Here is a 119,116-nt window from a genome sequence, read left to right on the forward strand (position 1 = left end):
TGGCTTGTGTGATCATAAAGGAGCCCAAGGTGGCTCATTTCCAAGATGAAATTGGTATTGGAATTGGAATGCACTAGAATTGAGAATGAAATGTCATATTATTCATTCATGTTGAGATTGACACCAAATTGGTTTTATGATATACATAAGCGTACAAATTAAAAATGACTCTAATTTATCAATTATGAGATTATAGTATAAAATATTTATTCAATTAATTTGATAAGGAATACTAGTGTTATAAATGTATAATTTTAGATAATATTATTTTATTACATTCCATGGCAAATAATTTTCAATAATAAAATCATTGATATAAGATATGATAAAAATGTAGAAATATGGAAAAATATAAAGAAGCGAGAAAAAAATACAAAAAAGATTATCAATGAAGCTAATTAAATATAGCGCTTATGATACTTTACATGCTAAGATATATACAAAAAAGGAGAAAAAGATATTTATGTATGTGTTAAGAGTTAGATAAGAAAGAAAACACAGATTTAAGTTTTGTGAAATGTATAAAGAATGAGAATCATAGTGTCTTAATTAGAGAAGACATAAAAGAAAGGTAGTAGAGGTACTTTGATAAGTTGTTTAATGAAAACCAAAATAAAAGATTGAACTTGGGAGTGACAAATGATGAAAATATTTAAAATAAGAGATTTATTCATAAAATTAGAGTCCTTAAAGTTAAGATGACATTAAAAAAGATGAAAAGTGGAAGATCGATGGAACCAGATAAAATGTCAATCGAAGTTTGAAAATGTTTAGGGGATAAAGGAGTTATTTGGTTAACTAATCTATTCAATGATATTACAAAAACCAAGAAAATGTCAAAAGAATGGAGGAAAAGTATGTTAGTGCCTCTGTATAAAAACAAATGCAGCATTCAAAATTATAGTAACTATCGTGGAATTAAAATTGAGTCATATGATAAAATTATGAGAAAGGGTAATTGAACATAGAATAAGATTAGAAACGAAGATTTCAAAAAGTTAATTTGATTTTATGTCTGGAAGATCAACAATAGAAGTTATTTATCTTTTAAGAAATTTAATGGAAAAGTTTAGGAAAAAGAAGAAGGACATGCGTATGATTTTTATTGATCTAAAAAAAGCTTATGATAGAGTGCCCAGGAAAGTCTTTTGATGGGTATTAGAAAAGAAAGGGAGTTAGCAGTAGATATACAGAGGTCATTAAGGATATGTATGATATAGTAGTGACTAATGTCAAGACTGTAAGAGGAGAGTTTAGAGAGTTCCCAATCTCAAGAGGTGTTCATCGAGGTTTTACTTCGAGTTTTTATCTTTTTATTTTAGTAATTGATGAAATTATTAGGAATATCTAAGAAGAGATCCCTTGATGAATGTTGTTTGCAGATGATATCGTGTTGATTGATGATAATAGGAGCGAAGTGGAATTTAAGTTAGGACTTTATAGAGCCACATTAGAGTCTAAAGAATTTAGGAATGGTAGGAATAAGATTGAATATATGAAATTTAATTTTAGTAATATAAGCAGTAGCAATAGAGAGAATATTAAATTGGATAATCAAGAGATTAATAGCACATAGATTTTGATATCTTGGATTTATTATACAAGGTGAGGGGGAAATTGAAGAAGATGTAGTACACATAATTAAGATAAGTTGGTAAAATGGAGGAGTGCGTCAGGTGTGTTGTGTGATCGTAAAATACCCTTAAAATTAAAAGGAAAGTTTTATAAGACGATTATTAGGCCAATTATGTTTTATGGTTTAAAATGTTGGGCAGCTAAAAAATAACATATGTAAAGAATGAAAGTTGTTGAGATGCGTATACTAAGGTGAAACATTAAAAGATAAAGTAAGAAATGAACATCTACACAAAAAATTTAGGCATAACACCAGTTGAAAACAAGATAAGGGAATAACGATTTAGTTTACCTAATAATTTTTCCATCCATAGCTATCTTAGCCTTGCCAAACTCTCTCGCATTTGATGAAGAGAAAACTTCATCTCTTCATATATTTTCAAAAAAAAGTGAGTGTATGCTACTACAAAGATGAATGGGACCTATGTTATGCCAATGTTGTTGCATTTCCGAACTCAGGAAAGAAATTAGAGGATTAATAAAAGAAGATAGGCTAGAGGCTCAAAACAAACTATCAATCGATTATGAGTTGATGTTCATCTACGTGCAAATTGCAACAGTTGGGCAAGTGACACTCAAGAGCTTCTAAAACCTTCATGCATGCATGTGTTGGTACATAAAATTGGGATGAAATTGAACAAAGTATAATCAAAATTTATCACTCGATATTTTCATTCTTTCCATCTAAATTTTCATTTTATTCCATTCATTTTGCAAAGCAAGCATAATGCAAAGGTTGTTTGAGATGGCATTGGTGGATAGGCAAAAGCATAACTTTCATTTTTATCTTTTAAATAAGTTCTTTTACCCTATGGGAGAAACTTTGAATTTGGATTTTTATAAATTTGGATTCTATGTAATATAAAAAAATTATATTAAAATTTGTTCAAATACATTCAAAAATAAACTCAAAGTTCAACGTCCAAGCTTCCAAGGCAGGCTTAGAAAATTTTTAATTTTTTTTAATGTAAGAAAAAGAGCACCTTTTTGATAAAATATAATCCCAAATAATATATTAAATGGAGGAGGAGACCAAAGCACATGGGAAGGATTCAAAGAATATGCATTAAGGGGTGAAATGCCAGTGAGGATGAATGCAAAAAGTGGGATGAGAGTTCAGACCAATGCTGGAAACGTGAGATGGTGCTGGAGAACAAAGAAGAGGAGAAAATTGGCCATGTGAACACGAGGAAATAACTAAAAGATCTTCCCTATATATAGAAACTAGGTATTAACCTGGGCGATGCATAGAAATTTTATTTAAAAAAATTATTTTATTTCTTCTTTTCAAAATATCGAATGAACTTAATATATTGTCACAATTTTTTTAGTAAAAACATAAAATTTCTTCTATTAAATATTATTATAATTTTTTATTAATAAAAGTAAAGATTAGTAAACATTATTTTATAAATTTGGACTTTAATGAAACAATGCTACTTTCATTGTATATTAATAAAAATAATAATTCTCTAAAAATTGTAGGACTACATTATTAGTATTTGTTATAAAAGATGTAGGAAAATTAATAAAGACGAGACCGAAATTTACGTGATTTAACTATGCCAACTCCACGGGAAGATGGGATAAAAAATTTCACTATCTCAGGAAGAATTATAAGATGATTTGGAATCGGTCTTATACAAAATATCTCTGTCTTTGTTCAAGATATCTCTCTTTTCTTTATCTCTCCTCTTTTTTCTATATACCTACTTACATCAAGCATGCAAGTATGTATACAAACATGCAATGCGTGTCTTCCAAATGAGAGGGAGAGGATGCCCTTTCATAGGACAATAAGGATAACAAAGCATTTATTAGGATGGAAAAACTAAGGGGTGGAAGTTAAAAGAGTGGAAGATAAGGGGTGAACGTTTATATTTTTGATAACACTCCCCCCTTAGATGTCATCCATATATTAACTCTGTAGTGACCCGAAGAATAATATGATTTTTAATAATAAGAGGGAGAGAAATAGAAACATAAACAGAAGGAGGCCTCCGCGTTCGTCGACGACATTACATTTTGGGGGATAACCATAATTTCAAGGAAATTGTCAGGACTCGTCGACAAATACAGAGCCTCGTCAACAAGTACATAAAAAAATTCGTCGACGAACACAGGCCTTCGTCGACGAGAAAATACCGAGAGAGGTTCTGTGGGAGCCTGAATTTCGTCGACGAATACAGGGTCTCGTCGACGAGGTGACGTGTCTCGTCGACGAAATCCCCTGTTTTATAAATATGGAAATCCGGATTTTTAAACTTCTCTAAGAAGCTAACTCTCTCTCTCCCTCCCCTCTTCGGTTTTCTCTCTCTCTCTCTCTCTCTCTCTCTCTCTCTCTCTCTCTCTTCGATTTTGGGCTCGTTTCTCGCCGAATCGAAGATTTGAGGCTACCACGACGCTCGTGGCGAAGTTTTCTCCAAATCTGATGGAGCGGATCGTTGGTGAAAGTTAGGTGGAAACCATTCCAAATCCAAGGTAAGACTTTTTACTCAATATTTGGATTTGTGACAGTTGAAAAAAATGTTATACGCTTGGAAATACTGAACTTTAATACTAGGAGTTTTCATTTCCAGGGGTGTTGAATTAAGAACGTTGGAAATCATCCTAAGTTGAGGTAAGGCTTTTTAAGCCGAATTTGACTTAACGGTAGTTATAAGAAGTGTTATGCACGTAGAAAAATTGAAGTTTAATACTGGGGGTTTGCAGTTTCAAGGTGTTGAGTTAGGGACCCTGCGGGTGCGGGGTAGAATTTTCTTAGAGGCTTTTCAAGAAACAAGTAAGAGGATAAACTAAGCTAATTCATTTTGAGAAAACGCATGTATATATATATATATATATATATATATATATATATATATATATGTATCATTTGGTTTCAGGAAAATAAATATATTTATATGTATGATTTATGTTTTGGAGAATATTGTTAAAATGATGGTATATTGAATATGTGAAAAACCTATTCATGTGGCATAAGTATAAATGATATGAAATACTGCTTTCTGGGAATGTGAATGATATGGATTTTTATTATGAAAAAAAAAAACGGCATACGAGCTGAGATTTTTATGATATGTTTGCCGGCGTACGGGCCGTGCTATGTGATGTGATTTGCCAGAGTACGGGCCGTGCTATGTGATGAGATTTGCCAGCGTACGGGTTGTGCTATGTTTTCCGGGGTACGGGTCGTGCTATGTGACTGTGATTTGCCAACATACGGGCTGTGCTATGTTTTGCCGGCGTACAGGCCGAGTTATGATAAAATGTGTAATACCGGCGTATGGGCTAATGATTTTCATGATACATGTATATATGCAAAATGATATGATTAATGTGAAAATTAATGATATGAGATATCCATGTATTACGATTTTAGTATATGTATATGATATCAAAATCTGGTTAGCTTGGTCTAGGCTAGCACTTGCACGGTACCGTTGCTATGTGTCCATGGTCTTCGTGATCATGATATTTGTGTTAACGCCGCTGTACAGAGTGGTGTGAGATTGGCTGGTCGACGTGGTTATTAAAGAAGTGTGTTGTGATCGCCCCTGGTGTACGGACCAGGTCTGGCAGACCCATCGAACCTACAAACTACTATTTGACTTGACAGTGGTCGACAAACCATTGTCAGGTCCCGCCTTCGGGCCACACAACATGACAACAGCCAGCTAACCTACTAGGAATGTTTTATGTTATTATTATTATGATATGAGATGAGATATACTTATGAAACGCAGTATGTTTTGCCATGTTTTGATATACATATGTTTTCCAGATTTGATAAACAGTACTGAATATGTTATATATGATATATGTAGAACACTAAATACTCATATTGCCACACACTGGTATTAGTTTATTTCCCTTACTGAGAGGTGTCTCACCCCTAAATCTTAAAACTTTTCAGGAGCCTATGATAGAAGAGCGGGAAAAGCCCCGCTGACCTAGTGTTAGATATCTGCCCTTTTTGAAGGGTAAGTTTTGTAGGGACAGTTAGATTTTGTGAGAATTGTCCCTAGATTTATTTTGGGATGTATATATGGAAATATTGTGGGTTATAGCAACTCTGGTATATTGTATTATATGGTATTGAGATGTACATTATTGTATGTTTTTTGCTGCTAGGGCTTCTGCTGTATGTTCTGAAATATCCCTGGAACCCATGGGTCCAAGTGGTTTGTGACCTGCTGAACTGGAATATGGGAAATGTGCTATTGATATTATTATTAAAAAAAATGTGGAAAAATGAGCAGGTCGTGACAAACTCCTTCTGCTAAGATCTTTAAGATGTCTCATTCCGATAAGATGAGCCAATTTCTTGAATGTTGTAGTAGGCAAAGGTTTGGTAAACAAATCTACTAGATTATCACTTGATCAGATCAGCTGAACATTTATATCATCATTCTTTTGGAATTTATCTGTATAAAAGAATTTTTGAGAGATATGCTTTGTTCTGTTACCCTTTATGTATCCTCTTCTTAGTTGAGTTATACATGTAGCGTTATCTTCATATAAAAGTGTTAGAATATCCTTGATTGATTGAATATCACAATTTGCTTGGATATGAGAAATCATTTAGCAAAGTCACACGCATTCTCTACTAACTTCATGGATAGTTAGTATTTTAGAATGATTGGAGGACGTTGTTATAATCGTCTGTTTTACTGATTTCCAAGATATAACAATTTTTCCGTAAAGAAATACATATCAAGTTTGCGATTTAGCATTGTGAGAATCAGATAGATATCCAGCATCTGCATATCCTACTAGTTGAGATTTGAATCAAATAAGTATAATAGACCCAAATCATATGCACCTCTCAAATAACGTAGAATGTGCTTAATTCAATTCCAGTGTCGTCGAGTAGGAGTAGAGTTATATCTAGCAAGTAGATTTACAGCAATTGTAATGTCAGGTCTTATACAATTGGCCAAATACATTGGAGAGCCGATAACACTTACATATGGTACTTCAGGACCAAGTAATTCCCTCCCCCCCCCCCCCTCATCATGAGATCAAAATGGATCCTTATTAGCATTAAGTGAGTGATTGCACCATCAATGGAGATCCCAAAGGATGAACTTTGTCCATATAGAATTGTCTTAATATCTTTTCGGTATATTTAGATTGATAAACAAGAATTCCGCCATTTACATGCTCAATCTGTAGCCCAAAACAATATTTTGTCTTTCCTGAATCTTTCATCTCAAATTCCGCCATTAAATAATTAGCAACTTTAGTGAGTTCTTCAGGAATCCCAACTAAATTCAAATCATTAACATAAACAACAATTATAGCAAATATGATCTTTTAATAAAAACACATGGATAAATTGGATCATTTATGAATTCTTTTTTTACAAGGTAATCACTTAATTGATTGTACCATATGCGTCCAGATTGCTTTAATCCATATAAAGAACGTTGGAGTTTAATTGAATATAAATTTTTGGCTTTTGCGTAAGGCAGATTAAATTCTTCAGAGATTTTCATATAAATTTCACTATCCAACAATCTATATAAATATGTTGTTACTACATCCATAAGACACATGCTCAGTCATTTACTGACTTCTAACCCAATTGAGGATCTGAAAGTGATTCCATCTATTACAGGAGAATATGTCTCCTCATAATTAATTCCGGGTTTCTGTGATAAACTTTGTACCACAAGTCTTGCTTTATATCAAGTGATTTCACTATTTTCATTTTGCTTGTGCACAAATATTCATTTACATTAAACGAGTTGGACATCTTCTAGTGTTTGGGCTAACGGTCCAAAAACTTCTTTTTTTGATAAAGAGTTTAATTCTAATGTGATAGCCTCTTTCCGTTTTGGCCAATAACTTCTATATTGACATTCATTAACAAATTTAGGTTCAAGATCCTCATTACTTCTGCTAATGTCAATAGCTACTGCATATGCAAATGTGTTGTTGACAATAACTTTATTTCTATATAACCCACATTTCTCTTGTATAATGAATTGAGATCTCATGATTATTTTTAGGTACCTATCCCTTTTCAAAGGATGTCTTTTCAGGAGTTTTCTCTTCAAGATATTCCTCTTCAAGAGGTTCCATAATAGAGATTTCATTTTCAGAAGAAATGGGTTTGTAAATGTCGACAACTCTATAACTTCTTTTGGAGTGTTTACAGATTTTAGTTTTCTCCTTCTGGAAGTTCTATCTTTCGCATCAATAGGTCTTCCACGCTTAACTTGCGGATTAGGTTTGTAACGACCCCAAAAAGAATATGTAAGTGTAATCCTAAAAAATAATAAATTAATAAATTAATTAAATAATAAGAATTATTAAATTAATAATATAATTATATTAATATAATATAATAATAATATTATATATATATATATATATATATATATATATATCTTAGCTCCTCAAGCTTCTTTAAGATTCAAGAGAATTTGAGATTGAGATTGGGAAAGGAAACCTATAATGTAAGGACCCGAACCCGAGTGGGCTCCTACATATAAATTTTTCAACGGACACAAATAAATTTAAATTATTTTTATTACCAGAGCACTAATTAACTTTATTACAAATATATGTCTCAACTATTAAAATGCAAATTTCTAAAATTTTAAAATACACAAACATATTATAAATTGTATTATGCTAATTTTTTTTTATTCTGCTCTGCTCTTTCTATTCTCGCCCATGCACTTGTTATGCCATATTTCTGGTACACTCTTTAAAATGATCTGAAATGTAAAATATGATTGGGGTGAGACGACGCTCAGTAAGTAAATAAGATTACTATTAGTGTGTGGTCAAAATGAGCTTTCAAAATATTTTAATTTTGTAAAATAATATTTAATACTATAACTTTAAAACTGCTTTAAAAATAAATGTAAATTTAAAATTTTCTATAAAAAACTTTTACTATCATCTATAGTAGTAAAATTTTATAATCATATACTATAACTATTAAACTGAACTTTTCAACTTTTAAAACTACAACTATAATACTCAATCATGTATATATATAAATATACTTTTCCTTACTAAATCATTATTTAGGTACAAAAATGTCCTCGTTCACATAAACATATACTTTTCCTTCAATTCATCAATAGTTCTGTATACGTAATTAAATATGTATATACACGTACTATAAAAAAAAAAAAAACCATCCTTAGGCCTGTTAATCGTAATTCATGTTTACCCTCATAACTAGATTGTGCGGTCCGAAGACTGGACTTAGTTAGCTGGCCGACCAAACTGAATCAACGTATATCATCATTAAGTGAGATTTTACTTATTAAATCCTGGTCCGACCCAAGTGTGCACTAAAGAGAAATCCACTACTATATAAAATCACTCTGTAAACAACGTAGGTGCACTCTGATCCGTTTAAACTTTAAGCTGCGGTACCGAATATTCGTAATTTTTTGTATCATCTGAACCATAAGGGGTTTTAAAAATATTTTTATTATATAATTTTTACAATTAAAATAATATCATGAAAATTTCGTTTTTACTCATATTTTTGTGAAATACGCAACAAAAAAAAAATTAATTCATGTAATCTTTACTCATTTTTTTTGTGAAATATGTAACGTATAAATAAACTCATGTCACACAATTTTCGTATTAAAAATATTTTTTTGAATAGAAATTAATGATGTAAAATACTCAAAGGGTTTAGAATATTTCTTAACTCAAAAATAAATGTAAGTATATTAAAGATAAAACTAATATAATTAAATATGCGTAAAAATAAATTCAAGAGAATTTTATGAAACTAACTAACATAATCGAAATTTTCTTATAAATAAACTCGGGTATGAATTTTAAATAAAAATATAACATAATCAAATTTACTTACAAATAAATTCGAGTATAAATTTTGAATAAAAATACTAACAAAATCAAATTTATGTACCTCTTCTTTTACCTTATGCTACGAATACAATGACCGTCTCTAAGAAATGAGATCGAAAAGAGTGGGTGAGTGATAATTTTAATTATAGCAAAAATTCTCTCTACCACTAATTCTTTCACTCACTAATTATTCTCTTCCTTTGGAAATTTTTTGTGCAAAATGAAGGTTGAGAACTTCCTATTTATAGGAAAATTTTGGGGAGGAAAATTGAATTTGTAAAAGTTTAAGGAGAGGAGTAAAATTATAATTTTTTAAAAAATTAAAGAATGGGTATGAGATGATCTAGGCATGGGTTAGGTATGGAATAGAGATGGAGGTCATGTGGGAGTGTTTGCCATCACTCCTATTTAATTTATTTATTTATTTATTTTTAAAATTTTTAAAATCATTATTATTATTATTATCTTTAAGCCATGTTTTAATTTTTTTTTTTTTAATTAAATTTGAATTTTTAAAACTCGTGTGGGCCTCACACAACTTCGAGACCCAAGTGGGTCCTACGTAACTCCAATAGTCTTTACATGGTTTTATTAGCCCTACATAACTCCGCGACTCATGTGAATCCCACGCGACGTCGGGACTCATGTGAGCCCCACACAGTCTTGTGGGCCCCAAATAAGATACCTATATTATTATTATTTTATCATGTATTTTTACAAAATATGTTTGTCAAAACACTATTTTATGTATATGTACTTATTTACGTGTACAAATAGTGTCTATCCTGTTTATCCTACGAAAGTTCATTTTGACCAAACCGACCTCGAGAGAGCAACTGAGCCGCAATAGTCTCTGAACACTCGCTAAGATAAGATCTTTCTTTGGCATCAAACATGGAATCAAGAATCTTACATAAAACACTTTTGTATTGATATTAACTTAATGACCATTTTTATTATTTTATTATTATTATTATTATTATTATTATTATTATGCTATAATCGTATATATATATATATATATATATTTTTTGGGTCATCACATTCTCCCCTCCTTATAAAAATTTCATCCTCGAAATTTGCTAATTTAAAATGAGTACTATATAATTGGTTGCGCTATTTGAAAGAGTAAATTGATGAACGATTTGACTAAGTCTTAGAATAGATCGAGGGTCAATTTGGCGAAATATTTTATTTTGGAAAACGAAGTGTGAATCATCGGTCTAATAGGGGTTGAAATGGAAAAGAAATTTAGAAGATGTGAAAAAGGATAGTTATTTAAATATATATATATATATATATATATATATTATACATGTCCTATAAGTTAAGAATATATATATATATATAAAATGAAACGAAATCTGGCCTTTAAAGCCTTATATCAAGTCAACATCTATCGAAGTGTTAACGATGTCACTACTAACTACCTGGGTTCTTTCTTGGCGGAGTTGAACTCTTGTAATGTCGCCGACTTGGGTCAGAAAAAGGGAGAGAATGCCCGTTTGTTCGGCAAGGGAGGAAGAGCTGCCCTCTTCCCCTTGTGGCCTTTGGTGGGGATGATCATAACGAGTCATCGGTGGCCCATATATGAGTCTCAACGCGTATTGGATCTCTTTGCAATGGTGGAGTAGGTCAGCATTATCTGAAACCCTTAGTGTGGTAACTGCGATATTGCCATTGTAAGCGATATGACTCATTGGTGTGATGTTAGTTGTAAGTTTCATAGACGGAATATTGTCGATAGGGATGAGGGTACAAGTGGTTGGAAGAATGGCAGGGGCACTGCTCGGGGCAGTAGTGGCAGAGGATGTAAGATGGATAATTGATGGGGCAGTAGTTAAGATAGTGGCTTCTTCAACAGATCCCCGCCTACGCCTACGGTTCTCAAACCAAAAGTGTACATTTCTCGACTCAATTGGATCATACCATCAGAGTTATGCTGCAAGCAATATAGCTTGCTCCACAGAAGGGAGTTCCCCTTAACTGCTGTGGAAGGCCTCCTCTAAAATCCCCAACTATGCCTTACTAGGTTTCCATCTTTGGATCGACGATCTAGTGTTGCTCTCAGCAACTTGGAGAGTTGGGTGATTTGGCAACATTTTTGAGTAATGAGACAACTAAGAGACAAGTTGGGAAGAGTTAATCTCTGCAAACCAAAATGTGATTGTTCAAGATGATAAAAAATTGTGTGCTTAGAGTTCGAGAAGGGCAAACCCTTTTTATAAGGGGAATGGCCGCGTGTTGTGGAAATCGAGAAAGAGTGACGTGTGCCGTGAGAATCAAGAGAGAGCGATGCGTGTCACGGATATCGAGCAACGTGTTTTGCAAAAATCGAGGGAAAGCAACATGTGCCACGAGAATTGAGGGAGAGCGACACATGTCACGGATATCGAGTGATGCGTTTTGCAAAAATCAAGGGAGAAAGATGTGTGTCACGAAAATTAAGAGAGAGCGATGAGTTTCATGGATATCGAGTGACGCGTTTCTCAAAAATCGAGGAAGAGCGACGTGTGCCGCGAGGATCGAGAGAGAGCGACGGGTTTTGCAAAAATTGAGGGAGAGCGATGTGTGCCGTGAGGATCAAGAGAGAGCAACGTGTGTCACGGATATCAAGTGATGCGCTTTGCAAAAATTGAGGGAGAGCGATGTGTTTCGCGAGGATCAAGAGAGAGCGACGCGTGTCACGGATATCATGCGACGCATTTTGTAAAAATCAAGGGGGAGTGATGTGTGTCGCGAAAATCGAGAGAGAGTGACGCATGCCTTGAGTGACGCATTTTTCAAAAATCGAGGGAGTGCAATATGTGCTACGAAAATCATGAGAGAGTGACGCGTGCTGCGGAAATCGAGCGAGTGACGCATATTGTAAAATTTGTGGATTCAAGGCTCTGTTCATGTTTCTACATCTTTATTAATGCTTTAACTATAATTAATTTCATACTCAAGTCACCACTTAGGTGGGTGGCCTAGTGGTAAGGAACCGATCGTGCATCCATGTGATCGTAGGTTTGAGTCCCCACTATGCCCAAGTGGTCTCATGTCCTGACCTTACTTCGGGGGTAAGCGATTTCTACCCATGAGGCCTTTTTTTTTTTTTTTTAACTATATAAATTATATATATAATATAGTAAAATTTAAGTTGTATTAATTTTTATAAATTTATACAAAATAAAAATTAAAGATTCCGTTAAAATTTGTACTCCTCAATTAAACTTAGATACTTGATGGGAACTGAATGTGCAATGAAAAAAAAATAAGTATTCATATTTAACTTGCATATGCTAAGGGATTTTTTTTTGAATTTAAATATAATATAGTAACATTTAAATTATATTTAATTCCTTATAAACTAATACAAAATTAAAATTAAATATTTTGTCAAAATATATATTCCTAAATTAAGCTTGAATGTTTTGATGAGAACTGAATATGTAATGTAAAAATACATATTCATATCCAACTTGTATATGCAAAAGAATTTTGGGTAAATTCAGATCTCATAATAGACCGTTTGTTCATATCTATTTGTATGTGTAGCATCTCCAAACTCAATAAGATGTTGTAACAACCCGAAAAATAATGGTATTTAAATAATAAAGAGAGAGGGAAATGGAAACAGAAACAGAAGGAGGCAGTAGGCTTGGTTGACGAATACTTCGCGTTCGTCAACGACATTGCACTTTGAAGATAATAACCCAAAATATTTTTCCACAGGACCTCATCGACAAGCGCATAAGGGGACCTCGTCGACGAGAAGATACCGAGAAGGGTTTTTATGACAGTCTGAAATTCGTCAACGAGGGAGGAAGTTCTTCGACGAAATTATTAAAGGACTCGTCGACGAGGTGACGTGTCTTGTCGACGAATCCGGCTCTAGATTTTTGATGAAATTTCAGCGCAGGAAACCCTCTATTTCTCTCTCTACGCCCCTCCCTCCTTCTCTCTTCACGCCGGATCGACGATTTGGAGCCACCACGATGCTCCTGACGAAGTTCTCTGCAAGTTTGCTGGAGCTGATCGTTGGTTTGGATTTCGTCCCAATCTCAGGGTAAGACATTTTATTTGGTATTTGTCTTTCCCTCAGTTATAAGAAATACAATATACGAAGATATACTGATATTTTGTTCTGAGGGATTTGATTTTCAGGATGTTGAGTGGAGAACCTTGCGGGTATAGGGCTAGAGTACAATAGGGACTTTTCAGAGATAAGGTAAGGGAAATATGTTATACTAGAAATTTTTATAATGTTATCATAAATTTTATACATATGTATATACTAGCTTATTACCTAGTTTTATAGAATATGAGTTCTAAATGCTTATATGGCCTGAGTAGTTATTTGTGTGATGAAAAACTTATATAGTTTTTATAGTATATCATACTATACTGATTACACAGATATAAACAGTATATTATAGATATTTATCCAGAGCAGTATATTACAGTTTTACTCAAATTAATATGTTATAGTTTTATACAGATCAGTATATCACATATATTTATCCAGAATAGTATATTACAGTTTTACTCAGATCAGTATATTACAATTTTATTCAGAACATAATATACATTATTATAGTATGTCATGTTTCCTATTACCATAACATACAGAATATACAGACAGAGTATATAGATAGAGTATACAGACAGATATACAAAGATAACATCAAGATGCTACAGATACAGTATACAAAGATTACAGTATTTATAGTATCAAAAGATAGCGTTATGGTAATTTTGGAAACACGGTGAAAACAGTAAAAGAATATATATATATATATATATATATATATATATATATAGTATCAGATCCTTGAGGAAAGATTACAAACAGATACAGATAAATAATACAGAGCACGGTACCGTTGCTAGATACAAATAGAGTGCAACCACATATCTCAGATAGTGTGTGGGTTCCGTCGACCGTGCTCGGAGAGTATGCAACTCCCTAGTTCGCTGGGTGGAGGGGGCAGGTTTGACGAGATAGCAGCCAGTCCCGAGCCTAGGAGTGGATGCAGTTTGGTCGGGCTGAGGTAGTGTCAAGTATATTGACTTATCTAGAGGGCCGACCAGATTAAGTCCCGTCTACGAGCCGCACAACCCTGTCATGAGGGGTCAAATCATGACATGCAGAGTTACAGGGATAAAGCACAGTTATGTATATGTATATAGTTTTACAGTATATGATGAGTATAGTATGATATTAGCAGTATGAAAAGTAAAAAATACAGATGATACAGTTATATTTTAAATTGTGAAAAGAAAGATATGCTTTACAGATTTACTATTGTAATATAGTTCAGTTGTTATTTAAACAGTATTCCTAACACTAGTAATAACATATTTCCACTTACTGAGCGTCAACTCACCCCATGACTTTAACATTTTTCAGGTAAGCCAGTTGGGCGAGCAGATCAGGCTCGCTAATAGAGAGTATATTGGTTACCCCGGTTTAGAGGGTAAGTTTGTGTAGGGTTTTATATTTTGGGACAGATATTTTGGAGAGAGATGTGTTATATAGTTATGGTTTAGAAATACAAATTCCTGGTATTATATGATGTGTATGGATTACGTTGCCGCTGCATAGGTATGATTTTATATTCAGATTTATGCCGGTGCCTTCCGAGGCTCGAGTTTCATAGCAGGGGGTATTAAAGTAGTTCATATATATATATATATATATATATATTTATATATAAAAAAAAAAGTCTTAATTTTGAGGTTGTTAAAAATGTGCTATTTCTTATATTTTTAGTGAAAATAATAATAGTGAAAATAAATAAATCTCGAATATTATTATATTATTGTATATATATATATATATATATATATATGAAAATTTTAAATTATTAATGCATATGACAATTAATTATGAATCATTAATATGGGTACGTGTTTCTACAAACATAAATAACATATTTAAGTTAATTAACGTGTCTTCAATAATATTATCATTTTTCTTAGAGAATATAAGATTCTTACCTGTCCATAGGAGCTTCCACGTTAATCTCATTTCCTTCAGTATTACTATCTTTAGGATCCATTCTTAAACAATGATCAAATGTTATTTTAAAATCATAAATCTATTATTAACGTATAATAAGATAATAAACTAAAATAAATATTTTAAACTACCCAATCCTACCCAAATCATGTTTTATGCCTAAACTCTGGTAAAATTTATATGTTAGAGTATGCAAAACCTATATCCTATGCTCTTATACCAATTGTAAGGACCCGAACCCGAGTGGATTCCTACATATAAATTTTTCAGCGGACACAAATAAATCTAAATTATTTTTATTACCAGAGCACTAATTAGCTTTATTACAAATATATGTCTCAACTATTAAAATGCAAATTTCTGAAATTCTAGAATACACAAACATATTCTAAATTGTATTATATTAATTTTTTTTTATTCTACTATATGCTCTTTCTATTCCCACTCATGCATTTGCTATACTAGATTTCTGATACACTCTTCAAAATGATCTGAAATGTAAAATATGATTTTGGTGAGACGACGCTCAGTAAGTAAATAAGATTATTATTAGTATGTGGCAAAAATGAGTTTTCAAAATATTTTAATTTTGTAAAATAATATTTAATACTATAACTTTAAAACTGTTTTAAAAATAAATATAAATTTAAAAATTTCTATATAAAACTTTTACGATCATTTATAGCAATAAAATTTTATAATCATATACTATAACTATTAAACTGAACTTTTTAACATTTAAAACTATAACTATAATACTCAATCATGTATATATATAAATATACTTTTCCTTACTAAATCATTATCTAGGCACAAAAATGCCCTCGTTCACATAAACATATACTTTTCCTTCGATCCATAAATAGTTCTGTATATGTAATTAAATATGTATATACATATACTATAAAAAAAAAAAAAATCACCCTTAGGCCTGTTAATCGTAAGTCATGTTTACCCCCATAACTGAGTTGTGTGGTCTGAAAACTGGATTTAGCCAGCTGGCCGGCCAAACTAAATCAACGTACATCATCATTAAGTGAGATTTTCCCTATTAAATCCTGATCCGACCCAAGTGTGCACTCAAAAGAAATCCACTACTATATAAAACCACTCTGTAAACAGCGTGAGTGCACTCTGATCCGTTTAAATTTTAAGTTGCGGTACTGAGCATTTGTAATTTTTTGTATCGTCTGAACCATAAGAGATTTTAAAATTTTTTTTATTATATAATTTTTACAATTAAAATAATATCATGAAAATCTCATTTTTACTCATATTTTTGTGAAATACGCAACATAAAAAAAAATCAACTCATGTAATCTTTACTCATTTTTTTCATGAAATATGTAACATATAAATAAATTCATGCCACACAATTTTCGTATTAAAAATATTTTCTTGAATAGAAATTAATGATGTAAAATACTCGAGGGGTTTAGAATATTTCTTAACTCAAAAATAAATGCAAGTATATTAAAGATAAAACTAGTATAATTAAATATGCGTAAAAATAAACTTAAGAGAATTTTATGAAACTAACTAACATAATCGAAATTTTCTTATAAATAAACTCGGGTACGAATTTTAAATAAAAATCTAACATACTTACAAATAAACTCGGGTATAAATTTTGAATAAAAATACTAACATAATCAAATTTACTTACCTTTTCTTTTACCTTCTTCTACAAATATAATGATTATCTCTAAGAAATGAGATCAGAAAGAGTGGGTGAGTAAGAATTTTAATTATAGTAAAAATTCTTTCTCCACCACTAATTCTTTCACTCACTAATCATTCTCTTCCTTTGAAAATTTTTTGTAAAAAGTGAAAGTTGAGAACTTCCTATTTATAGGAAAATTTTGGGGAGGAAAATTGAATTTGTAAAAGTGTAAAGAGAGGGGTGAAATTATAATTTTTTTTAAATTAAAGAATGGGCATGGGATGGGTTAGGCATGAATTAGGTATGGAATAGAGATGCAGGTCATGTGAGAGTATTTGCCACCACTCTTATTTAATTAATTATTTATTTATTTATTTATTTTAATTTTAAATTTTTAAAAATTATTATTATTATTGTCATTATCTTTAAGCCATGTTTTAGTATTTTTTTTTAAAAATTAAATTCGAATTTCGAAAACTCATGTGGGCCTCACACAACTTCGAGACCCAAGTGGGTCTTATGTAACTCTAATAGTCTTTACATGGTTTTACGAGCCCTATGTAACTCCAGGACTCATGTGAATCCCACACAACATCGGGACTCATGTGGGCCCCACATAGGATACCTATATTATTATTATTATTATTATTATTTTACTATGTATTTCTAGAAATTATGTCTGTCAAAACACTGTTTTATGTATATGTACTTATTTTTGTATACAAACAGTGTCTATCCTGTTTATCTTATGAAATTCCATTTTGACTAAGCCGACCTCTAGGGAGCGACTGAGCCGCAATGGTCTCTGAGCACTCGCTAAGATAAGGTCTTTCTTAGGCATGAAACATGGAATCAAGGATCCTACAGAAAGCACTTCTGTATTAATATTAATTTAATGACCATTTTTATTATTTTATTATTATTATTATTATTTCGTTTTTATCATATATATATTTTTGGGTCATCACATGTAACGCCCCAAAAACATATACATAAATAACATAAAATCCTATATCATATCCACATCATCCACAAACACATGCCCTTAAAACTCATTTGTAAAATTATCACGATTCCAATGGGGTCCAAAATATCACTATCCATGATTTAATTAATAAACAACGAAAGTAAAGTATTTTTCTACAACCATAACTACTAAAGAGCTAACCCAACCTTGGCATCAACAAGTCCCAAAATGAACATGTGTCCACCCCAAAATGTCCAAAAACATCTAATATAAACAAAACAATATCCTGCCCACACTCACCCTTAGCGAGTTCGTCTAAGTCCTGCCCTCGAGCTCCTAGGCTCGACTCCTTGAAGGCCCTGAAAAGTTGATATTTCGATGGCGTGAGACACTTCTCAGTAAGATGGAATGCATTATTATCAGTGTGTGGTAGATGAATTTTATTATACAATCATTTATATACATTTCTTATATTTTCCCTAAATAAATATGTCATCGGTATAAATAATATGTTGTAGTTCAGATAAATTTACTAACGTAGGTTTTATGACATATCTCAGATAATATAAAGGAGTTCATAATAAATCTACTAATGTAGGTTTAACAACATATCACAGATAATTTAATTCACACTTCTACAACACTTCCATATACACACAATTTTTTTTGTATTGAGCATACCACCCCATCAGCATCAGTATATACACCACACAGACCTTCTACCCCAATTTATATGCCACACAGGCCTTCTACTCCAATTTATATGCCACACAGGCCTTTTACTCCGATTTATATGTCACGCAGGCCTTCTACTCCGATTTATATGCCACACAAGCCTTCTACACATATTTATATTTACTCATTTCATATTTCCCAATTCAATGCAAAGTCTAACTTACAATAAAATGGAATTAAACTGTCATATTCACATATTTATATCAAATATGTCATTCCGAAATTAAATTGTCATGTTCACATTCCCATATCCAACTTGTCGTTTCATAATTTCATAGTAATCCCTATATATATCCATAAATCAGCATAGTAACACATACTCGCAGTATAATACCGTAACAATTCAACAGATCCATTTAAAAACCTATTATTAATTTATCTCATGCCACAAGTTTTACATTAAATCATAATTAAATAATAGGGTCGAAAAAAGTACGTTTTTTTTTTAAAACCCGGTTCGATCGTCTCCGACATTTTATTTAATTTAAAACATGCAATTTTTGAAAAGTGAAGACACCCAACCTACTCCCATCAAAAACTACCATTTCTTACACCCGAATCGTTCAGAAAAATCATATATGACATATACGTATCAAATACTCAAGTTTAATCGGTTCAAGATCTAGAAAAAGGCTGACATAATCTATTCCCCTAATCTCAGGAGTGGTGTCTACGATGCTCAAACCACGAAATATTCTTGATTAAAACGTTGATGGCAGAAATTGGAACCCAGGGATATTTTTCGTTCTTCAATTGGCATAGGTTTCACCTAGAAAATTGAGGAGAAAGAGAGAGTTTGAGGAGAGAGAGAGACGATGAGAGAGGGAGTTTTTCTAGGGGGGTTCTTAGGAACATCCTGAAGGATTAAGATCCTTCAAGATATATATATATATATATATATATATATATATATTATAATATTATATTATATTAATATATTATTATATTATATTATATTATATAATTATTTTTTTATTTTTATTTTTGGAATCACTACATTCTCCATTCCTTATAAAAATTTCGTCATTGAAATTTGCTAGCCAACACTTATCACAACTTCTGGAATTCCTGAAATGATCACCCAACTCTAGAAAGAGTCGGCGGCCACCCACATAGCGGCCCCGTCCCAAATTTATTACCAGGCCTCACCTATGGTGGTGGAATACCATGGTTACAATATCGATCTTTAGGAGATTACAAATAGCCAAATAAAATTTTTCCCCCAAAGTCTTTCAAAACACATAAACCATTACACATAGCATTACACACATTCAAACATAACTATACAACCTGCACAAAACACATGTACATTCGAAATTAACCATTTACTTGTCCCATTACCCTTACCTGTCTACCGTTGGGCCCTGTCGAACAACTGTGAATACTTTCGACGTATTTCCTCTTTCAGCTCCAAGAAGCTTCCTCAATTGCATGATTCCGCCACAACACTTTCACTAACGGTATTTTCTTAGTACGCAGTTCTTGTTCCTTCTAGTTTACGATTTGAACTGATACTTCATCATATGATAAGGTGTCACTCACCTCTAATGATTTGTATCTTATCACGTACAAAGGATCATTTCAAAGATATTTTCATCAGTTCAATACACATTTCATCTCATAATAACGTATACATAACTCATTTCACGTTATTCAATATTTCTCCATAAAACATTTCCATATTTCGTATTTCAGCATTTCTTAGAAGATACTTTTCAGTACATATCACTTTTCATCATTTTCACATTTCAAATCTCATATTTCAATACACATTTCATAACCCCATTATTCTCAATGTAAATCATTTAACTTAATTTCAAATGCATTCCACTATAAATCATATGCCACATAATTTTCATCTGATATTCATATCATAATAATTTCAAGTAAAATATCATTTTCAATTTCTCATATTTCCCAACCAGTCATTTTCAGAAAAGACTACTATAATTTATTCCCCTAAGTTGGCTTGCTAAGAGGTCCACTTATGCCTTAAATCCTACGCTCCTCGGCGTTCACAGCTTAAAAGCCTGAAATATCCTAGTTTTGGGATGGTGCCCCGGAACCCCAAACTGAAAATCTATTCCTCCTAAGTTGCAGAGAATCTTCCCAGGAACCTCGTGGTGGTTCCTGATCATCAATCAGGGCTGTAACGAAGTCGGAATCGAAAAGATAATAAAGAGGGGTTTGTAGGGTTTTAGAAAAAGAGAGAGGAATTTAGTTTGATAAATAAAATGAGGCTCGCGGGTTCCCTTATAACGCCCACTACAGAGAAAACCATCGACGATTTTTTGTACTGTTCACAAAACCGTCAACGGTTTGGGCTTTAACCCGCCCATTTTCACTTTTTTACCTATTACCAACCCACGATAAAAAGAAAACCGATGGCGATTTTCTGCGGCCCTCATGAAACAGTCGACGGTTTGGGCTTCCTAAACCGAATTTCCTATTTTTCCTTATTTTTCCTATTATTATATTTTTCGGGTCTTTACAAAAAGGCTATAAACGACTATTTTTCAATTTAAACATATAATATATCACCTCGATGGCCATAAAACGACTAGTAGCTCATTTTACCTATCAATACAAGTTCATAGACTTGATTAATCATGGTTTTGAAGGTTTAACAAGTTTTTTAGTGATTAACATCCTTGAATACAAAACCTAAGCACTTTGCATTTTAGTTCTTCACTTCAAGTGCTCAATTTTTTTCTTTTGCTCTCTTGTTTGATTCGTTACTTGAGAGAATAGTGCGAGGTTATATTGTATTTCATATTAGCTCAATCAAGGAGCATCATTTTATAATCCATATTCTTGTGGTAATAAGTTCTTTGTGAACCAAATTGTGAAGGTTCTTGGTGAACCGAATTGCAAGGCTTCTTGGTAAACCTTACGGCTCTCGGTGAGCGTTGTGGGATTTGTTCCTACGTGAAGGTTCTTGGTGAGCGTTGAAGGATTTTTTTGGCATAACAAGACTTAATATCATTTTGATGATAACAAATCAAGGTCACTTAACATATTTGTTTAAGTTAAGTTTCAGGGCTCAAGTGTTTTTATGAAATCAAGTGAGTATGCCTGAAAAGCTTGAATGAAGTTTACACTTAAAGTTATGAGCCATGATGGATATAAAGCTTCAAGTCATGAGGAACATGAAGTTTATTGAAACATTAATCAAAGCTCAGAAGGATACCGAAAGCTTCACAACATGAAGACGTAGGAACTTAGAGAGTTTTACCTTGTTAAAGTCTCATGTAAGTACTTCGATACTCAATATTGAAGATTGAAGCTCTTAGGAATTATTATGGACTTAGATACCTATTTTTAAATCATGGAAAATATTTTCATAAAGTATAAATTAAGTTTTACAAGTTACAAATTTAAGTTTTGGAACCAAACTTTGAAAAACAACAAAGTGGCTTAATGGTTAGGCGACTGATGATATAGCATCAAGCGACTAATATGCTATTGACTTTGTTAATGAACGAACATAATAGGATTAGGCGACTGAACCATCGTGACCAGTCAACTGATCTAGTATTGAATTTCTGAATGCGCTGTTTTTAAAGAGCTCAAGCGACTGACCCTATGGCCCAGTCGACTGATGTCTGTGCTGTAAACTGTTAATAGTGCGAAACTTGCTTTTAAATTTGATTATTTGTTTTCCAAACTCAGAGAAACTTGGGGAAAACGGTATAAAATATTTCTACTCTATATAAAGGTATTATTCTCGCAAATTAGGTTAACTCGTGGCACACATACAATTCGAAAATTGAGTTATATCGCTGAAATTCTTTTATGAACGGCTGCTATGTGTTCTTGCTGAAACCATTGCGAAGTTTTGATTTGCTCTTCTACAATCCTCACTCTATAGTTAGATTACTGGTGATATAATCATGAGCTTCATCTCTTTATGGATTTTATTGAAGCATATTGTGATTCTAATGGGTACAAATCCGCTCTAGCTGAGAGTATATTTCTTGGACAAACAAAATTGTTTCTTGTTTTGTTATTGACGATTCAGGGTTGTTGAATCATTGCCTAGTGAGAGGGTTGTTATCGTTAGAGAGGCTTCTCCACCTTGAACGGAGAGAGGGATGCTTCACCTGGTAACGAAGTGGAAAGGAAAATCTTCAAAGTGGGTTGCTTGAGGCAAGGATGTAGGCTGTTGGGCGAACCTTGTAAAAAATCCGGCGTTTAACTCTTCTTCCCTTACTCTTTAAATTTTTGCAAGATTATAACCTGTGTGTATGATTTTATATTCATTAGGAACTAGCTGAATATTGGTTTTGGTTGTGATTGAATCAAGTTACTGTATTGGCTATATGGTTGTGTCGTTGGATTGAAAATTTAGACAAGCTTAAATCTCTGAATTCTTGAGTGAAAATCTTAGGTTAAAGGTGTGAGATTGATGTTGAATTAAGTGTAATCCCAAGAGGGGGGGTGAATTGGGTATTTTTAAATTGTTTGACTCTATTTATCTCTTAATCCCTACTTGTATATTTAGCAAACCAATTTCAGGTATTTATAACAAAAGTAAATTCAATTTACAAATGAGTTCTTATTACGCAATTAATTGTGTACGATGTTATTCAACCTACACATGCAATACGAACAATTTAAATGTAGTGCTGAAAGTAAAGAGTAGAGGAAAGAGATAAGACAACCGCGATTTTTACGAGGTTCAGCCAACTTGGCCTACATCCTCGCCTTGAGCAACTACTCAAGGATTTCACTAAAATCCCTGCTCCTTAAATTAGGACGGAGTTTCCCTTACAATCCGCTACTTACAAGAGACACAGCTCCCTCTTACTCCGCTGCTTACAAAAGATACAACTTTCTCCTCATACCCCCGGTTCACACACCGAACCGTGAATACAATATAATTTGTAAAAACACTTAAAAAATACTTCCAAGAAAAAGCTCGTGAGTACAATTCAAATTCCTAATACATAAGCATATGATAAAATTTGAAGCTCAGAATGTATGAAACGATATAATCGTTTATGTATGATATGCTTTAACACACAAACCCCTTTTTATCAATTCTCCCAAAAATGTTTGTATAAAAACAATGCTTTGGAGATCTTAGGTTAGATCTTTGAAAATAAAAATAACTTTGTAGATTGTAAAGATGTTAAACATACTTTGTCAAACAAACAATATTTCTCTAAATATTTCAAACTCAATGTGATCTTGATAATATTGACTTAATGTGTGTATATATATGCATCTCTAAGATGATAATGCCAAAGGTCAACAAACTTAATATTTGATTTTCAGAAAATATCCTTCAATATGTATATAGATAGTTATGCACTTCTAAGGATATATGTATATTCAAATAGTTTAGATGTATTCAAAAATATCAGCCTTAAACTAAGAATACACTTGAATAGAGAAACTTTAATCAATGGTCAAATACAAAACTTTCTCAAGTATTGAGTTTGTCAAAAATGATCTTTATATGAATGTGAAAACTCAATATCAAGTTTCTCTAAAGATATCAAAACAGATGGTGATACGAGATTCTCTAACAAAACTAAATGTAATAACCAAACCTCAAACCAAGTTGAAGCACGAAATATATAATAGAGATCCCTTTAGATCATCTGAGGTGAGTTTCACAAATATGATGTGTAGAAACTAGAGCGTAGGCAAACGTATAGCAATCGGTTCATGTATCTCAGTTTTCTTTTCAACAAGATGTGTTCTTCGCTTTACATTGATCTTCTTGTGTTTAGCTTACATACTAGGGTTTAGATAATCAGTATTTATAGTGTCTTACCCTTAGAATTGATTTCAACCGTTGGATCAAAAGATATCTCGCGTGTTTGCTCAATAAAAATTAAATTTTTAATCTTTCCCGCAAGTTTAGACAACTAAGGTCAAGGGCCCAGACGACCGAAGTCATTTTTATCTTTTGAAAAAAATAGCCTGGACACAGGGTTAGACGACCGAGGTCAAGGTTCAGACGACCGAAGTGTCGAGTTCATACGACCGAGGTCAAGGTTCAGTCATCTGAGGTGCTTCTTCCAATTTATGTTTTTCACCTAAAATTCTTCAGATGTCTGAACTTATTCTTCAGGCATTTGAGGAAATTCTTCAGTCAACCGAACTTAAAGTTCAGTCAACTGTAGTCCCCATTTTCTGAATTTTTCTTTTCTAAGTTAAAATTCTGCTTTGCTCTCCTTCTTGGGTCTTTTATTAAACATATTTTTCATGATTTTAAAAGTATTTATAAGTTCATGAAAGTCCCCTAATAATATACATGAAATGCATGAATCCTAAAGTCTTTTTAAATTATGTTGAGTCTCAAATTAAATCATACGAAAATGTAAGTACGTGAGGTCTAAGTACCCATTCCCAAGATGTGTTTGAACTTTACCGTTTGCATCTTGATTCTCATACTCTTTGAGTTCTATGGATCTAGCCAAGATATATATGTTTTACTTTAAGGCTTCCAGGACTCGTTATCCTTCCGTGCATGCTTAATATAGTTCTTGTTCACAAACTCAATGCACAGATCAAATACCAAGTGATTTGTCATTATCAAAATCGGATTTGACTCATAGAGTCAACAATCTCCTCGTTTTTTATGATGACAAATACACGAGCAAAAAGAATATATAACAGGTTATGCCTAACAATACTCCCCCTCAATTAATGCATGAAATATTCAATGAATGACAATATGCTCATGATGTTTCAACAATTTTTGTTATTATACTTCTCCCCCTTTTGCACAATTAGTTTTGCCAACAGTTTTTGCTCCTGATATTTCTCCCTAACACAAAGTTTTAATTTTTTCTCCTTTTTCTTGATTTCTCTTATTTATGCTTTTTCTCCTGATTTCCATTATTTTTACTCCCAATTTTATCCCCCTTTTGATATCAACAAAAAGGAGTAAAATAATAAAACATGAGTAGACGTACCCTTATGTTTTTCTTCCCTTAGAAATCTTAAAGTTTTAAATGTGTTCAACCATTAGGAAAAAAAATTCCTTCTTATGTTTTTTGATATCAACTATCCCCGTTACTAATGCATAAATTTCAAAGATTACATGAGGATACCAAATGTTGATTAAATGTTATATCGAATTTTTGCTACCAATTGTGAATTAATGCAATACCTAAAATTTGATTAATATGATACCAAGTGATTACACCATAATTGACGTTGCTCCCCCTAAATTATATCATCTAACATAATTTTAGGCAACCTCTCGACTATGCTTGAGACCTAATTCACGCCTAATTTGGATAAACCTATCCTCTGTAAGTGGTTTTGTAAATATATCTGCCCATTGTTCATTCGTGCATACAAACTCTAGTGTCACGTCCCCTTTTTGTATATGGTCATGAAGAAAGTGATATCGTATTTCTATGTGCTTAATTCGTGAATGTAGTATGAGATTCTTTGAAATATTTATCGCACTCGTATTATCGCATCTAATAAGGATTGTTTCATAACTTAATCCAAAATCCTTTAGTTGTTGCTTCATGTATAGCATTTGAGCACAACAATTACCTGCCGCTATGTATTCAGCCTCAGCTGTGGAAAGAGCAACTGAATTTTGTTTCTTGGAAAACCAAGAGACCAAGGAATGTCCTAAGAAATGACAAGTACCACTAGTGCTCTTGCTATCCACTTTGCTACCCGCAAAATCAGCATCTGAATAACTAATAATCTCAAAGGATGTGTACTTAGGATACCATAACCTAATTTCCATGGTTCCTATTAGGTATCTAAGTATTCATTTAACGGCTAACAGATGTGACTCTTTTGGTGCCGCCTGCAATATTGCGCACAAATATACGCTAAACATTATATCAGGTCTACTGGCAGTCAGATATAATAAGTTACCAATCATTCAACAATAAAGTTTGACATCTACTGGTATACCTTGTTCATCTTTGTCTAATTTCAATGAAGTGCTCATAGGTGTACCTAGTAATTTTTCATCTTCCATATTAAACTTTTTGAGTAGGTCTCTAATATACTTTGATTGATTTATGAATATTTCATGTTTTTCTTGTTTGATCTGAAGTCCTAGGAAGAAATTAAGTTCACCTATCATGCTCATCTCAAATTCATCTTGCATGGTATTAGCAAATTCATTACACAATTCCTTATTTGTAGCTCCAAATATGATGTCATCTACATATACTTGAATTAGGAGAATATCTTCTTTCTTAGTCTTTATGAACAAAGTTGTATCAATCTTTCCTTTTATGAACCCATTTTCTAATAGAAAACTGCTTAACCTTTCATACCAAGCTCTAGGAGCTTGCTTTAAACCATACAAGGCTTTTGCCAGTCTATACACGTGATTTGGATTCTTATGATTTTAAAAGCCTGGGAGTTGTTCTACATACACTTCTTCATTTATGTAGCCATTTAAAAATACGCTTTTGATGTCCATTGATATAACTTGAAATCCTTAAAAGCTGCATATACTAAAAGCATTCAAATGACTTCCATTCTAGCTACATGTGCAAATGTTTCTTCAAAATCTATACCTTCTTCTTGATTATATCCCTGAGCTACTAATCTAGCCTTATTTCTCACAACTATTCCATGTTCATCTTTCTTATTCTTATATATCCATTTGGTTCCAATGATTGATTTATCCTCAGGTCTGGGAACTAGTGTTCATACTTTATTCCTCTTAAACTGATTTAACTCTTCTTGCATGGACAACACCCATGATTCATCCTCTATAGCCTCACTCACATTCTTAGGTTCTTTTTGAGATAGAAATGCAAAATGACTAATCATGTTCCTAAGAGAGGATCGAGTGGCTACTCCACGTAATGGTTCACCTATTATTTGATCAATGGGATGATTCTTTATATATTTCCATTCTCTAGGTGGTTTATTAACCTCATTTTTTGTTTGATCAATTTCAATGGATGGTTGCTTAAGTTCATTTTTCTTTTCTGAGTCATTCTCAATGGATAATTCTTCAAATTCCTTGTTTAATTCAATTTCATCTTCATCAGTTCTTTTGGAGAAGGGATTTGACTCATCGAACACTACATGAATAGATTTTATGACCGTCAATGTTCGTTTGTTACATACTCTATAGCCTTTACTGTCTAATGCATACCCTAAGAAGATACCTTCATCAGATTTTACATCAAACTTTCCTAGGTGTTCATTGTCTCTACGCACAAAACATTTACAGTCAAAAATATGAAAATATGATATGTTTGGTCTATGACCATTCCATAATTCGTAAGGAGTCTTATTAAATGATGGTCTGATCAATACTTTGTTTAGAACATAGCAGGCGGTATTCACTGCCTCAGCCCAGAAATACTTAGGTAATTTATGTTTGTTAAGCATAGTTCTGGCCATTTCTTGTATAGACCTATTCTTCCTTTCAACTTCACCGTTCTATTGTGATGTTCTAGGAGCTAAAAAATTATGGGCAATTCATAATGAATTACAATAGTCTTCCATGCCTTGATTTTTAAATTCTCTACCCCTATCACTTCTAATTTTAGTGATTGTATATCCCTTTTCATTTTGGATTTTCTTGCATAGGTTTATAAATTGTTCACATGCTTCATCTTTGTGACCTAAGAATAGTACCCATGTATATCTTGAAAAATCATCAACTATAACAAAGGCGTATGATTTTCCTCCTAAGCTCTGAATTGGGTTTGGACCAAATAAGTTTAAGTGTAGCATTTGGAGTGGTCTCATAGTGGAGATTTCTTTCTTCTTCTTAAAGCTCGTTCTTGCTTGTTTTCCTAGTTGACATGCATCACAGATTTTATCTTTCACAAATTTAGTCTTAGACAGTCCCTTAACTAATTCTTTCTTAACATGTTTTGAGATTAAATTCATGTTTACGTGTCCTAGTCTCCTATGCCAAATCCAACTTATTTCATTCATAGCAGATAAGCATGTCACACTCTGTGAAGTTTGGTTATCAAAGCTTGTGGTATATATGTTTTCATGACGCTTAGTAATGAACAATATCTTATTATCAATTTTGTGTTCAACTATACACTTGTCATGTTCAAAAGATACTTTGTAACCTTTATCACATAGTTGACTTATGCTCAATAAGTTGTGTTTTAAACCTTCAACCAATAAGACATCATCTATAATTAATGATGAATTATTACCAACTTTACCTACACTTGTGATCCTTCCTTTAGCATTGTCTCCAAAAGTGACAAATCCTTCATCCTTGGGTGTGATGGATGTGAACTTTGCTTTATCCCCGATCATATGACGTGAACATCCGCTATCCATATACCATTTATCTTTTGAGGATGCTGATCTTAAACATATCTGCGACACAATCAAACAACTAGCTTTGGTACCCAGATTGTCTTGGGTCTAGGGGGGTTAGTGCGAGATTGACCCTTAATTTTCCATACTTTCTTAATTTTTGCATCTTTATTTTTGAAAGGACAGTCGAATTGTATGTGACCCAACCTTCTACATTTAAAGCATGTAGTATTTCTATAATAATTCTTAGTTGGAACATATGACTTCGACTCTCTTCTAAAATAACCCATGTAAAGGTGTCTATTCTTTAGATTTTCCTTCCCATTAAAGTCAAGCCCTACCTTTTCTAGGGAATTTCTTTGAGATCTTAGGAGCTTTTTAAAATTGTTCTGTCCCTTAGTAAACTTACAAATAATTTCAGATTTATCTTTCAAATCATTTTCTAACTCCTCAATTTTCAAATCTTTATCTTTTATGAAGAATGCATGAGATTCATTTTGGCGTTCAATTAACCTTGAAAGTTCTTTGACTTTACTTTTTAACTCAGAAATTTTCTTTATTTTCTCCTCAAGCATTTTAACAGAGTATAGGTATTATTGTTTCAGTTCATCATATGAAATCAAGTCATTTTCATTTTCAGACTCACTAGAATAATACGAAGATGATGAAAATGATGATTGTACCTCAAGGTCATCATGTGCCATTAGACACAGATTGGTAATTTCGTCGTCGCTGGATTCAGATTCTGAACCACTAGTGCTGTGAGTATCCCAACCGACTTTCAACACCTTCTTCTTTTTCTCTGAGGCTTTCACTAGTTTGGGGTACTCAGGCTTGATGTGTCCAACTTCTCAGCAGTTGTAGCATGTTGGTGGATCTTCCTTCTTTTTCTTCATGCTAGGCTCTTGATGGGAATCAACATGCCTTATGTATCCCTTTTACTGATATGATGACACATGGATGACCTCCTGATCTCCACCCCTTTGCTGACATGGTGACACGTGGACGACCTCCAAATGTCCACTATTGTTTATATCTATTTTGCAGGAACACATGGGATTAATTGAATATCTTCTACTTCTTTGATGGAAGACTTTTTTTATGTGAAAAATTTGCTATTGTGTTAATTTATATTTTTTGTGGATATGTTATTTCAAGATTATTAGGTGCTTGAAGACCCAAGTGAAGTATTGAAGAAAAGTCCAACTCAAAACCCATATGGCCCCCACATGGCTCCAATGGGCCCACACAGTTTTGGCCTTCCTTTTGGAATGTGTTTAAATTTCAAATTTGAATTGTAATAATGCAAGACAACTAAGCTTGACTTGTGTGCTTATGAAGTTGAAGTTGAATATTGAAGAAACATCTCTTTGCTTGAGCTTGTAAAGCTTGTCCTCTCTTTGTGAGTGAGTAGTGTGAGGCTACGGCGTTCTCTCCAGAGATCAAGTGGTGAGAGACCACTGAACTATCCAACGACTCCATCAACCCCTCCTCCATCTAATACTCTCACGGCCCCCATCAACACCACACGGCCAGCATCTTTATACACCCACACGACGATCATCATCTACATTTCATTGTTGTGTTCATCTTGTGATTCAAAGCTTGTATGAAGGGACTACGGTGTGATCTAGCTACGTATGGAACAACGTCAAGTCATCCAAACCAATCTCTTTGTAACTTCTGTACTTGTTTTTTGAATCCTTTGTTATATTTTGTGAACCCTTGTTAGTAGATTAAAATCACATATTTGAATAACCCATTTGATCCATATATTGCAATATTGGTACTTGTTAGTTAAAATCAATTGTATGAATATTAATTTGCTAACATAGAACTTTTATTCTTGAATCTTTGAAATAACAACTTTTCAGCATATAACTTGATTCCTTTGTGAAAGAACCAATCGGGACTTAATTGCTGGACAAGTCATACACCTTTTCAAAATCCTTAAACATGTGAAATAAAGCATGATTTATTGTGTTTATGTTTGGATAATTAAATTCTTAAATTAAAGTGTTTAAGTGCATGTGCTTGTGTGAGGGTTGAATCATAGGACATAGGTCGACCATTCCCGTCCTACATCATCTTGGTATCAGAGCCTAGTTCGAATAAGGTGAACCCTCTAAGTCCCAACATCTTTATTTTCCATCTTCCAAATTTATGTGTGATTTTCACTATCAAAAAATTATGATATTCAAAAACCTTAAACACAAGAGTTGTGGAAAATTTTCTTAGCTTTCTTGTGACACCAAGATCGCCTTATTTGGAGTTCTGTAGAAAAAGTTATGCCTCAAATACCAAAAGGTGTTTGTAGTTGAAAATCCTTTAGCAGCTCTCGGGTTTCCAGAAAAACGGGTGACGATTTTGCCAAGAACAGCCCACCTATACTCTGAGTTTTGGGTATTTGGACCTTAGTTATGTTGCGTTTACACTTGACCTTACCTTGTGTAACCAAACACCATTCCAAAGGGCTGCCCTAGTGCTCTCTGAATCCTTTCCCCAACCCCTAGGATGTCTACTCAAGTCGGGAATCCTTACAAAGGTCGTAGGATTTATGTTGAGAGAGAGCCACTTATGACTCCTAGAGAAAGACCTTACCTCCCTTCACAAAGGCGAGTGAGTCTCCAAGATGACATTGCTGGGATTATCCCACGTCGTGAGCCCTATGCCCAACATTGGGATGATGAGGACTATAATGTTGATGACCTTCATATTAGTAGACCTTGCCGTAGGGACCATCGTGATCCTTACAATGATGAAATGAGGATAGAAGCCCCCACCTTTGATGGACAAAAGGATCCTAAAGTCTTCCAAGATTGGTTGACTGAAATGGATGCCTATTTTGAGTGGTGTAAAATGCATGACTCACACCGAGTGAGGTTTGCAAAAATGAGACTAACCGGGCAAGCCAAACTCCATTGGATAAATGTTGAGAGGCAAGAAACGAGGTTAAACCATAGACCCATTGAGAATTGGGATCTAATGAAGGATATATTAAGGGAGAAGTATGCACCCCTTGGATATAAAGAGCACCTTATAGATCAACTTTACGACTTGCGTCAAGGTAGCATGACTGTTCTAGAATATATGAATCAATTTGATAAGTTGACTGTAAGATGTGGTGTCTATGAGACTGGTAGTCAACAGACCTCCCGATTTTGCCTAGGATTAAAGCCTGAACTGAGGAGAAAATTGTTCCCATATCACATTGAGTCCCTTGAACATGCCTCTAGTTTAGTTTATGAATTTGAGCAAATGACTAAAAAGCACATGGGAAAACGGTTTGATACCTCTTCCAATGAATCATACTCTCACCAGATTCAGAGTTATGAAAAGTACCAACCAGCGCAATTAGGTCAAGTCGCTTCCCGAGGGAGCAATCCCACAGTCCAAAAACATATGGACAAAAGGAAAGCACCCATAACTGGATCCTCTTACCAGAGTTTTGGTAGTGTAGTGTACTTCAGGTGCCATAAACAAGGACACTTTCCCAAACAATGTCCCACTAGGAACTTGGTACTTGATAAGGAAGATGGTGAGAAAAAGAAGAAGGAAAAGAAAGAAACTAGTGGAGAAACCTTGAATATCATAAGTGAAGAACCATTTGAGCAGGAAAGTCAAGATACACAAGAAGTGTTGGTGGTTGTTACTAAGGAGATTGAAATGGCCCTTTTTGAGAAAAAAACACTCGTAGAAGTATCATCCCTACCTTCTGAATTTAAGGATGTCATCTTTGAGTCGCCTAGTGAGTCATCTCCCACGAGGGACAATCAACATATCATTGACCTTGTTCCTTATTCATCTCTGCCTCATTTACCACATCATAGAGTGAACCCGATAGAACATGAGGAGCTAAAACAAGTGAATGAATTGAATGAACATGACTTTGTTCATAAGAGTTTAGGTTCACTTGCCTGCCCTACTTTCCCTAATCCCAAGGAAGATAACACTTTGAGCACATGCATCAATGATAGAGCAACCAACAAGATTCTCATCGAGCATAGGTTTCTCAAAACCATTGTTTCAAATAAAGATATACAACTCATAGGTTACTTCTTAAAAGGCTTAAGGACCATGTTAGGCACCAAACTTAAGTGTTCTAGTGCTTACTACCCCCAAACTAATTATCAAGTTGAACTAGTAAATAGGAGCCTTAGGGACCTATTGAGATGTAAGGTAGTTGAAAACATAATATCTTGGGATTTATGCCTTCATGTGGCCAATTTTGCATTCAGTAGTTTAGTGGATAGGACCGCAATACTCAGCTCATTTCAGGTTGTTACAAGATATAGTCCTAGAAAGCCTATAGATCTTATTACACTACCACTTAAGTCTAGAGTGAGCGAGCTGACTAATGCTTTGCAAAGCATATACACAATCTACACTCTAAAATAAGAATGAAGGTTAATTTGAATCATGAACATTATAAATCTACTACTGACATACATTGCATGTTGAAAAAATTTTCAAAGGGTAATATGGTTATAGTCCATATTCGTCCTGAGCAGATTCCTATAGGAAAGGTGAGAAAGTTACATACTAACAAGATGGACCATTTCAAAATTTTCAAGAAAACTTGTTCTGATGCTTACATGCTTAATATTCCTATTGATTTTAGCATAAACAATGTTTTTAATGTTGAAAATCTAACCCTTTTTCTTGTAGCATCTTATTTTATAGAACCTTCAAATTCTAACCCTGCAAATGACCCTACTCCATTTCCCACTCCTTTTGATCCTGAAAACCCAAAATTTCCTTTGCCTCTACCCTTACCCATGCCCAAGTACCTTGATATAATCTTGGATGACAAGCTAAAGTTCACACGAGCAGGATCGTATCAAAAGTTTTTTGTCAAGTGGAGAGACAAACCACTTTCTGAGAGGAGTTGGATACTTAAAGAAGACCTCCTTCATTGCACCTCAGAGTTGTATTCCTAGTACATCACCTTTAATTCTTCAGAGAAGAATTCTTTTGGGTCTGGAGAGAGATGATGGGGATAAACATGCTTTATGTATCCCTTTTACTGATATGATGACACATGGACGACCTCCCGATCTCCACTCCTTTGCTAACATGGTGACATGTAGACGACCTCCAGATGTCCACTATTGTTTTTATCTATTTTGCAGGAACACATAGGATTAATTGAAGATCTTATACTTCTTCGATGGAAGACTTTTTTTATGTGAAAACTTTGTTATTGTGTTAATTTATATTTTTTGTGGATATCTTATTTCAAGATTATTAGGTGCTTGAAGACCATGCTTGAATACCCAAGTAGAGTATTGAAGCAAAGTCTAACTCAAAACCCATGTGGCCCCCACATGGCTCCAATGGGTCCCACACGGTTTTGGCCTTCCTTTTGGAATGTGTTTAAATTTCAAATTTGAATTGTAATAATGCAAGACAACTAAGCTTGACTTGTGTGCTTATGAAGTTGAAGTTGAATATTGAAGAAGCATCTCATTGCTTGAGCTTGTAAAGCTTGTCCTCTCCTTGTGAGTGAGTAGTGTGAGGTTACAGCGTTCTCTCCAGACATCAAGTGGTGAGAAACCACTAAACTATCCAATGACTCCATCAACCCCTCCTCCATCTAATACTCTCACGGCCCCCATCAACACCACATGACCAGCATCTTTATACACCTACACGACGATCATCATCTACACTTCATTGTTGCGTTCATCTTGTGATTTAAAGCTTGTACGAAGGGACTACGGTGTGATCTAGCTACGTGTGGAACAACGTCAAGTCATCCAAACCAATCTCTTGGTAACTTCTGTACTTGTTTTTTGAATCCTTTGTTATATTTTGTGAACCCTTGTTAGTAGATTAAAATCACATCTTTGAATAACCCATTTGATCCATAGATTGCAATATTGATACTTGTTAGTTAAAATCAATTGTATGAATATTAATTTGCTAACATAGAACTTTTATTATTGAATCTTTGAAATAACAACTTTTCAGCATATAACTTGATTCCTTTGTGAAAGAACCAATCGTGACTTAATTGCTGGACAAGTCATACGCCTTTTCAAAATCCTTGAACATGTGAAATAAAGCATGATTTATTGTGTTTATGTTTGGATAATTAAATTCTTAAATTAAAGTGTTTAAGTGTATGTGCTTGTGTGAGGGTTGAATCATAGGACATAGGTCGACCATTCTCGTCCTACATCAGTTCTCCTCTTTCCGATTTAGAGTTCCGAAATTTTATGTTGAACTTCTCATTCTTCTTAAAGAACTTCCTAAACTTCTTTGTTAGCAAGACCATGTTATCATCCGTTTCAGAATCACTTCCTTCACTTGAATAGCTTGATGATGCCTTAAGTGCAATGACCTTCTTTGCTTTGCTTTGCTCATTCTTCCTCTCAATTTTTGCCAACTTATAGGTGATGAGCGATCCAATGAGTTCGTCCACCGACATCTCCTTGAGATTTATTCCTTCTGCTATTGTCGTAGCTTTCGCTTACCATACTAGAGGTAATCCTCTATGTATTTTCCTGATCAACTCATAAGTAGGGTAAGTTTTTCTAAGTGCATTTAAGGAATTAATGATGTGTGTGAATCTAGTGTACATGGATAGTATGGATTCATCAGTAGTCATTTTAAAAGCTTCATATTCACTAGTGAGCATATCAATTCTAATATCCTTGACTTCCTTAGTGCCTTCATATGTAACTTCTAGTTTTTTCCAAATTTCTTTAGCTGAGTTACATGCCATTACCCTATTAAATTCATTGACATCTAATGCACAGAAAAGCAAGTTCATGGCAGTAGCATTGATTTGTACTGATTTCCAGTCTTCCTCTGTATACTCATCTTCAGTTTTAGGTACATTAATCTTATCAATTACTTTCATGGGAATGTGATTTTCCTTAGTCACTATTTTCCAAACCTTCCAATCTACGTTCAATAGATATATGCTCATCCTACGTTTCCAATAGGTGTAGTTTATACCACAAAAAATTAACGGTCTAGTGGATGAGTGTCCCTCACCGAATGGAGTTATACCGATATGTGCCATGTGATCTTTTTACAAATGAACTATTAAGCCTATGAAAACCTGGCTCTGATACCAATTGTTGAATTAAGTGTAATCCCAATAGGGGGGTGAATTGGGTATTTTCAAAGTCTTTGACTTTATTTACCTCTTAATCCCTACTTATATATTTAGCAAACCAATTTCAGGGATTTATAACAAAAGTAAATTCAATTTACCAATGAGTTCTTATTGCCCAATTAATTGTGTGCAGTGTTATTCAACCTACACATGCAATACGAACAATTTAAATGTAGTGTTGAAAGTAAAGAGTAAAGGGAAGAGAGAAGACAAACGCGATTTTTACGAGGTTCAACCAACTCGGCCTACGTCCTCGCCTTGAGCAACCACTCAAGGATTTCACTAAAATCCCTACTCTTTAAATTGGGACGGAACTTCCCTTACAATCTGCTTCTTACAAGAGGCACAATTCCCTCCTACTCCGCTGCTTACAAGAGATACAACTCTCTTCTCGATCCCCCAGTTCACACACCAAACTGTGAATACAATAGAATTTGTAAAAACACTCAAAAAATGCTTCCAAGCAAAAGCTCGTGAGTACAATTCAAATTCCTAATACATTAACATATGATAAAATCTGAAGCTCATAATGTATGAAACGATATAATCGTTTATGTATGATATGCTTTCACACACAAACCCCTTTTTATTAATTCTCCCAAAATGTTTGTATAAAAACAATGCTTTGGAGATCTTAGGTTAGATCTTTGAAAATAAAGATAACTTTGTAGATTGCAAAGATGCTAAACACACTTTGTCAAACAAACAATATTTGTCTAAATATTTCAAACTCAATGTGATCTTGATAATATTGACTTAATGTATATATATATGTATCTCTAAGATGATAATGCCAAAGGTCCACAAACTTAATATTTGATTTTCAAAAAATATCCTTTAATATGTATATAGATAGTTATGTACTTCTAAGGATATATGTATATTCAAATAATTTAGATGTATTAAAAAATATCAGCCTTAAACAAAGAATACACTTGAATAAAGAAACTTTAATCAATGGTCAAATACAAAACTTTCTCAAGTATTGAGTTTTTCAAAAACGATATTTATATGAATGTGAAAACTCAATATCAAGTTTCTCTAAAGATATCAAAACGGATGGTGATACGAGATTCTCTAACAAAACTAAATGTAATAACCAAACCTCAAACCAAGTTGAAGCACGAAATATATAATAGAGATCCCTTTAGATTATCTGAGGTGAGTTTCCCAAAGATGATGTGTAGAAACTAGAGCGTAGACAAACATACAGCAATCAGCTCATGTATCTCAGTTTTCTTTTCAACAAGATGTGTTCTTCGCTTTACGTTGATCTTCTTGTGTTTAGCTTACGTACTAGGGTTTAGATAATCAGTATTTATAGTGTCTTGCCCTTAGAATTGATCTCAACCATTGGATCAAAAGATATCTCGCGTGTTTACTAAATAAAAATTAAATTTTAATCTTTTCTGCAAGTTCAGACGACTGAGGCCAAGGGCCCAGATGACCGAAGTCATTTTTATCTTTTGAAAAAATAGTCTGGACACAGGGTTAGACGACCGAGGTCAAGGTTCAGACGACCAAAGCGTCGAGTTCAGACGACCGAGGTCAATGTTCAGTCATCTGAGGTGCTTCTGCCAATTTATGTTCTTTACCTAAAATTCTTCAGATGTTTGAACTTATTCTTCAGACGTCTGAGGAAATTCTTCAGTCAATCGAACTTAAAGTTTAGTCAATCGAAGTCCCCATTTTCTGAATTTTTCTTTTCTAAGTTAAAATTCTACTTTGCTTTCCTTCTTGGGTCATTTATAAAACATATTTTTCATGATTTTAAAAGTATTTTTAAGTCCATGAAAGACTCCTAATGATATACATGAAATGCATGAATCCTAAAGTTTTTCTAAGTTATGTTGAGTCTCAAATTAAATCATACAAAAATGTAAATACATGAGGTCTAAGTATCCATTCCCAAGATGTGCTTGAATTTTGTCGCTTGCATCTTGATTCTCATATTCTTTGAGTTTCATGGATCTTGCCAAGATATATATGCGTTACTTTAAGGGTTTCATGACTCGTTATCCTTCTGTGTATGTTTAATATAGTTCTTATTCACAAATTCAATGCACAGATCATATACCAAGTGATTTATCATTATCGAAACTGGATTGGACTCATAGAGTCAACAATTGACAATTCTACTGAGGCACAAGTGATAAGAAAATTCAAGATTGAATTATTGAAATTGTATCTTGAGAATATTATTGACTATAGTTGAAAATCTGATTCTGATAATTGATTAACTGAATTAATTGAAGGATAAGTTTGATTAGTAATTTCCGTTATCATATTCATATATATCTAGGATTACTATTGATATAGTACGATTGCTGTTTAGATATTGTGATTGTGGTGATATAAATTAAAAGGGGTAAACTAAATTAAAATTTCGCTAAAAAATTTTTAAATACCCAATTCACCCCCTCTTTGGAATATATATTGACTTTCAATTTTTTCTCTTTTTGTAAGGCTTATCCGCCAGTGAAAGAGTTTGATAGTAGATTGTGGAATCCTTGAGTTAATCTCAAGGTGTGGATGTAGGCTTGGTGTCGAACCACATTAAAATACCGGTGTTAAGTTTTCGCTACTCTATATTCTTTATTTTACATCTTGTGCATGATTTATATTTCATATATTGTGGTATAATTACTTGTATCTTACCAAAAATTTTATTTTGTAAAGAAAGTCAAAAATATGCAAAGAAGTCCATTCACCCCCCTCTTGACACATTATTAATTGTGCAATCACATTAATCTAATATATATAATACATCGTGCCATTGTCAATTCATAAAATAATTGCTAAAAAGCCAAAAACTTATAACTTGTAAGTAGATTTTACCTTCCTATGTTCTCATATGAGACTATAGCATAGCATATATAAGAATTAATGATTAGAAAAATAGTAAAAAAAAAAGTTATGGCTGAAAATGACAAAATAGCCATGAAACATAAGCAAGGAGAAAAAATATAACAACCTTGTGAACTAAACGGGTGAGCCTCAAAAACATAAGGAAGAGAGCTCTAACAACACTTAACTTGTGGCATCAAAAAATAATATTCAATTTAAATGTGAAAATGAGTAAAGGTAACAAATTGATAGATTGCTTGTAAGAAAATGAGTTTATATAAGCAAATTTACTGGTGATAAATTTAATATCTAAAAAATTTAAAAATTTGATAACATTGCCATACTTAAGAGTAACTAAAAAATAGAAGGTATTGGAATTAAGAAGAAAAAAATAATCTAGTAGTAAAAGTGGGAGAAGATGTTCTGTTATAAATGTATAATAATAAATTAATAAAGATAAAATAAAATATTAATGGTTGCTTTAAATAATGAAAAAAATTCATAAATTTCTTTGCATGAAATGTAAACTATAAAATTTGAAAAGCATCACTTGTGAATGTCAATGTCAATAAAGTAATGATAATAATAATAATAAAATATAATTCTCTGCCATCTTAACCTTGCTTGGGCAAAACAAATGAAGAAATCTATATAAAGAAGCAACCTTCACTAAATAAAAAATTTCATGAAATTTTCTTGGCGTTTAGTTTTTGGACACTTGTATACATGTTTTTCAAATTTATCTTTTTACTCATAATTTCCGCTGCTTTTGCAAAATTACAAAAGCGAAACTCATGTCCTTTTTGCAATAAGATTTTTAAAAACTCAAGAAAATCAATCTTTGGAAATTTTTTATTTATTTATTGATGCGTGTATGCAAACGGCGTCGTTTTTCAATTTGGGCAAACGCTCAAATTTGAATCCAATGCGGGTTTTCTATTCGAAAGTATTAAAGGGGCCTCCTCTTGCTTCACCGTCCGTGAACAGGCGGAAGGGGTCATCGATTTTCAAAATTAACCCCTCTCTCATAAATCGCCCGCCATGGGAACATCATCTTCCCCGCCAGATCCTCAACCCCTTGCCGCTGCCGCCTCCACCGCGGCTGCCACCACGAACCGTCAGTCAAGAGACCCAAGACCCCTAATTCCGTACTACACTGCACAAGCACAACCCATCAGGGTTCCTAACCCATCTCCTAACTCACCACAGATACCGAAGACCCACGATCCTCCCCAGGGTGTTCTCTACCCGGTCGCCTCCTCGGGCCGCGGCTTCATCCCCAAAGTCATCCTCCCCAAGTTACCGGACCAGACTGTCACCGTCGCCAACCCAGCCGGCGGCAGCAGCGGCTTTCCCAGCCGACCCTTCCTCCCTTTTGCGCACCCGTTCCGGCCTTTTGGGTTCCCTCCCTCGGACCCTACTCAGTTTCAGCCCCTTCAGCTGATGCGGCCTCCTCAGCTTCACCACTCTCATCTTGCTTCCGCTGGCGCCGCAGTCAAGGGCGTTCCAGTTTCCGCGCACAAGGTTTGAATTTTCTCCGAAGAAATAAATTTGAATTATGAAAGTTCCTAATTCGTGCAGTTTATATGGAATTATTGTTTGCAAATTTTGAGTCGAGTGAGATTTGTATTATAACGGTGCGGCCCATGTGGACGCGTTGAGACGATATCTTTTTGATCCGCTAAAAGGATGCCATTTTAACAACACGTCGGATTGCGTGTAATAAGAGGAACATAATTTCTTTCTCATAAATAGGCATTAATATTTGTCTAGGAACATGGACTCCACATTGGGTAAAATTTGACAAAAGTCAACTTAGTTTTTTATTGTATATTGTTCAGTTTCATACAATTTCAAAAATCTAGGACCTAAAGTCCGTGCTCCAAAATACTGTGCGAGGGATATTATAAATATTTTTTTGAAACTCTTGAGTTCTTTTTCTCCCCTCCAGTTGGCTGCAGATAGAGATTTTCACTGTTGAGCATTTACGCTTCTGAATGAAAGATGGATTCTGATTCCACCCTCTCTCTCTGTACATATATGCATATATGTGTATATATTTATGTATATAAAAATGAGCTGGATATTATGTATACCACTGTTTAGTAGTATGTTTGGATTTGAATGATGAAGATGACTTTGACAGTGACTTGTAATATAGTTATATTATTCTATTATCAACATCATTGCCTTTTAGTGAAATTGAATGTTCTGGTTATATGCGTTCTATCTAGCCTCATTGGATTCCATCTCACTACATGAGCTACTGTGTCATCTCATCTGTTATGTCTTTTTTAAGGATAATATTAATGCACATTTTGTTTTCTAGATGACAATTTTATAACATGCAAGAGACATTAAATATCTGCCCAATGCTTTAAAAGCCAGTTCATGATTATAACCTTCACATTGGCTTAAAATGAAAACAAGTTCACAAACATGCTCTGCAAGTTTTAACTCATTTGGCCAATTCACTTTCTAGTAAAATACCAAGGGCTTCTGTTCATTTCTTATATGTGCACTCTTCATTTTCATATATTGTCAATGTTATCAGTTTGGGGAACATGGTTCCCCAATTAGGTACTTTTAGGTTTCTCCTTTAAATTTCATTCATTTGAGTTATTAATGCTTTCTCATTTTAGGTTGTATCAACTCCATCTTCAGTTTCTGATTGTAATGGCTATAAAGACTTGAGGTAATTTTGTATTATAATCCCCATTCCCCCCACCCCCCCCAAAACCCCGCCACAAAAAAAAATCCATTTTGTTATGCTGATGTAATAGTAGTGAGATTTCATATCATACTTTTTGTAGGGATCAACATAGAGATGATACTATTGCAATTGTCAAAGATCGAAAAGTAAGTGAGGGTTTTTGCTCTTTTTGTTAATTGACGATACACAGACATGTTATTGTGTTTCCCCCCCATATTTTAGGACATCAGATCCAACCACTTTGGCATGAACCTTGGGCACCTTTGATGTCTTGATTCCCCATGAGATCTGCTATTGCATTAAATTTGTCATGAGCTTACTGCACTTTTACATGCTACATGATTAATGTATGGTTTGTAGTAGTAGTGTGCAGCCACTGTTTTGTTAGTAGCGGGTAGCCAATGTTACATACTCCAACAAATATCATTTGCACTTGCAGCGCATTTTGCTTTAACTCTTTTTTTTTCCTCCACAAAAGCAAGATAAGATGGCAGACGTGTTCTAGGGAATCTAATGTGCTAACCATAGCAGGTGTAACGAATAGAGAAAAAATATATTATAGACGTAATGAAAAGAGATTGAATATTTGGACCTGACTTACATCTATCTGCACAAGTCGTTATATCATAAAAGGATGGAATATTGGCATTTGGATGAAGATTGCACCAACCGTGCAATGAATCTTGTAAAGAACCAGGACTATTTAGTTATTTAATGTTTAATTCCAATGGTAATAAAGTCAAATTCTATAGACGGCTAGTATATTTAATGAGACGGTTTGTGCTTACATGGTATGGGAACTTAACAAGTTTTGCAGTTAGAACTGTAGATAAGTCAGAGCTTAGTTTTGTGTTTTTATTAAAGATACATTTGTTAACAGGTTTGTGCTTTGGGTAGTTAGAATGGGGAATTTTGGATATTATGAATATAATGCTGTTAATTTATTCTTTCTTGCAGAAAGAAGGAAGGTTGCAATTCATTTTCCTTTTTTTGGTTAAATTGTTGGAAAATATGGAAAGTAAATCTTTAGTGGAGTAATAGTATAAACTTAATTATGAACACATGGTTTAAACTTTAAAGGAAGCCTGTGGATTAATTTATGATGAGGGACTTAATTTCATTTAGAATTAAGAGAAACACAAGATAGAAGAAATCTTTCAGTTTATGGTATATTATTATAAACTGCAATTGCATGCTGGAAGACAGGATTATGCACCTTGATTGGTGTATTAAATTCAGCTTTCACTTCTACAATTACATTCAAGTCTAACCATATAACAAGAATAATAAATTCTTGAAATATTTATATATACCAATTATTGGTACTGCACGAGGACCAACTATATTTGCATAGTAGTTTGATTCATTTATAATTATATCTTATGTCATACAGACATTGAAATTATGTAAATTTAAGGTAGTTACAACACTAATAATTTGTTCAATAGATGTCTCAATAATTGAAGATAAACTATTTAGATTATCTGGAGAGAGTTCAATTTGTTTGGAGTCAGTGGAGGATTTGTTAACTATCTCATTTAAAGGTTTTGGTTCAGCTATGTGGAGGTGCATGTTTTTAGCTGTCTTGTGGGGTATTCGGTTGGAGACAGGGAAGGAGATGTATTGCTTGATGCTCTAGGATTCAATATATAGCCTTACTTGTGGGCTTTTATGGCTGTTTGTTTTAAATGACTCTCTTTTGCTGATTTATAGTGTATTGGATTGCAATACTATATTGATATTTTCTCCTTTTGGTTTTCATCTCTTATAATGAGAATTTCTTTTGCTTGTTTTTGTACATTCTTTCCTCTTCAACATTTTTTTTTTCTATCAAAAGATTTGGTAATACTTTTATAAAGTTATGATTAATGAATGCTTCTTAAATTTAGGATTGGCAATTTCTAATAAAATTTTCTACTCACTTAAACCTACCCGAGGTAAAGGGCTCTGGTTGTGAATTATAATCAATAATAAATGGGTTGGCACAATCCCATCAATTTGATTTCAATCTAATTATTGTTCATGAATTTATAAGTTATTAGGCATAAGTCGTTTATATAGGTGATTTAGTTCAAGTCAAAAGAGCCTGATGTAGGACAAGAAGTGGGTAATTGGATGGATCATTTTGATCCAATTTGCAGGCTATTTCAAAGAATAGGGTCACTGGGTTATTGGTCCTAAACCCAAGTGTGCTTAGTTAATTAGTGTTTTTCTATGTGTTTAATTTGTATGTTTTGGGGACTTGTTTGTGATATTTGTGTATTCAGGGGCGTGTTTGAAATTTCATGTGTCTTTAGGGTTATGTGTGTAATTTCTTGTATTATAGGCTTACTTACAAATAGTGTGTGAAAATCATGTAGGATGTACTTATCGGTGAATTTGAATCGAGAAGTGAATTTGAGTTCTCCCCCAATTGTATCTCTTTGTCTTTCTCCTTTTTTTTTTTCTTCTTGTTCTTCCCCCTCCTGTTCTTTCCTCAATTTCTTCTAATTTCTCCCTTGGCAGCAAAGCCATGATGCTGTTTTGTGTCATTTGGTATCAGAGCCCAAAATTGATCTTGGTGCTTCCATTTCAATCACCCGTTTTCCATTCTTCTTCTTCTTCTTCTTCTTCTTTGTATTAACTGCAGTTGTTCATTCCCCCTCCCAATCTCCCATCCTCAAAACGGAAAAAACTTGAGACTACAGCTGCTGCCATCAAATTTTGAACACCACTTCTCAAATGTCATTTCACAATCCCACCCTCTCCAACAAAACAGACACTTGAACGGCCCTCCCCCAAATTTTATCACCTTTTGACCAGCTGTGTGGCTCCATGCGCCAGAGAAAAATTTCCAGCCATTACCCCTCTTAAACCCCTAACTTCTTGTGCTTTTCCTATCACACCACCACGAACTGTTGAAATCACCACCCCATGATATACCTTCTCCTGAAGTTCCATTGCCAAAAGCAGGCTGCTTACGACTCATGTGCTTGACATGCTGGTGACATTCGTGCGGAATTGCCCTCCACTGTTCTGAAACTTCCAAAACTGTAATAATTCTTCCAGCTACTGTATGTTGAACTTTTCCTTAAAAAGACCTGCAATTTGGTGAAGTTATTTTTGATGGAAAGGTTAGTTACTGGAGTTCAATACAAATTTTGAAGGATCCACCAGTGCTGCCAACATCTGAATCAGACCAAATTGCTGCCATTTTAAATTTGTTTATGAGGGTTTGTTTTACTTGAAGATTGTTCTTGAGAAATTGAGAGCCAAGTTTGTGGTTTGCATGAATAGATTAAGGGTTGCTAGCATATTGTTTAAGAGTCCTCTGTGATAAATAATTGCAAGATGGTGACTAATGTTGAGTTTTTTGCAAAAGTGAAATTATTGTCTGGTAGGGTACAAATCATGGAGAATGCCTTGGAAACTATTACTAATGCTTTGAATAGGCTAACAATTGAAGTTGCAGCCTTGGAAAAGAGGCCCATGGATTTTCCTACCAAACAAGAAAGTAGTATAGCTGCTGTCCCTCATACCTTTGTGTTGTGTGAAGTCCGAAACGATCATTTGGGTGAGGGAATTATACTAGAAGTTTCAGATTTTATTGGTGATGGTTCTCTTGATGAATTTGATGATTGGGGTGTATTCTTTTGAGTGCTACTTCTGATGTATGACATGAATGAGGCTAGAAAAAGTTGTATTTGGTTAAATAAAAATTGAAGGAATTGCTCAAATTTGGTGGATTAAGTGGGAGATCTTTTGAAGAAGGATATTTGTGAGATTACAACATGGGATGAGATGAAGCAAGCCATGCTAGAGCAATTTGTACCTCCTAATTATGAGCTGTGTGTCCATCTTCAACTCTTTGATTTGAAGCAAGAAGAAAAGGCAGTGACAGAGTACACTAATAGGTTCTATCTTTTGGATCTTCACGCCTACATAGAATGGAAAGAGGATAAAATGATAGATTTGTACATGAAAGGGTTGAAGCCAACTGCTGCTTCCAAGCTTGCTGCATGTTGTCTCCTTACAGCTGGGGATGCAATACATGTTGTCACTCAGATTGAGGAGGATATGCAGCCCAATTCTCCTAAAGCTACATCAATTATTTGGTTTTTGAAGAGTACTAGTGGTGTTGTGTAAGAGAAGTCAATTGAGCAATTGGGTAAAGGATTTTAAACTTATACCACTAGGATGACTCTAACATTTTAGAACAACTTTTAAGGTCTAACCATCAATCAAATGTTCTAAATGTCAAGGTTTTGGGCATCAAGCTGCAGTCCTACCCAAGTCACGGCTGTTGCAGAAAAAGAAGATGGTGATGATAATGGCATTCAAGTAGTTGAAGGTGAAATAGAAATGCCAAGTGACTTAGATGATGATGGCAATGTGAAAATTTTGTTTAGTACTCCAATCTATGCTCTCTTCCCATGAGGTTTAAGAAAAAGAAGATTGGAAGCAGACTATCTTCTTTCACACTCAGGTGATTTGTCAAAGGAAGCTTTGTAGTTTGGTTGTTGATCCTGGTAGTTGTACAAAGGTAGTTTCTGAAGAAGCTGTGTAGAAGTTAAATTTGAATGTTGAATCTCATCTGATCCATGCGAAATTGCTTGGGTGAACAATACCAACTTGAAGGTCCATGATCGTTGCTTGCTTCTCTTCAAGATATGTTTGATTGTTTAGGTAGTGCAATGTGATATCCTTCCTTTTAAGATCTGTCCTGTTGTTTTGGGCTGTCCATGGTTTTCTAATATAAGGGTTAGGGATGATAGATTTGGAAAATTCTTATTCCCTCTCTATTGACAAGAAGTGAGTATAAGTTGATGCCATCTCAAGCTCTTCCACTAACCAAATTGAAGCATATCACTGTTCTTTTCTTATAAAGAGAGATGAATCTATTCATGGTGATAAGGAGGGAATCTCTTTCAATTGTTGTCTCATTTGTTACCATTGTGTAATAGGAGGTTCATCCAATCATTGCAAGGTTTGTTATACAGTCTGTTGACGCTTCAACTCATCTTGTTAGGTGTTATAGGAACTCCTGGTGTGGGAAGAATGCCCTAGGTTGACCTTATTGAATATGAGAACTCATCAGGGTGCCTAATTGATTGTTCTAAGCCATATATAACTGGGCATTACCTGTTGCCCCCACAAGAGTTGCCGTCCTTGCTTGGGAGGCAACACATGGTAAGATCCTAACTTTGGATAACCTGCAGAGAAGGAGGCTGTCCATCACTAACAGATGCCCTCTTTTCATGGCCAAAGTTGAGTTAGTTGAGCATATCCTCCTTCATTGCCTCAGGAATCTTTGGAATTTGTTTTTTGAATTTGATTGGACAACGGTGGGTTATCGCGAACTCTGCTTTGTTTTTTTTGGGGGGGGGGGGGGGGGGCGCTTTGGGTCTGGAGAGGGATTCGGGCAACAAAAGAGAAGAGAAAGGCTTTGTCTTTCATTCTCTTTGCAATTTTATGGTGTGTTTGGGAAGAGAGGAACAACAGGGTGTTAAATAACTCAACTTAAGTGCTTTGGATAAGCAATAGGCTATGGTTGACGATAGTTACTAGATGGCTTAGTGGAATTGTTGTAAATGATTTTAATGTAATCTTTGATCTTTGTGACACCCTTCAGGGTGGTTGATTTTCTGTATTAGGCTGGCATCCCCTTGATGCCTTTTCAATAAATTCCCGTATTTCTCAGAAAAAAATAAAATAAAATCTACAATAGGGCATTTACCCAACAACTTCATGACTTGAGCAAATTGTTCTGTTAGGTGCTCAAATTTTTTGTCCACCAAATCTTAAAGAGTGTATGACTGGACAGACACAGATCAATATCAATTGGTGCAAGTTCAGTGGGGATGGGATCAATGTTTTTGTTTGTGGCCAATGAAATGTGGTATAATGATGCTGACGAGGAGTAAACTTGACTACAAGTGATACAACAACAACAACAAAACCCAGCCTTAGTCCCACTAGGTGGGGTCGGCCATATGAATCATTTTCCGCCAATTTATGCGATCATGGACCATTTCTTTTGATGGATTCAAGGATATTAAATCCTTACTCACTATCTCCTCCCAAGTTATTTTAGGTCTACCCCTACCCCTTCTATTGCCCCCCACAGTAACTAAGTCACTCTTCCTCGCAGGTGCACTATGTGGCCTATGTTGCAAGTGTCCATACCATTTGAGTCGTCCCTCCCTTATCTTATCTTTTGTAGGAGCTACACCTAAGTTACCACGAATATGAATCCTAAAATCAATGCAATGCATAAACATGAAGCAATTGAACATAAGGCAGATGAGTTGGTTTGGTCTTAAATAAATTGACAGTAAGATGAGTAAGGATATGAGCTAGGATTCAAGCAATGAATAGAGGAATTCACATGACAAATGGCATATTTTTTTTTTCTTTTTAAAAAATGGTAACAAGAAACTTGGAATTATGCAAATCACTAATTGTCCTAATCACATAAACATTAATCAAGGTGAATGGGAGTGTTAAATTATCTCACCAAAGATTTTGAGCACAAATTGCAATGATTACCGAGCTCTGAGCTTAGTCATGCAATATCTCTACTCCCAGTTTCTCAGATCCTCATTAAACAGCCTTGAAATTGCACCAAATAGGCTTATATCTTGTGTTAGCTTTGAAATCATTCTCCAAGGCATGTATCATACACTAACACTTGAGTTTCCTCGGTTTAGCTTCAAAATCCCATGGAGAAAACCAGATATTGCAGTTGGAAGCAATTTCTTGTGAGTCTGGAAGTAGCCGGAAAAATTAAGGCAGCTTCCTGACCTGCTTTTCCGGCACTTGGGCCATGTGCATCGCCAGCAAGGCTCCTGCAATAAAATTCCAGGCAGCAGATCCGGGGCCGGTGGCTTTAGCAATGGTGGTTGTGTGTCAAGAAATTTTTTGGAAGTGTGAGATTTTGAAGGGTGGTGGCTGGGAGAAGTGGCTATGCCCCTGGTTGATGAATGTGAAGTTGCCGCAGAAAATCATTCCCCGGGGGGGGGGGGGGTGGGGGGCGTTGGTTACTGATGCTGAACAAGGTGTAGTGAAATTATACCTGGAAAGTAAAGTTTGAAACTCAGCGGCACGACTGTAATTTTATGTTTGGGGTTGACGAACAGTGCTTCAAATTTTGAATTTTCCTTGATTTCTGAACTTGGAATGCTTCGTATGACTTGTAATTGTGCAACAATGCTTATAGCAATTGGAATTGAAGCAAAATTACTGCTCTGGCCTGTGACAAAAATGGCAGTGCTCTGGTTTTTGGCTTTGAGGGCTGCAAAGGGTGTGGTTTGCATATGGCATGGTTGGGGTCTGATACCAAATTGATGTTGGTTAGAGAGAGAGAGAGTTGTGCGAGAGAATTAGAAGGAGAGTAGAAGAGAAGGTGAAGAACAAAGAAGGAAGTAGAGGAAATTACAATACAAAGAAAGTCAATACAAACACATTTTCAATTACTTTAAAGCAGCCTAGCAATCTTGCAATGAAGAAAGAGGTGTGAAGTATTCTCTTGTGTGGACTTGCACGTAATTCAGATGTTTGGATAGCAGCCTTGTAAGGTCTCCTCACTTACAATAGGTCGTTAATATTGATTCTGCCAAGAATAAAAATCCTAGTGAAATGTTGGAGCCTGGAGGCTTTTAACCTTTGCACGGAAAATAGTTCTATCCAAAGAAAAGTAAGAAAATGAATCTTTCAACAAATGCGGCAAAAGAGATATGAAGAAAAAAGCCAAGAAGTATTCCTTGTTCAATTTATGACATTTCCTCACAAATCTAGGGTGAACGGAGCAAGAACCTTTGATAGATGAGTTAATTGCACCACTTCCCTATCTTTTGAGATGAATAAGGAAATGATAACCCCAGGAAATAGAACCCCCATCCAAAGAATGGAAGGAAGAAACATGTCAATTATTGAAGCTACGAAACCTTGTGGAATTTAAGGAACATTCCAACACAAACACCTTTTTGAAAGAAATAGATGAACCATTCTCATTTTTTTCGAAAAGGAAAAGAGTGAGAAGATGTGAGATACTAACTTCCACGAGTTTGCATGTGTAGCATTGACTGGCATCCTGCTCAAATGAAGTCCATGCTTACTCCTAATAACCCTGTGCCATAAAGAGTTTGATTTTGAAGGAAACCTCTATAATCGTTTGCCTCCTGGGAAATGTTTTAAGAAACCAATTTCCAAGACTCAAATGTCTCTTTCCCTCAGGTTGATTAGCTATTTCTCAACTAACCAAATGACCTCCCATCCCATCCCTAGAGCCCGGTGAGAAGGAATCCCACAAAACCCTCTCAAGTCTATCTACTACAACTATGAGAATCCTAAACAATGACATAAAATAGATTCGAATACTAGAAAGTCAAAAGGATATGAGTGCAATATGCCCATAGAAAAATATAAGAACTGATAAATTTGGAATTCAACACTCTTGACGATTCCATAAAATAATTAGGACTCCATGACTTTTATTAGGGAACATAGGTTTCAATCAGTTTACAGGTTGTATTTGGACTATGACTCTGACATTTGGTTTGATCCTTTTGCTGGCATTACTTACCCATAAATTCTGTTTGCAGGTCAGAATATCAGATGGGGCTTCTCTTTATGCTCTTTGTCGATCATGGTTGAGGAATGGCCATCTGGAAGAAATTCAGGTTTAGATCTTATTGGGTGCAAACTGTCTTATGAGTTTAAGCATGCCTTTTTCACTGCTTGATTTTGTATTAACATTGCATTAGATGCTAGAAATGACAGCAATGCTATTTTCTCCAACCTAAAAAATTAGGATGGAAATTGATTCTTGTTTTTGTGGTACTCATCAGGTGGTTTTCTTCCCTACCAAATTTCTGTAAAACCAATTCCAATATTGTAAATACAACAATAAAATTGAAGTTTATAGCTCCTACATTTTTTTTCTCTCTTTATAAATTTGGCTATTGGATATTGATGCCGGACTTATGTTACAGCGTAGTATTAGAATTTCGATGCATTGTGTGCTTGTGTTTTAATGCTTTGTGGGTTTTTTGTCAAAATAACTTTTTTTGTTTTTGTTTTTGTTGGAAGCCCCAATGTGGGGATAGTGGGAAGTCTCTTCCAAGACCATTATCTCTATCTGCGGCAGATGCCCAGTTGCCAAAGAAAATGGATTTTGATGAAGAGGAGGGGGAGGATGAGGAGGAAGAGGAGGTAGGTTTTCATTTTATTGTTAGTGCTGTTGTTGGATACCTAATATGCTAATTGTTTCAAGTTTGAATTTAATATTGAGCTCCAAATATACCCGCATAACACCTTTTTTTTGGGAATATCTCTCATAACCATGACATTTGCTTTTTGAATGATGCATCTCTTGTGTATCAGTGTAAATAGTGGAACTTTGGTGGTTCTTGATCTTAAATTAAACACCTTGCTTGAACATTTAGTCAAGTGTTTGATGCAGGCTACTGGAGGCAAAAGAAAAAACAAGTTCTTGTATTCAAGAACCAAGGCATAGGTTTCCTTGATGCGTGTAGAACTTCTTATAGTCTAGTCTAGTTTTGGTTGAGAACCAGTTTATTTGAGATTAATTAGGGTATTGGGATCTGATAGGTGACCTTTAAGAGCTGCGTCTAGTTTAACAAGTCAATTTTGGTAGTTCCTATTTTATTTATCATGCCTTGTTTTAGATATCAAGTCTTGGTTGGAATATGATTACTAGTAGTGTGTGCATGTGTGTGAACTTAATTCAATTAATGTAGACAAAGTTTTATGGGAATTCTGCAGCAACAATGCTTTCTCTTGGGATTGCATGAAGCAATTCTAAACATCATCTTGTGTGTGATGTCGAATACGTTTTTAGAAACTCTTTTTCCTGCACTTTCATCAAAATCCATCCATAATTAACCTTTTCTTTCAGCCTGACATACCCTAAATTCTTGCCTTTGAATCCCGAGTCATTGTCTCTCTCTCTCTCTCTCTCTCTCTCTCTCTCTCTATTAACCTTCACGTGACAGCCTTGATAAGACCCTAGGGTTTTATCATAGATAAATTGGGGAAATTGGAAGAAAGGAAAATAGAAGGAGAAAATAGGGTTGATCACTTTGAGGGGGTTTGCCTCCAAATTAGCCAAAGGCTGTGAAACATGCATACATACATATATAAGTCCTTAATGGACTCAATCCTAATTGATAGGGAACCCAAACACATTAAATAAAAGCCCCAACATTAAATAGAATCCATTAAATGGGATCCCAATTGATTCGGGAATCATAACATTAAATAGAAAATCTCAATTGATTTGAGAATCCTAACATTCTCGTCTCCAAATCCGAAAATCTCTCCTTGTAATGTCATGCACGATGACTAGCATCTCTTTGTTATAAACAAACATGCCAATGTGGGATGGAGAAAGAACCTTACTAGTAAAAGCAATGGGGCTTTTGTCTTGCATTAAAGCTGCACCAATGCCACCTCCTGATGCATCAGACTCAATGATAAACACCTTGTTGAAAGCTGGCAAGGCAAGAATTGGTGTGGTGGACATTGCATGCTTAAGCTTGACAAAGACTTCTTCAAATTTCTTACTCCATTTGAATGCATCATTTTCAATAGAGCGGTCGGAAGAGTGCTAATCTTTTCATAATCCTTGACAAACTTGCAGTAGTAACCAGTCAACCCCAAAAATCGTCACCGCATTTTGATTGTTTGTGGAATAGGCCAATCTGTCATCACTTGTATTTTGTAAGGGTGAACTAAAACACCTTCTGGGCAAACAATATGCCCAAGGTGTCAACACGTGCGGATTGGGATCCGACGCCTTGACGAGGATGACTATCCAAAGATGTGGTAAATTGTCCTTTATCTTGCGTTTCATAGGTTCATGGACTCACCACTAACCTTTTTTCTCTAGGTGTGGTTCACCTAATTAATATCGATAAATTGGTCTCTAGCTAATTCTAGGGTCAAAGGAACCAATAGTCTCTAGTCTACATTCCAGAGCCATGTTCGAGAGTTTAGTTATATGAGGGGAGGTACTAGCACCTCCTACACACCCATCTTTTCCAATGGTACCATAATAAGTTTTGGATGTTCAAACATTAATTTGCACTGGTCTTTGAATCTTTATTAAGTTAGGTTACCTTTCCTTTAAATATTGTTCCACCTCACAACCATCGGGTAACTCGTCAGAGTTGTGAAGCTTTCTTCACCTCAAGAACTAAACGAAGAACAATAACATGTTTCTTGAGGATCCATCATCGAATTCAATAGTTAAAGTTTATGATTTGGGTTAAAATGGTTTCATCACATTAATCATGTAACACATTCTATTATGGTCAATCTCAAATTGATACCGAATATACAATTAATTCTATTCTTGATCATACATGCAAATACGACCATGTTTTACGTGATACAATATGATTCCAAGGTTGAGGAAGAATGTTTAGTGAGCTTTATTTATCATGCCGTTAGGTATTGTTCCACCTTACAACCATCAGGTAATCCGTCAACATTGTGGTGCTTCCTATCACCTCAAGAACCACACAAAGAACAATAACATGTTCTTCAGGGATCCATTATCGGAGTTATGAATCAAATGTTAGCGTTTTTGGGTTTTCAAACATTCAAATTATTCTCATATTAGATAAGGGCTTAAGCATTGAGTTCACAATGGGTCTAATCACAATAGTTCATATTAGATTAACATGGATTTCTCCAAGTAAGCATTCAAAGAATGTCATTCTTCTACATTTTGGCATAAATCAATCATTCCAATATTCACACATAAACAATAGCATGCAAAACAAGGAATTGGGTGCCTTGGGGCTAGGGATTTTACATCCTCTAGCTCTCACATTCAAATTAGGATGAAACTCTGCTGAAAACACTTTGAAAATTTTAAAAACAAAATAAAAACCTCTTCGAAAGTTTTTAGTATTTTTTAGGAATTGTTTGCAATTTTTATGAGTTTTTATCAATTTATAAAAGTTAAAAATGCTTGAAAATGCAATAAAAATTAATAAAAAATATTTAAGAAGAATGGAAAACTGAACTAAAAATCCCTAATTGTTAAGAAAAGGCTCCCTAAATTTTCCAAATAGAAAGTTAAAGAAAAATTGAAAAGAAACTATTTTTAAAATTAGGAACAACCCAATTAAAGGAAAATTAAAAATAAATAATAAATAAATAAAAGAAGTTGAGAAAACATTGTTTAAAATAAAAAATAAAATTTTTTAAGCCGTCTCATATTTTTTTCCCATAATTTTCTGCATTTTAAAAATATTGTTATTGATTTTTAAAATTAAAATCAATTATTAAAATAAATAAATAAATAAATAATAAAAAAGGTTGGACTGGTTGGCCCGAAATAGTCGATTGGTCCAAAAGGTAGCACTTGTGGTGCGTGTAGGAGATGATTGCTGTTGGAGTTCTTGTTCTTGCGTCGTATTCGACGATGATGCAAGAACCCTAAAACTTCAAATGCTCGTTTCTCCTTTGTTTGATGTCCAAATTGTGCGCTGTCATCTCCATGCAACTCCTTTTGACCCTCGGAGCCTTTTCCAACAAAAAAATCTCCTTAAAATGCACGAAAACTACCCTATTATTCCCTTGGCCGATCATCATCAGTGACCATGGCGATGACTGGATTTTGGATGGTTTGGAGCTTCTCTAGCCTAACTTTTTGTGTGCTTTTACACTAGGGACTTTGTTTTTCCTATTTTGTATCCTTTGAACCTGATACATTTGAAAACACGTTCTTTTGAAATTCACTCCCCTCTTTTTTTTTGGTTGGTGAAGACCTCCGGTGACCCCTCTCCTTTGCCTTTATCTTTCTAAAACACCCAAAGATCCCTTAATTTAGTTTAACCATGACCTCACTATAGAGAAAACAAGAGCTTTAAGCTATAAAAATTCAAGCTTTCAACAGAAACAAGGCCGAAACCCTAGTTTTAGGTATTCTTAGCTTTGTGTGCGTATCTGATCATCATCTTTGGCCACAATACAAAGACTGCACATACAATATATTGGATTTTAATGAAGAAACAAGTTGGTAGGCCTACCTTGTGTCTCGTGCTTTGAATTTTTGAGAAATCTAACGCTTTTGCATGCCGGACTTTTGATTTTGACAGAGTTTTCTTTTCTTTTTTCTCTTGCTCTCTAGCTTGGGCGTGTCTCCACTATAGTGCTCAACATGTGTCTCCTCCCTTGCCTCCAATTCTCCCCCTTTGCATTGAGCCTTAAACTTCTTTAAATAGAACACAGGTAGGGCTTCTTGCCATTTTTTCTCTTTTTCGAAAAATGCCCTTAAACTTAAAAGAACCTCCCTTTCATGTCCAATGGGGGTGTTTGGGCCCTCTTTAATCTTCTTATTATCCAATTTTAAATTGAAATGAGGTTGAGCCTCCATTCTTGATTAAATAAGCGTCAAAGCTTGAAATTAAGGCTCCATACTACTCTGAAAGCAAGATTTGCACATTGAAATATAGGGAGAGAAGCTGACTTTCCATTAAATGTTCTTAAACTCAAATTCACTCTTAATTGCTCCTTAAAATCCAAATTAACTCAAATTTTGGCAAAATTAACCCCGGACAAAATAGGGTGTCAACACAAGGTATTCCACATGCAGTTGAACAAAACTACATTTAGATTTCTTGACAAGCAGATGATGCTCACGAAGAGTGGTGAGTGGTGTTGGCAAATGACATTAATGATCTTCAAGAGATGAGCTATATTTCAAGATATCATAAAAAAAATATGAAAACAAACTTGCGTAGGTAAGGTTATAAAATGTCATTTATGAGACTTCAGAAGGTTGAAGGCACATTGGTTAACACGAAGGGCATAACCAAGAACTTGTTATGGCCATTGTGAGTTCTAAACATAGTATTTTGAATGTCATCCTCGTGAACTCGAAACTAGTGATAGCTTGATCTCAAGTCGAGTTTGGTGAACTACTGGGCACCTCTCAACTCATCTAGTAGTTCAACTGCAATAAGTAGAGGACATTTATCCTTCACAGTGTTCTTGTTAAGTGCTTGATAATCAACCGACATTCGCCAAGAGTCATCCTTCTTCTTCTTTAATAAGACGAGAAGAATCTGGACTGGCAATTGGTTGAATTATGCCAGCATCTAACATTTCTTTCACTATCTTTTCTATTTTTCCTTCTGTAAAATAAGTATAATGATAAGGACAGATTTTAGGAGGGACATTACCTTGCAATAAATCGGTGATCACGTGTTTGGTGAGGTAGCAATCCTTGTGGCTCTGCAAGTATGTTAGAAAATTCTAAAATAAGAGATTCTAGCCCTTCATCTTGGCCAAATTAATGTTGTAACTCCTTTGGTTCTTTAAGTTGTACTAGGCAGCCATGTTGCTCCTTTAAGGAACTGCTCCATACGATGGCTAGAAATTATAGTAATTTTACTACAATGTTTGCCTATAAGTGTCTCTCTCTGGTTGTTCCAAGTTATATCACTTAATGTCCTTAACCATTCAATACCCAAACCACTTCATAGTCTTCTAGTGGTAGTAAGGAGAAATAACATACAACCCATGATTTTGCGTAGTAAGTTTAACATTCGAAAACTTGCTCTGACATGTAAAGGTCCTTCCATTTGCAATCTTCACATCAAGTTTTTCATGTTGCTCCACAGGTTATGCTAGTTGTTTAGCAATTTTAATGATTGTGAAATTATTAGTGCTATCCATATCAATTAGGATATTAATAGTTTGGTGTTCTAGGAAGCCACTAATTTTCATGTTTTGTGAATTAACATATCTAGCTAAAGCATGAACTGAAGAAACAACAGATTCATCATTATCATCACCATACCTTCTTGATCTAAATATGGGGAGTCATCCTCAACCTTTTATGGCATTTCCAATTGTTCAATCATCAATCTCCTTTTGCAATAGTGCCTTCTATGCCATTTCTCATCACAATGCCAGCACAAACCCTTTGTCGTTCACTCTTTAAGTTCCTCTTGAGTCAATTGTTTGGAAGGAGGATTGTGAGGAGTAGGTGATGTGGTAGTGCTGCTAACATTCTGCTCACTAGTGTTCTTGCTGGAGTGACATCATTCTTCACCCAACCTCTCTTCTTCTAACTGTGCAAAGGAAAATGCAGCAGTTATAGTCTATGGCCGACGCACTTTGACCTCATGCAAAATGTTAGGTAGGAGACCTTTAATAAAAGTACCCACGAGTTCGCTTTCATTCCAATCTTTATTTTTGTTCGATAGCTGCTCAAATCTTGTTTGATATTCCAAGTCAGTGCTAGTTGAGCATATTTTGGCAAGCTCTCCTTCAATATTCTCATATCTAGTGAGCTCAAATTGGACAAATAATCTAGAAACAAATTCTACCCATGAAGGCATTTGATAAAGAGCTTCAAACTAGTCATACCATTGAATAGCATTGCCATCTAGGCTAATAGAAGCAATCTTGACTTTAGATGTTTTAGGAGTGCGGTGAAAATGCAATTATTTTTCAGCCCTAGAAATCTAATTAGTAGGGTCATCACTGCCCCACTGAGAAAATTCCACCTTCATATGAGTAGGACCGTGATCACGCTCTCCTTGCTAACCTCCTTTGTGCATGTACGACTACTCCCTATGATTAGATGATGTAGAGGCATTGTCTTCTCTCTGTTTGTGGGAAGATGTAATTAGTAGTTTAGAGAGCGATTCCCGTATCTCTTCAAATTGAGGCTTAAAAAATATTGCTAGGTTCAACCTTTAGTGAAGCTTCCATATGGGATTGTTGAATTTTCTGAGGCCATAGCTTACAAGTGAAGATCAAGAATTCCAAGATCTTGCTTTTGTCGATAGGTTAATGACATCCACAAGAATGCCGACTCTGAATACCCAATGATAAGACCCTAGGGTTTTATCATAGAGAAATTGGGGAAATTGAAAGAAAGGAAAATAAGGTTGATCACTTTGAGGGGATTTCCCTCCAAATTGGCTAAAGGTTGTGAATTATGTTATCTCTTACATGAAAAAGCCCAGTAGGGATGCATATGTATAAGGTAAGGAACCCTACTCCTATATGGAATGTAAAATGTCTAGTCCAAGTCTGTAATGGACTCCATCCTAATTGATTGGGAATCCTAACACATTAAATAAAAACCCCAACATTAAATAGAATCCTAGCATTAAATAGAATCCCAATTGATTTAGGAATCATAATATTAAATAGAAGATCCTAATTGATTTGGTAATCCCAACAAGCCTCTACACAATCTTCTAAGCCGTTGATTTTTGCATTCAATATTAATCCTATACCATAATCCTTTTCAAATCCTAATATTTCTTGTATTTTACTCTAAGAAACCCTAGATAATAACCCCCATTATTGTCCTAGGTCAGACACTATTTTTTGGCTTCTCATATCTCTCTCTCTCTCTCTCTCTCTCTCTACATGCGAGTATGTTTTCTATTTCATACTTTATTTGTTTGAATTGAATTAATCTTGTTTGCTTATGCTTAGGATGACGATTCTGTTAAGAATTTATCTATGCAAGATCTGTTGCAAAGACACGTCAAACGTGCTAAAATGATTCGGGCACGGTAAGTTCCTTTCTTTAGCATATAATTCACTTATATTCTCTCTTAATTGTCAAATATTGTTGTTTGTCTATTATACTTTTATCAGTAACTTTGTAGTTCTAGATAAGTGTTTTTTATGTAGTTTGGGGTATGATTCCAACAACCTATCAAAGCTTCCACCTTGAGGAAAATGTTTCGTGGCACAATCTAAATGCTTAAGTAATATGAAAAAAATATGCGTCCCTGAGCCATAAGGCTCCCTGCTTTGCGAGGGTAGGAGGAGGTTCATAATAGTGTATGGAGCCTTACCCTTATGTTTATGTAGAGAGGCTGTTTCCTTTGACTCAAACTTGTTACCAACCCGTCATAAAGGAGCAACCTTACCGTTGATCTAGGGCCCGCCCTTATGTAAGTAATGTGAAGCTATCTTTAAACATTTTGACTTACATCTTGAGACTCCTTAGTGTTATGGACCTCATCCAAAGGGAAGCTATTTGTAGACATTTAGACTCACACCTTGAGACTCCTTAGTGTTATGGACCTTATCCAAAGGGCTTAAGAAAGGTTCTTAAATTTTGACTTCATATTTGGAAAGATCTTTTAGAGAAAAATTTTGATTTTGAAAAGCATCTTTGGAATGCTTCAATTCATGAAAGTCACGATTTGGAAGATTAGAGTTTCTTCTTCCCATGTATTATAGAAATTAATGGTATTAACATAACCTCCAAAGTCATGAAGGCCTAGAGAGGAACCTTAACTAGGAGCCATCACCTCTAATTAGACATTTGAAGTGGTAGAGCTTCTCATTGAGCTATGGTTCACCACCCCTAAATCTTCACATTGAGCTATGGTTCCTGCGCCTCCCTTTGCAACAAGAAAGCAACTGAAGGAACAAAGAAAGCCAAAGACAAAACAAAATGAAGCAAACCCAACCAATCCCGTTGCAAGTCTTCAAAAGAAACATGATGAAAGAAACCATTTTTTGAAACTCATAGTGGGCCAAGAAACCCCACCCTACTCCAGGATTATCAAAAGTAGTCACACCTTTAAAGCCTTTTACATTCCCTCCAACAAAACACCAAATCATCGTCATAGTAGTGTATCACCACAAAGCTTTCCTATCCTTTCCTTTACTAGACCCCCTAAACATTTTTTTTCATAGCAAAAGAAGCTTATTGATAGATTAAGAATGTACAATCAAGAAAAAAGATATCTCCTTGACAAACTTTAGGATACCCTAGAGAAAATAAAAAGAAAAAAACCTGAAAGTGCCCTAACAAGTCAACAAAGAATGCCGATTGCGCTGAATATTTGAAAAACACATCCCCTTGAAGTTTCCATTACCCACACACACACCAAAGAGAAACCAAATACTGAATCTTCTCCCATATATTCTTCCTTGATAAAATGCGCATGTTATGTTCCTTCTACATACCTCAAAATATTGCTAATAAAGCACATTTATTAATGAGGCTACTTCATTTTTCTACCAAAGCTAGCAAAACAAATTGCCAAAAACTCCTTCATTGACTCTAGACAAACCTAGCTTTCTCCAAAATAATTGAATAATTTGTTCCATACCTTCCAAGTAAAATCACAATGTAGGAAAAGATAGGGAATATATTTTGAGCACTTAAAGTAAACTACACACATGTTTAGAGAGAGTGCCTTTAAAGACTTTCCAATTTGCACAAGTTATATATGTTGATCCTATTAAGCACAACCAAGCAAAGAAGAGCTTTGATTTTTGGGGGACATTGGCCTTGAAAATGGTTTTGTAAAGTGGAAAGGAAAATTAGACTATCAAGAACTCACAAAAAGATTAGCAATAATGAAAGCCTGAGGAATCCAAAGACCAGGATCAACTATTAGCTTTCAAAGAGACCCAACAGTTATTCAACAAGACTAACAACCACAAACCATGCCTTAAGTCCTACTCGGTGTCGTCAACTGCATAAATCTTTTTCCGCCTATTTATGTGATCATGGACAATTTCCTTTGACAAATTCAAGACTATTAAATCCTTAGTCACTATCTCATTCCAAGTTATTTTAGGTCTACCTCTATTATTTCTACTGCTCCTTACAGTAATAGCTCATTCTTCTTCATCGACACACTATTTGGCCCATGTTGTCAATGCCTAAACCATTTAAGTCATCCCTACCTTATCTTTTAAAGGAGATATGCCTGACTTACTGAGAATATGTTTGTTCCTTAATTTATCTTTACGTTATACCACTTATCCATATTAGCATTCTCATATCAGCAACTTTTACTTTTTGGATATGTTGTTTCTTTTTCGCCTAACAATTTGATCTATATAGCATAGTTGGTCTTATAGCCATCCTATATAGCTTCCCTTTTAATTTTAAGGGTATTCTACAATCATAATGCGCACTTGAAGCACTTCTCCATTTTATCCATTGTGTTTTAAGTCTATGCATTACAACTTCAATTTCTCTTTTAACTTGCATAATAGATTCATCTCTTACTATAACTAAAATTATATTTCATATATTCTCTTATTTTTACTTATCCTAAAATCTCTAGATTTTAAAGCTTCTCTCCATAGTTTTAACTTAGATACTACTCCACCCCTAGTTTCATCAATCAAGATAATATCATCTACAAACAACATGCACCATGAAATCTTATTTTGGATACCCCTTGTAAGTTTATCCTTCACTAGAGCAATAGATAAAGACTCAAAGCAGATCCTTGATATGCACCTATTGTGATTGGAAATTCCTTAGCCTCTCAACTAGTAGTCCTAATGCTAGTCATTGCTCCATTGTACATATTCGTAACGACATCAAGATACCTACTACATACACTTTTTTTCCTAAAATCCACCATAGAACTTCCCTAGATACCTTATCGTACGCTTTCTCTAAGTTAATAAATACCATATGCAAGTCCCTCTTCTTTTTCCTAAATTTTTCCATTAATCTTCTTATAAGATATATAGCTTTTGTTAATGGTTATTTAGTATTTTAGCATTATTATTATTATTATTATTATTATTATTACTATTATTATTATGTGTTAGAGTTTTTTTAGTAATAAGTGTGAGTTAGTAAGGGTATTATGGTCATTCCGATGTACTTACCTATATTATAAGTAGAGGAAGAGACCCATCATTGAGTTTAGGTCTTCCATTTTACCCAATTACTCAAGATGGTATTAGAGCATGATCCTAGCTAAACCCTACTCTCCTCGACTGTCGCCGGAAAACACCATTCCTACGGCTGTCCTTCGTAGATTCATCTCCATCCCATATTATTTCACAAAATCAAGCATACAGCCATAAACAGAACACCCCCTTGGGCGGGATGACTAACCCCACAAAACCCCATTGTTGAAGGAGCCCCCACGCACCAGCCAAATGCCGGTAGGGCCGACCCCACGCGCCAGTGCCTGAGTGAATTTCTGGCATTTTTTTTTTCCTGCTGGCATGCTCTGGTTCCTTCTCTAGATTATATTATCAAGATGTTAGGTCTGTTTTTTGCTCAAAAATTAAACCTTTTCCGACTATGCACTTGCGACATTCCATTAATGTTTTTTCAAGGCTTGTGAAGGCTTTTCTGTGAGTTTTTTTTAAGCCATGGCAGCATTCATATGTTCAGTTGCGAGGCTGTGGCAGTGCTATATCCGTTGGTGAGTTGTTCACCTTGTTCGTGGCAGTGCGGCACCCAAGGAATGGTTGTTTGATGCTTTGTGAAGCTGTTTATCAATTGTTAATGAGTTTATTGGGTTTGAAACAGTTGGATTTGCTGTGTTTTTTGATTCACTATTCTAATTCCTTCCATATACCAAAATATCAAGCTATTGGGCAAGTGTTTTTTGCTCCAAGATCCAATCTTTGTTTTGATTATGCACTCATGGTAATTCGTTAGTTGTTGTTCGGTGTTAGTAACGATCATTGCTGACCTTTTGGGGCAGTGGCAGTGCTCATAAGCTGTTTTTTTTTGGTGTGCGGCTGTGGCAGTGTTGCTTTGTTGGGGCTGCATCTGAGGTTGTTGGTGATTTGTTCATGGTAGTTTCAGTAGTTCACCTCTCCAATTGTTCCAGTGCTGAGTGTTGCTTTCTTGGGGCAGCGTGTGAGTTTCTTGGTGCTATGGCAGCCTTGTACTGATTTATTTGTGGCTTGTTCATGGTGGGTGACCTTGTTCGTGGTTGTTCTAATTGTTCTAGCAATCAAACTTATGATCATTGGTCTGAGTTTGTGATGTTGGAATGACGTTTGCAAATCCCAAAAGTATGATTCCTTCATTAGTCACTTGTTTGAGTGAACCGCGTATTGTGACTATATCAGAGGAGGAGTATTCCAAGTTTCTACAATGTCAATTGTCTCAACAAACATCTGATCACATTACTTCTTTTGCCCAAAAGGGTAATCCTACAGTGTGCATGTCATCTGGTATCCTTCCTACTAGTCCTTGGATTATCGATTCTACTAACACTGATCGTATAAGAGGTGCAACCAACTTCTTTTTTGATCTCCAATATCCTAAAAATATCCCTCAAGTTACCCTTGCTGATGGGTCCACTATTGCTATTAAGGGGAGAGGAATAGTAAATCCTACTCCTTTCTCTCTTTCTTTTGCTTTATACATTCCTAAATCTCCTTTCAATCCTATGTCAGTTAGTAAGCTTACAAAGTCACTAAATTGTTCTATCACATTCCTTCCTGATTTTATGGTTGTTCAAGATCTGAAGACGGGAAATAACATCGGGACAAGACTTGAGGCTCGTGGACTTTACCACTTTGAGTTGCCTTCTCCACTCATTGCCTTCAGAGTTGCAGCTACACCATTTCAAATTCATTGTCGTCTTGGTCATCCGTCCTTGGGCAAGTTGAAACAGTTAGTTCCTACATTGAGTTTGGTGTCTAATCTTGAGTGTGAGTCCTGTCAATTGGGCAATCATCATCGTGTTCCCTTTGCTCCCTAGGCCGACAAATGGGTGGTTTGTCTTTTCATGCTTGTCCATTATCATATTTGGGACCCTAGTCATGTGACAACAAAGTTGGGGTTTCGGTATTTTGTTACATTTTTTGGTGACTACTCTAGGATGATCTAGTTATATTTAATGAAACATCGTTCTGAGTTGTTTGATATCTTTTGTGCTTTCTGTTCCCAAATAAAGACTCAATTTGACATGCTAGTCAGGATACTTCGTAGTAATAACGCTAGGGAGTACTTAAGTACCAAATTCAGTACTTATATGACTAACTCTGGTATGATCCATCAGTCCTCTTTCGCCCACACTCCACAACAAAATGGAGTTGCAGAGTGGAAAAAAACATATTCTTGAAGTCACTCATACCCCATTGTATCAAATAAATGTCCCCAAAGTCTTTTGGAGTGATACCATTCGCACAACTTACTCCCTCATCAATAAAATGCCGTCCTTTGCCCTTAGTGGTCAAATTCCATATTTAGTTTTCTTTCCTAAGGTTCCTCTGTCCTTGGATCCTCGTGCTATCAAATGTATTTTTCTAGGCTATTCCTATACCTAAAAGGGATATCGATGTTATAGTCCTAATTTACATTGTTTCTTTGTTTCTGCTAATGTCACATTTTTTGAGTCTACACCATACTACTCTGATTCATTGAATTCTGTTGACCTTGATGAGTCCCTTCCTTTGCCTTGCCCTCTAGATCTAAACCTAGTATATATGCTGAATCCTCCTACATCTTCATCCAACTTGAGTCCTTCTCGTCACTTGAATCATCCCAATTTGCAAGTATACACTCGGAGACTTAAGGGGGAAGTGCCTCCTCTAGTTTCTACTACCTTGCCTCTAGTTCCCTCGTTGGATGATCTTATTTCTCGTGATGTTGATCCTCCAATAGCTGTTCGAAAAGGTAAACACACTTGTACCCAACATCCAATCTCGAATTTTGTTTGTTATGATTTCTTCTCACCCTCTTATTACCGTTTTGTTAGTACCTTGTCCTTTGTTGCCCTTCCAAAATCTTATCTAATGCCCTATCCCATTCTAGGTGGAGGACGACAATGGTTGAAGAGATGAGTACACTGCATGATAATGTTACTTGGGATTTGGTTCCTTTTTCTCGCGATAAGTCTGTGGTCATTTGTCATTGGGTGTACAATGTGAAAGTCAATCTTGATGGTTCTGTGGCTTGTTTGAAGGCTTCCTTTGCTGCTAAGCGGCATACTCAAATGCATGCTTTGGATTATTCAAACACATTCTCCCCGGTTGCTAAACTTGCCTCCGTACGTTTGTTCATTTCTTTTGCCACCACTTGTCATTGGCCTCTACATCAGTTAGAAGTGAAGAATGCTTTCCTACATGGAGATCTTCATGAGAAGGTATATATGGAGCAACCCCCTAGGTTTGTTGTTCAAGGGGAGTTAGGCTTAGTATGTCGTCTCAAGAAGTCATTCTGTGGATTAAAACAATCTCCAAGAGCCTGGTTTGGCAGTTTTAGTGCTTTAGTACTTGCGTTTGGCCTTCATTGGTGTGTAGTAGATCACTCTGTATTTTATCGTCATACTCCATCGGGCAGTATTTTGCTTATTGTATATGTGGATGACATTGTGATCACTGTTGATGATGATCGTGACTTCTAGGACCTAAAGCTTTTTCTACAGAGTAAGTTTCATACCAAAGACTTGGGACCATTGTAATACTTCTTGGGTATAGAAGTATTGAGATTTCATACAGGAACTATCTTGTCACAGAGGAAGTGTGTTCTTGATCTTTTAGATGAGATGGGGTTGTTGGGATCCAAACTTGTTGATACATCCATGGATCCCAATAGTAAGTTGATGCTAGATATGGGAGATTTGTTGCCTCACCTAGTTCAGCACCGGAGACTTGTTGGAAAGTTGAATTATCTCACAGTCACTCAATCGGCTATATCATTCGCAACAAGTGTTGTGAGTCAATTTCTCGATTCCTTGAGAATAAGTCACTGGGATGGAGTAATTCGCATTTTGATATATCTCAAAGGTGCACCATGGGGAGGTCTCTTATATCAGGATTAGGTTCACACTCATATTCATGGTTATACAAATGTTGACTGGGCCGAATCGCCATCCAATCAAAGATCCACAACTGGGTATTATATTTTTGTCAGCGGTAATTTGGTGCCTTGGAAAAGTAAGATACAAAGTGTGGTGGCCAAGTTGAGTGCTGAGTTAGAGTATAAGGCTATGGCGCACACTACATGTGAACTTGTTTCGCTGAAGAACATGTTGAAAGAGCTAGGCTTTCCACATTCTCAACCTATGGAGTTGATGTGTGATAATCGAGTTGCTATTCATATTGCCTCCAACCCTGTCTTCCATGAGCAGATAAAGCACATTGAAGTTGATTGCTACTTTATACGAGAGAAACTTGTACAAAAGTTCATTATGAACACTCATGTGAAGTTTGAGTTTCAGCTTGCTGATTAGTTCGCTAAAGCCTTGGGAGGTGCTCGTGTGAAATTCATTTGTAACAAGCTAGGAGCATATGATATATATGCTTCAGCTTGAGGGGAAATTATTATGTGTTAGAGTTTTGTTAGTAATAAGTGTGAGTTAGTAAGGGTATTATGGTCATTCCTATTGTACTTGCATATATTATAAATAGAGGGAGTGACCTATCATTGAGTTTAGGTCTTCCATTTTACCCAATTACTCAATAGTTTCTATAGTAGACTCCTAGACTTAAAACCAAATTAATTTTCTGAGACATTCATTTCTAACCTTAATCTTTGTTTAACTACCCTTTCCCACAATTTCATTGTATGACTCATAAATTTGATTCCACAATAGTCATTACAATTTTGAATATCTTCTTTATTCAATTTGCATTTTCTTCGTTTTTATAATTGTCTTAAATAAGTTAGTTAACCATATAATTTGGTTATTATCGAGGCATTTCCAAACTTCAATTGGGATGTTATTGGCCCTATAGCTTTTCCATTTTTCATCTTTATTAATACTACCTTAACTTCATTAACTCTAATTTGGCGAATAAATTTCATATTTTTAGCCTTTTACTCATTGGTCAATTCTAGGTTTAAGCCTTCTACTTGGTTTTCGTTAAATATCTTACTGAAGCAACTTTGCCATCTTTCTTTTATGTCTTCTTCCTTCACCAAAACAATATTATTCTCACTTTTTGTACATTTTCAATTACCTAAGTCCTTGCTCTTTCTTTCTCTAGCTCTGGCAAGTTTAAATATATCTTTTCCCCTTCTTTTGTATATAATCTAGCATATAAATTATAAATGATCTATGTTTAGCTTCACTAACGAACTTTTTTGCATTTTTTCTCTCCTCTTTATACTTTTCAAAGCTTTCCATGTTTCTACATTTTTTTCATGTGTTATATCAAATTCCTTTTGTCCCTACAACTTTTTGGACATTTTGGTCCCACCACTAACTTTCTTTGCTATCTGATGATCTTCCTTTTGATTAACTTAAAATCTATTTTGCTATCTTTTTAATAGAGCTATCCATCCTATTCAGAGAGTGTTTATGTCTGCACCATCCTATATTGTCCAATCACCGTCTTTGATCATTTTATCTTTAAATTTTATTATATTTTTTGCTTTTAGATTCCACCACCTCGTTCTTTTGCATTGATTTATATTAAATTCTTTCTCTTTCATTTTTTAACACATTTATCTAACACTAATACTCTATGTTGTGGAGTTAAGATTTCACCTGGGATAACTTTATAATCCTTACCCGATAAATGATCTACCCTCCTAGTTAAGAAAAAATCTATTTGACATTTATTTTGTCCATTCTTGAAGGTTATTAAATTTTCTTCTCTCTTCTTAAAGCAAGTAATCATTTTAATAAAATCAAATGACATGGAAAATTCTAAGATCATATCCCGATACTCATTTTTATCACTATATCCATATCCTTCATGTATCCTCTCTTTAACTTTTATTATCCCTTCCAATGTGTCCATTCAAATATGCTCCTATGAATATTTTCTTAGTCCATGATATCCTTTGTATGATACTATCCATATCTTCCCAAAATTGTCTCTTAAGGTTTTTAGTTAGGCCTACTTGAGGAGTATGAGTAGTAATAACATTTATTATCATTTGGCTTTAGACCATCTTGATTTTTATAATTCCATCCCCTATTCTTTTGACATCCACACCACCATCTTTTAAGTCTTTGTCTACAATTATTCTTACCTCAATCTTATGTTTTTCTTTTTCAGTGTAGCAAAGTTTGAATCTTGGTTTTTCAATTTCTCTAGCTTTGTCTCCTACCCATTTAGTTTCTTGAAGGCAAACAACAACAATAGCAACAACAAACCAAGCCTAAAGTCCCACTAGGTGGGGTTGCCTACATGAATCTTTTTATGCAAATTTATGTGATCATGGTCAACATTTTGATCCATATAGCATAGTTGGTCTTACATCTGTCCTATAAACTTCCCTTTTAATCTTAAGGGCATTCTACGATCACATAACACACTTGAAGCATTTCTCTATATTACCCAACCTGCTTTAAATTTATGCATTACATCTTTAGTTTCTCCTTCAGCTTGCATAATAGAACCAACATATCGAGACCTACTAGTGCTATTGATTTCTTCATTATCAAGTTTAAATTTGTCTTCAATATTCCTCCTATCATAATTTAAATTACATTTTATATATTCTATCTTATTTCTAGTTATCCTAAAGTCTGTAGATTCTAAATCTTCTCTCCATAATTCTAACTTAGGTTCTACTCCACCCCTAGTTTCTTCAATCAAGGCAATTCATTTGCAAACAACATACACCCTAGAACCTCATTTTGGATACTCCTAGTTAGTTCATACATCACTAAAGAATAAAGATAAGGGCTCCACTATCTCCATGCTTTTATACGTAATTTCAAGTTGCTAATTTAATCATAGTCTCCTGAACTAACTTCTTTATCCATCCACGTCGAGAATGATGCAGGAATCCTAGCATATATGACATCGTACTTGGGCATCAACATGGTGCATCGCTTTGGGACAATGACCTAGCCCATCCTTCGGCACTTTTCATTACATTCGGGTGGTATAAGTGCAAAAGGCTGCTCGTAGGGGGCGCCCCTACAAATATTCAGTTAGGATTCATATCATAGTGATCTCACAAGTTACCGTTGGCTGTCAAAGGACCAAGAAGATAAAGGACCACCCAGATTTACAATTTAAAAAAGAAATGAAATATTTCTGTCTTGAGCTTAAACAAAGGAGGCAAGGAAAAGAGGTGGACAAAACAACATTCTCCAATCAAAGGTCTTTTTGGAAACAGATATTACAACCCTTACCCAACAAAAATTTAGTATGGGGAATAAACAGGGGATAAATGATGAGAAATAACTTACCATAGACTTCTTGAAGAAAATTTTGAACTCAAATTACCATGCCACCCATTCTCATCAAGTCCAGACTTGGTTTTAATAACTTCGTGCCACAAGGAAGAATTATCTAGTGGGAACTGCCAAGACCATTTGGCCAATAGCTCGTGTTTTATACTCCAAATTTCCAAAACCCAAACTGCCCTCCCGTTTAGACCTACAAACCACCTCCTATTTTGAAAAAATGGTCCCTAAAGCCCCTTACATCTAGGCACAGGAAATCTCTCATGATTCTCTCAATCATGCTAGCAACTCTTGCATGAATTTTGAAAATAGAAAGAAAGTACTATGAGATACTAGAAGACAAGCTTGAATGAGAGTAAACCTGCCTACTAGAGAAAAAAAGCACACTTCTACCCATCTAAATGTTTAGACACTCTCTTGATAACTAGATCCCGAAAACTAACTGATCTAGAGCTACCCTCTAAAGGAACCCCTAAATAGGATAACGACCAATCCAAGATAGTGCACCTTAACTTCAAGGATAACTCCTTGGCATGCTTCACAGGCACATTACTTGTTGCAATATCACTCTTCCCCATATTAATTATAAACCTCAATACCCTTTTAAAAATATGGAGAAACCTTACAATATTCAAAAACGAAGGCATATGATCCTCTAAGAGAAAGTATTGTTAGCAAGCTGAAGGTGCAAAACCATTACCTCCTCCCTTACCACTCCCACTACTTTCACTAAACATAATAATACAAAAAGTCTTGTTAGGGAGTGACCAACTCCCCTCTTTTGCATAGTTCCAATAACCATACCCAATTTGACCAAACCCTCTAAACATAATAGTACAAAAAGCCATCCTCAACAAAAAATGGGAAGGCCTAGGGTATCTCTCTCTCTCTCTCTCTCTCTTTCTAGTTCCCTCTCGCAAAACCAAACATGTCCCCCTCTTATGCGTACAACGCCATGGAGCCTCCCAGTGTAGGCCTTGTTGATCCAAACAATACAGATTGAAGGAAAATCCTTTGATTTGCATTTGGACAAGGTTGCGGGGATCTCATATTTGATCATGGTTGAGAACTATGGCATTCACAATAGGTGGGTAAGGTTTTCAGAAGAGGCTCCATCATAGTTTGCTGATGGGTTGTCGGTCTTTGATTAGAGGGAAAGGAGTTTTTGGACTATTTGTAATGGTATTGCGCAATACTAGTTGTTGATCAAGTGAATGAAGGTGGGAAAGTTCTTGTTGTTAGGGTTGAGTGGAAAGAAAGAAGTTTTCTATGTTCATTCCTGGTGGTGCAAGGGGTGATGGATGGCGAAGCTTCGCAAGTGATTTATGTGAGTTAGGTAAGGAGTTTCGGAAGAACACTTTGAAGGTGTAGCTGCAAATGGTCCTTCATGCACTAGATCATAGAGTAAGGTGGTGTTGGAAGGCAATAAAGGCAAAGGCGAGGGTTGCAGTTGCCAAACTCTTTTTGGAAATCAAGGTATGTTGGTCGGAAGAGAAGAGATTGATTGTAGGTGTGATGGTGCAATTAAGATGAAGATACTTGGGGTTTTGAAGAAAAAAATTGTCGCAAACCAGTTGAAATCAGATGAGAAGGAAGCTAGGGTTCGAGCAAAGGGTGCACCTCTCTTAGAGGCAACTAGGGTTGTGTTTGGGGGCAGGGTGAGGGATATTGTGAAGGGGAGTGGGACGGGAGGAATGCTTCTCGTTTTGGAACTGGCCCAATTAATTAAAAAAGAAGGTACCTCTTTCTTTTTATCTTGACTAGGCCATTTATTTGTGCCGGCCCAAGGTTTAGGTAAGTTTAATTTGGCCTCTAATGAGGAGTCGAGGGGAGGATCTCATTCTTTAGGCTCCATGCAGAAAGATAATGGCAAGAGTCAAGTTTTTTGGTGCAAATAGGGATTTAGGTAATTCCTTGCTGAATCTCAATATTTCAGTCACTAGAATTCAAGAAATGAGCAGTGGGAAGAAGATGCTATACCCTTCGATAGTGGAATCTATTCCCAACCTCCAGCACTCCAAGGTTTGTTTCAAGTTGAATGAACTTTGGATCATACCTAGAATGTTAGTATTTTAGAGTTAAAACTAGTTTGTAGTGTTAAAAAGGTGACTAACTTCAAAGAGTGTTTAAAAGGTTGGATGGAAAGAATTAAAACAAGGAGCTACTTTGTGGGATATTGCTCAAGTCTTTTGTTTGAATTTTAATAGATTTGAGGGATGTAAGGTGTATACTCGTTGAAATGTAGCTCGTAAAAGTGCTGAGATGAGGAAGGCGTTTGAAGAGAAGAGGGAAAATTTTGGTGTGATAGGTGCAAAGTCTTTAAGAAAAGATTCTAAAGGAGAACTTAGTATAGTGGAAGGCTCTCTTGCAAGAAAAAGGAGATCAAGTGTAGCAATGGGGTAAGAAAAGAAAAGGAGGTAAAGAAGTGGTAGGATTTTTCAAATTCATAAAGTGATGGTTTTAATGAGTTTGATTGCGGTGGGTAGTTGTTCTTGGATGAGATTCATAAAAAATTTGTTTTCGTTTATAATTCTTGCGATGAAGTAGGGGATTTATCTTATGTTCATTTGCCCACATTGGATATTTTTGATAATGATTGTTTGGTTAACAATTTACAGTGTGCGGAAGGTGTTTTGCCTATTCTTGTGGAGGAAATTCAAGATTACAGGATCAAGATCTTTCAGAATAAATGGGTTTAAAGTTGAATAATATTGGAGGAAATCAAGTGAACTTGGATGGTGGCAAAAGTCAAAAGATGAAGAGGATCAAAAGAAATTAGCAAATTTGAATAGTTTGGTAAATTATGATGGAAAGGGTTTGAAAAGGGGTTTCCTTGGTTAATTTTGTCTAGTTTCATGTTATGATCTTATGTTTTCTGTTTTCGTTCTTTTTTTACCTGTTATTGGATTCCTTGTCCCTACACCTCGTACCTTCCTTTTTCCCATAGTTTTTGAAACCAAATCGGACCGGCCAGTCCAACCCGGTTAGAGTGGAACCAACCTAGTTATTGATCTAGGTAGGGGCTTGACTGGATTTTGAGCGAACCAATGTCAACCCAGTCAGAGTAAAGTGACTCGTATAGACCCGGTGAGTCAACTCAACTTGACCAGATTTTCATTAAAAATATAAAATGCTGCATCTTTTGCAGCCGCCTGTGTTAGAATCTAAGACCTTTGAGTACTACTGTAATAAAATTTTATTTTTAATGATATTTAATATAAAAATATTACAAAGGATGAATTTCCTACTTTTCTTTCTTCAAAATAAAATCCGTGACCCAATACTAGGCAGTGAATAAATTTAAAGTATACAAACCTATATTACTGTAATTTAATATTTTATAAATCAACCTATTATTTAATATTTATTTAAATTTTAATGATGATAATAATTATCAATATAAACATCCTTACTATACACATAGATATATATATATATATATATATATATATATATGTATGTATATATACATGTGTGTGTGTGTGTGTGTGTGTGTATGTATATATCACCAGTTCAACCTGCTGATTCGACTGGTTGAACCAACTTAGTGGTTTCACCGAATTGCTTACTGGTCTAGGTTTTAAAACCATGTTTTTTCCCCTATTTAACATGCCTTCTTTTGTTATCGAAGAGAAAATAATTTTACAAAAAGCCTTCAAAGTGAAGGGGCTAACCTAGTTTGACCAAAAATACCAAAGAACTTATTCAAAATGGTGAAAGTGAAGTGATAACATAGAAATGAATGTTTGTTGAAAAAATTTCTAGTGAAGAGATAACATAGAAATGAATGTTTGTTGAAAAAAATTCTCTCTCTCTCTCTCTCTCTCTCTCTCTCTTATGAACTACCCATCTCTCTCCTTCGTGCGCTCAATGCGTATCCAAAGTTGAAACGGTTGATTTAGATCGAAGGTAAATCATTCAATCTATGATTAGATAAGGCCGGAGGGTACATATCCTTGCTTGTGGTGGAGAACAATGTCTCTCCTGACAAGCAGGTTAGGTTTTCCAGAGAGTTTGTGTCTTGGTTCACTAATGGCATATCTACTTTCAATCACATTCAAAGGGGGTTTTGATTTGTTCAATTGGGTATCACAAATATTTGGATGTCAATTAAGTGGACAAAGGTAGGAAAATGTTCGGAGTTACGTTTGGAATGGAAATGGAAGAAGTTTTCAGTTTTTATTCCTTAGGGTGTAAAAAGGTGAAGGGCAGCCGAAGCTTTACGAGTGCTTTTTGTGAGATAATGAAGGATTTTTGTGAGGAAATTGGGAGTGTAGGTGTAGATAACTCTTCACAATGCAGATCATGGATTCAAGTGGTGTTGGAAGGCAAAAAATCGCGAAGATGATGGGTGCGGTAGTCAAGCCCATCCATAAAGCAGAGTTTGAAGGTCAAAAACAAGAGTTGTGCTGTCATTGTGGAGACAAGTTGCAGCTAAATGAACCTAAGGCAATCGAAAATCACTTGGCTTCGATCAACAATAGCGAGAAGGATGTTAGGTTTTGTGATGGAGCAGAGACGATCATAAAGGCAACTAGGGCTGCATTTGGGGAGGGGGCAATGAAGAGAATTGGGTGGGGATGCATGCCTCTAATTTTGGACCCAGCCCAAGTAATTGAAAACAGGGATATTTCATTTTTAACTAAATTGAGCCAATTATTGAAAAGGCCCAATGTTTAGGAAATGTTTATATGGGCTTTAGATTGGGATCCAAAAGGAGGTTCTCATATGGGCTTCTCACAAAAGGATCTTGGTGATAAGCGGATATATGATTCAATGAAGGTTTCTAGTACTATTATGTTGGCTTTGGATAATATGCAGGCTCAAAGTATAGTTCTTACTTCTCAAAAGATGTGTACTTTAGGAGGAAGATACACCCTATGGTCTTAAATTTCCATGAAATTGTCGAAATTTCCGTCGAAATTTCCCTTTTCTGTGACCCTCGAATCGAAATGGATTATTCAATTTCCATCTTGCATAATTTCCATCAAAATCTCAACAAATCATCTAAAATATATCGAAATTTAGAAATTTTAGTGAAACTTATCAAATTTTGAGAAATTTGAGTTGAAATCGAAATTTAAGACCTTGATACACCCTTTGGTAATGACATTTTTATTCAACATCCAGTAAACAAAAACATTATTCAGCCTATAGTTATTAAGAATATAAATCAAAATGATCAAGAGTTGGAGGAAGCTCAAGATGTTAGAAGACTAGTTTTGGTTCAACACTCTGGTGATAAATTTGCATTTGCTTTAGTAGATGCATTAGAAGGTGGTGTGAAAAAGAGTAAAAAAGCAGTGGGTTTTGGGGAGAAATTAAATGATTGTCATATTTATACTGATAAAATTGAAGGTAATTAGGTTTATGCTCCTTGAAAGGCGGCTTATTTGGGTGCTGAAATGAAAAAAGATATTTGAAGATAAAGGAGATAATTCTAGTGGGTCTACGACAAAGGTACTAAATAGAGATTGTAAAGGAGAGTTTAGTATTGTGGAAGTTCCTTAAGTTGAGAAGGATGTTGGAGGTTCTAATAAGACTAGAAAAGGTAAGGAGGTAAAGAAGTGGGAGATATTTTTCCAATTCAAAAAGTGTTGATAATAGGGATTTTGTTTATAAAAAAGAATGATAGCGATTTTGTTTGTGGTGGGGGCTGGTTGTTGGATGATATATGCGAACAATATGAGTATGTTTCTTACCCTTGTGATGAATTAGGGGATTTTTCTTATGTTCATTTACCCTCGTTGGAAGGTCTGGAGGGAGTTTTTATTTTTGATAATGGTGGGTTGGCGAATAAGATAGGATGGAATTTTGCTTGCATCAGTGGAGGAGATTCCGAAGGAGGAGTTAGAAGCTCAAATTCTTTTGGTTAAAATGGATTTAAAGCTAAGTGATATTGGAGAGAATGAAATGCGTTTGGATGGTGCAAAAGTTGAAAAGTGAAAGGTCAAAGGAAATTAGAAAATTTGAAGAGTTTTGAAAATTATGATGGAAAGGTTTTAAAAAGTGGGTTTCTTGGTTATTTTCATTTAATTCTATTTTGTGGTCTTGTGTTCTTTTTTTTAGTTTTTTTAGTTTTCTTGGTGGACTCTTTGTCCCCACACTTTACACCTTCTCTTCTTTCTATCTAATATACTTTCCTTTGTTTTATATATATATATATATATATATATGAGAGCCTTATAAGGTCTTTTAATGTAGGAAACAAATGTCAGGTAGCCTTATAAGGTCTTCTCCTCTAAAGCAAGTTATTGGTATTGATTTTCTCAAGGATTGCAACATAGGTAAAAGCTTTTATCTTCAAGGAAAATTCGGCTTTCCATATCAAACAATATAGGGTAAAAGAGTAAGCATCAAAATCCCAAATCAAATAAGAAAAAATGGAATTGTGAGAGAATTCCCTACATCTAAGCTCCAAAATCCTTTATCACGCCCTAAATTTGCATAAACAAGAGTCGAGAAAATTGGTCAGGAGTGCTAACTCATTAATCTCCCTCACTGAGGTTTCTCCTAAACTAGAGATCCCAAAAATGCCATCCTTATGCAAAAGTAGAAATGCAGAAGTAGAGGATTCATAAAAATTCTATAATTGAAAAAAATGAGGGTACACAAGGGCCAAAGGCATCTCCCCTACTCAATGGTCCTTTGAAAAACAAATTTACTCCCCATTACCAACTTTGTATTAGATGTTAAGAAAAATGAATGATAATTTTGAGATAGAAATTTCTATGGAGTCAAATAAGTGATATTAACTCTAAGTTTTAATTTGATTTCTATTACCATGATGCCTAAAAGAGATTTTGCTAGTGTCTTGTTAGATAATATTTCAATAGTCAAAAGTGCTTTCTTTGCTAGTAGACAGATTTTAGCTTTAGCTTTGGTAGCAAATGAGGTTGTTAAGGATGGTGCCAGAGGTAATAAGAGAGGATTGGCTTTTGAATAGCAGTGTAAATGAGCCAACCATACTCACGAGCTACTTGGGTTGGAGTCTCTTTGTAAGTTGATTCAACTTGATTCCTCTCGAATTCATGTCAAACTCGAGCTACTCAAGCAACATAATGAGTCAAGTCCCAAGTTTTTAATACTACTCGAGAGGCTAATCAAGCTTTTGTAATTCTATTATTATATATTATACTAGTCATATAACGTATATTTTATATGTATGTTTAACATATATAAGTCGTGTGACTTGGAGTTCATGGGTTCGAAGAGTGGAAACAACCTCTTGCAAAAAATGCAAGGTAAGTCTTCATACTATAAACCCATCATGGTTCGCCTTTTCTTCGAACCCTGCATATGAGGGAGCTTTGTGCACCAGACTACCCTTTTTTTTTTTTGTTTTATATTCTTTTTAAATTAATTTGTAATCAAATGAGCTTAATCAAGTACATCTGAAGTTTTAAGAACTTGTAGCCAAGTTGAGCTCGAGTTTAATAATTTTGTGATCTATCAAGTTCATTTTGAGGTTCGAGCTAAACATTTTCTAGTCAGGTTCAATTATTCGATTGTGTCAACTTTGTCAACTTGGCTCAAACTCAAATGCACCACCTAGCTTTGAAATTGGATTTTGAAAAAGCTTGTTATCATTTTGTTAGGGTTTCTCGGAGAGGATGATGAATAAGAAAATATTGGAGCAAGATGGAGGTAATGGATTATTAGGTGCCTTTCATCTATGCCTTTTTCAACCCTAGTGAACAAGGAGGTTGAAATATGGCGTAGAGCTTCTAGGAGTTTAAGACAGGGAGATCCCTTACCCCCTTTTCTTTTCACTATTGTTGCAAATTCTTTGAGTAGAATGATTGACAAAGGTTTTTTGGAAAGGATAAAAGTGGACCATGAGAACTTGCCTACATTGCATTAGCCATTCTCAAATGACGCCATTCTTTTTCTTTTCGAGAATATGGGTAGTTTCCCCGATATGTTACAATTTTACAGGTCTTTGAAAGTGTCTATCTTGAAATTTACTTCTAAATTGTAAGCGTTGGGCTTAACTTGAGTTCTTTTGTTAGGTTAGCTAATTGTTGTGTTTTGGGTTGGCTCATTACTTATTTAGGTTTCCCTTAGGTGGTAACTTCTTTTTTGGGACCTGATTTTTGAAGAGTGGCTTAAAGGTTTTGTAACGCCCCAAACCCGAAAACCTGGTCCGGTGTGTTATACCTGAATAAACCGTGTTTCGTGGCACCCCGAACTCGCCTGGTGGGACTCGGGTGCCACGTCATCCATTCATTTACCTGATACCTGACATTCTATTATCATTTATGCAGCGGAAAACATAAATATAATCCTTTAACAATATAATACCAGAGTTTCTAACTATAATAACCCAAATAATCCATCCATCAACCTACATATATATACATCTCCAAAAACATAATCTACAACTTCTAATATTCACAACCATCATTTTCTTAGAAGACTTAAAACATAAAACATAAAATATAAAATATATACATCCCAAAATATCATCAAAATTATACCCCTTTTCTAAAAAATGCTATAACAGCTTGAGCTCTCTAAGCTCGATCTCGTGGAGGTCTTGAAAAAGATAAGTTTATATTCAGGTGAGACACATCTCAATAAGGAAAGAAACAATATATTAAAACAGTGTGTGGCTAACATGAGGTTTGTATATAACATATTATTCATCATTTGCAAATCATTAACATAATTTATGAAATCATTTTCTAATCCTATTCAAACACATGTAAGGTATTATACCCACGAGATTACCTAAGGATAGGGGTGATTACCCGCTTATACAAGTAGCAACCCTCTGCTCTGATATTTTAGGCAACCTAAAGCTCACAATTAAAGCATATGAGGGCACTTACCTTACCTAGTAAGCTCTCAAGTGATAGATTAATCTCGTATTCATACAGTTCATACAAAAGCTTACCAGCGAAGGCCTCCGAGAAATAGGAAATCTACCCGGCCATACAAGTAGTTTCCCTCTGCCCTAGTACGTTATGCAGCCTACTGCTACATCTAATATTTACCAGAGCACTCGCCTTTCTCAGCAAGCCCATCAGGCAAAGAGTTTGCCCCGCTCAAACGTAACATGTTCTATTAGCATAAATACTGATAATACGATAATACGTTATTCTGTCTGTCATTATTCTGTAATTCACATCTGTTCATGTTCTCAGCTTTGTCATTTCGTAGCGTTTCGCTTTACGTGGCTATTTCCCATTATACATTGTTGACATTTCACATTTAATTTCTGTTTCATTCATTTCCATTTTCATTTCATTTCATAACATACCCAACATCTTTCAGCTGTTTTACTCAGCATCTTTCAGCTGTTTTACCTAACATTTTTCAGTTGTTTACTCAGCATCTTTCAGCTGTTTTACCCAGCATCTTTCAGTTGTTTTACCTAGCATTTTTCAGCTGTTTTACATGATTACATTAACACTCACATGCAGCATATTTCATCTAACATTTTCATACTCAGTTCATTTCCTGTATATCTTGCATCTCATACATATAACATATTTCCACACAGAATTCCTATCTACTTATGTCACACTATTTAGCAGTAAAATTCATATATATATATATATATATATATTTCTTGTAAAGTAAACCAACCTACATTTAACATTTTTATGCTAAAAATATACCTTTCATTTCTTACATAATTATCTTGAAAATATCTTTCACTTTTATCAGTTCAATTTCACATATACGTTTTTAATAAAACAGCCCTAGGCTCAGAAAGTATAATTTAAACGGTTGATATTTTAAACCCATACAAAAACATATACACATATATTCATAACATATTTCATTTTTTAATTAATTCACAAAAAATTGATTTAATATATATTCCCCTTACCTGATTTCTTGAATTACGCCAACAGGAACCCCGAAAAGATACCTACGGTGCTCACCCGAGTCCTGAATAAAAAATTCTTGTTCCATTAAATCAACACTAAATAAAATACTATTTTAATATTTCCTAAGCCCATAAATTTCATATAAATAATTATACCCTCATATATAACTAATTTACTTAATTCCCTAAATCCCACTCTTACTTTGGAGTGGTGCTTAGGAAACCCAAATTAAAAATTTACTCTGGCCAAAATGACGACGATCGCGATTAGGACCCCGTGGTGGTTCCCGATCATCGATTTAGCGGCAGATTTAAGGAGAAATTGAGAAAATATGGAAATGTTACCTTACCCCAAGAATGATGCTTATGCCGCTCCCACGACAAATTTGCTCCGGTATCATCAAAATTATACCCCTTTTCTCAAAAATGCTATAACAGCTTGAGCTCTCTAAGCTCGATCTCGTGGAGGTCCTGAAAAAGATAAGTTCATATTCGGGTGAGACACATCTCCGTAAGGGAAGAAACAATATATTAAAACAGTGTGTGGCTAACATGAGTTTTGTATATAACATATTATTCATCATTTGCAAATCATTAACATAATTTATGAAATCATTTTTTGATCCTATTTAAACACATGTAAGGTATTTTACCCGCGAGATTACCTAAGGATAGGGGTGATTACTCGCCCATACAAGTAGCAACGCTCTGCTCTGATATTTTAGGCAACCCAAAGGTCACAGCTGAAGCATACGAAGGCACTCACCTTACCTAGTAAGCTCTCAAGTGATAGATTAATCTCGTATTCACACAGTTCATACAAAAGTTTACCAGCGAAGGCCTCCGAGAAATGGGAAATTTACCCTGTCATACAAGTAATTTCCCTCTGCCCTAGTACGTTATGCAGCCTACTGCTATATCTGATATTTACCAGGGCACTTGCCTTTCTCAACAAGCTCATCGGGCAAAGAGTTTGCCCCGCCCAAACGTAACATGTTCTACTAGCATAAATACTGATAATACCATAATACGTTATTCTGTCTGTCATTATTCGGTAATTCATATCTGTTCATGTTCTCAGCTTTGTCATTTCGTAGCGTTTCGCTTTACGTGGCTATTTCCCATTATACATTGTTCACATTTCACATTTCATTTCCGTTTCATTCATTTTCATTTTCATTTCATTTCATAACATACCCAGCATCTTTCAGTTGTTTTAGTCGGCATATTTCAGCTGTTTTACCCAGCAATTTTCAGCTGTTTTACCCAACATCTTTAAGTTGTTTTACCCAACATTTTTCAGCTGTTTTATCCAGTATCTTTCAGCTATTTTACCTAACATTTTTCAGCTGTTTTACATGGTTGCATTAACACTCACATGCAGCATATTTAATATAATATTTTCATTCTCAGTTCATTTCCTGCATCCTGCATCTTATACATATAACATATTTCTACACAGAATTCCTATTTACTTATGCCACACTATTTAGCAGTAAAATTCATATATATTTCCTATAAAGTAAGCGAACCTACATTTAACATTTATATGCTAAAAATATACCTTACATTTCTTACATAATTATCTTGAAAATATCTTTGACTTTCATCAGTTCAATTTCACATATACGTATCTAATAAAACAACCCTAGACTCAAAAAGCATAATTTAAATGGTTGACATTTTAAACCCATACAAAAACATATACGCATATATTCATAAACATATTTCATTTTCCAATTAATTCACAAAAATTTGATTTAATATATATTCCCCCTTACCTGGTTTCTTGAACTACGCCAACAGGGACCTCGAAAAGATACCTACGATGCTCACCCGAGCCCTGAATAAAAAATTCTAGTTCCATTAAATCAACCCCAAATAAAATACTATTTTAATATTTCCTAGGCCCATAAATTTCAAATAAATAAATTATATCCTCAGATATAACTAATTTACTTAATTCCCCAAAGCCCACTCTCACTTTGAAGTGGTGCCTAGGAAACCCAAATTGAAAATTTACTCCGGCCAAAATGACGACGATCGCAACTAGGACCCCGTGGTAGTGCCCGATTATCGATTTAGCGACAGATTTAAGGAGAAATTGAGAAAATAGGAAAAGATTACCTTACCCCAGGAATGGTGCCTACGCCCTCCCATGACAAATTCACTCCGGTAGAAATGTCGGTGGCGGAGTTAGGAACCCAACGGTATCTTCCGTTTCTCGATCAGCCGAATACTAGCCGAGAAAATGAGGAGTGAGTGGAGGAGGGACGGAGAGTACAGGGAGAGAGAGAGAGAGAGAGCACGCAGAGTTTGATTTCTTCCTCAGGAAGATTCACTTCCTATACAAATAATATATATTATTATATTATTATTAAATCTTATATATATATATATCTATACTTTATCCATTATATATATATATCATATTATTTATTTAATAAATCAGATTTAATATTACTTAATTAATTCATAATAATTAATTTTTTTTTAGAATTACTCAAATTCATGTTATTTTCCAGGATATTACAGGTTTGATGGGTGGAAAGGAGCTTTCTTTAACTCTTTGAGGTCGTATTACTTCTATTCATGCTTGTCTATCTTCTACCCCTCTGTATTACTATTCCATTTCTAAAACCAGTGAGTGGTTCCAAGATTAGAGAAATTGATGAAAAATTTCTTGTGTTTGTAGGCTAGGGGACTATAAGTGGCTCCAAAAGAGAGGGAGGTTTGGGTCCAAGTAATTTTGTGTCCAAAAGCCTTTCCTTTTTGGGGAAATGATTCTGGCGCTTCCTTTTATAGTGTAACACTCTTCAGCACAAGGTAATCTACGATAATTTGGACTTCTTCAGAACGAGTAGGATGTAGTAGTTGGGATTAATATTACTTATTCAAGTCCTTAGAAATTGGCGTCTTAGATTTATCATTTCTTTTTCCCGTATGGTTGGTATAGTGCTGGTGATGGAGAGAGAATCCATTTCTAGGAGGAACACTGTATTAGGGAGGCTCCTTTGGCTATCATATATCCTCATCTATTTCACTGATCTTCTTTTCATGTTACCCCTATTTTTGTTTTATTCTTCTCGCAGGAGAGTGGATATTCTTGGGATTTTCATTTTGTGAAGAACCTTAATAAGAGAGAGACTAACAAGCTTGCCCCTTTGATTAATGTGTTTTGTTCTTTTTAGTTTGGAGTGACAAAAGAGTTTGGGTTTTGGACTCTTCTGGTAATTTTATAATAAATGTTTCTTTTCTCATTTGGCTCATATTCCTATTACTACATTTTCCCCTTTCTCTAAAATTAGGAAAGCTAAAGTTTTTTCTAAGGTTAAGGATTTTATATTGACGACGATCTTGAAAAAAAAAATTAATACCGATAATTTGTTTTAGAAGTGAAGACCTAACAAGTTTTTGTCATTTGATGTGTCTGTCCTTTGTTTTAAGAATGGAGGGATTTGTTGTTGTAGATGGAAGCAAGTATTTGGATGGATCATTTTGACCCAATTCGGAGGCCAATTTCAAAGAATAAGGTCAAGGGCTTGTTGGGTTATAAACCTGAATGTGCCTAGTTAGTTAGTAGTTTATTGCATATGTTTTGTTTGCTTGCAGCAAAACTGTGGTTTTTTTGGAGGTAGGCTTGTAATTTATGCATCTTTAGGGTGGTTATTCTTGAATTGAATTAAGAGTTGAACATGTGTCTCCCCCAATTGTATCCTTTTCTTCCTCCTATCTTCTTCTTCCTTCTCTCTTCTCCTAAATTCTCTCTTGGTTATAATACTTTGATGTTGTCCGTTTGAATTGAGAGTTGAACATGTCTCCTCCCCCCAGCTATATCCCTTTCTTCCTCCTATCTTCTTCTTCCTTCTCTCGTCTCCTAAATTCTCTCTTGGATATAATACCTCGATGCAGTCCTGCATCATTTAGTATCAACGCTGAAATTTGATCTCCATTCTTCCATTTTAGTCCCCCATTTTCTTTCTCACTCATTCTTCTTCTTCCTCTTTCTTCAGCCCTTTATTTTCCTTTTGGAGCCATCAAAATCTTGCAGAATTTTTTATTCTTCTTCCTTCTCTTTTTTTTCTCCTCTCTGTTTCTCTTATCTCTATTTCTCTTCCCAAATTATCTCGTCTCGTCTCTCTCTCTCTCTCTCTCTACACTGTTCATTGGCAGGGAAATTTTTTTTCGAACACCATGTTCCAAGTGTCATTTTGGTACACCACCACTGCCTGTGAAAATAGAAACCTCCTATAGGAAAAAAAATTCAAACACCATTTTCCATGTGTCATTTTGCTACACCACCTTTACCATCGAAAATAGAAACCTCCAAAAAGATCCTTCCTCAAATTCCTCCTCTAGCCCCACACGCTGGAGAAAGGTTCTTGTCTTCCCCCTTTCGAAATCCCTAAGTTTCTAGGGTTATTTTTGCACACCACCACCATCATTTTATTTAGCACTTTTTTATCTACTTTTGCTCCAAAGCTCGTCACCAGAAAGTCATTGATGGCGGCACACAGGCCCCACATGTTGGTGATGCACATGAGGTAAATTCCAGACTCCTACAAATTCTAGATTCGCGATAAATTGGTTCTAACCTTGGGATTTCGGAATTTTCCATGATATTTTGGTCTACAGAATGATATTTTGATTGCAGACATTAAATTTTTCAAGAAATCACGATATTTTGATTTGAAAAGCTAAAAATTGTCATGTCAACATCATGGGGATGCCAACTTGACAGCAACCACTCTGTAGAGTGTCGCAAACATAAAAAATTACATTATGATCAGTAACAATTTGCCCTCTAAGCCTGTCGGAAACAACAACAATCCACTGGTCTTTGCAATTCTGAAGCGGAGTAATTTTATCTTTGAAGGCTCTCTATTTCTTTCTTTCCAAGCACACCAAAAGATGGCTAGAGAGATGAGGTTCAAAGCCTTTCGCTTCTCCTTGGTGGCTCTGATGCCTTTACAAGCCCAAATCTCACCTCCAACTAAATTTTCCATAACCATCTGCTGTCCAATCAAGAATAGAACCAACTGGAGTGTCAACTGGATGTGCCAGGGAAGCCAAGACACTCGACCTAATAAAAAAAAAAAAAGAATAAAACCAAATTCCACAAGTTCCTTGTCCAGGGGCAGTGGAGAAGAATGTGGTTGACTATTTCTGCATCAGCCATACCAAAAATTAAAACACCTATTTGTGACTGTACGCCCTCTTTTCTGCAGATTGTCAACAACTAAGATATTTCTATATGTGGACTCCCAAACAATAAAGGCAGCCTTTGAAGGGGCTGTTGTCCTTCAAATGTGAATCCAAGGGGAGATGTTGCAATTTGATCCTATCGATGAGAGCTTGTAGAAAGATTTAATAGTGAAAATATCATTTTTGTCCAAAGCCTCATTGGGGATGTTGTGGAAAAGGAATTTATAGAGAATTCTACAAAAGTCAGAGAGTGCATAAGTTCCCAATTTTCCACATTCCTAGTAAAAGGAATATTTCAAAAAATTTCCTGATCGGTGATTTGGAGATGATGACTGACAAGGGAATTTTTGTCACAAACCAAGTTGTAGATGGAAGGAAATATAGCTCTAAGATTACTATTCTCTTTGCTACACATTATGTCAAAAGAAAACAGTCGCCCCATTTTCCACTTGAAATGTCACAAATTGGAAAAAATCATCCATTATTTCCTGATGAATTTCCAAACACTCACTCCATTGGGTCCCTTACTATTGTGTGTTGTCCAACCATTATGCTCAAGCCCATATTTAGAAACAATAATATCCCATTGAAACTCTTTCTCCTTTATAACCTCCATAACTACTTCTTGAGGAGGGCTTTATTGAAAGTGAGGAGGGATTTCATCCCCAAACCTCTTGATCAAATGGGTTGTTTAACCAGTCCCCATCTAACAAGGCGATATTTAAACTCCTCCCCTAAGCTTCCCCTAAGAAACCATCTCTAAATTCCCTCCAATTTCCTAGTGAATGAGGCTAAGGAAAGGAGGGACATCAAATGAATTGGAAGATTTGTCAAAGTGCTCCTAATGAGAGTAAGTCTATCTCCTTTTGATAAGTAATTTCTTTTCCATCCTACCAATCTCCTTTCAGAACTTCTCAATAATAGAGTCTCAGACTCCTTTGTCTTTGAATTTGGCTCTGAGGGGGAGACTGGGGTAATTAATGGGAAAGGATCCCATCTTGTAACTCAGAAGAACTAGCAAAGAAGGTCCTCTAACCACCCCACCACCCCCCCCCCCACCCCCCCGCCTTATGTTCTTTCCAATTGGAATAAGCTCACTTTTACCTAGGTTCAGTTGCAAGCATGAGACAACCTCAAACCCTAACAAAATGTATCAAAGGTTTGAGGATATATCTGCATGGGATCATGTCTTCTAAGGGCTATTCTAGATGATGGGGATCATCTTAAAAAAAGAAAATGATAGTATCATCTGTAGAAACTCTGTAAGCCTTCCATTTCAGCCCACCTTAAGACCTTTCAAGACCCCTCCTTTAGTAGCTGTCATCATCAAGAGACTAAGCACCTCCATAACTAAAATAAATAGAAAAAGGGAAAAAGGATCTCCTTGTCTCCAGCCTCTCGAGGAGCAAAAGAAATCATAAGGGCATCCATTTATGAGCATTGAGAAGCTTGGAATTTTGATGCATTGAGGAATCCAACTACTCCAAAGCTCCCCAAAGACCATTTTCTTGAGGAGTTCAAGAAGGAAGTTCCAGTTGACATGATCAAATGCTTTCTCCATATCCAGTTTGCACAGTATTCCACCTTTTCCCTCCTTTAGATAGGCATCCACCACCTCATTAGCAATAAGGGCAACATCCATAATCTATCTTTTAATGACAAAAGCATGTTGATACTAACCAATGACTTCTAGTATTGCCTTTTTGAACCTCTTGGCTAGGACTTTGGCAATGATTTTATAAATGCTTCCCACCAAGCTAATAGGGCGATAATCCTTGATGTTAATGACCCCTACTTTCTTCCAAACAAGAGTGACAAAGGTGGTATTAATGCAACTATACGAATTTTCCTGATCTATGAAACTCCTCAAACACATTTAAAATGTTGTGCTTGAGAAGGCTCCAGCTAGCCTAAAACAAAGCCAATGAGAAACCATCCAGTCCAGGCACTTTATCCCCATTGCAACTTTTAATAGCTTGGAGGACTTTTGCTTCATCAAAGGGTATCTCAAGCCACCCCACAGTGAATGAATTAAGAGATCTAAATTGATGCCATCCACTGTTGTTCTCAAAATCTTAGGTTCAATATAAAGGTCTTAGTAAAAATCCAAATACTTTTCCTAAAATCCTCTTCCCTGGTTAAGGTGATTCCCCAATTTCAATGTTGGATAAGGTGTTACTTCTATGATGAGCATTTGTTGTCCGATGAAAGAATTTTGTATCACGGTCCCCATCCTTGAGCCATAAAGCTTTGGATTTCTACCTCCAAGATATTTCTTCAAGATTAATAACCTTGCTCAATTCCTTCTTAAGCATAGCTCTTTTGCCTCTCTGTTCATCCTCAAGACCTTGGATTATCTCCTCATCAAGTTCTTTGATGCCATTAAGGATAACAATCTTCTTGGCTTGGACATTCCTAAATGTGTTTTTGTTCCATATCTTTAGCTTTTTTTTTTTTTTTATTCCTCTCAATTTTGAGACAAGTACAAAACTAGCCTTCCTCATAACCTGAATAGAGGACCACCAAGTTTTCACTAACTCCTCAAAACCATCATGCTTTAACCACATATTCTTGAAGCAAAAGGGGGTTGGCCCCCATTTAGCTCCCTAGTGTCAAGGGTGACGAGGAAGTGATCTGTGCTGGGCCTGAGAAGTAGACTTTGAATCATGTGAGGAAAGTGAAGTTTTGACTCAACCGAAATTAGGAACCTATCAATCCTTGAAAAGGAAGGCGGCTCCCTAGAGGTGGACCAAGTGAAGCTGCCACCTATGAGAGGGAGATCAATAAGGGCATTTACGTTGTTAAAATAAAGGAATTCTCTTATGTTGTTGGTTTGAAGGCTGCCCTACTTCTTTTATACAGATATACAATCATGTTGAAATCACCTCCAATGATCCAAGGAGCGTCCCATCTACTCCTAATCTCGAAGAGCTCATTTCAAAAAAGAGACTTGGAGGGTCCTTCACCCAAGCCATAAACCCCTCTGAAAATCTACTAAAAGTTATTATTCATGTTGTTAAACAATCAAGAGACTGAGAAGGAATTGATGGAGTGGTCCAACAATTCCACAACACTAGGATTCCATGAGACAAGAATACCCCCTAAATTGCCTACCGCTTGAAGGGATATCCAATCACAAGCGACTCAGCCCCAAGTGTCATTGATCAAGAGTTGCTCCATTGTCTCTACCTTAGTTTCTTTGGAGCACACCACATCCCTCCCCCCCCCCCCAAAAAAAAATCCTTAAGAAAGACTTAATTATACTCCTCTTGGATTTGTCATTAAGGCCCCTCACATTCCAAGAAATGATTTTCCTTATCATGATTTAACACAAGGGCTTCGGCTACTGCATGCCTCTGCCATTTCTAAGCATCTTCTTGTTTTTTGATAGTTCATTGTGTATTCCAACCTATTGGTATCCAACTTTCTAGTACTGCCCAATGGTTTTTTGTTATTACTTCCCATCTCTCTTCTCTTCTCTTTCTTTGAATATCCTTAAACAATTGTAAGGCTGTCCTCAAATCCTTCAAGGGAACACCTATGACATTTCTTAACGATTTCAACTTTCAAATAATCTGAGCAGATGCCTGATTCTTGAAGTGAATGTTGTCTGAGTCCAAGATATTCAAAGTATTGAAGTTGGCTCTATCAATCAATCCTCGAAGTTGGGATTGACACACAAAGTGTCTAGCCAGTTCTAAGGGTTGTAACAAGGGCTAGTCTTTCAGCATCAATTTGAAATTTAGGGGGTTACTGCTCCAGAACAGCCTCCTCTTGAGTTGCAGCTGCCCATGAGGGGAGATCCTGAAGGGGGACAGCCTTACTGAAGTGGGCTAACTTTTTGGAAGCTTCAGAAGAACCATCATGCAGCTTAAAGGGAGAAAAAAGAGTTGGGTTTGGAATTCAAGAGAGATTGCAAGGTTGAAAAAAAATCTCTGTATATGTAGTTCCAAGGCCTAAGTTAAGGCCTACTCTCACATCCTCAAACGAGAAAAAAGCTGTAGGCCTGCTTTTGTTTTGCTTAGGAAAATAAAAAAAGATGTCTATATCACTTCTCTTCTCTACCACAACACTCTCAAAGGATTGTATGAGGTTACTTGTCTTCCCCACCACCTGTGAGTTGGTATCAAGCCACCACGCGGCAGTAGACTCAAAGCTTACCACAATGAGGGCAAGGGCACATGGGAGATGATCTGTTAAGGAATGGGTTCATATCCATTGGGGATGTTGTAGGCTTCTTTTCCACCTACTGAACGACCGAAGATGTTAAACCTTTCTTTGTGGGAGGAAAAAGCGGTGGCCTGGCTTGGTTGCTGAGGAGGAGATCCTCATTCATCCTTTGGATTTATACCCCTTCGAAAATGCAAGGGTTATCCAACCACTACTGTTGATCTCTATGAGGGTAAGATAGTTCCCAAATTTGATAGTTCCCAAATTTGTTCGAGTTTAGCTACAAAGTAAGGGTTCTATCCTTGTTCCTTGTTCTGTGAAACCAAGAAGTTGCCTGGGTTATGGCTTTTTTCAAAGCCCAGAATTCCTCCCAAGATTCAAGAAACCATTTTAATTCTTCCATCTCTTGGAAGATGGAGGTCCTTCTTCCCCTACTATATTTCGTGATTCCAAGGAAATTTGAACTTTCCCCTTCAATTACCAGGTAAAAGGACTTCCTTTCGACTACCATAGTACTATTCCCATCCCTTAGCAGCTTGTCAGGCCTTTGAGGTAGTGCAAGGTCCACGAGAGAAAAAGGCCTTCTAGCAAACAATCAGAGGCTAGCTTTGAATTAGAGGAGTATGCAGTCATCGAAATACAAAGTAAGCACCTAGAGTCTAATGTAGAGGGCAACTTTGAACAGAAGGAAGCTTGCGAGCACTAGAAGAACAAAGAGAAGCTAGCAAACTAGTCACAGAGGGCAGCTCCGACCAAGAGAAAGCATGCGAGCACTAAAAATCATAGAGAAAGGTCAAGGAAACAGCTGGAGAAGATGACCTTGTGCGTGATGAATGACAACAAAGGTATGCCTGAGGAGAAGAGAAGAAGATGAAGGTTTAACCAAGAGAGAGATGGGGAGGGGATTCGAACTAGGGCTTATTGTGAGAGGACAATAAGAGAACTGCTAAAGCGAGAGGAAAGACGAGGTCAAATGGCGTCTCCTCTTTAGGTCGAAACACGAGATGAGAACCTTCATTGTTGTTGATGAAGGGAGACAGCGAAGGGAAGCAGCAAGGGTTGTCGGCGAAGGGAGGCGTTGTCGAGAGGCATCGCTTTGGGGAGAAGATAACAGAATCACAGCAAAGAAGGCAATCCATATACCCTCTAGGAACATAACTCTTAGGAGGTGCTTGGTTTGCGACATCAAAAATGTTCCCGTAGAATGACATTCTTGAAGTGTCATTCCTAAGAATAGGATTGCTTGGTTTTTGTTGTAAGATTCCTAGGATTGTACATAAGATGCCCATTTGAATACATTTCATGAGGATGATCACTATACTAAATGATGTAAGAAGAGTAATTATATTTTCAACAAAAGAACCTGCTAAAAGATATGTGCTTAATAAAATCCATGTCCTATAAAATTTTCAACTACAGTAAATTTTAAAAAATTAATTAACTGAAATAATAGGGGTGAGGTCTCCAAAGTTTAACCATTATATTATATTATTAGTCATATACTTTTATTTTCATTAATATTTTATTATTTTGAATATTATAATATAATCATCATAATAATTTATGATGGCAAATCAAACACCTCCTTAAGGTCATTCCTAACCTAGTAAAGAACTACATGCAACAAAGAGGTTACTATTTCCGATGACTGGCAGCAGGGAAATTGATGTGGTTTAGAACATTGCTTTCAGAAGAGAATTGGGAGCTGGCTGAAGTGGAAAACCTGAGCAGATTTCATAATACAATAATTGACAGGCAAATGGAGACACAGTAAAGTGGCTGGGAGGGAGAAGCTAAAAGTTTACAGTCAACAGCACAACAGCAGCAAATCAAGCTTCAAGTCTCATTATAAATTGATTATCACGAGAAAAGTGATGAGTTCCCTTTGCAAGCATTGTGGAAAGCGGAACAAAAGTAGGTGAGAGAGTGGCTTTTTTTTTTTATTAGAATTACCATTTTTTTTTTTTTTTTTGGGGGGGGGGGGGGGTTGCACCAATTCTAACAGGTGACAACCTGAGGAAGAATGGTGTGGTGCTGGTGGATAGATCTTATTTGTGCAAAGAGAATGGAGATAGGCCAAGCCACACTCTGTATAACTGCACTTCTATGAAGGAAATTGTTCTGTTTGGCAATGGTTAGCTTTAACTGGGTGATGCTGCAGAATGGAAACTCGATGGGGCAGAAATTACAACAAATTGATAGGATACATGAGTTAGTAACCATGTAACATTATAAAACTATGAACTAAAACTGCTCTAGTTTTTGAGAGAAGTAGGATTGGAGCGTAGTCTCTGTCCTTGCAATCACAAGGTTGGGCTCGGTTTTCTGTAGATGAGAGATATACGCTGACCAGAGATTCGCAGACCATTCTAAAGGTCGAGCACACCATCTCTTTGATGCTACACAATTGATTTCTATTTCTATGTCACTGATGGAAAGAAATTTACCAGCTTGATACTTCAAAATTCCTGCATGGAAATGATATGGACACCCTTATTTTTATTTTTATTTTTTAAATACTGAATTCTTGTATTCCTATGATTTCATGTACAAGATATAATGTACACATTGACCTGGACTGTTCTATATAATGCCTACAGATTAAGGGGAGAGCGTTTACGACGTATTGCGAGGTACAAAAATAGGCTTGCCGCTCTCCTTCCCCCTCAGTTGGAACAGAAATGAGTTGCTGAAACCGACCATCAGTCAGCATCCATGAGAGTAGATATTCGGGCTCAATATTGTTCTCAGTGATGAATATGCTGCCAAAGCAGCAAACTCAGTGGCAACTGGGATACATATTTAAGATGAGGGGAAAACTAAAGTGACACTCTGATTTGGCTGCAGGAAGCTACCCTGATGTGTTGGGTTGGAATAAATGTAAGATATGATGGTTAATGGTTTATTTTCATGTGCAGATTTGGTTCTGCTTGCTTGCTTTGATTCTATCTGCTTGAAGCTGTATGCCTTTGTATGTTTTGTATTACTGTAAAGGCTTTGAAAAATAAGGATATTTTGTCCATTACCATTTGGAGGAGTTCTTTGCTAGTAAAACAAGGTTTGCCCTTTGGTCTCTCTCTCGTAATGCTTCACGAGATTCTCTTGATGCATGTGGGTTCTTCATGTATTTTGATCCGCTTTACTAAATCCTTCACAGGGTGGGTTTTAATGGATTGCTTTAAAATGGACATAGTTAGAGGATTCAAAAGCTTAGGAAGATTCTTTTGTCTTGTTCGGAAAATTATATGTTGCAACAATGTTCGTGGCACCTGAGTCATATGTGAACTTTGAGTGGAAAGATATTCTCTAGTTAGGGGTACAGCTGAACATTTGATTGCTACAGTTAATTTGGATAGTTAACTGAATTAATTGAAATTCAATTGAGCGAATGAGTTGGCAATCGGCAAACATTGAAGTAATGAAATCCACTGACATGGGTTGACAAGCGGTAAACATTAAAGTAATATAATTCACTTACACCATTTTAAACAACTTATATATAGGGAGGGGGCAAGTAGGTTAAACACGATTAACAAATACTAGTGAGATTTTTTAGATTGATAAACACTTACCCTCTTCTTAAGAAAAAAGAACAACTTGTGTTTCTCGTACACGTTTTGGACATTCAACATCAAAATAAAGAATTATTTCACATATTCGCTTGTTGAACTATTGTATTTAAGGTCTTTCAATTTACTTCGAGCATTGGATTCAACATTCTCAGGAAAGAATTAGGCCTTGATCGTACTCTTCAAATCTGCCCAACAACTACACAACATCCATTCTATATTTAATCGTATTTGGTATGCCACTATAACTTAGCATCTCCAACCAAATACATTATTGTCATGGTTACTTTCACTTGTTCAAAGTCGGTCCTTATCACACAAATGTATTGTTCTATATCAAATAAGAAGTTTTCTAACTCTTTAGCATCATAGGCATCCCCAACATTTTGGGCTCTTAACATCTTGGTTTCTCTATGCTCCATAGTGTCGGAGTTTTTTGCAACAAGAACCATCAAGTTTATTTTTGCCACCAACTCTGCCATCTGAACTTATAAAGTTTCTACTGTAGTGTGGAGGCTGTCTAACATCATCATCGAACTTTGTTGATGTTTTTGTGATCCCTCCAACGCATCAACATATTCAACAAGTTTTACCACCCCATCACCACATTGTTGGTGTTAGAAGGTTGCACTTCTAGCACTTCAATTCTCTTGGTATTGGTAGGCATGATCTTTTAGAATGCTTAAAACAATCCCACCATGAAGGCAACTAAAAACACGGAAGTAACCAATTTCTAATACTAACTATCACGGACCTTGTGAAGGATCGTGCAGCACTAAGTAAAGCACTATGGCTTAACTAGTTAACCAAAGATTCTCATGGTTTACCACAAAAATACGTTCACAATAGTTGAATGAAAAGTAAGCAGAATAAAAAGTAATTCATAACAGCAAATGGCAAGCAAGCGGTAAACATGGGTTGAATTGAATTACCATATTAATCAAAGTTGTGACCAACTGAATTGTGCGTCCTTTAATTCGATTAATTGATAATGGCCAAGATTTTTAGCCTTATTATGCTATGTATAATATATGCATCAAGAATAAAGTTAAAATGGGGGCTCAGAGAAGAAAAGTCAAAATTTTAGTAAATTAAATTATTAACATATATAATATATATTAGTAATATAAAATAATAAATAAATCATTAATATATATAATCGGTTAATTTGTTTAATTAAATGTAAAGTTGGTGAATCGAATTGATAATTAAAACTAATTTTTTATGAAAATAAAATCAAATTGAATCAATCAAATTTAATCGATATGGTTGGTTAATTCAATTTTGGCCAAGTTGTTATACTCAGCCCTAATTGGGGGTAATTGTTGCTCTAGTCAGAAGAATATTTACAATCTACTTATGTTGTATGCTTTTGTAATTGCAAAGGAGGTTGGTTATATGCTCTATTTTTGATTTCTATACTTAAACGCAGTGCATTTGTTTGTAAACATATTTTCCTTGTATTGTTTAATTATAATAATATATATGAAAGAAATGAAAATTTTCATGTCATTTTTTTCTTTTTCAACATACTCTATTCTTAAATGCTACACAAGTCTCTAATCCCATAATAATTCAAAAGAAAATGCAATTGCTGACTTGAAAAAAGTATAGTAAAGCAAACTTCCTTGAATTTTCATTGTTGTCTACATGATGTGTTGAAAACAAAAGGTTGTCCACAAAAACACTTAACTATAACCAACATAATGATGCATTCTTTTTGTTTATTTTCTACAACTCCTCTCATATTTTAGTCATTACATATAGAGTTCACAAACATAAAAGCAAAACATAGTTGACAAACAAAAAAATTAGTTCTTTATTCCTTGCTTACCTCGATGGCCTTTTCTCATATATCTCGACAGCACTACCCTTATGCTTCTTTGTGTTAAATAGTTCCTTAAGAGTCCCTAGGATGGACCCTTATGCTCTTCTCTTTTTATGTTGTTGTCTTTCACCTCTTATTTTTCTCTTTATTGCATAAATTGTTCCTTGAGTTGTAATTGTTTGTTTAATTTTCTCTAGATTCACATTTCATTTACATTAGACAGAAAGCATGTGAAATTTTGAAGAGGATAACTTCTCAATTTAACAAACACTTACATTGGGCATCCTTCATAGCAGTCATAATTATTGTACCCCTCTATATTTTATGGTTGTCTCCTTATCTTCACTTCATAATTTGACATTTTCTTGGCTTTCTCTGCCTCCTTTCTTTTAATTTGCTTTTTTTCTTCTTTTTTTGAAAGGTAGGTTAAATTTGGCTCTTTTTTTGTGAGGTAGGTTAAGTTGAGGACAATTCAATGTTATTGTTCACCACAACTTTGACCCATTGATTGAATTGATGATATTTTTGTAAATCCTCATAAATGTATCAACTTTGTAGCACCACTAACAATGATTAAATTATAAGATTGTTATATTTATGAGTATAAGTGAGTCAAACCTACTTGTGAGCTACTCGATGAAATAATGAAGATTTAGGTAAAATTTGTTGTACTTTTCCCATCATGTTTGTTCATTATAAATGCTATGTTAATTTTAATTATGAGTTCCGCATTTAAAGAAAACATATACAATTAGAAATTTTCTTATGGACGTCATAACCCATTTTATTAAACACATTTTTAATTGAATGTCAAATTTTTTTGAACATAAACACAAAAGCCAATGATGACCTTTGATCATCATATTTTGTATTGGGTCTTCAGCAAATGAAATTGAGTTAGTGTGGACCTTATATGTACAAGCAACCCATGATGGGTAAAGTTTGCTTAGAACTATTGTTAAACACAAGAAGAGATCTTTGTTTTCACCTTAACTTATTGTCATTCCTTAAATTTTAGAATATATATAACATTGTTTTATTAGAGAATATGACCAACAAATTATAGAAAAAAATTTATCTAATCTTGTGTTACAATTTTTTTTTTTAAATTAGATTTTATTATTCATGTATCTAGGTTATAATAATTCATAATAATATTGCAATTAGAAAAAAATTGGTATAGATGATTTTCTAACAATATTATAATCTATACACAACAACAACAACAACAACAAACAACAATAATAAGCCTTAAGTCCCAATAGGTGGGTTCGGCTACATGAATCCTTTTTCATCAATTCACTTGATCGATATCATTTTCTTGCAATCAAATCCTTACTCATCACCTCATTCCAAGTTATTTTAGGTCTACCCTCCCCTTTTCATGCTAGAAACAATAACTAATGCACTCCTCCTCACAATACTCTACTAGGCTTGTGTTTCAAATGCTCAAATCATCTCAGTCTCCCCTTCCTTATCTTATCTTCAACTGGCGTATGCTTAAATTATTGCGTATATAATCATGTCTTACTTTATCTTTTCATGTTATATCAATAATCCACCTTAACATTTGCTTTTTAGTAACTTTAACTTTTTGTACATTTTGTTTCTTAGTTGCCCAACATTATAAACCATAAAGCATAACCAGCTTTGTAGTTGTCTTATAAAATTTTCTTTTTAATTTTAAGGGTATTCTACAATCACACAACGTAATTAACATATTTTCCATTTTATCCAACCTATTTTGATTCTATGTATTACATCTTCTTTAATTTCCCCTTCCGCGTACATAATATATCCAAGATATCGAAATCTGTTAGTGCTAATAATTTCTTAATTATCAAGTTTAATCTTCTCTCCATTGCTACTCCTTACATTACTAAAATTACATTCTATATATTCTATCTTATTCCTAATTATAATAAACCATTTAGACTCTAATATAACTTTCTAAGGTTCTAACTTAGATTCCACTTTACTCCTATTATCATCAATCAACACGATATCATTTGCAAACAATATACACCAAGGAATCTCATTTTGGATATTCCTAGTAAGTTCATCATTCACTAAAGTAAAAATATAAGGACTCAAAGTAGAACCTTGTTGTATACCTATTGTGATTGGAAAATTTTTAGATTCCCCTCTTACAGTCCTAACGTTAGTCACTACTCTATCATACATATCCTCAATACTTCAATATATCTACTGCATACTCCTTTCTTTTCTAAGGCCCACCAAAGACCATCCCTAGGTACTCAATTATATGCTTTCTTAATGTCAATAAAAGTCATATGCAAGTCCCTCTTTTTTTTCCTAAATTTTTTCATTGAACTTTGTAAAAAATAAATAGCTTCTATAGTTAATCTCCCAAGTATAAAACCAAATTGATTTTCTGAAATCCTTGTTTATAGTCTTATTCTATGTTTGATTTCTCTTTCTTATAATTTCATTGTATGATTCATAATCTTAATTCTACAATAGTTATAATATGATGAATATCGCATTTGGCTTTATATAAAAGTACTAACGCACTTTTCCTTCTTTCTTCTATCATTTTCTTAATTTTTATAATAGTCTTAAATAGATTAGTTAACCAAATATTTCCTTGATTCCCTAAATATTTCCAAACTTCAATTGACATTTTATCTGGTTCTATAGATTTCTCATTTTTCATCTTTTTAATGTAATCTTTAAGGACTCTAATTTTGTGAATAAATCTACTATTTTTAGTCTTCTCCTCATTTTGTCACTTCCAAGTTCAATCTTTCATTTTGATTTTTATTAAATAACTTATCAAAATATCTTCATCACCTCCCTTTTATATCTTCTTCTCTAACTAAGACATTTCAATTCTCATTCTTTATATATTTTACATCGTCTAAATCTTTACATTTTCTTTTTCTAACTCTAACAAGTTTATAAAATGTCTTTTCCCCTTCTTTTGTATCTAGTCTAGTATATAATGTATCATAAGTTTTATATTTAGCTTCAATAATAGTTTTTTTTGCATTTTTTTTCTCACCTTTTTATTTTTTTTTTCAAGATTTTTTTTATATTTCTACAATTTTTTCATATTTTATACCAATTTCTTTTTGTCTTAATGATTTTTTGGACATATTGATCCCACCACTAACTTTTTTCACTACCCGAATATCCTTCTTTGAACTCACCTAAAACCTCCTTTGCTATCCTTGCAATAAAATTAACCATTTTATTTCAAGTAGTATTTGCATCTACCTTACCTCCTACTATCCAATCACACTCTTTTAATTATTTTATCTTTGAATTTTACTATATTTATCTCCCTTCAAGCTCCACAATCTAGTCCTCTTGTAACAATACAATTCATTTAAAAATTGGAAGCATACAATTTTGGGTGTGAATCCAAGTTAAAAAAAAAAAAAAAACCATGCAATAATATTTCTTGAAAATTTTTGTATATTATAAGATTTGCACATGGAAAACATAAAAAATCATAAGATGCATATATTAAGTCTCTAAATCATAAATACAAAATCTCCACTGCTAACCAACTATTGTAATAATAATAATGATAATGATAATAATAATAATAATAAAAATAAAGAGGAGAAGATCTCACCGGTGGCTAAAACTAAAAGGTAAGGATAAATGGTTGAAAATACGACAGTAAGTATCCTCTAGCATTGGAAATTTGATGTTGCTAATAAAAATCAATTGAAAAATATTGAAGCAATGAGGGATTGCAAAATTTTCTTCAATCTAAATTCGGGATTGGCCATAGAGTTGAGTAGTATATGGTGCCAGCATAACCTCGCATTAGACTTACGCCCCTCCCCACATAGTCATTATCAAAGCTGGATGTTCCTTTCAACAGTCAAATTTCTTTGCTACTACGATGAACAACAACCAAACCCAAATGAAAATTCATACAAGAACACTGATGAAACATGAGAGAGAAATCAAGAAACTGGAGTCGCTGCTGAAAATTTTGTAGTTGTTGAAGCTGCAGCACTTGAGGATGCATTCTTTGACGAAAGAGGAATCACATTCCCTTAAAAAATGATCCAATGTAGGACAGTGATAGGTAGAAACAGAGAGAATTAAGGGAGAGACTGGGAGAAAAGAAAAGAAGGAAGAAGGGAGAAGAAGGGGAACTTGCTAGACAGATGCAGGAGCTAAATACAGAACGAAAAAAGAAACCAACCCCTTATAGATGAAAAAAATATATATGTTGCAAACATGGTGATGCAGAACAACAACAATGATTTATAGCAAAGAAAGAAGTTGGAAAAAATAAAGGTAATAAATAGCAACTCTAATACGGAACAACAGTAATAAAGAGAAAGGTATTAAATAACAACTCTAATACCGAACAATAGTAACGATTCTAACCAAGGGAGGTGAGAACACCCAAAGGAGAGGGGAAGAAGAAAGGTGCATTTTTTCAATATAAAACTAAAAATTGCCATGAACAGAAAAAATATATATTACTAAACTATGTTATTGTTATGAAAGATGCAAAAAAATAAATAGAAAAATAAATGGAGAAGAGACAAAAATTTTACGTGGTTTGGATATACCTATTGCACGGGTGGATGAGATTAGAACTTTACTATTTTGAGGAAGAATTACAAAGTAATATGGATCTGGCCTTGTACAAAATATCTCTCCCACTTTCTTTTATATCTATCCTCTTTCTTTCCACTTCTTTCTTTCTCTCTCTCTCTCTCTCTCTCTCTCTCTCTCTCTCTCTTCTCTCTCTCTCTCTCTCTCTCTCTCTCTTTCTTTACTCCAATGACTATGTGGGAGGAGGCTTTTATAGCTTTCACAAGCTAGCTAATGCTGACTTTATTAGTGCAAACATTTGGGGCAGGTTCACATGGGGACATAATTAGTGCAGACATATGGGGCAAGTTCATGGGGACATTAATTAGTGTAAGCATATAAGGCAGGTTCATGGGGACATTAAATAGTGCGGACATATGAGGTAGGTTCATGGGGACATGAAGAGGTGGACAAGATATGGATGAATGACAGCCATTGTTGGCCTTTTGAGTCCGTCTCTGGTTTTGATTATGACAAACCCCAAGTTACTTATATGTGTATCTAGTGATTGAATAGGTATTAATTCAATACACACATAAAGAGACTTAAAATGGAAGCCAAAGATGCATAAAGCTCATATGATCAAGCATTTTCCATAAAAATTAAAGAACAAAGAAGATAAAGAAAACATTTGTTTTTAATTTGTATTGCATTTAATTTTTAAATTTGGTTTATAATATTATGGTCTATAATAACTGCATCGCATGCATGATAGGTTTATGCTCAAAGGTCATAGTCTGACCATGAAGAAAATCAAAAGATCATAGATAGACTTCGGTTGACCAACCTTGGGTTTTTATGCTAAATTAAAAAGTCTCAATCAACCAATCCCCTTTAATTAAAATTGCCGCAAGCTTATTCACATAGGGTTGAAAAAGCAGAGGGGCTAAATAAGACTTAAATGCATATTTTTTTAATAGCTTTGGATGACCGAACATATGACGTTGAAAATGCTTCGGTCGACCAAACTGGTAAAAAATCAATACTTTAACTTGGCTCGGGCGACCGGTACAAAATTGAACGTACTATTCACGGTCAACCAAACCTTGAATGCAGACACTTTTTACAAGCCTTGACCACCTGAACTTATTGTTCAAAATCACCCCGAGCGACCGAATGGTGAGGTTCGGCAAACTAAACCACTCACCAGGCAACCGAAAGCACGAATGATTGGGAAATCACCTTGGCTTTAGCCAACCAGTTCTCCCCATAGTCACCCGAATCCAAAAACAGCTCTGTGTCTATTCGGGTGACCAGCCCTAAGGACCGGGCGACCGAAATTCTTTGGTTGCCAAAAATAACCATGGTAATTAGGATTAAAATTTTAATTAAACTTTTTCAAAATACCTCTTATATCCCTAACGATTATATTTTTTGTAAAATCTATATATACCCTTTCATTTGGAGAAATTAAAAAGAGATTAACATTTTTAGATTAAGAATAATTCTCTCTAAATTTTTTGAACTTTTATTGCTTATATACTTGGATTTTTTTTCAAGCATATCTTCACACTCTCTTGTGTCTTCTTTGCAAAATCATCTTTGATAAGAGAACATTTATTTCATCCTCTTCATTCGCAAATCCATTGCAAACTTGAAAAGTGATTATTCTCAATTCTTGTGGGCATATTTATATATATATATATATATATATATATATATATATGTTTCTTTAGCTTATACTCTCTTATTCATTATTGTTAAAATTATTTTTAAAGAGTTTGTAACGTCCTGGTCCTTTTTACAAACCTAGAGTGCTACTACACATACTCTGTTATACCAGTATCTGATAAGCATATATAAACAACCTGCCCTAAACAGGGACAAATGAGTGTATCTCATACATATTTGTATTCATGCACAGCGGAAAACATAAACATTCTCATTCAGGGTTCTATTAGACATATATCAGAGTTCTATCTATATTCCTCAGTACAAAGGATCCATGTTTAAAACATAAACATATTACACTCTCTTACATTCTGCCAGGCTAACAACCCAGTACTGATACAAAAACTTAAGTCTACTAACAAGACTATACGCACCAAAGTCCCTCTAGAAGAACTAGGACTGACGTCCTGTAGGACCTGCAACAAAAGTTGTAAGATTGGGGTGTGACACTTCTCAGTAAGATGGAAGATATTACATTAGCACGTGACTACATGAATTTATTCCAATTAAAAATAGTTGCATAGTATTACATACACAGTACAGTACTATCAGAGATATATAAACATAATATGACATCATTACAAGCGAGAATTCCCGAGGTAAGGGTAGGGTATAGGCTCATACACTGTACGATTCCCTCCACACAGTACTCAACCCTGTGACTTTGCCCATTTCAGTTTTTAAGTCATGCATATGAAATTTAGGATAATAACCAGCTTTGGAACTTTCAAAAATATGCCTAATTACCCCGTGGCACGGGTTGTGCATTGATAACTTTGACAGAACCCTGTTAGTTGACTCTATGAGTCCAATCTTATTTTGATAAATGACAAATCACTTGATATTTGATTTGTGAATTGAGTTTGTGTACATGACTTACCCTAAGCATGCACGGAAAGTTAACAAATCTTGGCAAGATCCATGGAACTCAAAGAGTACGGGAATCAAGATGCAAGCGGAAAAGTTCAAGAATATCTTGGGAAAGGGTATTTAGAACTCATGTATTAACATTTTCATATGATTTAACTTGAGGCTCATTATAACTTAGAATGATTTTAGGATTCATACATTTCATGTACATCATTAGGAAACTCTTATGGACCTTGAAATGTTTTCAAAATCATGAAAAATATATTTTATGAAAGACCCAAGAAAAGAAGCCAAGCAGATTTTTTAGTTAGAAATGAAAATTTGAGAGAATGGGGAGTTCGGTCGCCTGAACTCAAACCTCAGTAGCCTAAAGAATTTCTTCGGTTGCCTGAAGATTAAGTTCAGTCGCCTGAAGAATTAAATGGAGAAGACAGAACCTGGCCGAGGCTCTTCGGTCGCCTGACCTTGGAACCTTAGGTGCCTGAAGTTGATACTTCAGGAGCCTGAAGTCGAGTTCAGTTGCCTGAACTCGCGGGAAAGCCTAAAAATCAGCTCTTTATTAAAAAGACACGCGAACTATCTTATTGATCCAACGCTGAGATTAATTCTAAGGGTAATATAATATATATTATGAATATCTAAACCCTAGAACATAAGCTAAGGGACACAACAAGAAAGATATACTTCTCATTGCAAGATTTGAACCCTAGAGCCGGTTTTTTGCACTTCAATCTTCTTCCATCTTCATTTGGGAAAATCTCTACTGAAATCCAAAGGGCATTCATTCATCCAACTAAACTTTGATCCAGTATTAAGGTTTGATCTGTCAAGTTATTACTTTTCAAGAATTTCTCATCTCTTACGTGTTTATCATTAGAAATATGTTTTGATCTTGAGTGTGTATTCACATATAAAAACTGATTTTCGGGAAGATCATGTTTTGAGAAAAACTTGTTAGTTTGGTTGATTGATTTGGAATTCAAGAAGTACATAAACAAATATTCATATATATTGTTCATTGGGCTTCTTATTGAAAAACCTACTTTGATTAAAATATTGGAACTTGAAGGAAAACTTTGTGATTTTTGATTGAGTTGTATTCAAGTCAAATTTTTGTTAAATAACTCACTTCAAATATACTTCAGCATCTTTACAAAGTGAATCAAGAACCCTAGTAGACTCCAAAACATTCCAAATATATTTTCACTTGGGAGTTTTGATTAAATTCGAATTTGTGTGTTGACACATATCATACATCAAACGATTGTATCGTTTTTCATACATTCTTGAGCTTCAAGTTATATCATATGTTAATGTACTAAGAAATTGAATTGTACTCACAATCTTTTGTTAGAAGCATTGTTTTGAGTGTTATTTTTCAGATTTCATTGTAAACACGGTTTGGGTTGTGAACCAGGTGTGAGGAGGAAGTTGTACCTCTTGTGAGCAGTGGATAAGGAGGGAGTTGTACCTCTTGTAAGCAGCGGTTTGTAAGGGAAGCTCTGTCCCACTTTAAGGAGCAGGGTTTTTAGTGAATCCTTGAGTGGTTACTCAAGGCAAGGACGTAGGCTAAGTCGGCTGAACCTCGTAAAATCGCGTTTGTCTTCTCTTTTCCTTTTACTCTTTATTTTCCGTGTTATATTTAAATTGAGTATATTGCATGCATAGATAGGATTGCCACACTCACACATAATTGAACAACTAGAAGTAGTTGGTAAACTTATAAGAAGTGTGTAAAAGAAAATTAAGTGAATTATTTTTTTTATTACCCAATTCACCCCCCCTCTTGGGATTACACCTTAATCAACACTGTTCATGCAAGCATTGTTAAGCATCATAGATATAGTTCGGTTGCCCCACCTGGTCTGTTATTTCACCAGTGGCCCCATACACTCATGCAAGCCGACTATCTCGATACCCACACTGATTCACATGTGTGGTTGCACTGTACCTCAGTAAGCAACGAAACCGCGCCTCTAGCTATTTAAAGCCTCTGATAACCTGGAGTATCTTTCAACTCCTTCAGAGTGTCTTTCAACTCCTTTAGTAACAAGTTGTGGTTCTAATCAATCATATATATAATTTACAATAAAACATAACAACCTGTGCAGTTTCAGTATTTTCACAATCACAATCATGCAATCTTTCATGCATTCATTCTTTCTGTCAGACAGTGGTATTAAACGACATAAACGCTCTCTGTTCAACCCTTTTCACAAATTAAGCTCGGTGATTAACCGACACTTATTTTCCAAATTTTTAGATAACAAAATGGAATTTCAGTTTGCACAGTTCATTTACCAGTATACAATTCAGTATGTTCCATTTTATATCATATGTCACGTTCGTTTCGTCAAAATCCGCTATAAACAGTGTATAACTCGAAAAATACCATTTGGACCACAAAGATGGGTATCAAGCAGTTCCTACTTTAGTTTTAAAGTAGTTAAAGTAGTTTTGGAAAAATTGGAGTTCATATACCAAAACCCCTATTTTTGCCAAAAACCATAAAATCGTAAGAAATAACATTTATACCTGGTAAAATTTTGCAAATAAGTAGTCAAAATGTGCATAAAGGCATAAGTCAACTTTCTAGCGGTTCAGTTTTCTAAAAATACTGATGTAAGCAAATCCCCTTACCTTAATCCCGAAAATAGAAATACTAATGGATCGGTCCAAAACAATAACCCGGGATCCCCAAAACCTAAAAACCGAAGCACATTACTTCACTATAATCTTGACTACTACATAACTACCAAATTGAAAACAAAATCAAATCCTTACCTCGATTTTAGGGAAAAACCCGAAAATCTTCAAAATGATGATCTAATCCGCAATAACTATAGAGTTTCTTCTCCTGATCCACACATAAACTTTCGATTGTAGAAATAGACAACGAACAACGAAGGATCGTAGAGAGAGAGAGAGAGAGAGAGAGAGAGAGAGAGAGAGAGAGAGAGAGAGAGAGAGCTTTTAAGTTTTCTTCACCCTTAAGCAACCAAAAATGATATTTATAGAGCATTTGACCGAGTCAAATTCGTTGACAAAGCGGCGCCTTCATCGACGAACTAACCATTCAGTTCGTGGATGAAGCTCTACCTTCGTCGACAAACTCCATTCAGATATTTTCTTTGGTTTCGCTCGATATCTCTTTGTCGACCGCTCTTTGAATTTCGGTGACAAAGAGCTGAAGGGGCTTCGTTGACGAATATACTGCCTTCGTCGATGAACCCTGTTGTAATCCCCTTTTTACTCTTTTCTTATTTAGTTTCCTTATTTACGGGTTCGAGTCTCTACAATCTCCCCTCCTTATAAGAATTTCATCCTTGAAATTCACCAACCAATACTAAACTCACTCTACCTTATGTTAGAGGCCTACAGAAGAGTCGGTAGCTACCCACAAAGCAGCTCCGGCCCGAATTTATAACCTACCCTCATTTACGACGGAGGAATACCGTGGTTACAACAAAAAGCTTTGGGAGCTTACAATATACATACAAAATTCTCCGGAAGATCATATCTACTTACTAAACACACTAACATATACATATTCACTTACCTGACAAACTTAACCGTCTCTAAACAACTGAGGATACTTCTGACTTATCTCAGTTTCTAAGTCCCATTAAGCTTCTTCCACCGCATGATTCTGCCATAATACCTTTACTAGCGTTATTTCCTTAGTTCGCAGTTGTTATACCTTCCGATCTACTATCTGCACTAGGACCTCCTCATATGATAAGACATTACTGATCTCTAGAGGTTTGTAACTCAGCACGTGGGAAGGATCCGACATGTACTTCCTCAGCACCGACACGTGGAACACACCATGGGCTATGGATAGTGCTGGGGGTAAAGTCGCCCGATAAGCTACCAAACCTATCCTTTCTAGGATCTCGAAAGGCCCGATATACCGAGGACTTAGTTTCCCCTTCTTTCTGAACTTCATCACCCCTTTCATCGGAGCAATCTTCAGAAACACCATATCTCCTACCCCAAATTTTAGCTCTCGTCTATGAGTACCAACATAACTCTTCTACTGACTCTGAGTTGCCTTGATTCTCTCCTTGATCAACTCGACCTTTGTAGAGGCCTGCTGAATCAGTTTCGAACCCAGTATTTGCCACTCACCTACTTGATCCCAGTACAATGAAGATCGACACCGACAACCATACAACGCCTCGTAAGGTGCCATCTCTATGCTGGCCTGGTAACTGTTGTTATACGCAAACTTAACAAGCGGTAGATACTGTATCCAACTATCAGCAAAGTCCAGTATGCAAGCTCATAACATATCCTCCAACGTTTGAATAGTCCTTTTAGACTGCCCATCTGTTTATGAATGGAAAGACGTACTGAATGTGAGCTGCGATCCCAAGACATCCTGTAGACTATTCTAGAAACGAGATGTAAAACGTGGATCTCGATCCAAAACAACAGAAACAGGAACACCGTGGAGTCGTACAATCTCCTGCATATATAGCTCTGCCAGCTTATTCAAGGAATAGCAGACTCTGATAGGAATGAAATGTGCAGTCTTCATCAGCCGATCAACTACAACCCATATATCATTCTGCCCATGCACTGCCGAAGGTAGTCCCGACACAAAATCCATCGTGATGTTCTCCCACTTCCACTTGGGGATGTCAAGTGGCTGAAGTGGTCCTACTAGCCTTTGGTGCTTTGCCTTGACCTACTAACATATCAGACATTGCTCTACGAAATGGGCAATCTCTCTTTTCATGTTGGACCACAAGAAAGATTCCCTCAAGTTCCAGTACATCTTCGTACTTCCAGGATGTACGGTGTAGAGCGAACGATGTGCCTCCTCCAAAATGACCCGTTTAATTCCAGCATCATTCAATACCCATACTCTGCTATGGAATCTCGAAATCCCATCACCGGAGATACTGAAATCCGGCTTTAACCCACTCTGAATTCCTTCCATAACCCCAACTAGCTCTAGATACTCCTACGCTGCTCGGATCCTCTCCTATAAGGTCGGTTGTACCACCAAACTAGCAATAACAGCCTAATGATTTCCTTCCACTACCTCCAAGCCCAACCTTCCTAGGTCCATACAGATCTGATGTTGAACTCCCACTGCAGAGACCGACGCATTCACAGACTTCTGACTCAGAGCATCAGCTACCACATTTGCTTTTCCTAGGTGATAGCTAATAATACAGTCATAGTCCTTTATCAACTCAAGCCATCTACGTTGTCTCATGTTCAGCTCTTTCTAGGTGAAAATGTATTTAAGACTTTTACAATCAATAAAAAGCTTGCACCTTTCACCATACAGGTAGTGCCTCCAGGTTTTCAATGCAAACACTACCACTGCCAATTCTATATCATGTGTCGGGTAGTTCTTCTTGTTCTCTTTGAGTTGATGAGAAGCATAAGCAACTACTCTACCCTATTACATTAGGACACAGTCGAGACCCTTCTTAGAGGAGTCACTGTAGATAACAAATCCACCATCCCCCATATGGAATGGTCAAAATTGGAGCAGTAACCAGTCGCCGTTTCAGCTTCTAGAAACTCAATTCACACTCATTAGTCCAATCATACCTCACGTTCTTCCTTGTGAGTCGCGTCAAAGGACTTGCTAAACTAGAGAATCCTTCTACGAACCATCGATAGTAACCTGCAAGACCTAGAAAACTTTTGATCTCTTGAACATTTTTCGGTCTCGCCTAGTCCACTATTGCCTCTATTTTAGTCGGATCCACAGATACTCCTTCTTTGGACACTACATGCCCTAGAAACGAAATCTGTTCCAACCAGAACTCGCACTTCTTTAGTTTAGCGTATAACTTCTTATCCTTGAGTACTTGCAATATCAGTCTCAGATGAACTTCATGTTCTGTAGCACTCCTAGAATACACTAGGATGTCGTCAATAAATACCATGATGAGCCGGTCTACGTATTCGTGAAAGACCCTGTTCATCAAATCCATAAATGCTGCAGGTGCGTTAGTCAAACCGAATGGCATAACTATAAATTCGTAATGGCTGTACCAAGTTCTGAAAACTATATTCAGAACATCCTTCGTTTTCACCTTCAACCGATGATACCCAGATCTTAGATCAATCTTAGAGAAAATCTACGTCCCTTGTACTTGGTCAAACAGATCATTGATCCTAGGTAATGGGTATTTGTTCTTTATCGTTACCTTGTTAAATTCTCTGTAGTCCATGCACATCTTCATTGACCTGTCCTTTTTCACAAATAGCACAAGTGCTCCCCAAGGAGAAACACTTGGTCGAATATACCCCTTATCTAGCAGCTTCTGAAGTTGTTCTTTCAACTCTCTCAGTTTAACTGGAGTCATACGATACAGAGCTTTCGATATCGGCGCCGTACCTAGAGCTAACTTTATAGCTAATTCCACTTCACAGTCTAGAGGTAATCCTGGCAAGTCCTCTAGAAACACATTAGGGAACTCGCACACTACAAGAATCGTCCCTAGTTTACGTTCTTCTGCCAGCGTGTCTTTCACAAACATCAGATACCCTTGCCATCCTTCCCGAAGCAATCTACCCACCTAAAAAGCTAAAAGGATCTGTAGTGCAGAAAGCACACACGACCCTATAAACTTGAGTTCATGCTCCTCTGGAGGTCTAAACATCACTTCTTTCGTGTGGCAGTCGATACTACAACCAGTCCATCCCTAGGATGATATCGAAACCATACATGTCAAATACTATAAGGCTAACTGGTAATACCCTTCCCTAGATCACTACTGGAAAGTCACAAACTACTTTGCTACATACAATTGCCGATCCTAATGGCGTAACCACTACCAGTTCATAACCCAATTGTTGCATTTCTAATCCACACAGTTTAACAAATCCTCGGGAGATAAAGGAATACGTTGCTCTCGAGTCAAATAATATAACAACTTTATTAGAAAGCATATAAATATTACCTATTACCACATCTCCAGCATTTTCTGTATCACCTGGAGTCAAAGAGTACACCCTAGCCTTGGTAGTACCCCCTGCTGTCCATCTCGTGGCGCCTGCGCACCACCTCTGAAAGGTTGCTGTGGAGCTCCATCGTATCTCAGCAGATTACAATCCCTCACTTGATGTCCCATCTTGCCACACCGTAAACAAGCCCCCATAGCTCTGCGTGAAGTTTCCCACACGTAGAACAAACAGAAGCAGACATGGTACTCTAAGAAGCACCACTACGGTTCTTCTTTTTCTAGTTGCCCTACCTTGCCCCTCTATAAGAACCAAAAGGCGCAGGTCTTTTCTTTGAGATCTGACCCCCGACATCCTCCTGCAGACTCTCCTTTACTACGGTGGCTTTGTTAACTAGAGTAACAAAGCCCTGCATTTTCCAGATAGTCGTCTGCCTACGAATCTCCTTCTTTAGACTCCTCTGAAATTTCCAGGCCTTCATTGCCTCGTCCGGAACCATGAATGGAGCAAAACAGGATAGCTCCTGAAAACTAGTAGCATACTACTGAACTGTCAGCTGCCCTTACTCCAGACTCATAAATTCCTCCATCTTGGCATTCCTGACCGTGGCTAGAAAATACCATTCAAAGAATAATTCCTTGAACCTAGCCAACGTCACTACTACAGGGATGGGTCGATGCTCTTCAAGCATCTTTACATATTTCTCCCATCTCTCCGCTTTGCTTGACAACTTGAATGTTGTAGAGGCTACTTTCTATTTCTCAGTGCATTTCAGGGCGTCCAAAATCTTCTCAATCTCCCCGATCCAATTCTCAGCTCTAATCGGGTCTGCACTTCCCATAAAAATAGGAGGCTTCAGTCGCATGAACTGATCGATAGAACAACCCAACCCAGTCATAGGATGATCCTACCCCCTATTCGTCTAAACCACCTCAGCCATCAGCTGCTAAGCGAAGTCCCGCAGAACATTCTGCCAGCCTCAGGGCCAGCTCCCTCACTGCTACTGCCTTTAACATTGACAATATTATCCCTGAATTCCATCCTGAAAAGCAATTGAGGAAACCAATTAGAAGTTTAACCAACTAACACTGCAATACTACAAACTTACTTCCTATAATAACTGTCCTAGTACTGATGTACCCTAATGACTCACATGCTCATTCTGACTCAAGTTCTGCCCTTCCACTTAGAAACAAAACCGCCAAAAGATTGCCTTGATTTTCTAAACCTTTTGAATGATCCAGAAAAGGGCAGAAGTCTGTCAATGGATTTCTATCTCTAGGTATACAAAGCAGCACTCGCTAATCTTATTCACATCATAAACTTTGGTATATTCTAAACTACAAAACCTAGTAACCAAAGCTCCGAGTATACCCCTGACCAGGCAGTATGAATCACATCACACTTTCGACTGGTTAAGGTTTTTGATACCATATTGTAATGCCCCGGTCCTTTTTATGAACCTAGAGTGCTACTACACATACTTTGTTATACCAGTATCTGATAAGCATATATAAACAACCGGCCCTAAACAGGGACAAACGGGTGTATCTCATACATATCTGTATTCATGCATAGTAGAAAACTTAAACATTCTCATTCGGAGTTCTATTAGACATATACCAGAGTTCTATCTATATTCCTCAATACAAAGGATCCATGTTTAAAACATAAACATATTACACTCTTTTACATTCTACCAGGCTAACAACCCAGTACTAACACAAAAACTTACGTCTACTAACAAGACTATACACACCAAAGTTCCGCTAGAAGAATTAGGACCGACGTCTTGTAGGACTTGAAACAAAGGTTGTAAGATTGGGATGAGACACTTCTTAGTAAGGTGGAAGATATTACATCAGCACGTGACTACATAAATTTATTCTAGTTAAAAACAGTTACACAGTATTACATACACAGTACAGTACTATCAGAGATATATAAACATAATACGACATCATTACAAGCAAGAGTCCCCGAGGTTGGGGTAGGGTACATGCTTATACACTGTACGATTCCCTCCACACGGTACTCAACCCTGTGACTTTTCCCATTTCAGTTTTTTAAATCATGTATATGAAATTTAGGACAATGACCAACTTTGAAACTTTCAGAAATATGCCTAATTACCTCATGGCACTGGTTGTGCACTGATAACTCTGACAGAGCCCTATTCGTGTAAGCACTGTTAAGCATCACAGATATAGTCCGGCTGCCCCACCTGGTCTATTATTTTACCAGTGGCCCATACACTCTTGCAAGTCGACTATCTCGATACACACACTGATTTACATGTGTGGTTGCACTGTACCTGTAACGTCCCTCAATTTCTTAACATAAAATATCAAATAATAAATAAAATTGTCAACCCGAACTCGTGGGTAGTGGGGACACCTGTCAAACATAGCGGAAAACCTAGCAGCAATAAACATAAAATCTCAAACATCCAATCATAAAACATAATACCAGAGCTTTCTATAACATCAAAATACTGTTATGATATACAACCTCCAAAAGTCAAAATAACACTAGGATTAAATAACAAAAACTCCCGATCTTAGTTCAATGCTTACCCTTATAGTAGGGAAGCTCCAATCACTTAATGGCGGCTCTAGCCCGCCGGTCTCACTGGATTTCCTGAAAATCATTTAATGTTTGGGGGTGAGACACTTCTCAGTAAGGGAAAATAAACTAAATACAGTTGTGTGGCAACATGAAAATTTAATGCATTTATACGTATATAGTACATTTCATAAATCTATAAACATCATCATATCGTACTGGGTAAACATATATTTTCACATCTGTTAATAAATCATAACATACATAAAATCATCTGTTATAACTGTAGTACTGAAAACAAACCCAGGATGAATAGCTAGCTGGTGTCATGTATTACCCCCCATGACGGTTGTGCAGCCCGAAGGCGGGACCCGATAATGGCTGGCCGACCACTGCCGAATCAAATATGTTTGTAAGTACGATGAGCCCGCCACACCCTGGTCCGGACTGCCAGGTGGACGTCCACACTCTACTGAAAGCCACATCGACTATCCATCTCCCATCCCCTCGTGGGATGGTTAGCACTAATCTGACGTAGATATCTGATCTACACATATAGCTACGGTACCGAGCCCCTGAACTAAACTAAACTAACATCCTGGTGGTGATAACATATAATACATGATCATATATATAACATCATTACAGCCTCGTGCCAAAAATATAGTAATTACGACCTCGTTCCGAAAACATAAATACATAACCTCGCGCCAATAACATAAATACGGTCTCGTGCCGATAACATAAATACGGTCTCGTGCCGATAACATAAATACATGGCCTCACCCCAATAACATAAATACGGCCTCGTGCGGATAACATAAATATATGGCCTCACGCCAAAATTGTTTCAGGTATATATATATTTTGAAAATACATCATTTATCACATAATCGTCAAAACCATCACAACATAACTTATATTTTCATAATACCTGAAATCATGCTTTGTTCGTAAAATCTTTCACATCATAATACATTTCACATAAAATTATATTCATGCCACACATATGCTGTTAAAAGTCATACTTCATATTCTAAAATCGTGATTTTCCGGTACCTCATACATACATATATATTTTAATCATCATAGCAGTATTTTCCCAATCGTAAATTTCATTCGTAATACACAATATAACATAAGTTTTTCTGAAAATAAATTTACTCATAATCAATAATAATTTGCATGGAAAATTACTGCTTTAGTTTATTCCCTTGCCTGGCTATTGAGAAATTCCTTAGGACCCAAATCCTACGCCCTTAGCGCCCGAAATTCAACTCCTAAAATTTACATTTTCCCCAGATTAATTAATCTATTTCTCCAAAATAATACTCATCTAGCCTTCCCTAGGCTCCATATACCTCAAATTAATATTTAAACTATTATTTATCATCCCTACTTAATTTTCCAAGTTTTGCCTGCGAGTCTCAAAATTACACCCGCGGCGCTCACCCGTGCCCTAAATTTCAGAAATCCTATTTCAGTCACAGATGCTTAACATTTTAGCATTTCTAAATTAATGCTAATTAATTAAAAATAAGTCCCTTAATAATCGCCGCACCCCAAATTTGGGGTTTTGGCCCGATACCCCCACGAGAATTCCATCCCACTAAACTTGTAGAGAATCATCCCTAGATTCTCGTGGTGATGTCCGTTCGTCAATTGGGCTTATATTTTGCAAGAAATTAAAGAAAAAGAGAAAAATGGCTTACCCCAGGGAATACGCTTACGCCGCTCCTACCACTGATCCGCTTCGGTAAAAATGACGGCAGCGGCGAATGGAGTCCAATGGTATTTTTGAATTTTCAATTGGGTGAAAATTCGTCATGAAATCGAGGAGAGAGAACGTGAGAAGAGAGAGAAAGCTGCGTTGCAGCAAATAAAGAAAAGAAAAGAAAAGTAAAGAAGAAGAAGAAGAAGAAGAAGAAGAAGAAGAAGAAGAAGAACTTTTTAATAGGATAAATATAATAATAATAATAAATAGGGGTGAGCAAAGGGTCGGTTCGGTCAAATTCGGTTAATTAACCGAATTAACCGAAATTTTCGGTTAATGATTTTTATTAACCGAACCGACCGAATAAGAGATGTTAACCGAACCTCACCCGACCGAATTACCTTTTCGGGTAATTCGGTTAACCGAATTTAACCGAATTTATTTTAAATTAATTATTAAAAATAGATTATAATTATAACTTTAGTCTTATTTTTACGCAATCTCAAACTTTAGTCTTATTTTTACGTAATAAAAATAATCTTAAAACTCAATTCATAATTTTAATTTCTCTTAGAATAATCTTTCCCCCATCCCGCGTATATATATATTATTAGTTTATATTTAAATTTTAATTTATTATTATTTCGGGTAATTCGGTTAACCGAATTAAAATTTCTTTTAACCGAACCGATAACCGATTAACCGAAATTTGGTACATCCATAACCGAACCGAACCGACCTATTTTTTAACCGAACCGAACCGACCGAAATTGATTGGTTAATTCGGTTAATTCGGGTTTCCCCGAATTATGCTCACCTCTAATAATAAAGAAGAAGAAGAAGAAGAAGAAGAAGAAGAAGAAGAAGAACTTTTTAATAGGATAAATATAATAATAATAATAATAATAATAATAATAATAATAATAATAATAATAATAATAATAAAATAAAAATAAATTTTAATTAATTATTTTTTTATTTTAAAATCCGATTAATTAATTAATAATATATATATATATATATATATATATTGGAAATCAATCCACTAATATTTTATATCTCTTTTTTGGGGTTTTTACATTCTCCCCTCCTTATAAAAATTTCGTCCTCGAAATTTGTCATTCCCATGTTTCCCTTAGTGAAAACACTTCCAATTTTTTATTGATTACTCCCACTTATGGCGGAGGAATTCGTGGTCACAACGAGGGCTCTGGGAGATCAAAACTATTCAAAATTCTCCCAAAACCATTCACATTTCAAAACTATAAGCTCTATCTATCTTTCGTTACACTATACAAATAAAAACTACAATACTATTCCATTCACTTGACTGGCTCAGCTCTAAACTCCACTGAATAAGTGCGGATATCTCTGGCGCATTTGATCCTCTAATTCCTAGGAAGCCTCCTCAATGGCATGGTTGCGCCACAAAACTTTTACCAGTGGAATCTTCTTCGTGCGTAGCTCCTGTTCCTTCCAATCAAGAATCTGCCCTGGCACTTTCTCATAAGCTAAAGTATCGCCCAATTCCAGTGCTTCATATCTAATCACATGGGAGGGGTCTGGGATGTATTTCCTCATCATAGAAATGTGGAATACGTCATGGATCCTAGATAGGACCGGTGGTAATGCCAAACGATAGGCAACTGGACCCACTCTCTCAAGAATCTCAATGGTCCAATATACCTAGGGCTCAGCTTACCCTTCCTATGATGACCCAAAAATATATATATATATATATATATAATTAAAGTACAATAATAATAAAATAATAAAAATGGTCATTAAGTTATTATCAATACAGAAGTGTTTTTCTGTAGGATCCTTGATTCCATGTTTGATGCCTAAGAAAGACCTTGTCTTAGCGAGTGCTCAGAGACCATTGTGGCTCAGTCGCTCCTTGGAGGTCGGCCTGATCAAAATGGAATTTCATAGGATAAACAGGATAGACACTGTTTGTACACGTAAATAAGTATATATACATAAAATTGTGTTTTGATAGACATAATTTGTAAAAATACATAATAAGATGATAATAATATAGGTATCATATGTGGGGCCCACAAGACTATGTGGGGTCCACATGAGTCCCGGAGCCACAAGACACTGTTTATATACGTAAATAAGTACATAAAATAATGTTTTGACTGATATAATTTGTAGAAATATATGATAAAATAATAATAATATAGGTATCCTATGCGGGGCCCACAAGACTGTGTGGGGCCCACATGAGTCTTGAAGTCGTATGGAGGTTTACACGAGTCTCAAAGCTATGTAGGATGCATAAAATCGTATAAGAGTTATTCGAGTTACGTAATATCCATTCGGGTCTCGAAGTTGTGTGGGGCCCACATGAGTTTTCAAAATTCAAATTTAATTCTTGTTTAAAAATAAATAATAAAATAAATAAATACTAAAGATAGTTTAAAAGTAAAAACAATGATAATAATGATTAAGAAAAATAATAAAATAATAAAATAATTAATTAACTAATTGACTAATTAATTACGTAAGTGATTAATTAAAAATTTATTTAATGGGAATGGTGGCAAGCACTCCCACATGGCCTCCATCTCCATTCCATACTTAACTCATACCTTGCCCATCCCTTGTCTATTCTTTAATTTTTAAAAAATTATAATTTCATCCATCTCCCCACACTTTTATAAATTTCATTTCTTCCCCAAAATTTTCCTATAAATAGGGAGCTCTCAACCTTCATTTTTCACAACAATTTTCCAAAGAAGAGAAGGATTAGTGAGTGAAAGAATTTGTGGTGGAGAGAATTTTTGAATAAGTTCTCAATCGCCCACTCTTTCCGATCTCATTTCTTAGAGATAGTTACAGTATTCGTAAGAAAGAAGGTAAGTAAATTTTGATTATGTTAGTTTTTTTTTATTTAAAATTCATACCCGAGTTTATTTTATAAGTAAATTTCAATTATGTTAATTAGTTTCACAAAATTTCCATGAGTTTATTTTTACGCATATTTAATTATACCAGTTCTATCTTTAATATACTTGCATCTATTTTTGGGTTAAGAAATGTTCTAATCCTCTCGGGTAAATTTTCAGCATTTCTTTCTTTTCAAAAATAAAATTATATATATTTTTAACACAAAAATTGTGTGGCATGAGTTTATTTCTACGTTACATTTTTTTTTATGAAAATATGAGTAAAGATGAGATTTTCACAATATTATTTTAAATTGCATAAATTATAATAAGATGATTTTAAAATCCCTTATGGCAACGAAAGTTCAAAGTTACAGTTGCTCGGTACCGCAACTTAAAGTTTAAATGGATCAGAGTGCACCCACACTGTTTACAGAGTGGTTATTTATGTTAGTGGATTTCTCCTGAGTGCACACCTGGTTTTGGACCAGGAGTTAATAAGGAAAATCTCACTTAAAGTTTACGTACGTTGATTTAGTTTGGTCGGCCAGCCAGCTAAGTCCAGTCTTCGGACCGCACAACCCAGTCATGGGGGTAAACATGACTTACGGCAAACAGGCCTAAGGGTGGTTTTTATAATATATGTTTATACATATTTAATTACGTGTACAAAGTTACTGATGATTTGAAGGAAAAGTGTAAGTTTACGTGAAAAGGATCATTCTGATGCTTAAATGACGATCTAAGGAAAACGTATAAGGAAAAGTATATGTATGTTTATCATTAAATATTTTTACAGTTTTAAAGTTAAAAGTTTAATTTAACAGTTATAATATATGATTATAAAAATTTACTGTTGAAATTGATGACAAAAGTTTTATGCAGAAATTTTTAAATTTATATTTATTCTAAAAGTAGTCTTGAAGTTATAGTATTAAATATTGTTTTACGAAATTCTTTAAAAGCTCATTTTGGCCACACACTAATAATAATCTTATTTACTTACTGAGCGTCGTCTCACCCCAATCATATTTTATTTCAGATAACTCTGAAGGACATGTCGGAAATCAGGCTTAGCAAGCATGCGGGTGGGGATTAGAAAAATAAAGATTGATTAGAAATATTAGTATGGTTTCAAATATTTATGTTTGTGTAATTTTTCTTCTTTTGAAATAAATGATTGTAATATGGATAATTAGCGCTCTGGTTTAATAAAAATTGAGTTTATTTTGCTTCCACTGTAAATCAATAGTAAAAAGTTAATATCCCAGGCCCCTCGGGGTTGGGGTGTTACACTTCCTCCCGAACCTCATAACACCCTTCAACGGTGCCACCTTCAGGAACACGTGATCTCCTGTGTCAAACTCCAATTCTCACCGATGAGTATCAGCATAACTCTTCTGCCGGCTCTGTGCTGTCCTGATCTTGTCTCTGATGAGTCAGCTTTATCCTGAGTTTGCTGTATCAGCTTTGGCCCCAATACCTGTGTCTCTCCAACCTCATCCCAGTACAACGGGGATCGGCACCTCCTACCATATAGTGCCTCATACGGTGCCATCCCAATGCTGGCCCGGTAGCTGTTATTATACGGAAACTCAACCAGTGGCAAGTACTGCATCCAACGACCTCCAAAGTCCAGCACACATGCTCGCAGCATATCCTCCAGAATCTGTATCGTCCTCTTTGTCTGTCCATCTATCTGAGGATGAAAAGCTGTGCTGAACGACAACTAAGAACCCATGGCCCCTTGCAAACTCTTCCAAAAACGAGATGTGAACCGTGGGTCTCTATCTGAAACTATGGACACTGGGACGCCGTGGATTCTAACTATCTCCTGGATGTATAACTCAACCAATCTGTCCAAGGAGTAGCTAACTCTGATCGGTAAAAAGTGGGCAGTCTTCGTCAATCGATCCACCACTACCCAAATAGCATCATGTCCATGCAATGCTGGCGGTAATCCTGAGACGAAATCCATCGCTATATGCTCCCACTTCCACTCAGGAATGTGGAGTGGCTGCAACGATCACACCGGCCTCTGATGCTCAGCCTTCACTTGCTAGCACGTCAAACACTGACCCACAAACTAAGCTATCTCCTTCTTCATGTTGCTCCACCAGAAGGACTCTTGGAGATCCCTGTACATTTTAGTGCTACCTGGATGTACAGTATATAGGGACTGAAGCGCTTCCTCTAGAATGACTCTCTTGATCTCAAGATCGGCAGGAACACATAACCTGGTACGGAACCTCAAGGCTCCATCATCTGAGACACTGAACTCTAGTTCCTGACCATCCTGTACCTTTCCCATAAGCTCTACTAATTCTGCATCATTCCTCTGAGCTGCTTTAATCCTCTTCTGTAGAGTTTGCTGCAAAACCAAGTTAGCAATGAACGCTTGGTGATCGCCCTCTACCAGCTCCACACCGAGCCTCTCCAGATCCATCTGAATCGGATGTTGAATCTCCAGTGCAGATACAGATGATTTCACTGATTTTTGACTCAAAGCATCGGCAACCACATTAGCCTTTCCCAGGTGGTAGCTAATAGTGCAGTCATAATCCTTTATTAGCACCAGCCATCTCCTCTACCTCATATTCAATTCCTTTTGTGTGAAGAAATACTTTAAACTCTTATGGTCAGTAAATATCTCACACCTACCCCCATATAGATAATGCCTCCAAATCTTCAATGCGTAAACAACCGCCGCTAACTCTAGATCGTGGGTAGGGTAGTTCTTCTCATATTCTTTCAACTGTCGTGAGGCATAGGCTATCACTCTCCCCTCTCCCCTCTCCCCCGCTGCATCAACACGCATCCGAGCCCTTTATGGGACGCATCACTGTAAATCACAAACTCTTCTTCTCCTAAAGGAATTGTCAATACAGGCGCAGTGATGAGTCGCTGCTTCAATTCCTGGAAGCTCTGTTCACATTCATCAGACCACTCAAACTTCACTCCCTTCCTGGTCAATCGGGTAAGTGGCCCTCACAATCTAGAGAAGCCCTCAACAAACCTGCGATAGTACCCAGCCAATCCCAGGAAACTCCTGATCTCATGCACATTCTTTGGTCGTACCCAGTCAACTACCGCCTCAATCTTACTCGGATCAACAGAAATACCACCCTTGGATATAATGTGTCCAAGGAAGGTAACCTGTTCCAACCGAGACTCACACTTCTTGAGCTTCGCATATAGCTTCTTCTCTCGCAACACCTGCAACATTATACTTAGATGCTCCTCATGCTCCTTTGGACTTTTCGAATACACTAGTATATCATCAATAAATACTACCACAAACCGATCCAAGTACTGGTGAAAAACCCTGTTCATAAGATCGATAAATACTGCAGGAGCATTCATCAATCCAAACGGCATAACTAGGAATTCATAATGACCATACCGTGTTCTGAATGCCGTTTCAGAACATCTTCCACCCTGACTTTCCCCTAATGGTACCCGGAGCGTAAATCTATCTTCGAAAAGATCTGTGTCCCCTGTAACTGATCAAACAAATCATTAATATGCGGGAGCGGGTATTTATTCTTGATAGTTACTTTATTTATTTCTCGATGGTCGATGCACAACCTCATCGAACCATCCTTCTTCCTCACAAACAAAATCGGTGCTCCCCAGGGTGACACACTTGGCCAAATAAACCCCTTATCTAACAGCTCTTGCAACCGATCTTTCAATTCTTTCAGCTCTGCCGGTGCCATTCTATACGGCGCCCTCGAAATCAGCGCTGTCCCTGGAACCAGATCAATAACGAACTCTACTTCACGATCAAGAGGTAGTCCCGGCAAATCCTCGGAAAATACATTAGGAAAATCCGTCGCCACTGGGATATCCTCCACTCTCAGTTCCCCTTCTGATACAACCTTCACATAGGCTAAATATCCCTGACAACCTTCTAATAGCAATCTACATGTCTAAATAGCAGATAATAACTGAGGTGGGGTGCACACATGTGATCCCACGAATCTGTACTCCTGTCCCTCTGGAGGTCTGAACACTACCACTCTCTGATCTCACCCGGGCCCTAAATTTCAGAAATCCTACTTCAGTTCCAGATGCTTAATATTTTAGCATTTCTAAATTAATGCTAATTAATTAAAAATAAGTCCATTAATAATCATCGCACCCCAAATTTGGGGTTTTGGTCCAACACCCCCACGAGAATTTCGTCCCACTAGACTTGTAGAGAATCATCCCTAGATTCTCGTGGTGGTGTCCGTTCGTCAATTGGGCTTATATTTTGCAAGAAATTAAAGAAAAAGGGAAAAATAGTTTACCCCAGGGAATACGCTTACACCGCTCCTACCACCGATCCGCTTCGGTAGAAATGACGGCAGCGGCGAATGGAGTCCAGTAGTATTTTTGAATTTTCGATTGGGCAAAAATCCGTCACGAAATTGAGGAGAGAGGGAGAGAGAACGTGAGAAGAGAGAGAAAGCTGCATTGCAGCAAATAAAGAAAAGAAAAGTAAAGAAGAAGAAGAACTTTTTAATCTCCTGAAGCTTGCTGAAGCTTCAGGAGGATAATAATAATAATAATAATAATAATAATAATAATAATAA

General features: G+C 35.6%; 1 protein-coding gene across 2 annotated transcripts; it reads left to right on the top strand.

Moving 5' to 3' along the window:
- The first annotated feature begins 40,026 nt into the window (after nucleotides 1-40,026).
- LOC131165087 (uncharacterized) lies at nucleotides 40,027-90,973 on the top strand. 2 transcript variants are annotated; one of them, XM_058122757.1, is made up of 7 exons: nucleotides 40,027-40,609; nucleotides 41,728-41,780; nucleotides 41,899-41,944; nucleotides 50,381-50,458; nucleotides 50,868-50,990; nucleotides 58,275-58,354; nucleotides 90,497-90,973. In XM_058122757.1, the coding sequence occupies exons 1-7, from the start codon at nucleotides 40,127-40,129 to the stop codon at nucleotides 90,579-90,581; spliced, it is 948 nt and encodes a 315-aa protein (XP_057978740.1). In that variant the 5' UTR covers nucleotides 40,027-40,126; the 3' UTR covers nucleotides 90,582-90,973. The 2 variants fall into 2 exon arrangements, with proteins under 2 accessions (XP_057978740.1, XP_057978741.1); XM_058122758.1 differs by lacking the exon at nucleotides 58,275-58,354.
- Nucleotides 90,974-119,116: the final 28,143 nt, after the last annotated feature.

The sequence above is a fragment of the Malania oleifera genome, chromosome 9 (assembly GCF_029873635.1).
Source record: "Malania oleifera isolate guangnan ecotype guangnan chromosome 9, ASM2987363v1, whole genome shotgun sequence".
NCBI lineage: Eukaryota > Viridiplantae > Streptophyta > Magnoliopsida > Santalales > Ximeniaceae > Malania > Malania oleifera.

Excerpts from the sequence above, each read along its gene's own strand:
- LOC131165087 (XM_058122757.1), top strand. The coding sequence starts at position 40,127 with ATGGGAACATCATCTTCCCCGCCAGATCCTCAACCCCTTGCCGCTGCC. Across the intron at positions 41,781-41,898 it reads AATGGCTATAAAGACTTGAG|GGATCAACATAGAGATGATA; the intron begins GTAATTTTGTAT and ends TACTTTTTGTAG. Across the intron at positions 41,945-50,380 it reads CAATTGTCAAAGATCGAAAA|GTCAGAATATCAGATGGGGC; the intron begins GTAAGTGAGGGT and ends TTCTGTTTGCAG.